This window comes from Spermophilus citellus (genome assembly GCF_964194105.1).
Source record: "Spermophilus citellus genome assembly, chromosome: 16".
NCBI lineage: Eukaryota > Metazoa > Chordata > Mammalia > Rodentia > Sciuridae > Spermophilus > Spermophilus citellus.
The window spans coordinates 40,121,542-40,265,720 of record NC_138196.1 but is presented as its reverse complement, the minus strand read 5'-3'; the positions used below and the strand labels follow the sequence as shown (position 1 = coordinate 40,265,720).

Below are 144,179 nucleotides of genomic sequence, written 5' to 3'. Positions count from 1 at the left end.
TAAATCAAAGGCATTTCTGTATATCAGCAACAAAACTTCTGAAACGGAAATGAGGAAAAACACTCCATTCACGATATCCTCAAAAAAAATAAAATACTTGGGAATTAACCTAACAAAAGAGGTGAAAGATTTATATAATGAAAACTACAGAACCCTAAAGAGAGAAGTTGATGAAGATCTTAGAAGATGGAAAAACATACCCTGTTCATGGATAGGCAGAACTAACATCATCAAAATGGCGATATTACCAAAAGTTCTCTATAGGTTTAATGCAATGCCAATCAAAATCCCAACGGCATATCTTGTAGAAATTGACAAAGCAATCATGAAATTCATATGGAAAAATAAAAGACCCAGAATAGCAAAAGCAATTCTAAACAGGAAGTGTGAATCAGGCGGTATAGCGATACCAGATTTCAAACTATATTACAAAGCAATAGTGACAAAAACAGCATGGTACTGGTACCAAAACAGGCGGGTGGACCAATGGTTTAGAATAGAGGACACAGAGACTGATCCACAAAGTTACAACTATCTTATATTTGATAAAGGGGCTAAAAGCATGCAATGAGGGAAGGATAGCATCTTCAACAAACGGTGTTGGGAAAACTGGAAATCCATATGCAACAAAATGAAACTGAACCCCTTTCTCTCGCCATGCACAAAAGTTAACTCAAAATGGATCAAGGAACTTGATATCAAACCAGAGACTCTGCGTCTGATAGAAGAAAAAGTTGGATCCGATCTACAGATTGTGGGGTCGGGCTCCAAATTCCTTAATAGGACACCCATAGAACAAGAGTTAACAACAAGAATCAACAAATGGGACTTAATTAAACTTAAAAGTTTTTTCTCAGCAAGAGAAACAATAAGAGAGGTAAACAGGGAGCCTACATCCTGGGAACAAATCTTTACTCCACACACTTCAGATAGAGCCCTAATATCCATAGTATACAAAGAACTCAAAAAATTAGACAATAAGATAACAAATAACCCAATCAACAAATGGGCCAAGGACCTGAACAGACACTTCTCAGAGGAGGATATACAATCAATCAACAAGTACATGAAAAAATGCTCACCATCTCTAGCAGTCAGAGAAATGCAAATCAAAACCACCCTAAGATACCATCTCACTCCAGTAAGATTGGCAGCTACTATGAAGTCAAACAACAACAAGTGCTGGAGAGGTTGTGGAGAAAAGGGTACACTTGTACATTGCTGGTGGGACTGCAAATTGGTGTGGCCAATTTGGAAAGCAGTTTGGAGATTCCTGTGAAAGATGGGAATGGAACCACCATTTGACCCTGCTATTGCCCTTCTTGGACTATTCCCTGAAGACCTTAAAAGAGCATGCTACAGGGATACTGCCACATCGATGTTCATAGCAGCACAATTCACAATTGCTAGACTGTGGAACCAACCCAGATGCCCCTCAGTAGATGAATGGATAAAAAAAATGTGGCATCTATACACAATGGAGTACTATGCAGCAATAAAAAATGACAAAATCATAGAATTTGCAGGGAAATGGATGGCACTAGAGCAGATTATGCTTAGTGAAGCTAGCCAATCCCTAAAAAACAAATACCAAATGTCTTCTTTGATATAATGAGAGCAACTATGAACAGAGCAGGGAGGAAGAGCAGGAAGAAAAGATTAACATTAAACAGAGACATGAGATGGGAGGGAAAGGGTGAGAAAAGGGAAATTGCATGGAAATGAAGGGAGACCCTCATTGCTATACAAAATTACATACAAGAGGTTGTTTTGGGAATGGGAAAATAAACAAGGAGAGAAATGAATTACAGTAGATGGGGTAGAGAGAGAAGTTGGGAGGGGAGGGGAGGGGGGATAGTAGGGGATAGGAAAGGTAGCAGAATACAACAATTACTAATAGGGCATTATGTAAAATTGTGGATGTGTAACCGATGTGACTCTGCAATCTGCATTTGGGGTAAAATTGGGGGTTCATAACCCACTTCAGTCTAATGTATGAAGTATGATATGTCAAGAGCTTTGTAATGTTGTGAACAACCAATAAAAAAAATAAAAATAAAAATAAATAAAACCAAAAAAAAAAAAAAAAAAAACATCGATGTAGCAGTGTCCCTGTAGCATGCTCTTATTAGGTCTTTAGGGAATAAACCGAGAAGGGGAATAGCTGGGTCAAATGGTGGTTCCATTCCCAGCTTTCCAAGAAATCTCCATACTGCTTTCCAAATTGGCTGCACCAATTTGCAGTCCCACCAACAATGAACAAGTGTACCCTTTTCCCCGCATCCTCTCCAGCACTTGTTGTTGTTTTACTTCAGAATGGCTGCCAATCTTACTGGAGTGAGATGGTATCTTAGGGTGGTTTTGATTTGCATTTCTCTGACTGCTAGCGATGGTGAGCATTTTTTCATGTACTTGTTGATTGATTGTATATCCTCCTCTGAGAAGTGTCTGTTCAGGTCCTTGGCCCATTTGTTGATTGGGTTATTTGTTATCTTATTGTTTAATTTTTTGAGTTCTTTGTATACTCTGGATATTAGGGCTCTATCTGAAGTGTGTGGAGTAAAGATTTGTTCCCAGGATGTAGGCTCCCTGTTTATCTCTCTTATTGTCTCTTTTGCTGAGAAAAAAATTTTTAGTTTGAGTAAGTCCCATTTGCTGATTCTAGTTGTTAACTCTTGCGCTATGGGTGTCCTATTGAGGAATTTGGAGCCCGACCCCACAGTATGTAGATCATAGCCAACTTTTTCTTCTATCAGACGCCGTGTCTCTGATTTAATATCAAGCTCCTTGATCCATTTTGAGTTAACTTTTGTGCATGGCGAGAGAAAGGGATTCAGTTTCATTTTGATGCAAATGGATTTCCAGTTTTCCCAGCACCATTTGTTGAAGATGCTATCCTTCCTCCATTGCATGCTTTTAGCCCCTTTATCAAATATAAGATAGTTGTAGTTTTGTGGATTGGTTACTGTGTCCTCTATTCTGTACCATTGGTCCACCCGCCTGTTTTGGTACCAGTACCCAGATACCCTTCAATAGATGAATGGATAAAAAAATATGGCATTTATACACCATGGAGTATTACGCAGCACTAAAAAAATGACAAAATCATGAAATTTGCAGGGAAATGGATGGTACTAGAGCAGATTATGCTAAGTGAAGCTAGCCAATACCTAAAAAACAAATGCCAAATGTCTTCTTTGATATAATGAGAGCAACTAAGAACAGAGCAGGGAGGAAGAGCAGGAAGAAAAGATTAACATTAAACAGAGACATGAGGTGGGAGGGAAAGGGAGAGAAAAGGGAAATTGCATGGAAATGGAGGGAGACCCTCATTGTTATACAAAATTACATATAAGAGGTTGTGAGGGAAATGGGAAAATAAACAAGGAGAGAAATGAATTACAGTAGATGGGGTAGAGAGAGAAGATGGGAGGGGAGGGGAGGGAGGATAGTAGAGAATAGGAAAGGTAGCAGAATACAACAGTTACTAATATGGCATTATGTAAACATGTGGATGTGTAACCGATGTGATTCTGCAATCTGTATTTGGGGTAAAAATGGGAGTTCATAACCCACTTCAATCTAATGTATGAAATATGATATGTCAAGAGCTTTGTAATGTTTTGAACAACCAATAAAAAAAAGAAAAAAAAAGAAATTAGGGATAGAAGGAACTTACCCCAATCTTATACAGGTTGTGACAAATCCAAAGACAACAGCATACTGAATGGAGAAGAACTAAAAGTATTTCTCTAAAATCAATAACAAGCAGGGCATGGTGGTGCATGCCTGTAATCCCAGCAGCCTGGGAGGCTGATACAAGAGGATCATGAGTTCAAAGCCTCAGCAATAGTGAGGTACTAAACAAATCAGTGAGACTCTATCTCTAAATAAAATACAAAGTTTGGCTGTAGATGTGGCTCAGTTGTTGAATGGCCCTGAGTTCAAATCCTAGTACCCCCATACACACCAAAAAAAAAAAAAATCAAGAAAAAGACAAGGATGTCCAATTTAATCACTTCTATTCAATATACTTCTTGAAGTATTAACTGGAGAAATCAGGCAAGAAGAGAAATTAAAGGCATACAAATAGGAAAAGAAGAACTTAAACTATCTTTGTTTTCTGATGACATGATCCTATAACTAGAAGACCCAAAAAATTCCACCAGAAGATTTCTAGAGCTGATAAATGAATTCAGCATAATAGATCAATACCCACAAATCAATAGCTTTCCTATATTCCCACAATGAGTCTGCTGAGGAGGAAATCAGGAAAACTATCTCATTCACACAAACCTTAAAAATTATTTGGGAATTAATCAAACCAAGGAGATAAAAGATCACTACAATGAAAATTATAGAACACTGAAAAAACATTGAAGAAGACCTTAGAATTTGAAAGGGCCTCCCATGTTCATGGATAGGCAGAAATAATATTGTCAAAATGACCATGCTAACAAAAACAATATACAGAATCAATACATTACCCACACCAGTAACATTCTCCACAGATATAGAAAATATAATCCTTAAATTCATTTGGAAGAATAGGAGACCCAGAATAGCAAAAGCAAAACTGAGCAAGAGAGAAGGGATGCAGGAGGCATCAAAATATCTGACCTGGGACTGGGGCTGTGGCTCAGTGGTAGAGCACTTGCCTCGCATGTGCAGGACCCTGGGTTTGATCCTCAGCACCACATAAAAATAAATAAGTAAAATAAAGGTATTGTATTCAACTACAACTAAAAAATAAATACTTTTCAAAAATACATCTGACCTGAAATTGTACTACAGAGATACAATTACAAAAACAGCATGATATTGTCATCAAAATGATATGAAAACCAATGAAATAGAATAGAATACACAGAGACAAATCCATATACTTAACAGTCATAAGATACTTGACAAAAGTGCCAAAAATATTTACTGGGTAAAAGACGGTCTTTTTACCAAATGGTGCTAGAAAAATTGGAATAGTTATATGTATACGAAACAAGATTCCTATCTTTTACCTTGTACCAAAATCATATCAAAATGGATCGAAGACTTGGAATTAGACCAGAAACTGCTAGAAGAAAACATAGGGTCAACACTCCACTATATTGGCTCTGGCACTGACTTCCTTAACAAGACACCTAGTTCAAGAAATAAAACTAGGAATTAGTAAGTTGGATGCCATCCAATTAAAAATCTTATGCACAGCAAAGAAAACAATTAAAAGGATGAAGAGAGAACCTACTGAATGGTAGAAAACCTTTGCCAGCTGCTTCTCCAACAGGGGATTAACATCCAGAACATACAAAGAACTAGAAAAACTTAACTCCAAAAATCCCAAATAACCCAATCAATAAATGGACAAAATAACTAAACATTTCTCAAAAAGAGAAACACAAATGGCCCAAACATGTGACAAAACACAAATATATGACAAAAATGTTCGATATTTTTAGTAATCAAAACTACACCAAGATTTTATCTTACTCCGTGGCAATCATCAAGAACACAAACAGTAATAAAGTGGGGGAAAGTACACTTATACATTGCTGTTGAGACTGAAGCCTAGTACATCCACAATGGAAAGCAGTATGAGAATCCTCAAAAAAACTAGGAATGGAACCACCATATGACCCTTGGTATTTTTCCAAAATATCTACAATCAGCATTTTAGAGAGATACAGCCTCCTTGATGTTTATAGCAGCACAATTAACAATAACCAAATTATGGAATCAACTCAGATGTCCATCAACAGATGAATGGATTAAGAAATTGTGGTAAGTATACACAATGAAGTTTTAATCAATCATAAATAAGAATGAAAGTATGGGGCTGGGGATGTGGCTCAAGCGGTAGCACGCTTCCTGGCGTGGGTGGGGCGCTGGGTTCGCTCCTCAGCACCATATACAAATAAAGATGTTGTGTCCACCGAAAACTAAAAAATAAATATTAAAAAATTCTCTCTCTCTCTCTCTCTCAAAAAAAAAAGAATGAAAGTATGACATTTTCTGGTAAATGGATGGAAATGGAGAGCATCATGCTAAGTGAAATAAGCCAGTCTCAGAAAATCAAGGGTTGAACTTTTCTCTCAAATGCAATACTTAGAACAAAATAAAGGAGACAAGGAAGGGAGGATCAGATATCATTACTATGTAGGGAATCTCAGTAGAGCAGAAGAATGAGATTGAGAGGGAGAGAGGAAGGATGGGAATTTTTAAAAATCATGTTGTGTGTATATATAAATATATCACAAGGAATTTCACCTTTGTGTATAAGTAGAAAGAACTAATAAACAATAAATAAATAGATGAGCAAAAAAATAGAAAGAAAAGCTGCAGACAAATATCTTATAAACAGAAGCAAAAATTCTTAACAAAATACTAGTATGTTAAATCCATTAATGTATAAAAATAATTATACAACCACATGAATAAATGAGATTTATTCCATGTATGAAACATTGCTTTATCATTGAAAAATCAATTAATGTACTAATTGCATCAGTAGGCTAAAAAAGAAAAATTTTCTGGTCAGATTAATAGATGCCTAAAAAGCATATGATAAAATGTAACACTTATCAATGATAAAAAAAACTCTCAGAAAACTAAGAATATATGGAACCTCATCAATTTTCCAAAAAAAGAGCCTACAGGTAACATCATACTTAATAGTGAGATGCTAAAAGCTTTTCCACTAAAATCAAGAAGAAAGCAATGAGATTCATTCTTGCCTGTTCAACATCACCCTGGGAGTTATAGCTAATGCTATAAGACAAAAAAAAAAAAAGAAAAGAAAAAAAGGAAATAAAAGGCATACAGATTTGATACAGATTTGAAAGTGAAGAATAAAATTATCTTTGTTCTGTTCTATAGATTATCTATAATGGAACTTAAAAAAACAACTTAAAAAATAAGCTTGTGTAACTAATAAATGATCATAGCAAGGTTGCTAAATACAAAGCTAATGCACAAAAGTCAATCACTTTCCTATATACCAGCAATGGTCAAGTAAATTTTGAAATATAAATCCCTAACTTTTGTTAACACCAAAAATAAAATTAGTAATAAATCTAATAAAATATGTATCAAACCTATGTGAGGAATATGACAAAGCTCTAATGAAAGAAATCAAAGAAAATCTAAACAATTGGAAGAGACATTTCATATACAAGAATAGGAAAATTCAATATTATCAAGGTATCAGTTCTTCCCAAAGTAAACTGTATATTTGATGCAATATAAATAAAAATGCTAGCAAGTTATTTTGTAGCTATCAACACACTGATTCTTTTTTTATTGGTTCTTTTTATTTTTACATGACAATAGAATCCATTTTGACATAATTATAAAAGCGTAGAATATTTCTTGTTCTAATTCCGTCCCCAGTATCTTTCCTTCCCTTCCCTCCCCTCACCACCTGCTCCTTTCCTTCTATTGTTCTATCATTTACCCATAGTTTTTTTTTAATTAATTTCTTGTGGATGTACACAATGATGAGATTCACTATAGTATATTCATAAATGTAGAAGATCAGATTCATTCCACTGTCTTTCTCTTTCCCATTTCCCTTCCCTTCCCTTTGTTCCCCTTTGCCTACTCCTCTGAATTTCTCTTCCCCCTCTTCCACATATTGGGGGTTAGCTTCAATACATCAGAGGAAAAATTTGACTTTTGTTTTTTGGGATTGGCTACACACAGATTCCTAATATGTATTCTCTTTTTTTAAATATGTTTTTAGTTGTTGATGCACCATTAATTAATTAATTTATATGCCACGCTGATAATCGAACCCAGGGCCTCACCTAAAATTCATATTGCTAAGTGAGAAAAACCAATATGAAAAGGCTGCATTCTATATGACTCCAACTATATGACATTCCAAAAGAGGCCAACTATGGAAACAGTAAAAATATCAGTGGTTAAAAATGTTTTGGGAAAGGGAGGGATAAATAATGGAGAACAGGGATTTCCAGGGCAGTGAAATTATTTTGTGTGGTTCTGTGCTGGTGTTTTTATTAGATTATTCAAAACTCATAGAATGTATAAAATCAAGAGTGAACCTTAATGTAAACAATGGACCATTATTAACAATAATTTGAGAATATTGGTTCATTAAGTGCAATGAATGGATTGCATTATTGAAAGACGTTAAAAATAGAGAAATGGAGTGGGGTGAGAGAGTATAAGGGAATTTTATGTTAAACTGGAAAGATAAAAATAATACCCAACTATATATTATCTATGAGAGATTTAACTTAAAAATACAGAAAAGTAGAAAGTGAAAGGTTGAAAAGATACAAAACATATGCCATGCCAACAAATGTGGATATAGGAGACAAAGTGGATTTCAAGACAAGAAATATCATCAGAGACAGCGAATGGTTATTTCTGAGTGACAGCACAGTCGATTCATCAAAAAGATATAACAACCCTAAAGTATGTGCTCCTAATGACAGACCTTCCAAATACATGAAATAAAATGGACAGAACTAAAGGGAGAAATAATGGATCCATAAAATGGTGACTTTTAATACTTCTGTCTCAGCAAATTGACAGAACATCTAGACAAAACTCAATAAGAATTCAGATGACTGAAACAACTCGGTTTTACTGATATTTACAGAATACCCCTACAAATGCAGAAGACAGATTCTTTCCAAGTACAGAAAAGAGGAAATAATAAAGAACAGAAATCAGTAAAATAAAAAAAAAAACAAACACTGTAAAAAGGGAAACCTGAGAAACTGTGAGTCCAGAGAAGCCCAAGGAGACATGAAAACTAAATGTAATGTGAAATCCTGGATGGGATCCTGAAATAGAAAACAGGCATCAGGAAAAAACAAAGCAGATCTGAATGAAATGTGGATGTTAGTTGACAATAATAAGGTACAGATATTGGTTCATTCATTATGACAAATATTCCATAGGAATGTTGGGTCGTTAACCATAAGGGAAACTGCATGCAAAGTATATGGGTAGTCTCTGTTTTATCTTTGTAACTTTTATATAACCTTACAAATATCCTTTCTAATTTATTTTATGAAGCCAGGAAAAGCCTCATCTCCAAAACTGAAAAAAATATTAAGGAGAAAAGAATATTACAGGCTGTTATAAGTTGGGTCTGAAAGGTACCCCCACAGGGCCATGTGTTGAAGACTGGTCCCCAGACCACAGTGTTATTGGAAATTGATGAAAATTTTATAAGGTGGGACCTACTGGGAGGTCTTAGGTCATTAGGGACATGTCTTTGAAGGGAATTATGGGACTCCAACCTCTTTCTCTCTCTCATTTCTGGATGTGACAAAAACCACTTTGCTCTACTAAGTGTTCCCCACAACTATGTGCTGCCTCATCACAGGCCCAAGAGCAATGGACCAACCAACCAGGCACTGAAATCTCTGAAAGCATGAGCCCAAAGAAACCTCTTCTCTTCAGAAGCTGATTATCTATTATAGTAACAGAAAGCTGAGTAACACACAGACCAGTGCATTCATTGCATGTGTATGTATGCATGCATGAGTATGTTGTGAAGGAAAATGGAAAATGAAAAAAAACGTTTATTCCAGAAATTAGTTCAACAACTGAAAAAATCAATCCTTTTAATTCACCAGATTAACAGAATAAAGGAGAAAAATCAGATGATTATCTCAATAGACTCAGAAAAAGCATTTGATAACATCTAACATTCATTCTTAATAAACACCAGCAGCAAACTAAAAAGAGAAGGAATTTTCTCATTCTGATAAAAGCCATCTATGAAAAAGTCATAGCTAATACAGAATGTTTATCCTAATGTTTGGAATAAATACAGTTGAATTTTAAAACCCATGAGCTATCTATAATTTGTAAAAGTATTTGTGTATCTCAAATAGAGTTTGAATTTAATTTAATACGTTGGGTATTTAATAGGAGTAAAATAGCTACTAGGTATCGGATTTTTTTAAAGGTAAAAAGTAGTCCACTTGTCAAGGAATTTTTAAATAAATAAAAAAGGAAGGTAGATTTGGGGCTGGGGCCGTAGCTCAGTGGTAGAGTGCCTGCCTTGCATGTGTGAGGCCCTGGGTTTGATCCTCAGCACCACATAAAAATAAATAAATAAAGATATTGTGTCCATCTACAACTAAAAAAAAAATTTAAAAAAAAAGAAAGGCAGATTCTTGTTAAAAGAAAGAAACCTGCAATTAAATATATACTACAGGGCCAAGTGAGGCAGGAAGGAGATGATAAATAGCTCCAGCTTTCAGAATCCACACTGGGCTAAGGCATAGACTGGAATATTAGGGAGTTTTGATTTTATTCTATAGACTATGGGGCTTTCTCATCTCCTGTTTTAAGGTATTCAAGCAGAAGAATGGTTGAATAGAAAGATTCTGCAATCAGCATCATCAATATCACATTTTGAAAATAAGTCAGTGTAGTCAGAGCTCTCATTTTATTACAATGCAACTAATGATCAGAGAAGCTGATTGATTTCCTCAAAGTTATCAGACAAATCAATAGGAATGGAGCATGAGAAGTTAATGAAAAGATGTTAACAATACAGATTTTCTTCAACTGTAGCATTTCTACTTTCCCAGCTATGGATTAGGTATTTTGAAGAGCAGGGAAAAGGAACAGGAGTCATTTTTGTTTTCGACAGCTCAATAAGGTCAGAAATATCTAACAATGATGTCACAGATGATGGTAACTAGGGAAGTAGAGAAAGACTGGAAGAAGGGTAGGGAACAGTTAAAATAGACTGCAAGGAACAGATGGTCTCCTCTACAGCACTCCCACCTTCCTTTTTCTCTTCCCTACACTCGCCCATCCAACCATGCACACACACATACACCCTTCAGGAGCTCCCTGCTGCCTGTCAGTACTGACAATCCACTGATAGAGAAGTCTGACTTATTGCCATTTTTTTTTTTTTTTTGGTTAATTAGAAAGCCATCCATGGGCATGAGTATAAGCAGATGCAGAAATTAATAATGATCTGAGTAAAAACAGATGAGGTGCTGATAGCAAGCTGGTGATAATGAGCAGTGATAGAGGGAGGGGCCTGCAAACCTCTCAGTAGACAGGCTGCAGAATCATGGCACTCATCCTAGAAAGTGAATCCTATGGCCAGCAGGAGAGCAAAGTCAGATCGATCGGCAAAACAAAGTGCCTGATTCTTAGCAGGCACTCAATTTCATGAATGATGGTCATTACTTCTTTCATGCATCTTAGAAAAGATACATGGGGTCAGTCTACACAGAAGGTCATAATCTTAGTCCTGGAGGAACATAACCAAAGGGTTTGTTTTAGTCAGTAGTTTTTGTTGTTGTTGTTGTTGTTGCTGCTGCTGCTGCTGTGTCCAAAAGACCTGACAAGAACAATTTTAAGGAGGAAAAGTTTATATGGGGTTTCAGAGGTCTCAATCCATAGCTGGTCAACTCCACTGCTCTAGGCCCAAGGAGAGGCAGGACATCAGGGTGGAAGAGTGCGGTGGAACAAAGCAGCTCTGGGCTTGGCACCAGGAAGCAGAGAGAGACAACATTCCATTTACTAGAGACAATATATACATACTCAAAGGCAAGGCCCCAAGGACCCACCTCCTCTAGCTACACCCTATTTGCCTAAATCACCCAGTTAATCCCTACCAAACAGGGGATTAGTGCACTGATTATGTTAAGGTTCTCATAACCCGATCATTTCACCTCTAAACTTCATTGCGTTGTCTCACACAGGAGCCTTTGGGGAACATCTCCTATCTAACCCATAACAAGGTCTTATAAAGTAATGAATTGACCCAATTTGCCTTGGACTATACCAATTAGCAATGAAAGTCGCAGGTCCCGGGAAATCCTCAATCCCAGTGAAACCAGCCCAGCTGGCCATCCATGACAAGAATAGGAAGTCAAGATACTACAACAGGCCTCACTGCAACAAGGAGAGCTCCAGGGCCTCACAACTTGTCCATCTTCATCAGTCAGGGAAAAGAAAGACTCCCCTTCCTTCCTCCTGGGTCAGCTGTGAGTGGTAAGTGATGGGGATTTTTCCTTCAGGTGGTTCAGCAGTTCTCAGATCGTGGTGGGTTGGGTTTTTGTTTGTTGTTGTTGTTTTCTTTCTCTCACCCTCTTCCCTTGGATCTTCTGATTTCTTTGTTTGAAAAAAGGATATAGATTACCTAGTGGAACATGAGGAAGTAAGGTTTTCTTCTTGGCCGTGGTTTCCAAAAACTGAGACCCTGGCAGAAAAAGAAAGCAAGGCCCCAATGTGCTGCCTGCAGGTAAGTTTAAGGGAGACAACAAGGCAGAGAGAAAAAGACTGCAGGTTCTCTAGACCAGCAAGAGCAGAGACAGCCTACCACAGACTTCCTTGCCCCAACCTGGCACATAAGTAGAGCCACTAGCTAAAAAGACTATGGTGGGCTGGGGATGTGGCTCAAGTGGTAGCGCGCTCGCCTGGCATGCGTGCGGCCCGGGTTCGATCCTCAGCACCACATACCAACAAAGATGTTGTGTCCGCCGAGAACTAAAAAAAAAAAAAAAAATATTAAAAAAAATAAGTTGATTAAAAAAAAAAAAAAAGACTATGGTAACTGGGTCAGACAATCTTCATGTACAGATGACCAAGACCTGACAAGAAGATGGAGACCCCAGAGAATACCAACATAGACAAAAAAACACTGAAGACCATGGGCCTGCTCTACCCGTCTTGTGTACTGCCAATATAAGTCCCTGGAACTAGGTATAGCTCCAAGGGCAATAGCAATCCCAAGAGCAATTAATTAAAATTAAGCTTCTGCTTCCTGTCCCACTAGATGCCTGACATAGTTGTTAAGTTATAGAAAAAGAGTTGCATTTTTTTTGCATATCTGAGTCTATATGCTGAGATTCATTCATTACGTAGAATCTCACAGTAGAAAGAACACAGGATTTAGAATCTGAAACCTGGCTTTGAATTTTTTTTTTTTTATTATTATTGGGAAATCCTTCCTCACATCTTGCAGGGCTTCTCTGTTTCATTTTTCATTTCACCCTCCACAAAGGGGAAGGACAGCTGGTATCATGTCTCATGAACTCCCACAGCTGTTGATCTTCCCTGGACCCTCTGAAGAGCAAACAATGCTGCTCTTTAAAAACTACCCATTGCATCCCAGCTTGCATTTGTCCACTGTACTCAAAGCTGACAAGTTAAATGAGTGCTGGCATCCCTGATCTAAAACTTGACCAAGAGCCCCTTTCACACCAAGAAAGCCCTTTTTTTATTCAAGCCACAATATGCAGAGCCAACCTCCATGTGTGAACTGCCTTCTGTGCCCTTCAACTGGTAAACATCTTTGAGCTCTCCAGCCTCCCAGTGCTATCCCGCTGCTTAGCTCCACCTGATAACCAAATGAAGGGATCACTTTTATCCAGTTCTTCCCACTGGCAAGTGTGTATACCCATCTATATATATATTTTGGGGGGTATATATTTTTCCTGGTGGCCACGTTCTGAGCTCCTTTCCTCCTCCACACCCTTCTGCCATGGTGCTATGCCTTACCTCAGACCCAGGACAATGAAGTCTGCCAGCTAAGGGCTGAGACTTCTGAAACTGTGAGCCCCAAATAAAGTTTTCCTTCTTTACATCGTTTTTGTCAGATCTTTTGGTCATAGTGGTGAAAAAGCTGACTAAAACACTTAGACAGTGATATTTTTTTAGGACTCTTTCCTTTCAAACAGTGCCAATGACTACCCCAAGGTGCTTTGGGCTGGTAGGCTCTTGAATAGCGCCAGGGGTGACTGCTGAAGGATGAAGAAAACAGCTGACGAGTACTGAGTTCTTATCCACAGCTGTGATTGACAACATCAGCTGCATATGATAATAACTGGGGTGAGCTTCCTGTGGCTGCAGTAACAAAGTAACACAAAGTGTGTAGCTAAAAACAACAGAAATTTATTCTTTAATGGTCTGGGGGCTAGAAGTCCAAAATCAAGGTGGTTTTCCAGAGGACTGTGAGGGAGGATCTGTCCATGCCTCTCTCTTAGCTTCTGGCGGTTGCTGGTAACCCTTGGCATTCCTTGGGTTGTAGATACATCACTCCAATTTCTGCTTCCTTTGTTGCCTGGCACTCTTCCTATATCTTTCACATTGTTTTGTCTCTCTGCAAGTCTATCTTTGTTACTCTTCTCCTCTTCTAATAGGAGCAACAGTTGCATTGGCTTAAGGGCCCACTACATCCTTAACTAGCTATGCCCCACAATGAATCTATTTCCAAATAAGATGACATTCTGAGGTTTCAGGAAGGACATGAGTTTTAAGAAGTGACATAATTCAACCCAATAAGTCCCCTAAGGAGGGTTTTAGAGTTCACATGCTAGATCAAATGTAACAATCTCATTTCTGGGGAACAGGATCCATGTGTCAGTAGTCTTTAAAGACCTCCAGATAATTCCAATGTGCAACCAAGTTTGAAAACCACTGTTCCAAGTGCCTTACATATATTGTCCCCTTTTTACTTCATAAGAAAATGATAAGATACTTCAGGGGCTGGGGATGTGGCTCAAGTGGTAGCATGCTCGCCTGGCATGCTTGCGGCCCGGGTTCGATCTTCAGCACCACATACCAACAAAGATGTTGTGTCCGCTGAGAACTAAAAAATAAATATTAAAAATTCTCTCTCTCTCTCTCTCTCTCTCTCTCTCTCTCTCTCTCTCTCTCTCCTCTCTCACTCTCTCTTTAAAAAAAAAAAAAGATACTTCAGCATCCTCACTTCAAAGATAAGATCTCTGACACCTGGACCAGTTAAAATAACTTGGTTGAGTTTACACAGGCAGTAAGTGTTTGGGATGGGATTTGAACTGAGGCATTCAGCTCCACAGCATAAGCTTATAAGCCATTCAATTTCATAGCTAAGTTTTACATAGCAGCTAAGCTCTGATAGGAGGCACTCCTGGCCCCGAAGCAACTGGAGGTTAAACTGGCCTGGGTGGGGTTTTCTTTGGGAACAACCTCCATTCTGCCTTCCATCATAGCCCCACTCTTTCCTCTCCGTTTCCAACCCAGCTCTGCCATCTGGCACCTCTCCGGGAGTGGGAAGACAAAAGTTTTTCTGAATCGCCACTTCCAGCCCTCTAAGCAACTGCAGCTTTTAATAGTAACTACTGTGCTCAAACAAAAAAGATTATCTTGTTTCCATAAAGGGAAAAGTAACTCAAATCCAAGGATACCGCCATAGCTCTGACCAATGCATATAGATGCTCCAGTGAGGGAATAGGACCATCTAAAAGACCTCCCAGCAGGCAGGTTGGCTGTCATGTGTTGGGGTGCCTCTGTGGCCAGTTAGCAGTGCCACACCATGGCCAGGTCCCAGGCCAGGCCTGCATCCAGCCTGCAGACCTTGCTGCTTTTTAACGGGTCAGGTAGCTCAAACTTTCTGTTTTCAGAAGCCAGAGCGGCACCACCTAGAGGATGTCATCAAAAAGCAACTTTATTTTTATCTCCCTCTGTTTCTTTAGAATATATTCACAGAAACTAAATCACTCATACATTGTTGATGGAAATGGGAAATGCTACAGCTACTCTGGGAAAAAATTGGCAGCTCTTTAAAAAACAAAATATGCAACCACCATACCACCTAACAATTATATTCTGGGCATTCATCCCAGAGAAATAGAAATAGACTTACACAAAAACATAAACACAAACATTTATAGCTGCTTTGTTCTGAATATCCAAAAACTGGAAACAGCACAGATTTCCTTAAATCGATGATTGGTTAAACTGTGGTACATCCACACCATAGAACACTACTCTGCAACTAAAAGGAAGAAACAACTGACACATGGAACTTTTAGATGGATCTTCAGAATTAAACTGGGTGAAAAAAAAAAAAAAAAAGAAAGCCAGCCACAAAAGCTTGGATGTCATATTATTCCATTCATATATGTTTTTTGTGGGGGTTGTGGGAGTCAAATCCAGTGTCTTGTGCAAGCTAAACAAGTGCTCTGCCACTGAGGTATAGCCCCTATCTTTATATGAAATTCTTGCACAATTATAGAAAAGGCAATCAGATTAGTAGTTTCCCAAGGCTATGGAGGGGGCTACAAAGAGAGAGGGGCAAAAGAAAGTGTTTTAGCCAGATTTTCATCTCTGTGACCTGACAAGAACAATTTAGAGGAGGAAAGTTTATTTGGGGGGCTTACACTTCCAGAGGTCTCAGTTAATAGATGACTAATTCCATTATTCTGGGTCCCATGTGAGGCAGAACATCATGGTAGAAGAGTGTGGAGATGGAAATCAGTGCAGAACATAGCAACAAGGAAGCAAAGAGAATTCTGCTCACCAGGGACAAAATATAAACACACACACACCCCCACCCCAGTGACTCACCTCCTCCAACCACTCCCAACCTGTCACTGCTCTGTTAATCCATATCAGTGGATTAATGCAGTGATTGGGTTAAAGCTGCCATAACTCAAATCTTTTCACCTCTAAATCTCCTTACATTGTCTTACACATGAGCTTTTGGGAGGCATCTCATATTGTGATATTGTACCACCATTTCTCAAAATGCTATCCTTGGAGTTGGAGAACTGGGTAAAAGTACATAGAATAGGCTCTCTGGTTTATGATTTCTTAGAACTACATAGGAAACTGCAGTTATTTCAAAATAAAATACTGAACTTTTTTTAAGTTCCAGAAATGTATTCAGTGGGGGAAAAATTCATTCCATGAAGAAATTTTCCTTTTATCCCTAGGTGATAACCCTGGAACGACCCAAGATTTTCCTGCTTATTTTTAGTCCTAAAGTTATCACATCAGGAAACAGGCTCCATTTACTAATTAGAATGTCTACCTCATGTCATAATCAAATCTATCCAAAACTAATTCAGAGTCGAATATTCTCTTTTCTCGGGTAGGGCCAGTTGAAGACACTGCCTGCTACGCTGGATAAGGTGCTGTTATCTCCCTTCTCTCACATCCTCCTTGCAAATGGAAGGGAGGAAGTGAGAAGAGGATTCCAAAAAGTCATCACATGTGGGTCTTAAGATCCTCTTTGCTCTCACTGGATCTTTGGATATCTCCCTGCTGGGCCTTTACACAACTCTCAGGACAGGAGAGTTAGTTCATTTCTCTGGCTGACACTCTTTCAGCAAACCCTGGACTGCTATGGGACATTCCATGTGGCTCTTACCTTGGGTCATGGCAGATGCTGGGTGTGCAGCCCTCTGCCAATCAGAAACAAGCCTCCTGGCTTGACCACCAAAGCAACGAGCCCAGTTTTTACTCTCCAAAGCAGTGAGCCCATTTCTCACTCTCCAGTTGTGCTGGGGGGCGGGTGGTCACACACAAGTCATCACAACCCTCACTACAAGGGACTTCCTATAATATTTTTCCTGTAATTCTGAAGGAGACCCTTTCACAGGCTTAGAGTGAGGGGTGGACACCTCTGGTGGGGACTCAGCACAGTTTTCCCTGAAGAAAATCTCTTTACAAAATGCTATCTTCATACTTTCTATCTTCTGTCCTTTTTATGGGCTTCAGGGAAAAAAAAAATATCCAATTTTTGGTCACTTTAGTCAAAGTGACTTCAGTCACTTTGAAAGTCTTCATTGCGGGAAGGGCAGGAAATGGAAACCTTGATCAAAGGGTACTGAATTACAGATAACTAGTAGTAAGAAGTTCTGATGTGCTACTGCACAGCAGGATGACTGTAAATAATACACGGTACATTTCAAAAACACTAGAATAAAGGATTGAATGTTTTCATCATAAATAATGACAAATGTTGGAGGCAATAGATAAATTCACCCTGATTTGAACATTATACAATGTGTACATGTCTTTAAACATCACATATACTTCATAAATATGTATGATTTTTATGTATCAGTTAAAAATAAATCTATAAAAGAGTATACTACATTGTGGTGTCTTGATCCAAATATCCAAGATAACATTCTGTCACCAAAACTATGCTGGAAGTTTGAAGGGAAGGGAAGTAGACAGAAGTAGTTTGAAGAGAAGAAAATCATTAATGATCTGAAGAAGAAATTAATAGGTGTGGCCTAAGATTGATAAATCAAGAAATAGCATTAGATATACATAAATGCTAAAACAAAGCAAAACCAAGAAAAACTGCAGAACTGAAAAATTATCTCTAAGGTACAACTTGAAGTGGAAGGAAGGGAATCAATGTTTTTCATCATAAGCCTTTTTGTTATATGACTATGTGTGTGTGTGTGTGTGTGTGTGTGTGTGCGCGCGCGCGCACACACGCGTGCATGCACGTTGGATTTTAAGGTAAATTATTTACTTTTAAAATTGGAGGAAAAAACACAGGGTGATAAAATGAGAATCTGATATAAACTATAATGTGATGCCTGTCAAAAATCTGCAATTTTATTAATTCTACCAGTCTTGTGTCTCATAATTTTTGAGTCATTGGATTGTTCCCCTTCCCTCTCCCAGTCTCCCATGAGAAGATATTTGAGAAATGGACCAACATCTCATAAATCTTCACTTTCTTTTCTTATTTCCACTCTGATACATAGGTACTAGCTTCTTGTGACTACTCTAATAAATTACCATAAACTGGATCACTTAAGAGAAACACATTTCCCTCATAGTTCTAGAGCCAGAAGTTGACAGGTCACTGGGGTGTGCCTTTGGGCTTTATATTTGGTCCCTAGTTAGCAGAGTCCCTCCCCGCCTTCCTTGTTACCATGTTCTGAGCTGCTTTCCTCTTCCACACCCTTCTGCCATGATGCTCTGCCTTACCTTGGGCCCAGAGTAATGAGTTGGCTGTTTATGGAATGAGACCTCTGAAACCGTGAGCCCCAAATAAATTTCCTCTCCTCTGTGTTGTTCTTACCAGGTCCTTTGGTCACAGCCATGAACAAGTTGACTAAAACAGGAGGTCACCTTCTAGTCGACTACGATATCCCTACATCACTTCATGCCTGGGTCACTGTCTCCAGGGCTCCAATTTATTCTGTGCACAGTGATTGGAAGAATTCCATGTCAACATCATTTTCATCACATCCCTCCACTTTCCAAAACTGGATCAGGTCCCTCTTGCCATTGAATCCGAGCCAGCTTTACCCTTAAAGGGGCTGAGAGACTTTCTACTCTTTCGACCCATAAGGAACCTGAGACTTAACAGACAAGAATGCTTACCCAAGATCACACAGCTCATTAGTAACAGTCTGAGAGCTCTCTTGATTCCTAAGCCAAAGATGTTCTCACAACACCATGCCCGTCCCTCAGACTGGTCTCCTTCTCTCTCATCAGTGCCTTTTCTTTAGCAGTAAGCCTCAGCTCTGATCAGCCAATCTTTGTGTTTCCATTTCTTTTTATCTATATAGGAAGATAATTTTGACTTAAAATCTGATTCCAAAATCATCTCTCTTAAAGAAAGTATTTTCTGGATAAATGACTGCAACTGTAATCATTTCTTTATTCCATGTTCCCTCAAAACTCTTATATTCTGCTGGGGCTACATTAATCTCACTTTTGTGACCTTTTAAATATTTAGAATTTTGTGATCTGTCTATAAATTTAATATTGGATCTTCTTTCTCCATCTTTCTCTCCCCTCCCTAACACACAAACACAGACACACACACACACACACACATACATACACACATAGTGCTGCTGATGCTTCTTAAATGCTGTTGATTAAGAGATCACATGCTATCAAGTACAGTCAGATGTATCTGGGCAGAGAACATGGGACACAATCTCACATGTTACCAACATAATGAAGGCAAAGTTGTGTTGAAAATCATTCATGTGTTTTCTTTCTGGATTTCAAATATGTTGCCATCACCCTAGATTGCTGAAGGCATCCAGAAGTATCTATCTGCCAGGAAAAATCAGCCTTTGCAAAATAAATACAAAATAAATGGCAAGATTGATTTCCCATTTATCACATTCTGAAACTGGATTAAACAAAAAAATAATTAGATTTGAAGTGAAACTATTATTATGCCTCCCTCGCCACCTCCCCCACCTTTTAGATCATCAAGGATAGATGACCCCATATACAAAAATCCTTCAATCACTTAGATTATATGTCCATGTTAGTCTGCTTTCTGCAACAATATACCCGAGATAAACAACTCACAAAGAAGAAAAGTCTATTTTGGCTCATGGTTTCAGAGGCTTCAGGCCATTGTCAGTTGGCCCTGTTGCCTTTTGGTCCTGTAGCAAGGTAGAACATTATGGCAGGAGTGCATAGTGGGGGAGGTTGCTTACCTTCTGGCAGGGGGGAAGCAAAGAGAGAAAGGAAGGAGCAAGGGTCCCAAAACCTCCTTTGAGGACATGCCCCCACTGACCTAACTTCCTCCCACACAGTTCCACCTTTTAAAGGTTCTACACCTCCTGACAGCATCACAGGCTGGGACCAAGCCCTCAACACATGACTCTTAGGGAATATTTAACATCCAAGCTATAACATGCCTCTTTATTGAGTCAGGAAAGCCAGAACGCTTGCCACTCCTGTGGAACACAGAGATTATGATACAAGGGAGTAAAAGGAAGTCTCAACCCTTTTCCAGACCGGAGGATGGTGGAAGAGTTGCAGAAAGAAGAGAGACTCATGGAAGCATGTCCTCACTTCTTCTAATTTTGGCAATGTCTAAGTGAAACTAATGGAGCACAGGGAGGCACAGCTTCTGCTCCTTGCATAGACTTCTAGAAAAGGAACACTCTGGCTGTCTTACACCAACCTAGAGCCAGGCCAATCAACTTGACAAGGTAGGAAGGAAGGATGGAGGGATAAAATCTGAGGTTTCGTTTTTCTAAGCTATCTTCTGACTACATGGTAATGCTAGTGAGAACCAGGGAGTGTCCAATGATCAGCCAAGAAAGATGCCCTGACTGGACTCAAGTGACACCAGTCACTCTCTTGAGTCAAGAATCTCTACAAAGAGACATCAACCGAGGTCACATTTCCTATACCAAGAACCCTGGATCCTACTAACTCCATGAGGTCAATAAGCCACAACCCACTACTCCCCCTGTATCCAATGTCTCCATACACCAGATGTCACTTGAGGAAGAGACACAGTAGGAGAGGGGAGGCAATTTGAAATTCAAAGCTTTTTTTAAAAAAATTTCCTTAGAAAGAAGAAAGATTCCTTGAAGGCTCTGTTTAAAGGATTAAATCAGACATTCACTCACCAAATTAGATATTTAGTTTTTTCTTTCCACTGGGGGTAGGGTAGAGTGCAGGAAATCATGAATTAAACTAAAACAGTTATAAACAAAATATAGAAATTGCATTTTCTCTTTTGTGCCCAAGCTGCAGTGGGAGTGAAATTTTTCAAAGCCATTCCACCAGCATGCCCTTTTCTTGTGAGGCAAACAGCTCTGAATTAATTTCAGAATTTGCAAAATTCTCAGATAACAGTGCAGACAGAAATTCTTTCGCTGAACTAGAGAAGTGTGTTACCTAGCATTATGTTATTGATTTATTATACCAGCTGTATGTAAATTAAATTTTAAAACTCAAATTGATTTCATTTCCAGTCACTAAATATCCAGGTGGCTTACTGCATTAATTAGAATTGACATGGGGGTTAATAATTTCACCCTCTGACTTCCACCTCTTCAAAATCTGATGCCTTGATAGCACTGTAAGGTGGGGGTGGGGGAGCACAAGAGTGGAGCAGGAAGTGGGAACTGATGAATCACCCAGGAGATGAATTTTTCACAACATCCTCCCCTCATGCCTGAGCAGGGTATGTTATCATGTTGGCAGCCAGTAGCAGGTGCACTGGAGTGATAGAGCTGGGCATGGTGGAAATCAATGAAGCTCCATCATATGCACAGGGGGCTTCTCTCACCTCAGCCCCCCATGATCTCGCAACACAGAATTTTATCCTGAAAGGAGCCAGAAACTGCCCATCCCCCAGAAGACCAGACAGAACAAAGGCAAAGGCCATCCCAGAATGGGATTAGTTGCTTTGCAGGGAGTTGGGCAGGAGAGAAAAGAGGGATTGCCATCAATTATTGGAGCCCCCACTGACTTCAGATGCTTGATAGACAGATGGATCACTGAATTATTAAATTCCTAGGAAAAGCAAATTTCATCAGAAAGTGCCTGGCATGCGAGGATCTGGCTATCAGCTGTTACCCAAATGCTTTTCTAAATAGAACATATGGGGTTAACTGCATGATTTGTTTCAGCTCCTCTGAGGGTGCAGGCAGAGCTGTGTTTAACAAGGGTTTTGAAGGTGAGGTTACTTGGAAACCCTTTGTGAAAATTAGGTGAGAAACATCTTCCTTCCTCAGCTGCCTGATGCTGTCAAATCTACTCCAAGTATTCTTTTGGGGAGTAAGTGCCAAATATTTGACTAAGGTTCTATTTTGAGATGATAAGTACTTTGCAGATACCTTCTTGGATCTGAAAGTAAATGCCACTGCTTGTGGGGACAGCAGCACAGCAGCTCCATGAGAAGGCATGCTTACTTCACAGTCACTTAGGCCAAGTTCAAAACAATCACTATTAACAGTCCCACAAACAACCCAGAATAGATAGGTTTTCCCCTTGTAACAATGCTGAAAATAATGCCCAGAATCCCAGATACATATCCAGGGTCCATCGTATTGACCAGACACCAGCGACAAGGAAGGAATTTCAACTGAGCACGAAAACACCTGTGTTAGGATCAGCCCAGCCTCTTTCTAGCTACATTACCTTGGATAGGTCTTTTCTCTGAGTCTTTAAAATAAGAATCATGTTAATACCCAATAGTCCTCCTACAATTAAATCAGCCAGAACTACAGGAGGTCCAGAGTTCAAAGTTTGAAGGGACTTCTTCCTAGCCTTCCGAATCTATAGCTCTGGTTTTCTCTTCCTGGGCACCCTCAGGCAAGTGTCTCCCCACAGGGGGACTATAGATAATATTATGTGCTGTACATCTTCAAAACCTAAAGGAAAGGACACTGCACATCTTCACCATGGAGAAGTGAGGTGACTGAGGAGAGAAACATTACAGAGTTTACATTAAACCTGACATGGTACCCATTATTATGTACAATTTATATGTTTTTATTTATCATTTTTAAATTAAATTTAAAAAATCCATTCACAGCAAGAGGAAAGATCAGTCATAAAGTTCTAAAGTCAGACAAGCCTGGACAAATCTTCTCAACTTTGAGTAAGTTATTGCCCTTTTCTTATTCAGAAAAAAAAATTTCACAATGGTAGCTTCATAAGGCTGACCAGTAATACATATGTGAAATGTCAGTTTACTACCTAAAATGAAAAACTCAACGTAGGTAATTATTGTTGTTGCTTTAAATTAATAAAACAGATTATGGTGAGAATAGTGAACTGGCACCATAAACAGTACTTAGTAGGTCCTCAACAATGACAATGTTTCTTTTATTAGCACTGAATCTACAAGGAATACAGATCCTTAAAGAGATATTAAAAGTGTGATAAGGACAAGCATAAGTCTTATAAAGAGCTATGGGGCACAAAAGAAGGGGCAGGTTTTTTCTGAGAGCAATTGGGAGGTTTCAGAAAGGAGGTGACATTGGGTTGAGGAGGAGTGTGAGCAGGATCAGAGAGAGTGAGGCCATTCTGACAGACAGACTTCTAGCAGAGGACAGGAGTCTAAGCTGGATGCAGCATTCACGGGGTGTCAAAAAAAAAAAAAAACCACTGATATGGTAAAAACCCACAGCATGAGTGGAAAATGTGAGGAAGGATCATTATCAGAAGAAAATATTAAAAATCAAAAAGATTGATATTAATATGATAGTGGGATTTCTATGCCAGACAAAGAATACAGGCTTCACATTTGACCCAGTGTGCCTCAGAATGAAGCCTGTGGATTTTCTACATCAGAATAACCCAGAGAGCTTGGTAGAGCAGTAGGTGGTCTCCACACCACACTTACTGGGGTCTCACTTCTGGAGGGGACGCCCAGGGATCTATTTATTTCATGAGCTCCCCTAGTTATTCCCATGTACAGTGGAAGTTGACGTTTTCAGTGAGAACCAATTTAGAAATAGGTCTGAGAGCTGTGTGGAAGATGCCTCAAAGCGGACAGGGCCTAGAGACAGGAAGGTAATCAGGGCAAAGCAGACAAGTGCTGAACTATAGCAGAGGGACTAGGGCCAAAAGGCAGGCCAAATTATGAGGTCTTAGAATTAGAACGAGGTGGTGGGCTAAGAACATCATAGTCAGGTCAGAATGAAAGGGATATGTGATTAGAAAAGAATTCTGGAAAGTTTTAGTTCTTTCTAGAGAAACCAAGTGAATAAATATGTAATCAGACATTAAATAGGGACAAGGAAACTGTAGACAGATTTGCAAGGGCAATTTTTAAATGGTGTAAGATTTCTTGGGAAATTATATGCAGACAGGTGACAGATATTATCTTTTTTGAGAGGTGGAAGCTGCCAATGGCTATAAGTGACAAAGTTCCACTTCCTCTATTTGGCTTCCGGAGAATTCATTAGAAATCCCACCAGCAGGCCCATCAGCCAAACAACAGAGAAAAAAACAATGTGTCCTTCACCTTCTGATCTAAGACAAATGTGAGAGAAGAACTTGGCCCTAGGCAGAATAGGCTACTTTACCCAATAATATAATGAGGCCCCAGGAACTGCCAGGCATTTCTTTTCTTTTTTGGTCAGGATTGAACCCGGTGTGTGTGTGTGGGGGGGGGGGGGGCTTAACCACTGAGCCATATCCCCAGCCCTGTTTATATTTTATTTAGAGGCAGGGTATTGCTAAGTTGCTTACAGCCTTGCTAAATTGCTAAGGCTGGCTTTGAACTCACAATCCTCCTGTCTCAGTCTTCTAAGCCTCTAGGATTTCAGGTGTGTGCCACCACACCTGGCCCTGCCAGGCATTTCTATAGGAAAAATAACCAAGGGCAATAAAGATACTTTTCAGAAGGCAAGGCAGACTAAAGCTAAAGCTAGAAGAGGCCAGGGCAATCGGACAAAGCAGCTATTTTCTATTCCTTCTTCCATTCTTCTTGAGGTCTCCTTACCACTTTTTCCAGCCACCCAGCTATGTGCCTGTTATTGCATTAGAATATGAATGAGAAGCCCTTTGGGAGAATTTTATGCTGTCATGGCAACAGTCACCATAGCAACTGCTAATTAATTGGATACTGATGAAGTGGAGGAAGAAAAAAAGCCAACCAGAAGGGCTACAACTCCAGAGGAAGTCATGGTGTGTAGTGATTATATGAATTTCATTCAGCAAAGGCATGCAGCAGATCATAAATGCAAATATCTCCCCCTGAGCCACCACCTACTCAGGCCACTTTCAGATCAGACAAATGTGAATGAGTGATCCAACCTTGTCCATTCAAAAACACACATATGTCTGCCTCAACATAGGCAGATTCTCCAAGAGTTAAAAACTCATTCTAATATGGGAGAAGTTGGCTGATTCTACTAAAGGTGGCCATGATCAGCAGTCTAAGCCCATAAAATTGCTGCCTTTGTGCCCCCCCCTTAGAGCAAATGTTACCAACAAAAGAAGAAAAGTAACATGTGGGCCTGCTGAGCTGTTCGAATATGAAGTGTCTTCAGATGTAGGCAGGGGAAGTTTGGTTTGTCACCACCAACTTGAGATGACATGGTGGCTCCTACACAAACAGATGGCTCACAGTTCAAAAAGAACACCAGTCTGGAGGTGGGAGAAGAAGATCCAAATAGGAAAGGTCCTGAAAGAAGCCATCGCAAGTCAGCCTTCTGTTAAGAAAGCCAAGTGGAGAAGAGAGGAATGAGAAGTACTGAGATATTTTTCTTTAATATTGTCCTCCCACCTTTGAAACCAAGAAAAAAAAACCTGAATAGACCATCTAGCTCCACTTGCTTTTATCATCATTATAGAGGTCACCTCACTTAAGGAATTATCTTCATAAGCTTTGCTATGGGTAATACCCCTGATGTACGGTCACTGCAGTAACAACTGTTTAAGCTGTTTTGGGGGAACTTGGAGACTGCTTTTTTTCTATCTCAAACCGGTTGAAACCACTGACCCTTTACTTGGACCTGTTTAGGTGTCAGACAGGTGAACTTTCCATATTAGAGTCAAAAACCTTTCCTCCACTTCATGACAACACTGCCATTTTCTGATTATGTGTCCCAAGAAGAGCCATGAACTTTGACTATACATTCACAGCTCATGGTTTCTTCATTTCCCCCAGCTTCCTATCACCTTTCCCCACTCCTCAAACCACGCTGTTTCTTTATTCCAACAAATACCACTTAATACTATCTTTGGGGAGGCAGTTTTGAGATTTGAGACTTCAGTCCCCTCATGATTGGCTCCTAATGAATAAACTCTTTTTCTTTTGTAGAACTCCTTGTTTCAGTGATTGGCATAGTGTTCAGCAGGCAAAACGGACCTCACTTGGGAACACCTTTCACCAAATCTCCAATTCCTCTTCAATTCTCCAGATGATATTCAGACCCAGGGACTGAGAATTTGATTTCTTGAATGTTTTCTTGAAATTTCTATTTCACTTGCTGGTCGAAGTTAAAGCAAAGAAAGTAGTTAAAAAATGTTTGGCATATTTAAGAAGCCCTCCCACAATACCTTCCTTTCTGGCTGTAACCAAGTAACCTGGGTAAAAAGTATCCGTCCCAAGGTAACAACTTTCATACTTTTAGGAAGAATGTCTGTTTTCTCAGTGGTAATAAAAATCTGTTGAGCTTTCTATGGCATCTTCCTCAAAAATATTATTTTACACATTTTGAAAATAAAATAATTCAAAGTGTTTGGATATGGAATCTAAAAGAAACCCCTGAAAGCTGCAAAATTCGGCTACTAACTGGTACAGGTGAACAATGGAGCATGTCATTTTTTTTCTTTGTAATCTGAAAAAATCCATTTCCTTATCATAATCATGTAATCATGTATCATATCATATTATAATCAAAAATCTCTACCTATGATAGTTTTATTAGATTATCCAAAAACACCTTGTCTCATAGAATTACTGGGCTGGGTGCCACCCAAACATTTACCTACCTTCAAAAATTCTACAGCTTGAGACCAAACTACCTAATTAACAATTTTGTATTTATAAAGATGTTTTGAAGAAGGGGGGAATAGGAGGAGGAGGAAGAGGAGGAGGAGGAGGAGGAAAGGAGGAGGAAGAGGAGAAAAAGACAAAGACAGCTAATCTGAGAAATTCTGAGTCACTGCAGATCTTTCAAATTCCCCTTCTAAGAAATTCCCCTTTTGAGTTCTCAGCAGCTCATCGTGATATCCCCCAAAGCTAGTATTTTCAATGTGAGCCTAGAACAAAGCACATATCTGTTCATCCAAAGGAGGAGAAGCACTTTGTCATTTACTCAGTCCGTCATTCCAAAAGTAGTCAATTTCCTTTTTTTTTTTTTATTCAGATAGCCAATTATTATTTTTTACTGAAAGAACCAAAAGGAGAGTGGAGGAAAGGGAAAAGAAGAAAAAAATGTTTCAATCAATGGTCTATTTCCATTAATAATCCATGCCTTCTAGTCCAATCTCCCTGCCTTTTCTGACAAATACCCAAAGCACCTACATGAAGTAACGCAATAAAGCAGATTACTATGTAATAATGTGCATAATATACATCATTTGTTGCTTGAGTGATTGACTGAAAAGGTCAATTCAGTCTGTGATAAAGGAAATCATAAATGTCCCCTTGACCTCTGAAATATTTAAAATTACTGTGAAGATTACCTCATTCTTGTTTGAGAAATCATTAAGGGTTCACCATACAATTTGCAGAGTGTCAGGTTTTCTAAGTGGTAATAATAAAGCTTCCAGTCAATTCAGGAAGGGGATTGAACTGGAATGTAAGTGAACATGGCTGCAGACATCCCTGCTCCATCAGCTTGTGGACCCCTAAATATTCAGAACTGAACAGCCATATATTCCAGATTCTCAGAGCAGAAGATTTCATTTCCCTTTAAACCAAAGCCATTTTGAGAAGATGTGCTCACAAGAGGCCATCCTACAAGTCCTGTCCTTTTATTAATACCACTGTGAATCACTCAAGCTGAACCACATTTGCATGTCAGAAAGCGGCAAAGTGGCCCTATTAATTTATAATGATGAATAGTCTGGCTTAAGTGTTCACACCAGTTATTGCATCCTCGGGTCAGTAAATTTATAACAGGTCAAGGGAAAACTGATTTCTTTCACTTCCTCCCAGTCAAGTGCACATATCCACAAGATATCAAGAATTGAAAAATTAAAATGTAGGCTGATGGGCTTGGTGTCATTTATTTCATTTTTCATTTTAGGACTATTTTAAAATACATTGCAGTGCATGGTCAAAAAAAAATCAAGGTTCTATTCCACATAAAATGTATTCCACTGAAGTCCATGTACATATTCAACATTTTTTTAGTGCTTACCCTGAATAAGTCAGAAGGCCCAGTTTCAAATCCTGGATCCAGAACACCCTCTACTCATTGGGTTAAGACACTTAACCTAATTAATCCTCAATTTCTGTACCTTTAAAGTGGGTACAATACTTAAATGACTTAAGTGGTGTATGTATGGACACCGTCCCAAAGCAAATGAGATTGTAGATACACTGTAAATATGTGTGCATACATATATGTCTAGACACACAATATGGGTGTGTACATATATTTATAAACATACACACATCAGCATACATACACACATGTGAAAGTGCACTCAGTAAATGTTTACGCTAGGCACTGCAGTAGGTCAGACAGATGAAGCACAATGTCTGCCTTCTAAAAGCTCAAGGTGTTTGTTTTCTTGCTTACTGTGCTATAAACTGAACACTAGTAACCTGTTCTTAGAAGTCACACTGACTTCCTCTTGCACCAAGTACCAGCATGATTATGGAATAACTTCAGAGAATTCTGGTGAACAAGGACTCTTTCAAGTTCAAGTTCAGCCTCTTTTTACTCCTGACATTCTTCATTCCACATGATACAGCATTAGATTATGTATTGTATATTAGATTATGTATTTTCCCTACAGCTTTTCAAGAGCTTTATCCACGTGCAAAAAATATGTCCTCCTCTGAATCTCCTGCTTCCTCGTTCTATCATCTTTGACCATTTTTTGCACTTTCATCACAGAACACCTGGTTGCTGCCCTAACTCAACTATGAGCTTCAGTCCTTTGCTTTTCTCTCTCTCCTATCTTGCTCCCATCATTATCCTGCCAGCCTCCATGTCTCAAAGAATGACCTTGCTGAGAGTCTAACTGCAAAGTTCCTCAACCTCTTGATCTCAGAGACAGTTGCCCACTCTCACCCATTCTTACATAGCATGGGCCCTTAACATGGGCCCCATCATCATGTGAAATCAAAAGTCCATTTCTGTGCAAAGTCATTCTTTGTAGCCAACTCATTCCCTTAGGACCAGTCTATCATCTTGGTATTATAGCCCATAAACCCTCAGTTTCTCAGCTGTGCTTTTTTGCTCTAGTCCATCTTCTCTTATCACAACCGATCCTCTCTTATCCAATCCACCTTCTATAAAACACCTCTTCCCTTTGCCAAAGGGTTCAACTTACTTGGACTTTTCCCTATCCTTCTATGGCATCATCACAGCAAATGCTCAACCTTGGACCCATACAATTGGCCACCTCTGGTTAGCTCTGCACATGCATGTTGAGTCATCCTGCAGGAAAGCTTGCAGGAGATAAGTCGATACCTCTGTAAGAATCTCCCACAGCAACTGAATCATGAAGGACACTTAATCATCTTACCTCACCTGATTACCTCTCTCCCTTTCTCTCCTAATGGCTATTCCAAAACTTCCTCACTTTTCCAGTCCCCAACCTACACCTGCTTGTCCATCTCACTCTGTAAATTAACTAGCATCTCACTTCACTGAGAAAATAGATGCTATCCACAGAAAACTCCTCCAACCTACTTTTGCCCCCATATAACTAATGTTCATCTACATTAATTCTTATTTCTTCCTAAATTATAGGGTTCTCCCATGGATCCACTCAAATGTTATAGGATTTTTATCTTAAAATCAAATCTCTTCTCATCTGGGAACTTATCCCATAAGTTAATTCAAGTCTCTTCTATATTTCTAACCTCTATCTCTTGATTAGAGAGGGCTAATCTACTCAAAGCCCTCCTACAACCTGAATTTTCCTTTTTAAACCCCATTTCTCCAAACCGTAACAACCAAGCTTCTCAAAAGAACAGTCCATGCTTTCCATTTTTATTTTCTTTGTCCCTAGTTACTCTCATTCAACACCTTACAATTTCCATTTCTGTTTCCTTTGTCCCTAGTTACTCTCATTCAACACATTACAATTTCCTCTGGGTGTGTACGTCTACCTAAGATTGACATTTCTGGGCTAGAATACAGCATTTTCAACATTAGAAGATAATGCAAACAGTTTTTCAAAGTGGTTTCCAAATTACCAATTTATACTCCATACCAATTTATACAGTATATGAGGATGCTAACCTCTCTACATCCTTAACCAGTTCTTGGAAATTTGTGTTTATCTCATTCTAGCCAATCTGGTGTAGTATGCTAATATTACATTGTGGTTTTAATTGGCACTTCCCAATGATTAATTAAATTGAGCAAGTTTATCTTCAAATTAGATCAAATTAGATCTGAAATTCATCTAGAACTGATTTGTGAAATGTAAGGTGGAATGTTCAACTTTCAGTCTCTCTCACCTATTATAGTACCTGGAATTCAGCTAAACCTTAATCAACATTGTCAGAATTAATTAATAAGAGAACACTGTGGAATATAACAAGGAAAAAGCAAAATTTGAGTCAGGGCTGGGTCGCATCCCAAATCTTTCCTGAGTATAGCATATATTATTGATTTCCTTATCTGCTACACAGCCAACTATTAATAGTTATTTATCTTTATAACTTAATAATAATATCCTTACTCTTCAACCAGAAGCCAAAACTTCAGAATTTGTGTTGGACCATTATGATGAAAGGAGTGACAACCTGAGGCCACCTTGTATTCTGACATATATTTCTGGGGACTAAACTGCTTCCCAAAATATAAGAGCCTCTTCAACCACAAAAACAGACTAAATGAAAAGTAGAATGCTACTTTGAACCTTTTTTAAATAAGTCACTTTTAACCAAACAAAGATGATTAAGTGCTATAAGTAGAAAGCTATCTTCCTAGAGGTCCTTCTAAAGAAATGTCAGAAAAAAACATATGATTATCTTCCAAACTAGAAAAGAAATTCCACTCACTTTGGATTTTCGCCTGCTTTTACATTACAAACTACATTCTACTCCCTTTATGACCAATGTGCTTCCATAGATCATTTCTCTCTGGGATTTTGTGGGTTAGTCAGCTTTTTGTCACTGTGACAAATACCTGAAAAAAACAACTTAGAGGAGGAAAGGTTTATTTTGGCTCACAATTTCAGAGTCGTCAGTTCACAGTTGACTGGCTCTGTTGCTCTGGGCCCGAGGTGAGGCAGAACATCATTGTAGAAGCAAATGGTATATGAGAGCGGCTCACCAGATAGCAGCTGGAAAACAGACAGACAGACAGAAAGAAGATGCCAGGGATAAGATATGGACCCCGAGGGCATGAACCCAGGAACCTCCTTTCTCCACCCATGCCACACCTGACTGCAGTTTCCATCACCTCCCCGTAGTCCATTCAAAGTATTAATCCATCAAATAGTGAAGTTTAAGAGCCCTGACTATCCAATCTTTCCCTAAAAGTCTCACCTCTGGAAATTGCTACATTGGGGACACATGAGCTTCTGGGGGACATTCCAGATCCAAACCATAGAATACTTAAAGATATTGAAATACAATATAAAAAGTGACAAGATAAGAAAAGGGGTATGATAATATCTTAGTCTTGATCCAAAAGATCAAGATCTTAATAGGCCACATTTGGGCCTAATAAGAAAAGCTGAATGTGTAGACCAATGACAGAAAGTTATTTTTTCCAATGCAAGAGAGTGTTTCTGGGAAAGCAATGAGTTCCTGGTCTGAGACAGTGGCCTGAGAAGTAGAAGAAAGGATAATGCTGACTGAAGAGTTCAAGGAGAGTCTGAATTTAACACTGATTCCGTGTACAACATAAAGGACACAGAAAGAAATAGCACTGCAAATCCCCTGGCTTATGGCTGTGGAGAGGTAACCTACGCCTGAGTGAGAGTGATAGAGGAGACAAACAGCTCTGCTGTCCTCATGGTCTCTCTGAGCTGACAGAACTCTGATGCACTGAGTGGACTGTTAGGCAGATACACATGGAACCAAATCAAAGTAGTCAACCAAGACACTGAGAGATTTGAGAACCAAGTGAACAAACACCCAGCTCAGAGCCTTCCTATGCCCTAAAGAGAGTAAAGAATACAAGTATTACATGGTATTAGTTGGTATGCTACTGGGATACCTAAGTGCCTGACGAGGTGACAGAGGGACTTAGATGGCACAAGAAAACTGACTCAGATAGCCTGACACATATTTCTTGAGCCCTTGTTGCAGGCATATTTGACAAACGGCTAAAGCACGGTGATTCATCAAATTGCGTCACACTTTTCAACCATCAGAAGATCTGGATTCAAGTTGGAACTCTGTCCCCTATTAAGTAGTGAGAACTTGGTCAAGTTGTTTATTCCTTTAAGCCTCATTTCTCTTCTGTAAAAATAAACATCTGGACTATGCCCCAGCTCCCTCTGGCTCTGAAATTCCATGGTGCATTCTCTTAGAGGACACTTACTTCCAATGGAGCTCAAGTTAATCAACTTATACCATCCATCATTTCCCTGTCCGAGGTTTTATTCCCCTAATCAAATTCAGATAAATTTTCAGCCCCTCTCTGTCTCTTACTTGCAATCCATTAAAACCTATATGGATTTGTTTTGTATTTCATTTAATGTCATTATTCATTCTAACTATCACTGCCTAACCATTTCCCTGCCTGCAGCATAATCAGCTATTAAAGAACAACAGTGGTATGTTTTTCAAATTTGCATCCCCCTTTTCCAAGGCGAATTGATTCTAAACTGATTAAAATATCTCAGAATCTCAAATGCAACAGACTATCAAGACTCCCTCATGACTCTGCCATGCCAAAAGAGTTGCCAGCTCTTTCTAACTGCCAAGGAAGACAAATAATCCTGACTGTGTTTCGGGAAAGAGAAGTAAATGCCCAATGCTTAGCATGACTGTGATACCCTCATCTGTTGTCCTGATGTCTCAGATTTCCCCAGGAGGACAGAATATAATCCTGAACCAGACTTTTCAGTTAGGAGATAGAAATCACCTCACCACTTCCCCTTGCTTCATATGAGCCCATTCTCTCAAAAACGATGTTTTTTCTTTCTTCCAAAACCCTACTAAAATTTCCAACCTCAGCAAGACTTAGAAAGGATCTCTTTCACTGTTGACTCAGATTCTACCTCTTAAGCTCCTAGCCTAGAATTCCTGCTTTGAGCCGTACATCACGACTTTTGCTCTAACCTTTCAGATGTCTCCTACCAGCACCACTACCTTAAGATCTAGTTATGAGATAATACAAACCCACCATGGTCAACGTCCCCACCCGGCATGCCTTCTGACCCCAATATCCATTTCACTTACATCTAGTCCCAAATCCTGGACACCTCCCATAAGTACCAAAAATATCAATCAAGAACTGATTATTGTGTTTTGATCTCTTGGATTTTCTCAGAACCAGGACTATCCACAGAGTCTAACACCATCATAGGACCAGATAGAGAAGGTTCTTTGTAGATATCCCAGGCACCCAGATCCCACTGACTTCAGTGACTACCTGGCACAGCCAGAAGTTTAGAGCATCACAGCCATGTGGGGTTATGGGTGCCCATTTTCTGTTTTCATTCAGAATGTGTATTTTTCTTATCTTTTCCTGTTAACTCATAAGACTTTTAAATTTAAAACCATGTGAAGTCCTTTTTGTCTGTGTTAGTCAGCTTTCTTTCACTATAATAAATATCTGACATAATCGACTTATAAAGAGAAACCGTTTAGTTGGGCTAATAGTTTCAGAGGTGCCAGTTCATAATTGGTTGGTTCCATTGCATTCAATTCCTGTGGGAAGGCAGGACATCATGATACAAGCACAGAGCAGAGCAAAACCTCCACCTTATGTCCAAGGAACAAAGAGAGAGAAAGAAGAGACTGGGGTCCCAGTATCCCCTTTAAGAGCATGCCCCCAATGACCTAGAGGCCTCCCACTAGGCTTTACTTCTTAAAGACCTCATAATCTCCCAAGAACACGATGCTAAGAACCCCATCTTTACCACATGGTCCTTTGAGGGACACTTAAGCTCCAAACTATAGCACTACTCCCAAAGGAATTAAGTCCTCATCATGTTTTGTCAAACATTGTTACTATACCAACTATGATAATGCAAAATCAGACAAAGATTACCAGATTATAGTGAGTTTAATAGGTATTAGGAACCTGAATGTCAACTCCCAAGCAAGATCACATTTATTCTCTACAGGGTGAAGGATTCTGTTTCCCCTGTCCAGCCTCTTCTGCTGAGCCTCAGGAATAGGACCTCCCTTGCCTGACAGAATGGATCTCCTGCTGCAAGTGCAGTCAGGCTGGATGACAAGAGAATTTACAGGATATTGAATTTAACTACATGTCAACAGTGGTCAGGGAGGCAGGTCCCCCACATCTAATTAAAATTTCTTTTTCCTGGCCTAATATAAAATTAATTGGAATGCTTCTGTGCTAAAAGAACAGAATACAGAAACAAAGATTTTAGATCCCCCTACCAGTTTTATCTCCAAACAATGAGACTTTGTCATTAGGCTTGTAAATATTCCTCATTTTAAGAATGATAAGACTCAAACTATAAATCTGGTAGATTTCCTAATATCTCAGTCACAGAAATCAAAACTGAATTGTCAGGCCAGGGTTGTAGCTCAGTGATAAAGTGCTCGCCTAGCATGCATGAGGCACTAGGTTGCATCCTCAGCATCACATAAAAATAAAATAAAGATATTGTGTCCACCTAAAACTAAAAACTGAATGGTCTCTTCTTTGTATCAAAAAATTCCTATTCCAAAAACAAGTAGCTAATGAAAACTGCCTAGGGAACTTTGCGCTATTCAAGAGATTGTGGGACCCCAGGAAGCTCACAGTCCATGCGGACCCAGAAGAACCTAATACACTCAAACAAGGCCACATGCTCTGTGCTCTGTACCCTGTGAATAGCACCAAGTGCTCCAGGAGCTTGAATCAAAGTAGTCCTGGTCTTGAGGGCATTGATAAGATTCCTCAAGGAAGCAACAGAGAAGAGACATCCAAGCAGACCAAACAGCATGAGCAGAAGGCAGGCAGGGCAATGCGCATTCGGGGATAGTGAGTAAATCCAATCCAATTTGGATGGAGGAAATAAATTTGACCACACATCTTTACTCTTCATGGTCACTCATTGTGCAAATGGTGCTGCATAACAATTGCAGTTCAGATGGAAAGACATTTACTTAATGGCAAAAGTGGTGGTAGTAGAAGCAGTAGGAGAACCAAACATTGTCATTCCATGTGTAGCACTTACTGACAGTGGAAGGTTCTTTTCTGGTACCCTGAACTACTGGACACCAAAACCATGAAAAAAGCAAGAGCCCAAGCAGAAGACTTCTTGCCAAAGAGTGTCTGCAGCATAGCCTATCATTCGAGATTGCTTCTCAATGGTTTTGAAGCAAAACACAGGGTTTTGTAAATTGCCATCACAGCCAAGCAAATTGATCATCTGGAATTTGTAGCTGGCTTGATAGACTGTATCTAGGGAAGGGGTGGGGGGCCGGGTAGAATGTTTGGCTCAGCTGCCTATAATTTTAAACGCTTAATGGGATGGTAATTTGCTGTTCAGTATGTTCATTTTGAAAAGCTTCCCTCATTCAGAAGGGGAAAATGAATAAAACCAATCCTTTCTGCTCCAGATCTGTGTGGAAACATCAATATCACTCCACCAAGGAAACAGGTAGCTATGGAGAAATGGAGGAACGAGTGCCCCACAGAAAAACGTGCATGTTGTGTGATTGGTTATTTAATTCACTGTGAGAAGCTTCCTATGACAAGAGAGAAAATTACAGTTACACACTATCCATCCCAGTTCATAACAGTTCCCCAGGACATTTCATGGAGCTGCACACTGAAGAAGAGACACAAGTGTGTGTGAGAGTGTGTGTTTGGTTTCCACATCCATGTATCAAGTCATTGGGACTGGCATTTCCTGACAAAGCTTATATGAAATGTAATCTAAAATATTTCCATTCAGATTAAATGAAAATCGTTTCTAATGACATTAGTTTAATTCTTCCTTAATGTATCTCAAGCCTTCACACATATTCATCTTTTCCCTCCTCTCTCTTTTGCATCTGAAATTAATTCCAAAGAAATCAAGTTGGCTTTTATACGCATCTGTTAAGTACCTTGAGGTAGATCATATTTCTACATATTTACTAGTTTAAAGATGCCAAAACATTAGTTCTTTTGTAAGAGCTGGAGGCAATGCATGCTATTAGTCCATATGAAGAAGAAAGGAAAATGACAAAACTGAAGAAATTATGCTCAGTAAGAGACTAAGCCTTTTTTAAATAAGAAAATCCTCAACTCATCAACATTTACAGAGCCCCCATTAGGTATGGAGAAGAATAAATACTATTATTATTTTAAAATAAAAACAGTCCCTGACATTCATTCATATTTTCATTATTTGATTAGTTATTTATCCCTAGCTAGTGTCAGGTCCTGCTATTAGCTAAAAACTGCAAGATAAATAAGATGCAGTGCCACTCTCCAGGAACACACAGTCCAGGGACTTCACCTCCAGAAAAAGGGTGAATCATTATGTGCTTACCGCTGTCCAAAGACATAGAGAAGGGGATGAAGAGGTGGGACTTTGGAATGCATTGTTCTTTAAAAAGCCTAATAAAAAGAATGTTAACATTTACTAAATCTGGATAGAAGGTTATGTGGGAATTGCTACATTATTTCCTTCTTTTTTGCCCGTATATCAGAAACAGCACATAGTTAAACATTATTTTGAAAACTGGATGATGATGTTGATGATGTTGGTGATGATGAAAACGTGGCATGAGTCATGTTCAAAGTACACAGATTGTTGTGAGAATTCATAGAAGGGACATGTAATCCAGGCTGAGGGGAATCATCTCCTCGCTTCCTCGAGGAATCCTGGAGCTGAAGTGCTCTCTCGCTTGTCAGAGCTGGAGTCTTTGCTTTAGAAAAAGAAAGAAAAAAAAAATTCAACGGAGCAGGTTGCCGAGGCAGGCAGCCCAGGCAGATAAGCAGTTCATTCCTGCTGCTGTAACAAAAATATCTTTAATCTGGGTAATTTATAAATAACAGAAATTTGTTTTCTCACATTTGGGGAGGCTGAAAGTTCAAGATAAACACACCAGCAATATTAGTGTCTGGTGAGAACTGTTTCTCATGAACGGCACTTTCTGTGGGTCCTTACATGTGGAAGGGTAAAAGATGACTACTTTGTCCTCACTTAGGGAAAGGGCAAAAAATTGGACAAATTGTTTTCCTTAGACTCTTTTATAGGGGTATTAGTCCCAACTATGAGGACAGAGCTCACCTGATCTAATCACTTCCTCAAAGCCATACCTCTTAATACCATCATGGTGGGGACAGGGAATAAGATCCAACACACAAATTCGGGGGCAATATAAACATTCAGGCCAGTCCACCCCAAGCAGATAATCCCAGTTTTGCTATCCAGAGGCCCAGGTGAGCCTCCACGAGCATCAGTTTGCCTCTTACTCTCTCCAGTGAGCTTCCACTCTGACTCTCCATATCAGTCAAGTTCCTGATTTCTTACTGGTTTCTAATTCCCCGAGAGAAGTCACAATCTTTCTAAACCCAAACCACTTACCTTGACCCCAATTTACAGTCTCACACCTGGCCTTCCAGTACCTACAGTCTTCCTTCATCTAAGTGTTCCTCTTCCTTACTTCCCCGAGTCAGGAACGCTCACTCAGCAACTAGCGCATCACAGATGTACTTTTTTTGTTGTTCTGATTAGTTCTACATGACAGTAGAATGCATTTTGACACATCATACATAAATGGAGTATAACTTCTCATTCTTCTGGTTGTACATGATATAGAATCACACTGGTCATGTCACCATATATGTACATAGGGTAATAATGTCCAATTCATTCCATTATCCTTCCTACCCCCTTTATCTCCCTTCCCATCTGCCTAATACAAAGTACCTCTATTTTTCCCTAGCCACGCCCCTTGTTGTGAATTAGCATCCATAAATCAGAGAAAACATTTGGCCTTTGGTTCTTTGGGATTGGCTTATTTTGCTTAGCATGATATTCTCCAGCTCCATCCATTTAGCTGCAAATGCCATCATTTCATTCTTCTTTAAGGCTGAGTAATATTCCATTGTGTATATATACCACATTTTCTTTATTCATTCAGCTGTTGAAGGGCAATCTAGGTTGGTTCCATAATTTGGCTATTGTGAATTGAGCTGCTATAAACATTGATGTGGCTATGTCACTGTAGTGTGTGATTTTAAGTCCTTTGGGTATAAACCATGGAGTGGGATAGCTAGGTCTAATGGTGGTTCCATTTCAAGTTTTCTAAGGAATCCCCATACTGCTTTCCAGAATGGTTGCAGCAATTTACAGTTCCACCAGCAGTGTAAGGGTGTACCTTTTTCCCCACATCCTCACCAACATTTATTATTGCTTGTTTCTTGATAACAGATGAACCTTTATACCAGAAAACCCAGAGTTTTCACCTTCAGCCATCAGACATTCAGTTCTAACTCCAACCAGAGCTGGTTCCTACTTACTACAATCTCTGGACATTTCATCTCAAACTATTGATACATCCAGTAAGCCTGCTCTCAGCCTAAGCCTCATTTCCTTCCTCTCCGTTCAGCCCCTCTCTGGTCAGGTTCTAAGAGGGCCTGGTAGCTGAGTCATGAAAGAATGCCAAGACTGTCCATCAATGGCTAACCACTTACTAAAATGCCACGGAGAACAACCACACCACACGGGGGTGTTTTTTCAATTTTCCGTTCTGGAGACCACTTGCAAATTAACCACAGCCTTTTCTGTGAATAGTAGGGGCTTGACCTTAATCCAAAAAAGTGCAGAAGGACTAAATAGAAACTCACCAAGTTGCAACAAAGTTTCTGTCCAGCCTCACAGCTGCCACGTAGGAGGAAAGCCACTAACACTTGGTCAGAATGTAAGCCCTAAACCAATGGTTGTTTCAGGGCTCGTGACAGGCCTTGACCCAACAGTAACTAGGGCAAAGGGCATCTCAGGCAATACAGGCAGAGTGGTACAAGAGGTAGAAATTACTCAGGCTGAGGAGAGAGCTCAACTGCAGGTAAACTGAGGACAGAAACCCGGCTTTCAAAGGCTGCTCCTTGAGGACAGAACACGTATGGAGAATATGAAAGCTACAAAAGTCATATAAGGACCTGAATAGAAAAAAGGAATGGGGGGCTGGGGTTGTGGCTCAGTGGTAGAGAGCTTGCCTAGCATGTATGAGGCACAGGGTTCCATCCTCAGCAACACACGAAAATAAATACAACTAAAAAAAATTTTTTTAAATATTTTTTTAAAAAGAAAGTAGGAATAAACCATACTTCTATACAGAAACTTAATTATTGATTGCACGTTCTGAATAATAAAATGAGTCAGTTTATTTTTTAATCATTTTGTTCTTGGTTGATTGTGTTTAAGATAATCAGAACCTTCTGAACCAGAACTTAACTTGAACATCAAATGTTCTCAGAAACTAGGCACTATTCCACTAAGTTCAAGCTGCAGATAAAGAGAAAAAAATAAAGAATATGCTAACAAAGTATTGGATTAAAGGGTTTTTCTTCATTAGACAATTGGAAAACCTATTGCAATTTTTAAAAATCCAGAAATCATAAAGCTAAAAATAAAAATAAACTAGAAAAGATTTTTATCAGTTCTGACTACTGTGTGAAGAACTCACTCAAATTAATTTGTAAAAATACCCCAAGTAGACTTATGAGACAAATAACAGAAGCAGAAGAAATGTAATCAGTAAAATATATGGAAAGTGATTACATTTGTTAATTTTAAAATGAAAAGACAACTACACTATAAAAAAATCACTTTATATTCAATATAATAAATACTCAATCTGGCAATTATCTGACAGATAATTTTTTTTAAATTTATAGCAATGAACTCTTTTAGGAAATAATACAGCAATATAAGACTTAAAGACACTCAACTTCTTGACTCATTCTCTAGAAATTCTGAAGGAAGACATTCAAAAGAGGAAAAAACTATAAAAAAGATTTTCTTGCAGTTTTCTGCAACAAGTATTGTAAGTATTTAACAATAAAGGATGGTTTACTTAACCGTGGTATATCCGCTCTGAAATAATACCACAGCAGTAAAATAGCACTCATGAAGAAAAACAATGTAACATGTGTATCATATAATTTCAAGTGAAAAAAATACTGCATAAAATTCTATTCATACACTGATTATAATTACACTAAAATATGTTGGCAGGTGGGTGAAAACTTAAAAACTAAAACCTAAAAACTAAAAAACCATTGTGCTTGAGCAGTGGACTTGTAAGATTTTTATCTGAATTGTTTTCTTCTGTAATATTCTCAGAGTATTGGAGTCATGGATATAAAGGGAGTTGGAGGAGTCTGCCATCGAAGCAGGAGTGGGAACAGCCACAGATCCATTCCCAGCACAAGTGTCCAACAGTAAGCGCCTACACAAAGAAGCAGAAGGCAGGCAAAATTTTGGTGCCCCCAGGGACACTGTCCTTGGTTTCCACATGGCAAAGATTTTCCCATTCCCTTCAGACATCCCATTCATGGTTAAGGAAGAAAGAGCAGCTACCAGACAGGGTGACGACAGATGTCCAGGCACTGAGCCATCCTGTAGCTATTATTTTTCATTCACATGGGCATGTGCCGGATCTAACAGATGAAAACCAGACCTACCCTCTTTCCCGGGTGTTGTTTTTTCCCCCTACTGCTGTTGCTGTAACAGCTAAGTGCCAATTATCTCCCAAGCGTGAAAGCAAATATTGTGATAGCCCAACAAGCTCTCCCAGTGTTAGAGAGAGAACACTGGCCACTGGCAGCGATTGTCTGGCCTGGCCTGGTGTGTCCTTATTATTCGTAACAGCTCTCATTAGAGGAGTCTAGGGTGGAGAGCTCAGTCCTAATACGTCTTCAATTGGCATTTTTAATGTTCTCATTTATCTTTTGGCATTCTGTCTTTTCTACTCCTAAATCCAGAGGTAAGTTAAAGGCTCTATTAAACAATCTATGGGTTATATCAAGACTCTTTGAATTTTTGAAGGCCTGACATATTGTCCTGTGGATGTATTACTGAGGGTTTTTCAGAGAGAACAAATAAGAGAGAGAGAGAGAGAGAAAGAGTTTGTGTGTGTGTGTGTGTGTGTGTGTGTGTGTGAGAGAGAGAGAGAGAGAGAGAGATAGGTAATTTTAAGTAAATCACTCACATAATTGTGGAGGTTGGCAAATCTAAAATCTATAGGGTAGACCAGCAGCCAGGAGACCCAGGGCAGAATTAATATTGCAGCTGGAGTCTGAAGATAGTCTGGAGGCAGAATTCCCTATTCCTCAAGGGATCTTGGCCTGTGCTTTCTTGAAGTCTTTAATTGATTGGGTGTGGCTCCCTCACATTAGGAAGAATAATCCACTTTACTAAAAATCAACTAATTTAAGTGTTAATCTCATTGAAAAAAAAATCTTCACAAAAACATCAAGACTAATGTTTGAACAAATATCTGAGTCACCACTAGTCAGCAGCAAGAATTAGATCAATGAGTTGATACTAAAAAACATGCACATTTTGTCATCTGATGGAGTTGTTAAAAAATTGAAACAGCTCACTGTTATGGGTTGACTATGCGGTGTCTCCCAAAAGCTCATGTGTGAGACAACACGAGGATGTTCAGAGGTGAAATGGTTCAGTTATAAGAGTTACAACCTAATCAGTGGGTCAATCCACTGATAGATTAACTATGTGATAACTGTAGGTAGGCAGGGTGTGACTAGAGGAAGTAGGTCACTGGGGGCATGCCTTTGGCATCTGCATTTTGTCCCTGCTGAGCAGATCTCTCAGTTTCTTGATTTCCATGTCATAATATGACATTCCTCTATCATACCATTCTGCCATCATGTTCTGCTTCACTCCAAGCCCAGGGTTATGGAGTCAACTGACCATGTACTGAACCTCTGAAACCACAAGCCAAACTAAATTTTTCCTCCTGTATGCTGTTCTTGCAAGGTTTGTTTGATCACAGTGATGAAAAACTGACTAAAACACTTACTTTTGAGGTAATGTGCTCCTTGTCCAAAGAATGTTCAAATTAATGCTGGATGATCACCTTTTAGGGATGTTGCTGAGAAGATAACCACTGCACAGGAATTTGAACCACAGGATCTCCAGTGACCCCAAAATTCTAATTCTGATTCTAATATCTTATTAGTGCATGATTCATACAGATAATTCATGCAAACTACTTTTAATGCCAATAAATTTAAGATTTTTTAAAATTAATTTCTTCTACCTTATATATATGGGTAAAGAAATTCAGATGTGAAACTGAAATTGATTTGAATCCATAATCCAGGTTTCCTAGTCAACTACAGTATGGAAAGAGATACTAACAGATGTTTCAGAAAAAAATCTCTGGCCATATGTTGTGTTAGTCATGTTTCCATTGTTGTAACAAATACTTAAGACAAATCAAACTAAGAAGAAGGGTTTATTTTGGCTCACAGTTTCAGAAATATCAGCCCATGGTAGGTTGGCCCCTATGCCATTGGGCCTGTGGTGGCATAGTACATTAGGGAAGGAGTATAGAGGAGCTGTTCATTTCATGGTACCCAGGAAGTAAAGAGACAGGAAGGCACTGGGGTACCAATATCCCCTGCATGACATACCCCCAGTGACTTAACTTACTTCCATGAGCCCCCACCTCTTACAAGTTCAACCACCTCCCTACAGCACCACAGGCTGGGGACCAAGACTTCAACCCATGGCACTTTGGAGGACATTCCACTGTCACTTTGGGGGACTATTACAAGCTTGCCTCTACCTTGCTCATTAATCCAGGGAGAAGCTCTTACATGAGTAAAGCCTACCATGGACTATAAGAAATATAAAGAGTTCACTGTAGAAGGGGGTGAAGTTACATTGAATTATCACCAACTAACTGATCAATTCCCCTTTTCTCAGAATGGAGTCATGCCCAACCTGAGAGCACCATAATGGGCTTAGGGGTAGGGAGACTTGAAGAGGTAGAACCCAGATCACCAGAGGAGAAACTATAGCAGAACCTAGAAATAACTCCCCAGCCATTTATAATATACTTTGAATATATCTAGTAAGAAAATCCAAAATCCAAAATATTCTCACCCTGAAAACATTATGAGTAGCATCAACATGATACCTCAAGTGGAAATTCCACACCTGCCTTTTTGACAGGTCTTGGTCAAAATGCAGGTGCACTAATAATAATGTCTAAAATGATTTCCATGCTATATGGATAAGGTATATATGAAGCATAAATAAATTTTATTTAGACTTAGGTCCCATCTCCAAGATATTATGTATGTGTAAATATTTCAAATGCCGGTGGGGGGGGGTGGAGGTCAGAAAGACTTCTGATCCCAAGCATTTTGGATAAGGGATATTGTTTTAATTGTTGCTGTGACCAAAAGACCTGACAAGAACAATTTTAGAGAGCAGAAGTTTATCCTGGGGCTCATGGTTTCAGAAGTCTTAGTCCATAGACTGGGGACTCCATTCCTCAGAGGCTGAGGTGTGGCAGGACATTGCAGAAGAGGGATGTGGTACAGGAAATTAACTCAGGACATGGCACCAAGAACAAAGTAACAGTCCCCTCATCATGCACAAAATACAAACTCCAAAGGCATGCCCCCAATGACCCATCTCCTCCAGTCATACATTGCCTCCCTACAGTTACCTCTCGGCTAATCTCTATCAGGAGATTAATGTACTGATTAGGTTAAGGCTTTTGCAACCTAATGATTTCACCTCTAAACAATCTTGCATTGCTTCACACATGAGCTTTTGGGGTTCACCTCATATCTAAACCATAACAGATACTCAATCTGTATATTGCCTTCACCTAAAGTATCCTTATAGAGGTCTCTTGACCTCTTGGGAAAGAAAACATCTGCAAGACAAATCTTTCTCTTGCTAATAGTGGAGACCTTTCAGTAAGAAACTTCAATGGGTAATCATACAGTCTCTCTCTTTATTCTGACAGGGGGAGGGAGAAGGAAAGGAAAGAGGCAGTAAAGGGAGGTAAGAACCCATATTCCCAGTTATTTATCATTATCTCTGTGTACCCATACAGCAACAACCTGGTAGTCAAGGGACGTTTGGAACATGGGCATTCCACTTTCCCATAAAGATCACCAGGGACCTGCATCAAGTCTCACCCTGTGAACATCTCAGTCCCCTCCATAGGGAAAATGAAAGTGAAAACCCTTCTTACTATTAAAATGCACAAATACCATTATACCTCCACAGCCCCACTGACTTTTTTTCATACTCTCTGACAGAGTCACCTCAAAAATCACCCCATGGCATGCACTGGCACCTAAGTGGAGTTAGCAAAGGCATTTCTTAAATAATGCATTTATTCGCTGCTTTTTTGATTTTTGGAAAGGAATTTTTTCTCTTTGTGTTTCATGGTGTCTTTAGCCCATTGAAAGCCTCTCTGACACATTTCCTTTTGTAGTTTTTAAAAAGAAGTAATTATATAATGGCTGACTTCTTTTGGTTACGTGGGAAATCAACATCTCAGTGGCTTTTTCAGACTTGCTTAATAAGAAAGCCATTAGAAAGGCAGAAGAGAACCCTATCATTATTTTCTGGTTTCCTCCTTAATTATAGACAATCACTCTGAAGGAAGGGGGACAGCTTCTGTGACAAAAGTTGTCTCGTATTTAACAGAACAATTTAGAACCAGATTGAACAGATCAACGTTATGTCAACTTGCAGATGCTCAACAAAAACTGCTTAAGGGTGCTTGGATGGAATGAGAAGCACATTCAGCTTTATTTTTTTTTCCCCTTCTTTCCCTTCACTCAGAAAATAGGGGTTGGTTTTTTTTTTTTTTTTTCTTGCTTTGTATTGATGCTTTTCTCAGAAAGATGCAGGTAGGTCTGTCTCAAAGATTTGTATTAAAGCATGATACATCCCAAAATTTGTACTTTTTTGAGTACATAAATATTACCACCATCAGTAAAGCCACCAAGATTTTTTCCACTTCCATATGACCCCCCTTCAGCTACAATTCTATCTCCAGAACGCTAATTCCAAAGTTCTCTTATGCTGACCTTGTGACCAAACTAGTTTATAGCCCTCAAGCCAGAGAAACAAGATGCTACTGCTAAGAACACAGAAACTGTCACTCAACATGGACGCAGTCATGTTACATGTCCAAGTCCAGAAGGAAACAACCTCTGCCCAGGAAAATCACGGAATGGCAAAGACAAACAAAACGCAAGATGCCCTGCTGTTTTCTATTCAAGGTGTTCATTTGTCTGGCTTCTCACAACGCACAAAGCTGAGGGGAAACTGGCAATAGGCCTCAGAGGAGACCATCCCACCAACACTCTATGAAAGGCAAGCTTGTTTTTTATTACACAAAATTGCCCAAATATCACCTTACAGGCTTTAAGATGTAGTACAGAGGGTACAAAAATAGGATCAAAAGACCACAAACACGTCCCTGTCATCACCTTTATACTTAAGTCCCCTTGTTGCATTACCTGTAAAACAAGAAAGGCAAATAGCTTCTTAACCTAACTCACTGGACTGTTTGAGAAATGAATAAAATAATGTTGTAAAAAGCACCTTGGGAAATTACAAAGCATACAACAAATTCTCTTCAGTTTTCCACACAATTAACCCAAATAGTACATATTTACCTTGCTGTCTGTTTTACATGCATTGCTGGGCTAGACTCTGTGTTAGAAGTCTCAAGAAGGTGAAGTGATATGTCCATGTGATACATCAGATAAATAGTAGATGAGATGTTATCAAAAAAAGTCTCAATGGCGTCAAGAACCTCCTCTTAAATAGCAATAAACACCTATTGCTTCTCCAAAAGTGCAAGGGGGTTAAACATACATACACCAGTGAGGGGGTCTAGGGGCACTTCTGAAGCCACCAATCTTACCTTATATGTCCCTCCCCAATGTCTCAATGTCATACAAATAGGAATATCTAATATATGGGATGGGTATTCATTTTATCTTGGTAAATAATCCCTTATGTAAATCATTCACGAATGTTTTTCAAATATTTTTAAATTTTAATTTAAAATTAAAACTGTAGAGAAGGCTATACAGTGGAGTAACTGGGGAGACTCTACAAATCTCCAACCTTCTCCACCCTCTCCCATTCCAAACTACCACTCTGTACCACTAGGGTTGCCACAGTCCATGTGTTGGTAATATTCTGAAGGCTTTTTTTTTTAAACACAAATATGATCATTCTATACATACTATATTGAAACTTATTCCCTAATATATGTTAGCTTTCTATGTCAATACATATAAGTACCCCATTTATGTCCCTTAATGAATGGGCATTGCCTCTGGATGAATATCTAAGCTACTTCATAGTGTCTGTGTGTTTGCTTTTGTTATTATTAGAAAGCATCAAGGAACAGCCTGTACACATAACTTTGCAAATTTATGCACATTTAACTACAAACTAAATTCATAAAAGTAGAAATGGTGAGTCAAAAATTGAGCATTTTAAATCTTTGTAGATACTGCTAAATTTATCTTACACACTTGTACCAATTTGTTCTCCCAGGAACAACAGTGTAGAAAGGTATCTCTTTGTACATATCTTAGCCAACCAAAGGATTTATCAGACTTAAAACTTTGCCAATCCAATGGAGATAAATGCTAATTTGCCCATTTATTCTTTATTTATTTCATTACCAGTGAGTGTGAGGTTTTTTGCACTTCTTTATAGAACAGACACATTCTTTTTATGTAGCCTCCCTCTTCATGTCTCATGCCCATTTTTCTCTGAATTTTTAGTATTTTTCTATTCTGTTTTTAGGAGCTCTGTGGGTTAAGATGAAAAATGAATCCTTTTGTTAAAAGTGTTGCCATAATTTTTTTTCCTGGCTGTCTTTTGACTTTCCTTATGGCATTTTTTCCAAGTAGAATTTTCTTTATTTTTATATAGTCAAATCTGTTTATCCTCTTCTTTATGGTTCAAATTCTTATATTGGGCTTTAAAAAGCCATACCCATTCCATAATCATTTTATAAATTCATAAAAGTTTTATTCCAGTGTATTTATAGATCTATATCATTTCATTTAAACATTTGGTCCTTCTGGAATTTATTTTGGTGTAAGAAAAGAAGTAGGAATCAAGCTTTACCAGTTGGAGCAATTAGTCTTAGCAGAAAATCATGTTAAGTTCAAGTATTAAAAAATGCAATGTTGCACACAGATCACATATTGAAAGTATCAGGCAATGCAACATGCAACGTACTGACATTTCCTGGTCTACCTCAATCTTGACCCGCTCCTTATTTTGCCTACATGATGATCTTTTTTTTTTTCTTCCCTTTTCCTCCCTCCCTTTCCCCCCTCTTTTTCCCCCGCCCTCTCTGCTAAGCCTTTCTCCCCTTTACCTTTCCCCTACTAAGTGAGACTTGTAAGCCTCTAACTTTAACCATTTAATGAGCCAGCTACTTCTTTTGTTGATTCCCTGTGCATACAAATAAACCCCTTTCTCTTGTTAATCTATCTTTTGTCGCTCTAATTCACAAGCCTTAAGCACTGAACAGAAGAGGGTGGAGGAAAATTTTTTCCTTCCTCACAGCTACTTCTTCTACAAGATGATCTTGCCGTGTAGTGTAAGCAGCTTGCTGATTCAGGCCTCCGTTCACCTACTGGCACTGGGACCTAGAACAGCACTGACACCAGTCATCTGGGTGGCTCTTTTATTATTTTCCTAATTCAGGGATTCTCAACCTTTTCTGGACTATAAATCTCTTTGGTAGAATAATGTTTTCAAAATACATAGGATTGCAAAAGAAGCAAATATATTGGAGTTCTATCCACAGACCTCTTGATTTATGGATTTCAGATTACGTGGGAGTTCCTTCCTGACTGGGATGTTCCAAATACATGAATATCTAGCGGAAACACAAAATTCATGGACATAATATCTCCCTGCTGTTGCCAGCTAGTCTCTCTGAATCTTACGCTTCTCTCTGCCTCAATGCCACCTTCTTCTGTCATTGACTCACACTTTCTGGGTTTATAGTTTCCTACTTGAAGCTAGATGAACCTTTGATAAGATCCTAAGAGGTGGGCTAGCTCAAGGAAAGTGAGCTTACATAAAGTCGTACCACCTACCATTGCTCTCTTTTGTTTCCATCCTTGATCTCACTCTCTACCTCCCCTGTGTCAATGCCAACAACACTTGCCCTACTGCTCCCTTCAAGGTGTCTGATGATGTACCCAGTCACCAGTTTACAATCACATAGCACAATCTTGTTACAAGATGCAAAAAGAACATAGTTGTATATTCCTGTGAGTGTGGGTCTGTCATGAATTTGATCCTTCTGTTTGTCCCTAAGTGTACTTTCCCGTGTCATTATAATGGAAATCCTTCTGCCTCAAGAAATAAATGGAGGTCAGAAGGTCATCTATAATGAATGAATAGCTGAAAATATTTTGAGGGCAGAAGGAAAATTATAACAGTAGATTTGTGTGATGAGAGAAATGAATGAGGTATGAATTGAGTTGGACCTCATGTAAAGGTAAATATCTCACCTAGCAGACACTAGGAAGCCTAACTGATTTCATTTGGTTTGCTTGATATGTAATAATACTGTACATGCAAACAATACTGTTTGCCTTTGCCCAATGCTAACTCCTGCATCTGGATCCCTGAGGTCAGAGCCATGATACATCTCTATACCAAAAGTTCTGTAGCCCATGTAGGGGAACACCTGTGACTTCAAAAGAAAATCCATAAACAAACTTTTGGTTTCCTAGTGACTAAAGAATACATATAATCCAAAAATATTGTCTCCTCTTCCTCCCTCCTTCCTTTTAAGTGCTAAGTAGTAAAAGTTTCACAGAGTTGTAAAGGTATAATTATCACCACCAACAATAGATTTTTTCACTGACCCTGGATCAACATCATAAAATTTCAAGTTCTGAACCTATGAAAATTTATTGTAGACCTCTCTCTGTCTGATGTAAGATTACTCAGTCCTGTATGTTCAATACGAGGCCAAGAAGAGAACACAGAGGCCATCTCATCTAACCCCCGCTACAGATGAGGAAATAACAAGTAGCAGAAAAGTCAGGTGGAGTATCCAAGGTCACAGTGAGTCAGCGAAGAGCTGAGACAGGTCTCATAACTTTGCGATATCTCTAATGACCCCATGAGACCTACCGGAAACAAATTTAGAGAGCTGTATTATCTGCTATACAAAATCCTGCTAGACTGGCCATCTTCCTTTGGCTTCTCATATCTTCCATATAGCTTTCCTCACTCTGCTCTGTGCCCCAGGATGTTGGTTTATGTGGACTGCCCCCAATTGACTTCTTGCCCTCTGGTGTCCAGTTGGGCTTAGTCTAAGGGGAGTCCCAGTAAGAGGATGGAAGACAGAAGATAGAGAGGCCAGGTGCTTCTTTCCTCCCATATCAGTGTCATCCCAAGATCTCAGCTCCACACAGCTCTTTCCCTTTCCCTCATTTTACTCCTCCAGGCCAAAGGTGTATACCTAGTTTTCAAAGACTGTCATAAAAAGTGCCCTGCTTAAAATAACAGATATTTGTCTCATAGTTCTAAAGACAAGAAGATTAGAGCCATAATCTTTCTGAAAGGCCTAAAGGATGGTCCCTCCTTGCTCTTTCCTAGCTTCTGGTGGTTGCTGATCATTCTTAGCATTCCTTGGCTTGAGAAGCATCACTGCACTCTCTCCCTGGTCCTCACATGGTGTTTCCCCTGTATCTCCATCTGTGTCTCTTCTCCTCTTCTTATAAGGATGCCTCCATATTGAATGAGGACCCATCCTAACTCAATCCCATCTGTAAAGATCCTCAAAGAAGATGGCATTCACAGGAAATGGAGACGACAGCTCCAACATATCTTTTGAGGGACACAATTCAATCCATAAGAGAGTAGTAAAAGCTCTCTACTACGACTGGCCCCAGGGTGTGGCATTAACCCCTAAAGGTTTGAATATATTCTACGTATGTACTTACAAGTAGTTTCTTGACTAAGTTCTCTTTGATTTCCACTTAGAATACAGAAAGCCACAAGACAATGTTCATTTTACCCTAATAATGAGAAAAAAAATCTGTACAGTCATAACTTTTCTTGAGCCCATCAGAGATCTGAGAGCACAAGGCAACACGTGAAGTAAACACCAGGAGAGACGGAACACACAGACCCCTTCCTCTTGCGAAGATCACAGAATTAATAGGCAGCTGCCATAAAAAAGTGGGTTAAAAGAAAAAAGCTAATATATTAACAAATTCTTAATGGCTAATGGGACATAATAGAGAATTCCTGGACCCCAGTACACAAGCATGATCTGTACCCACTCACCAGTTCTTTTTTATGAACCCTTAATAAGGACTGTTGAGAAAGACTATGGGCAGGACAGGAAACTCTAGGGAGTCCCCTTTGATGGTCGTGATGTCTGATTGTGAACATCTGCTGCTGCGGTGGCACTAGCACAAGGTCCTGCCTACTCACCAGACTCTTCTTCCCTGTCAAGCAAAAGTCCAAAGCTGCTGGGAGAAAGGTAGGAAAACTTCCCATTTTCAGATCCCTGGCAAAGATTTCTGCTGTTCCAGAGGAGAGTAAGCTCACCTGCTACTGGATAAGAAAGCCTCTGGGAAGATGAGAAACTTGGACCCAAGATTTTGCACTAATACAAATCAATAATATCCTGTTATCGCTGAAGGCAGAACAGAAAAATCTGACCAGACAAGAGCCCCCACAGATGCAAGTCAGAGTTTAGCCAAAATGAGAGCCAAGCTCATTGGAATGTGTGAGAAAAATATAGAAAAAATGCTACCCACTGAGGCCAGAGGAAACAGGGCCCATCTAAGACTAAAGATGGGCCAGGAGAACAAAGATCCTCACCTACTAACACCATAAGCCTTGTTCCAAACAACAAGCAAGAGCAGACTCTATCTGAGGGGTCAGGAAAGGAGGATGAACAGAATTTCATCTATGAGAGAAAGGTACAGCAGCTGCTAAAAGCTAATGATGAGGCATAAATATTTGAGTCAACCCTCAGCATCCTAGACCTCATATCAAGTGCAAGGTAGCAACAGTTTGCCACTGAAGGAGTTTGAAGTCCATGGTTTACAAAAGGTGCCTACAGTGACAACAAAACATAAGCTCAGCATATAGACTGACAAGGATAACTACAAGCCCACATGCTTGAAAATAAGAAGAGCCACGTCCATTTCAGGGCTATTTACCTCAGATTCCACTATTCTTCATAGATAATGTCTAGATGGCAATGGTAAATAAGGAGACAGACAATGAGAAAATAAATTGCTACCAAGTGATACAGTAATCAGTAGAATACACCCAGAGATGATCTGGGTTTTAGCACTACAAATTGAGTACCACTTATCCAAAATGTTTAAGGCCAGATTTTGGAGATTTTCAGATTTTAAAATATTTGCATAATTTTATTGGTTGAGTATCCCTAAATAACTAGGAATAATATATTAAATAATCTAGTAAAATAAGTGGATGACATGGATGAAGAGAGAGAAATTGCTATAAATTTCTCATTAGAGATCATACAACACAGAAGAGAATGACATTTATAAAGTGCTGGGGGGAAAAAGATCACTTAAATCTCTACAGCCAGTAAAAATATATTTTATAAATAAAGGCAAAGTTAAAAGAAATTTTTCAAAAGAAGGAAGATGATAATAGATGAAAATTTGAATTCACACAAATTTGTGAAAATGAAGAGCAATGAAATCAGTAAAATCAGAATCTGTATAAAGTAGTTTTCTTATTTTCAGTATTTTTAAGTGCAAATTGTCTAATGCAAAATAATAACAATATATTGTTAAGTTTATATCCTATAGAGTCAAATATATGACAAAAATAACAAAAATAGAAAGATAAAAGTACAGTATTGTATAGTTCTTATACCATTCAGGAAGTGGTATGGTATGATAAGATGTATTTTTTATATACAAGTAACAATAAGTGTTGGCGAGAATGTGAGAAAAAAGGCACAATCATATATTGCTGGTGGGACTGAAAAATTAGTACAACAACTCTGGAAAGCAGTATGGAGATTCCTCAGAACACTTGGAATGGAATCATCATTTGATCCAGTTACCTCACTCCTTGACATACACCCAAAGGACTTAAAATCAGCATACTATAGTGACTGCCATATCGACATTTATAGCAGCTCAATTCACAACAGCTAAGCTATGGAACCAACCTAGGTGCTCTTCAACAGATGAGTGGATAAAGAAAATGTGGTATATATATATTCAATGGAACATTATTCAGCCATAAAGAAGAATGAAATTATGGCATTTTCCAGTAAATGGATGGAAATGGAGACTATCATGCTAAGTAAAATAAGCCAATCCTAAAAAACCAAATGTTCTCTCTGATATATGAATGCTAACACAGAAAAGGCAAAAATAAGAAAGATAAACAAATGATAAATAGAAAACAAGTAGCAAAAATGTAGATTTAATTCAACCACGTTAATTATTACATTAAAAACAATGGGGTCTATTACCCTTAAAAGGTGGATGCTGTCAAATTAGAAAAATAGCAAGACTTAATTCTATGAAATCCACATATATAAAGACTAAGATCCATTAAAAGTAAAAGAATAAAAAGATATTTCAAAATAACCACTAATCAAAAGAAAACTGAATCAGAAAAGGTAGATTTCAAAATAAGGACCATTACAAGATATGAAGAACAATGTTACATGTGAAAAAATAAAGGATATTAAAAGATATGAAAAATGATTTCACATAATGGTATTATAATCCATCAAGAAGACTTAACAATGCTAAACATATATGCACCTAACACAAGTTTCAAAATTCATGAGGCAAAATCAACAATATAACATTGACATTGGAGAATTCAACATTCACCTATTGATAAAACAAGTACACAGGAATTTAGTATGGATATAGAAAATCTAAATAATATTATACACCACTTGATCAATTGGCATTGAAAACTCCACCCTGCAACAGAATACACATCCATTTCAAGTATACATTAAATATTCTTCAAGAAACCATGTTCTCAGCCATATCTATATCTATAGACAGAAAAATAGATATACATATCTGTATATCACACTTTAAAATAACAAAGTAATGCAAGGGTTGTCTTGTAACCACAATGAAATTAAACTAGAAATCAATAATAGAAAGATAGCTGGGAAATTTCCCAATATTTGAAAATTAAACACACTTTTAAATAAGAAAATCACATGGGTAATTAGGAAATATTATTGGATAAAAATGAAAACACTATATATGAAAATTAGTGGGATGTAAGTCAAGCAGTGATGAAAGGAACTTACGGCATTGAATGCTTATATTAAAAGAGTTACCACCAGTTACCTGTCTACCCTAAGGATCTAGAGAAAAATTAAATTACCCAAAGCAAGCAGAAGGAAGAAAATAATAAAGGCAACAGCAGACATCAATAGAAGAGACAAAACCAAACTGTCTCTCTGGACTCCTAAAAAATAACAGAGAATGGCAGAAAGATAATAAGTGTTTAGTTACTAAGTTATTGTCACTAAATAATAGCTATAGTTGTACAGCCACCGTTTGTATGGCTCCAGTCAATTTACAAAGCCTTTCCATATAAATTTGACTATTTGTTCATATTGATCTTATTAGACAAAATAATAGAGCAATGTTTATTATTATTTACAGGTGAGATATTCATATTAAATGACTGCCAAACTCTGAGCCAAGAGAAAACTTCAAAATTCCTGTTTCCAAATTCTTTTAATCTTTCCATTATCCTTTCTTGATTCTTTACACTGGAAACTATGGGAATTTTGTAGAGGACTTTGAAGCATCTTATTCATGCATTCTGAGTGAGTAAAAGAGTGAAAGTAAATCAGAAGCAGAATCCAAAATGTTTAGCCAAGGCTGAGTTATCTAAATATAATAGTTCGAGAAATGTTTTTCTCACCAGTGTTTACATATTTCAAAGAGAATAACCTAGATTCTTCAGGAACATTCCAAAAATATTATCATTGGTTGAAGTTGGCTGTTTATAATCATTTTCACATAACTGAAAGATCTTTTCAATAGAGAGCTGGACTTTCCCCCTTTGGAACTCATAAATCTCAAGTTATCTGTCTAAGAAATATCATAGTTGGAAAGCAATTTGGATGAACTCTCTGTTTCATTTGGATGAATGGTTACCCAACGTCCCCTTTGACATAACCAGGCCTCCAAACTTATTTCAGAGCTGTGTACTTTCAGAAAAAAAGTCAGAAGGAGACTAATCTCTGCTATGTTATGTTCCATACCAATCAACCTCCCTATGTCTTTTGCCTGTAATGATAGTTAAGGAGCGGTTAGTGAACATAATCATTCAAAATTACTTAATCCGGAAAATCACAGGGCATCATAATCAGGATGTTTTTTGCAGTAGAAGAAAGTAACAGGTAAATCATTTCTGCTAATAGCCACTTGACTCTGCAGAAATCCTAGCTATGTTGATCCAAAATCGTTCAGCCATGATTGATGAGAAATGGACAAATTTATTAGCAGTTCATCCTTCCTCTCCCATCCCCTGCACACTCTTTCTGGCACCCTCTTCTGGTCTAGAATCATCCAACATCCCCAGACACCACCTGGTTTGGGTCTGTCTTCCCTGACTTCCCTCCCAGCTCCAGACTGAGTTCCCTTCTTGGCCTCCTTCCTCCTCTGCCTCACTGAATCTCTGAAAACTTCATTCACATTTACTCCAAATATACTGGGAGAGGTAGCATTTTAGAAGAAGAACCCCAGAAAATTCATTGATAAATTGAGAAGTTTAAGGTTGGGGCCAGTAGGACAGTTCAATCCTAAAGTTTAATTCACAATGATCTAATTTGACCACAATTCCTAGCCGAAATCTAGATCCTTTCCCATAAAGAACATTTCTATTATTTCACATTGGCTACCTGGGGATGCTCAATCTCTTACACCTGCATGGGTCACTGCTGCATCTCAAGAGCATGGTCCATATGTTCTTTATATTCCTCACACCTAACAGAATTCCTAACCCATAGTAAGGGACCAGTAATTCCTTGTTGAGTGGATGAAAGAAATAATAAACAAAAGAACATGAGATTGAGTGGCTTTGTCCCTAGTTCCAGTTCAATCAATTCAGTTACTTTATCTCTCTGGCCACTGTCCTAAGGAAGCAATGACATTAGCCATAACAAAAACACACATTACCATGTCTCCTTCATTAAAAAATACAAAAAACCAAAAAAAAAAAAAAAACAGTCTGAATAAACAGAACAGGAACTCTGATAAAAAGGAAACCTCATTCCAATGAGGGAAACAGCCCAACTCTTATCTAGTTACTTAGGGATGCGGAACATTGAGACCTTAGAAAAAGGCACTCTTAAACTTCTGGGTCCACTAAATCCTCAATGTCATGTCCTGTTTTTACTATTTTGTCTCAGCTTTGGAGCATTTCAAACTCAGTACTGTACAACACACACGAATGGCTCTATGAATCCAGGGTACAAAGAAATTATCTCTGTCATTTTTCCCATTTTATTTCCTGCTATCATCTCAACTTCCAGAGAGATCCCCAGAAATCTGCAGAGGTATTCAGTTGAGTACTAATCAGTGTATATACAAACTACTCAAGATAAGGAAAAGTCCACTGGAAAGGTTGAGAGGAAGCTGCTCTCACAGAGCCAAGAATAGCATCTGTTCCCACCAGCCAGACTGGAGAAAGGCACACTCCCTTTGTAATGAGTACTCAAGAAGGTCCTGCCCCAGTAAAGGGAAGCAATTAGCCCTAGACTGAGGACCGCTCAGACTCACCTAGCAAATGAAAAAGACAAGATCAGAAAGGATCAAACTACTTCTGCGCGATTTAACCACCTCCCAGAACAAAGCTCAAGGAGACTTAGAGGAGTACAAAAATATCCACTGCTGCTTTGCTTTGTATATTGGTTTTGAAAGTCTGGCTCTCGTCTCTCTTGTCTTTGTAAATAATTTCATCTTGTTGCTTGGCGAGAGACCATGAGGATCTTTATTTTTTGAGAAGTAACAGTTGTACCCGGGAATATGTGAGAATTGATTGTTCTGGGTTAATTTTGCAGAAGATTCCTTTCAATGTTGATTTAGGTCTTTTTCTACTTCTACACTTTTAAATGTTAGCTCTGCTCCCTTGTTTCGTTTTTCTTCTTCTGGGACTTGGATAACACACACACGCCATTCTTCTTTGCTTGCCTTCCATTTATACTTTCTGGGTCTTTTGCTTTTTTGTTTGCTCATTTTTATTCCCTGGTTGTCTTCCTGCCCCTTATTAAACTTCCATTTGGTCCATTCTCCCTTGTGCCTCTTGCAATTTGTTCTTCTTTACTGAGGTGATTTAGTCTTTTCCTTCTCCTTCTTTCCTAAGTTTAAGGAACTTTTTATCTTTTCTCCCCCCCCCCTTTTTTTTTGTACATTTCTGCTGGGTTTTTCCTTTTTTTCAGATTTATATCCTCAAATGCTTATTTTTCTTTGGTATATTTAATTCTTTGGGGAGTCTAACCCTACAATTTTAATACGCTTCACGGTTATTTTTTCAGGAAAGGAATTTTCCTCAGTTGATTTATGTGCAAATTCATTTCCTGATATCCTGAAATATTTCTCTGTAAACTTTACTTTTGTCCATTTTAACAATATTGCAGTATTTTAGAAGATTTCTCGTTTAATTCCTTTTGTTGTCTAGAAAAGCTCGGGTGCTTCAGCGGAAGTTGTGAGGCTTCCCGTTCTTTGGTCTCTTTTATCTTATAGGACCCTAAAGCTCCTCTTTCATCTTTTCCTCTCCACGACACAGTTTCTAGACAGTAATTCTTCCTTCCCTTTTGCCTTTTCTCTCCAAGATTCCTCCCTCAGAAGACCTTCCTTTTAAATCAGGTTTTTTCTTTTAGATACTTTTTTTTAACTATACCTGGCCCTTTAAGCCCTAAATACTTTTGTTTTAGTTGGCTTTTTCATCATTGGACCAAAATAACTGATAAAAACAATTTAGAGAAGGAAAAGTTTGTTTTGGCTCATGGCTTCAGAGGTTCAGTCCATAGCCAGCTGACCCCATAGCTCTGGGACCAAGGTGACAGCAGAACACGATGGTGGAAGGACATGGAGGAGGAAAGCAGCCCAGGACGTGGCAGTCAGGAAGCAGAGAGAGAACTCTGCCCACCAAGGACAAAAATATAAACCCTAACACACACTCGGTGGTGACCTACTTCCTCCAGCCACACCCTACCTGCCTGCCAGTTAATCCACATCCGTGGATTGATCCACTGATTAGGTTCCTCCTCTCGCAGCCTAATCATTTCCTTCTGGACCTTCTTGAATGTCTCATGCATGAGTTTGGGGGGCACACCTCATGTCTAAACCACAACAAGTGTGAATCCCTCCCTGCTGTCATGCTCTTAGTATTTTCAGATTTTCCATGGATTTCACCTCTGGTGACCACCCCAGCTCACCCTCAGGCCCTCTCACTAGTGTCCCTCCCTCATCCTCCCCGTCATTGTTCTCAGTCTGCATTTGCTTACACAAAGCCCATAGTGTGAGAAAGGAGCATGGTTGATTTTTCTCTTATCGGTGCTGGTTGATTTTTCTCTTTTCACTCACAGCTTTTTTACAGTTTTAGTCTTCTCTAACTTTAATGTTGAGAGGTGATTGTCATAGAATTTTTCCCCGTTATTTCATATTATTTAGACAGGACACTTGAGGAGATTGTTCAGTATAGTGCTGCTATTCATCTACAGCACCCACGTCCCCATTTACAAATGTTTTATTAAAGTACAATATACATATGAAAAATGCACATATCCTAAGTGCTATGGTTTTAATAAGTGTCCCCAAGTTTCATGTGTTAAAGGATTGGTCCCTAGGTGGCACTGTTGGGAGGTGATGGAACCCTAAGAGAGGTGAGGCCTTATGGGATGTTGAGTGTGTGCCCTCAAAGGGGTTGTGGAATGCCGGTTCTTTACTCTTTCTCTCTTTGCTCCCTGGCCATATGTGAGCAATTTTGCAAGCAATTTTGTGAGGAATTTTGCTCTGCCACATCTTCCCACCATGATGTACTGCTTCACCACAGGTCTAAAGTACTTGGTTATGAACTAGAACCTCCCAAACTGTGAGACAAAATAAACCTTTCTCTAAGATAATAAGTGATCATCTCAGGCATCTTGTTATAGTGACAGAAAGTACCACTCAATGAATTTTCACAAACTGCACATATCTCTGTCTAGCCCAAGACCAAGGAGACGAATTTGCCAGGACCATAGAACCCCCTTGTGTCTTGTTCCAAACAGTATATCCCTGTTAAGAATCACCACAGCACAGGTTAATCTTGCCCATTTTTGTATATCACAGAGATAAAATTATGTGGAATGTACTCATATGTCTGGTCTCTTTCATCATGTTTATGAGGTTCATTCATGCTATATAGCTTGCTTATTCTTACAGCTAAATTCCATTTGTGAGTGTACCACAAATAATTTACCCATTATGTGGTATTTGAAGTCATTTCAAGTTTTCAGCAAAACTGGACATGCTGTTATGAGCATTCTTGAATATGTCCTTTGATGAATATATGTAAACATTTCTATCGGAGATATTCCTAGGAGTAGAATTGTTTGTTCATAGACTAGCAGGATATAAAAATTTCTGGTACTGCACATCCTTGTTGAAATATGGTATTGTCTGTCTTTTTTATTTGATCTGTTCTGGTGACATATGGTAATATCTCATAGTAGTAAAGCATCTATTTATCTTTCATTACCCATTTGGTTCTCATCTTTTAAGTCTCTTTTGGCCATTTTTCTTTTGCAACCACTTAATTTTAGAGCAAAAAGACTTTTTTTTTCCCTGATGACTGATGACTTCATCATGTTCACAAGGCAAATTAGTCATAGAGCTAAACTCAGCCCTAGAGCAACAGCACTAGATTCTTGAGACTTTTGCTCCCAACAGGAAAAAAATAATAATAATTTGGGGTCAATCCTGTCAGTTTGTGATAATCACATCAGGTTTTTAAGCTTGGTAATGACATAGTCATTGGTGATTAAGGAGGCAAATCTAAAGATGGTGAGATGAATAGATTATAGAAACATGAGCCTATAGGTAGGTAAATCAGTTAGAATACAAATAACACAAAGTGGTTCAAATAAAGAGAGCAGCATTAAGGATGAAAAATAAGGGATAGATCTAAAAGATCTTGGAAAGAAAAAATTTGACAAGAATGACAGCTTTTTCTAATTATTTTTATGGTTTTTGTTTGTGCAATACAATTTATACATAATAGTAACATAGTCACTGTGACATGTTTGTACATGCATATAAGATAATTTCATGAATCTTGTTCCCCAGTACTTTCCCTCTCCTTCCCCTACTCACTCCCCCAACCCCTTTCACCACTTCACTGGTCTTCCTTCCATATGTTTTTAAATTCAATTGTTATAATTATACATAAAATGGAACTCATTTTGGTATATTTGTACATGGACATAGTATAATTTAGCCAGTTTTGTTCATTATTTCCTCCCTTACTGCCCACCTTTTCTATGCCCTTTATTTCCTCTCTTTGTCTCCCTTCTATTTTGTGAGATCTTTTTCCATTCCTTTTTTATCTCAAGCTTCTGAATAAGAGAGAAAACATTTGACCCCTGACTTCTGAGACCTGGCTTATTTCACTTAGCATGATGTTCTCCAGTTTCATTCATATATTAGAAAATGACATAATTTCATTCTTCTTTATGAATAAGTAAAACTCTCTTGTGTATATAAGCCTCATTTTCTTTTACATTTGTCTGTTGATGAACACCTAGGCTGATTTTAACTCTTTTGAATAAACACCAAGGAGTTGAGTAGGTGGGTCATATGCTGGTTCCATTCCTAGTTTTCTAAGGACTCTCCATACTGATTTCCATGGAGGTTGTACTAATTTGCAGTGCCACCAGCACGGATCAGACTTCCTTAATAAGACTTCTAACTCAAAAAAAAAAATCAAGAATCAATAAGTAGGATGGCATTAAATTAACAAGCATCTGTTCACAAAGGAAACAATTAAGACTGTGAAGAGAGAGACTACAGAATGTGAGAAAATCTTTGCCAGCTACTTTTATGACAGGAAATTAATAACCAGAAAATATAATGCAGTCAAAAAAACTCAACACACACACACACACACACACACACACACACACAATCCGATAATCAATAAATGGGCAAATGAACTAAAGAAACATTTCTAAAAAGAAGAAATAAAACAGCTGGGTATGATGGTGCACACCTATAATTCCAGCTTCTCAGGGGGCTGAGTCACGAGGACCATGTGTTCAAAATCAACTGGGCAATTTAGCAAGATCCTATCTCAAAAATAAACAAATTGATAGGATGAGGATGTAGCTCAGTGGTAGAGTACTGTTGGGTTCAATTAGAAAGAAAGGAAGGGACGGAGGGAGGGAGGGAAGAAAAAAGGGAAGAGGAGGAGGAAGAGTAGAAAAGAAGAAATATAAATGGCAAAAAAATATGAAAAATGTTCAACATTCTTAGCAATCAGGAAAATACAAATCAAAACTACGCTGAGATTTCATTTCACTACAGTTAGAATGACAATCATCAAGAAATACAAATAACAATAAATTCTGTTGAGGATATGGGGAAAAAAGCATACTTGCTAATCATTTCCTAAGCCCAAGAGAAGAGAAAAATAATGATAACACAGATGGAATTAGGTAACCAAAAGAATGAGCAATTTTGGAAGAGAAGAATATGAGTCTGATATAAAATACAATGATTTTAACATATAGTAGGATATCCAGGAAAAAGTATCTGACAAACAACTGAAAAACAGGAATTTTAGTTCAAGGAAAAGATCTGTGAATCATTTATTTAAAAGGACATAGAAATGAAGATAACAGAGAAAGAAGAACATAGAACCAAGGAAAGAAATGATCACTCCTACATAATGGGTAGCAGGGAGAAGAAAAGAATTCAAGGAAGAAGTCAGAGGAGAGGAAACCAGATACGTAGCAGGAGAACTAGAGAGCGATTAGAACAGTATTATGATACATGTCTCAAAGAAATAAGCTTAAAGCAGGAAATGATCAACATAAAAACCTCAGAGAAGCAAAACAGTGTGTGAGCTGGCGGGAGGAGAAAAGCTTTGTGGATATAGCAAATATGTTGTCATCAACGACAATGGAGAGAATAGTTTCAGTGGAATGGTAGAGATTAAAGTCATGTTATAAGACATTCAGAAATGAGTTGACTATCAGACAACACAGCTAGGAACATTACTAGAACATTCCATCATGACTTCAGTTGTGAAAAACAGAAAAGAATTAGGTCACAAATAAGAGAAAAGAGAGAGTCACGTAAAATTTTTCAAAATGGAGGAGATCTGGGCTTACTTTAGGCAGACAGAAAGATGCCTAAAGAAGGGGATTCATTGATCATATTGGAAAATAAAAGGATAATTGTAAACCTGAAGATCAATAAAAGAAGAAGTGCCTGACATATGGAAACTAGTAAGGAATGAAGACTCTTGTTTGGGGGAGGGATAGATTTCCTGAAAACCTTCCTTCTAGAGTCTAAAAATGCTGGAGGAAATACCATAGCCAGACTTTAAGGGTATAAGTGAATTTGCAACCAAATAAAATTCTCAGATTCCAGAAACAAAAAGAAGTTGAAAACTAGAGAGATAAGCCTTTCAGTTGATGTCATCCAGCAAGGGATGGCATTGTTGTTATGGGTACCCTGTGGATTTCAATTTTTTTTTTTTTTTTTTTTGGTCTATGAGAAAATTAGAATTCAAACCTCAGCTTAAAGCTAAGAGCCTTTAAAATCCACCCTCATAAATGAGTGGATTAGGGAGAAAATAAACCAACCAGCAGCCCAGGGAAACCTCAAGAGCAAAAAAAAAAAAAAAAAGAAAAAAAAGAAAAATTCTGCCTAAGGCCTAATCTTGGGTGGAAAAAAAATAATGTCCTGTAGAAATGTATATACCTGAATCTGGGCCACACACAGATTTTTTTTTTAATTGAGTTTATACTAGCCACATGATATGTCAACTAGTTCTATATCCAATAAATTGACATAAAAATTTGTCCCAGGTTGTTAACATGTTGGAATGCCCATGTAAAACAACTCTTGACAGGTTGTACTCCTAATCCAGGCCACACAGGAATCCCACAGATAAAGTGCCAGTGAAGAAGAGCTCAGAATTCAATAACTAAAACCATAACATTTTATAGTGTAAATACACCAGGAATCTATCCATCATGGGCACAATGAGCTGCAGAAGAAGATCTTGGGTAGGTTTAAATAATTATAAATATTCTGAATGAAACCCTATAATAATTGTCTAAAATGGGTAAGGACACTGAAAACATATGGAGGGGGGACGAATTTAAGAGCAGTACATGTAAACTAAGAAGGAGGACACATTGAAAATAAGTAAGCAAAATTTCTAAGAATAAAAAAAATGTATGTAGTCATGGAAATTATAAAATTCTGCAAGAGTATTCAATGGCAAAGTCAACTTGGGAAAAGAGAGAACTGGTATACACAAAAGTAGAACTGAAGAAACTGCTCAGCATGAATCTCAAAAAGACAAAAAGAGACAACACTGTTAGGCAGAAGAGACAGATGATGAAACTGAAAGGACTAACATACGCCTGAAAGGAGTTCTAGAGGGAGATTTAACCAAAGGAAAGACTGGTCTTTTGCTTTTATTTTTGAGGACCCAAATGAATCTAGAAAGCTTGAGTTTTAAGTCATTCAGTTTGTCCCAACTGGTACACTAGCTCTTCTCTTTGACTATTTCAATTTACATTCTGCTCTCTCTTCCCTGAAGTTCTTTGGTAATTATAATCTATATCTCACAATGTACCTCCTGATAGCACTTTCTTGCCTACAGCAAAAACAGTATCCTACATGGGAGTATATCTAAACTATAAAATTCGAAAAGAATAAGTCACATTTTAAAACTCTCTCGTATTTCCTACGTTGCCTATATTATTTAATCTCAATCAGAATTTAAAGAAGAAGGAATAGAATGAAAGGTAAACATGGGTATCTAAAGCTTTTAGCCTGTGTTTTATTTTAATAAAAGCACATTAATTTATCTTTTTGATAGATAAAACATATGCAACTAAAGCACACACACATTTCAACCAAGCCTGAGTTCAGCTTAAACTTTATCTTTAGCTAAAAATCCCTTTAAGTATTTATTCTTTCAGTATGCAGCCAGCAAGTTTGCATGCTGAGCATATTTTGTAAATCAAACTATAAATAACCATAATAAATGTCATATGTAAATTGATCTATTTTCAAGGTTTCTGAGTACAACAGAGGATCTGAATAATTTTTTGAATGGCTGACAAATATGTTTTTGCTTTTGCATTTGGTTATCTCCCAAACAATTGGGAATTTTTTCCTAACACTTTTTCTACAATTCTCTGTAAAATTAAAAATGGACATGAGAAAATCCAATTCTCAAAAGGTAATTAATGAAGAAGGGCAATAGCAATGAAAATTAATAGGTTGAGCTGGATATGTGATCCCTACATTCACAGGATTTTATTTCAGTGACACAATAAAGCATGCACCTTGGTAACATAAAAGAATTACCAGTAGAAATTATAGATAGGCTCACAATTCATAATGGCACATCATTGTAGTCTATTTCAGCATGAAATTCATTGTTAGGATACAAGTTGAGGGTATTCCAAGCAATAATCTACACTTTCTTCATTACCTCTAAAAATGACTTAATGAAAGCAAGTCAAGTCTTAAAAAAGGTTTTGGCACCATTAAAATAATTAGGGTCCTTCAAACGACTGTTAAACTCCCCATGTCGTGTAAAGATTAACTGCTGAATGGAGATAATATACCGGCCATGAAAGAAAATGGACAGAAGAAATTAATAGATCAGACGTCCAAGTCAGCAAACTCAGAGAAATGTCCTCTCAGCCTCTGTCTTCCCCCAACACAACTGCACAGATCCACACATGCACACACACACACTGCAAATCATGGAAGAGAGCTTCAAAATCCAAGGGCAGAAATGACAAAATAGCAGATGACTTGACTGATGAGGACTTCATTTTAGGTAGTTTGTGCCTAAAAAGTAAAGATACAAGCATAAAGTCATGAAGTCAAGTCCTCAATGTCCTTTGCTAATCTTAGTAGTTAATTATCTTTAGTTAGAGGCATCTATTTGGGGCAGTAGACTACTGAAGTTGAGTAATAGTTGTCTTAATCAAAAGCTTATATAAAACTATAAGTCTATACATGACACTGCCCTAATATGAAGTCAACTATGCCAAGACCCTCGGCAATCAATGCACTCAGTTCATGAGGGAGTCCAAGCTCACTCGTAGGGGATGAGGTAAACTCGCAAATCAAGAAGTCCGTGGGAAATCAATTTCTACCTGGATTCTACCTAACTCCTGAATAACAGCCAAGAGCTCCCTCACCAACCTTTCCTTGAGGACCTCAGGACTTAATTCCATCAAAGTTCAGTCTTCTCCATCTGCTCGTAAATAAATAAATAAACAAACCTGGGAATTAGAAAGAACCAAAAGTTACTGATCTAACCCTTTTTTGAGTCTCAAAGAGGGGGGCCTGCATTTCGTGGGTAAGGCCAGAACCACCAGCACCTGGAATTCAGGGTCATATCAACAAAGAAGAGTCCTTTCTATGTACCACACTCCTGACCCCTGTGGCCCTGAACAGTCTCAGGACACAGATGATGTACCAACTTGTTGGGAGTGACAACTGACTTATGGTTTTTGAAACTGTCCTGTAACAGAGGCCATGCCCCTTGGGAATACTCTTAGTGTAAGAGTGCCAACTCAGATGACCCAGTTGCATGGCGACACCCTGTTCAAAAGGAGGTTCTGTGCTAGCCACAGAGCCATTCAATTCTTGACCTAGACCTCAGACGCCAACGACCAGAGACACAGGATTCTGAACTTAGCAAGATAACTACAATGTTTCACCAGTGCTGTAACCTTCAAGTCTGCCCACTTAATAGAAACTTGGACAATGGGCTTCCTGGGTGCCGCAGGAAGCTGTTAGCAATGCAACAGTAAAACAGCTACAAGAATGTTTCTAGCCCTGTAACCTTCTAGTGCACAAAGAACAATGTCTGTATAGTCTTTAATTTCCTGATTATAAGACACTATATAATAAACTAGCTGGGCCAGCTCTGTGTCACTATTTCTCCATTACAGTGCAGTAGTCCACCTGATCCCAGCTTTTTCTCTGTATGTGTGTGTGTGTCTTTCTTAATCCCCTATCACCCCTCACTGGTTTCTAGGGTTTGGCCATTTGACCAGTACTATTCATATATACTATGTTTAATATGTTCTCTTCCAATTCTCCTCCAAAGTTAACCACTATACCCAAGCTCAGTGCAAAACCAGGGAAAGTCATGTCCCTAAAGTCTACCTTTCCATTCCAGGTCTAAGTTTTTCTTCAGAACCACTTAATTCAATGATTTCCAGCATTCTCACCAATATTTTCCTCCAGTTGACAATCCCCTTTTAAAAAGCAAACATAATTTATGATGACCCTTTTGAGCTGCCTATGTTTAAAACCTTCTGCCCCCTTTCTGAACCCCATTGTTTCCAAGAATTACACCATCCAATATGGTTACCTTGGCTATGTATATTAAAATGCTATGGGCTGGGGCTGTGGCTCAAGCGGTAGCGCGCTCGCCTGGCCCGGGTTCGATCCTCAGCACCACATACCAACAAAGATGCTGTGTCCGCCGAGAACTGAAAAATAAATATTAAAAATTCTTTCTCTCTCCCCTCTCTCACTCTCTCTTTAAAAAAAAATGCTACACAAATTTAAATGTTAAATAATTAAAATTAAATAAAATTTAAAGTTCATTACATCAATCACACTAGCCACATGTGGGTTGTGGTTACAATATTGGACAGCACAGATATGGGACACTTTCATCATCACAGGAAGGTCTATGAACAGTGCTGCTCTAGAAGTTGCAAACTTCTTCCCAACTAGACTGATTTTCATTATCTCAGTACAACTCTGCAATCTCTTATTGATTATTGGGTCCAATCAAAACAAAATTTCACTAAATCTGCACTTTATTTATAGTGAAGGAGTTCACACCCTAGTTCCAACATTCTTTGAACTTTTTATTTTGAGAAAAATTTAGAATCAGATGCAAATAAAGGAAATGATACAGAGGAATACCTTGTTTTCTTCACCCAGATTCCCCCAGTGGGTAAATTTTATAAATATCACAACTGGGAAAACTGACATAAAATCCATTGATTATTCAGATTTCTCTAATTTTACATGCACTCATTTGTGTTCATGTCTGTGAATTTAATTCCATGTAATTTTATTACACTTGTTGATTGATAAACCACCATCACAGTCAAGCTTCAGAGCAGCTCCATGACAAGAATCTCTCCTGGTATTATTTTTTAGTCACAACACTCCATCTCTCTCCTTTCCCTAAACCCTGGTAACTATCAATCTGTTTTCCATCATATATATATATATATATATATATATATATATATATATATATATATATATACAAAATCTCATATATATGATTATAAGAAAGGAGATTTATGAGGTTGGCTTACTCAGCACTGGATAGTCCACAATGGCCATCTGCAGACTGGAGAGCTAGAGGAACCAGTAGCTGCACGGTCCAAGAAGCTGAAGCCCCAGTATAAGAGAGAGCAATGCTGCAGCCTCAGTCCAAAACCAAACACCTGGACACTCTCTGGAGAGTCACTGGGTAGAATCTGCTTTGAAAGAATGAAGGAGTTGGAATCTGATGTGCTCAGGTGATCACAGTAGCAATCAAGAACTCATTCAAGAAGAATGGAGCTTGCATCTGCTGCTACTTCCTTGTTTTTACAATTTTGGTTCCATCCAAACCCCCCAACCTATTGGATAGTGCTGCCCACACCTAGGGTGGGTCTCCACTTCAGTTCTGCTATCCCACATATCAATAATTTCTAGAAACACCCTCATCAACAAATTAAGAAGCCTGTTAATCTTAGGCATCTCTTAATTCAATCAAGTTGACAATTTGGATTAACCATTACAGAGTATTTGGCTTGTTTCCAGTTTTTAGTTATTATAAATAAAGCTACTATTAGCTTTTTTTTTTTTTTTTGACCGGGGATTGAACTTAGGGGGACTGGACCACTGAAGCACATCTCCAGCCCTGTTTTGTATTTTTTAAATTTAGAGACAGAGTCTCACTGAGTTAGCTGAGGCTAGCTTTGAACTTGCAACCCTCCTGTCTCAGCCTCCCCAGTGGCTGGGATTATAGGCGTGAGCCACCATACCCAGCTATTAGCTTTTGTATACAGATCTGTGTGTAAACATAGTTTTAATTTTTCTGTCAGGTGACTAAAAGTGTAATTGCTAGATCATATAGTAAATGTATGTTTTGTTTTGTAAGAAACTGCCTTACACTTTTTCAGAGTGGCTATCTAGTTTACATCCCTCCCTGCAATGTATGAGTGATCCCAGTTTCTTGGCATCTTAATCAGCTTTTGATGTTGTCACTACTTATTTTGCCATTCCAACAGGTGAGCAGTAATACCTTTTGCAGTATTATTTGCATGTTCTAATGCCTTATCATCCTGGTCTTCTTTTCCTGTGGTTATTTGCCACCTGTGTAGTCTCTTTAGTGAAATGTCTGTTTACATCTTTTGCCCACTTTCTAATTGGACATGTGTTTTTGTACTGCTGACTTTTAAGAGTTTTTTTTTTTTTTTTTTTTTTTTTTGGTATCCTAAATACTAGTACTTTGTGAGATGTGATTTGCAAATATTTTCTCCTAGGCAATAGCTTGTGTTTTCATCCTTTTCACAAGATCTTTCATAGTTTTCAATTCTTATGAGGTCCAGTTTATCGATTTTTCCTTTTATGGTTATGGTTTGGGCCCAAAGTTATGAGACCCTAACTTACTCCTAGATCCCCAAAATTTTCTCCTAAAAGTTTATAGTTTTACATTTTACATTTAAGTCTATGATCTATTTGAATTAATGATTGTATAAAGTGAGCAAAGGTTTAGGTCAAGTTCATTTTGTTGTCTACAGTTGTTCGATTGTTTCTCAACTCTGTTACACTTCTGCTATACCTTTTGCATGTCTTATGTCTCTTCTGCATTGTTTTCATAATGCCTCCTGCATTTGAGGGCAGGAAAGTTGCTGGATTTATACTTCTTTTACCCTTCTCTACACATTCTATGTGGCCTCTAACATATAATATAAGATCAGTAACATTTTTTATATTTATTTTTTAGTTTTAGGTGGACACAATATCTTTATTTAATTTTTATGTGGTGCTGAAGATCGAACCCAGTACCTCATACATCCTAGGTGAGCACTCTCCCACTGAGCCACAACCCCAGCCCAAGATCAGTAACACTGAATGAAACATATATACAGAAAGAAAAAGAAAGAAAGCAGAGCCAGGTACAGTGGCACACACCTATAATCCTAGCAGCTCAGGAGCCTGAGTCAGAGGGATCACGAGTTCAAAGCCAGCCAACTTAGTGAGGCACTAAGCAACTTAGCAAGGCCCTCAAAATAAAATAAAATAAAGTGGGTGGGGATGTGCCCCAGTAGTTAAGTGCCCCTTGGTTCAATCCCTGGAACTTAAGGAAAAAAAAAAAGAAGAAGAAGAAGAGGGGAAACTCCAATAGAGTTTCAATAGAGGACATCTTTACTGCTGATAACTGAAATATTGTCTGTAGTAAAGTCTATTTGGAGTCTGCACAGCTGAGAGGCTATTTTGCAGTTACTGTAGATATTCATGAATTCCAACTATCACATGCATGCAATGATCCAGCGTAATAGCACAATGCTATTTGGAAATACAATACTGGCACTTTAGTAATATGTTTTTGAGGTGTCCACCAGGAGAGAGAAGAGCAATATGGAATTGTCTGTCACATTATGCACACATGAATTCATTAATATTGCTGTGGGGTTTTCATCTGAGTAGTAAACTTTCTCGGTTTCCAAGAAGGTTAAGGAAGGTCAAATCTTTGTCATTTTATATTAAAAGATAACTGTTGGTTTCTATACTGGTATCTCATATACATGGTAATCTCTTTTGGTTTTGGGTGGTTGTTTTTTTTGTTTGTTTGTTTGTTTTTGGTAGTACTGGGGATGAAAGCCAGTGGTGCTGAGCTGTATCTCCAGTTTTTTGAGGTATTTTGTTTGTTTGTTTTGTTTTGTTAATTGGAGAAAGGGTCTCATCAAGTTGCTAAGTTGCTGAGGCTGGCCTTGAACTTGCACTTCTCCTGCCTAAGACTCCCAAATTGTTGAGATTACAGGCATGTGCCACCATGCTCTGCTAATGGTGATCTCTTACAACAAAAGGAAAGTTTCAAAATAAATTGATCATTAGGGGCAAGTAACATTTAAGAACTCCTTAAGGTCCATATTTCACTATTGTGGGAAATGATAAGCTTACAGAGATGAAAAATGACTAGCTCCTGACCTTGAGGATTTTGTAATAGCAAATAACTATAATCAATTCCAAAATAAAGGTTTTCATAAAGCTCCACTGGTGCCTGGAGGAAGAAACAATTTGGTCAGAAGAGGTCAGGAAACACTTTACTGAAAATTTGAGATTCGGATTAATTTTGAAAGGTTTAATACCATGATAGAAGTTAAGAAAAGGGCCATCTTGGAAAAAAATTTAAATTCCTCACTCAATAAGGAGTTTGAAATCAGAAATTATCTTCCACATGAATATCTGTCAGCTTACTTATCTGTAAAGCAGGGTTGACAACATTGTCTCCCTGCACACAGAGATAGTAAAAAGGTCTCATTTTATTTCTTAATGAAATGAGACTCTTTGCCGTCCAGTGCCACCCATGCCCCCACAATCCCTGAATAGCACCCACTCTAGGAGGCTACATTCACAGCAGGGTCTAAGAACACAGATCTCTACTAGACAACCAGCTGCTCCTCCTCCAACCACCACCATGGCATAGGAAAATATCCATCAACCAACAGCTGGAGTCCCTGAAACATGCCAGTTAGGACATGTTTGAAGAAATGAGCCCATTTGACAGCCAGACTACAACATATATGTCCCCCAAACAGAAATATGTGTGAGTACTTGGGATGTGTGATTCCAAGAAAAGAGTACAAATGACAGCACCAGCAAAGCAGGCAAGAAGGAAGAGCTTCCGTAAACAAATGTCAAGTGGCCTCCACCAGGAATGATTGACTTCTCAGTCCCCAACAGCTGTCTGACAAGCCAAGATAAGGAATCAAGCTAAGTGTCCATTAGTGAATGAATGGAAAAAGGAAATGTTGTATATATACACAATGAAAAACTATACCGTCTTTAAAAAAGAGAAATTCTGTCATTTGTGAAAAAAAATGAATGAATCTGGAGTACATTGTGTTAAGTGGAATAAGCCAGGTATGAAAAACTAAAATACCACATGATCTTATTTAGATATGGAATCTAAAACAGTTCAACTCAAAAAGCAGAGAGTAGAATGGTGATTACCAGGAGGTAGAGGGAGGAAGGACTGGGGAATGTTAGGCAACGAACACAAAATTTCCACTAGTTAGAAGGAAAAAGTTTATAACATGGTGGCTATAATCAATAACAACATACTGTATTCTTGAAAACTAATAAGAAAGTAGATCTTGCTACAAAAAAAAATGGTTGTGTGTGATACTTATATGGATCACATATTTATCGATAAGGTAAGCAGCTTAATTTAGTCATTCTACAATATATACATTAGAACAATGGAAAGCAATATGTTTTAGAACTGTGAGTTGAAGGAGAAACAATTATCTATCAGTTTCCAAAGTTTGTTAAGCAAAGTTCATCCCGTCAGTCTTAATGTTCCCAGTGCTGCCAGGTTGCCCACATGTGAATCCCAGAGGGTTTCCTCAGCACCCATGATGCAATACCAATAGAGAACCCACCAGGGTGGGACGCTGGAGGTAGAACTAAAGAGAATTCTGTAGCAATCAGGTCAAGTCCTCTACAGAACTGATTGTCCACAGTGCCTTGCCATATTACTGAATATTTATTAAAAACAAAAGAAGCTGGGTGCGGTGACTGACACCTGTAATACCAGCAACTTGGGAGGTGGAGGCAGAAGGATCACAAGTTAAAAACTTACCTCCACAACCTAGCAAGGCCCTAAGGAACTCAACAAGACCCTGTCTCTAAATAAAACATGAAAAGAGCTGGAGATGTGACTCAATGGTAAAGCACCTGTGGGTTCGATTCCCAGTACCAAAACAAACAAAAGAACTACTCTTTTTCCTCATGATCTGTCTACAATTCTTTTACAAAGTTGGAGAGAAAAGCAAAAACACATTCTATTTATAAAGTTTTGGTCAGGTTGGAAGTCAAATACAGATGCCCCCACTAGCACAAGGAAAGAGGCTAAGAGGCACAATGAATACACTGTGTCTAATAAAAGTATTAAATAAATGAATAAATAGCATTACTGTAGGAAAGTCTGGAGGTGCTATGATTTAGATATTAGGTGTCCCCCAAAAGTTCATGTGTGAGACAATACAGGGAAGTTTAGAGGTAAAATTATTGGGTAATGAGAACTTTAACCTAATCATTGGATTAATCCCTCATAGAGATTGACTGGGTGGTAACTGAAGGCAGGTAGGGTGTGGCTGGAGGAGGTGGGTCCCTGTGGTTTGCCTTTGGATACATATTCTGTCCTGGTTGAGCAGAGCTCTCTCTCTCTCTCTCTCTCTCTCTCTCTCTCTCTCTCTCTCTCTCTCTCTCTCTCTCCTTCCTGGTGCTATGTTCCCAGCTGCTTTTCTCTGCCACACATTTTCACCTTAATGTTCTGCTTCACCTTGTGTCCCAAGGAATGGGGCTGTCTATGGAGTGAGACCTCTGAAACCACAAGCCAAATAAACTTTTCCTCCTCTGTTCTTATTGGCTCTTTTTTGGTCACAACAGTGAAAAAACTCACTAAAACAGGAGGAGACCCACACATGCACCCTGTCAATCTAACCACTGTGTGGAATCAATACAGTGTTCAGTCTACACTATGGCTTACATTTGGGAAGTTCCCCCCAAAGACCCATGTGTCTACAGTTTGATGTCATTGAGACATCAAACTGAGACCTAGTGAAAATATTTAAGAGATGGAGCCGAATGAGAGGATTTCAGTCATTGGGGGCTTGACATTGAAGGCAATAATGAGACTCTGCCTCTTCTTCTCTTCTTCCTCTCTTCCTTCCCCAGCACCCCCTCCCCCACCCCTGCACTTCTTCTCTTTATCTCTATTTGCTCCCTAGCCACCCTGAGATGAAGGGGTTTCCTCCACCACATGTTCCCACCATGATATAAGGCCTTATCACAGGTCCAAGCAACTGGGCCAGTAAATCATAGACTGAAATCTCCAAAGATATGAACCAAAATAAACCTTTCCTCTTCTTAGATTGAGTAAATCAACTGTGTTGTTGTTAGAGTAACAGATAGCCGACTAATACATTTTCTGTCTTCTGACTGAACACCAAGTTGAAAGAAAGAGCAGTTGTTTTGACTGGAAAATTTGTTCTCATACATTCAAAAAATATTCAGGAACTTTGGCAACCTGAGATTATCAGATCACAGAATTCAAAGTCTTTTGCTATTATCATTAGAATTTGCAACAAAGATATTTAACTCTCGATGTAGAGCATATAATAAATTGCAAGAATAAGCCAGGAGCTGTGAATGAGGCTTAGGGCCTTTTTATACCTTAAATAAATGAGTGACAGTTAAGTATTTCCCCTCAGAGCAAAATACACTTTTAAACACATTATTAAAATGCATAATACAAAATTAATGTGTGAAAATAAATAGTTTTTGTGCAAGGAAAAAATTTTCACAATATTTCTATAAGACTATTTTCTTTTAAGTATTTTTTTAAATAATTACTCATTAAACTTTTATAGAAAAAACATAGTAAGTAGATTTGTAGATTTTATGGGGATCTAGCTCTGTTTCATATTAGGGAATTGTCTTAGACAACATTTCATAAAGTGAATTGCCTATTATTTAAGGGAACTCTGTGAGGAGACAGTTTCATAGAAAGATATGCTGAAGCAACTATGGGTTAAACAAGGTAAAACAGTCCTGTTTTGTAGGAATGTCAGCTCACTCAGTGTTATGGCTTGGCTCTTTTATGTCCTCCAGAAAGCTCTTGTGTTAGGCAATGCAGGAATGTTCAGAGGTGATATGATTACATTATGAGAACTGTAACTTCATCTGTAGATTAACCCACTGGATGAATTAATAATTTGAATGGACTAACTGGGTAGTAACTATAGGCAGATGGGCATAGCTGGAGGAAGTAGGTCACTGGGGGCATACCCTTGGGGACTCTATCTTGTTCATGGCTCCTCTGTAACTCTTTCTCAAGCTGCTTTCCCCATCAGCCCCTCTACCAAGCCTCACCTTGGGACTGTAGCAATGAAGTTGGTCAACCATGATCTGAAACCTCTGAAACTATGAGCCCAATAAAGTTTTTTTCTTCTAAGTAAAGTGTTCTTGTCTTTGGTCACAATGACACAATAACATTGAGATTATCAAAAGGGTCTGAGAACACCCTTTTCCCCCGAACTTACTTGATTATTAGCCCTGTTCCAAGGATTCTTAACAAAACATAAATGTATTAATTGCCAATGTGAGAACTTGATCAAAAGCCATAATATTCCAAGTGTCTTTGGGGTCCTAGAGTTCCAATGCTGGGTCTCATGCTACCCAAGGAAGGAAGGGAGAAGATGGAAGTGGAGAGTCCATTAGTCAACAGGGCTGTCTGGGTCTTTCCTTGTTGCTGCAGCCACAGTAATCTTACATCTCTAGATTTTATCTCATCCCAGGTAAAATTTCAGTTATCTAAAACTTGAATTGTTGCTTCCAGGTGTTTTTTTTTTTCATCAAAATATTGCAAACAGCTTATCTATAGTCAGCTCATCCACTGAGACATAAGTTTAAGGCAGCATCACTATTAATTCAGTTATGAAAACAGGCTCACCCCTAATATTGGCAGAATTTCAGCCAGCAATACAAATGGAGGCCTACATATATCATACACAATAAAATTAAAAAAAAAAAACAACTTCTATCTTGACAAATATACCTGAATTCAGAATCCCAGAAATCCAAAACTTGAAAGTGACCCATTTCCCCTACTCTATCCCACTCCTAGTTTCTCCCCATACCACAAGCAGTCCAGCATACACATGTCTAGAAAATTCCATCCAAGGTCCTTGAAATGGTCAGCACTTTATCCAACTCTTGGCCCAGGTTTCAACACACAATCTGCATTATCCACATTAGGGAGAAAAGTTTCAGGAAAGAGTTTCACAAAATTTAGAAGCTGACTCGCAACCCTGAGGGCAGGAAATTCTTAAGTGTTATGTACTCAGAATATGTTCTGTAAGTAAAAAATATGGGTTCTAGGTAGTTATACTCTTTTTACCCCAGGACTTTTCACTCCTTGGGGAGTGAAACATTAAAGGAAAGGACCCTAGTGGGGCCCTTAAAGCATGGAACCAAGGGCAAGAGTCCCTTTTGCGGGAGTGCAGGAAGTAATAATAACACAATTTCTGCAAGCAGAAAAAGAAAGATGGAATTGGCTTATTGGACCATCTTGGAAGACCTAATCATGATAATGTTATTAAAAGCTATGGAACAATTCTTGGTATAATTGAGCTTCCTTTTTCCTAATAAGGCAACCCAAATTGTTTATATTTAACTTGACAAGAAGTCTTATAAGAAAAGAAAATTCTAATTTCAGTTGATAGATTTTTTTTAATTCAGGAGAAAACTGCTAGAAACTGGGTTTATATTAATAAATAGATATGTTCATATTAAACAACTTTATGGAAGATAATGAATCATGAAGACAAGTTTCAAGCAAACATTCATTTGTTCATTCAACAAATATTATTAACATCTTTATTTGGGGTACTAGGGACATAGCAGCAAACAATTCAAAGTTCTTAAATGCTTAAGTTACCTTGTATTTTTTAGGGTCAGTGTACAACTCAACACACTATATTTTTTTAGGGTCAGAGCACTATATTTTTTAGGATTGAGTAGTGATAAATTCCCTGACAAAATATACATAGGGGTGGAAGTAGTGAGCAATAATCCCTTCAAGACTGAGATACATGAGCAGAGATGTAAGTGAAGGAAATTGAGTATAGCTGTAGGGAAAGAGCATTCCACACAAAAGTAATAGTGAGGACAAAGGCCTAAAGGTGGGAATAAGCTCAGTGTAATCAAAGAATAAATAGAAGGAAAGTATAGCTAGATCTAAGTAAGGAGGAAAGTAGTTAAAAATAGGATTGAGAGAAGGTAAGTATTGGCCAGATTGTGCAATGTACGATGTGGGTCTAGAGTGCAGGACAGAGGTCTGGATTCTGGATTAATATTGAAGAATAATTAGTAGTAAGTGACCATCAAAGCCCCAAGAAAAACAATTCACCCAAGGAACTTAAATACATTGAAACTAGTTAAAACTGGGAGAGATGCCCTAGAAAGTATTGATAGTGAACACAGGGAAAGGAAAGGAATCAGCAATGAAGCCTGGAAAAGCTGCTAGTGCACAGATGTGGTGTGACCATTCCCCAAGGGTTCACGGTAATTGAAGCTTTGGTCCACAGTGTGGTACTACAGGAAGGTTGTGCGACCCTTTGACCTATAGGGGGTGCTTAGGCCATTGGTGGTGTGTCCTCAGGAGGAAACAGGGAATGCTGGATGTACCTTTCTGCTCCTGGTTAGAAATGTGATCACTCTCCTACCCATGCTCCCACCACAGCTGTACCTCACCAGAGGAGTCACCCTCACTCAATGGAGCTACCCAATCTTGAACTCTGAACCTCCAAAACAGCCAGCTAAATAACCCTCTTTTTCTTTATAAGTAGCCCATGTTACCTATTTCATTATAATGATGAGAAGCTAACACATAATTGATCATTTCCAGAGAAATGGAGTGGGCCAAGGTTAAATACTAAAGAGAAGTCAGGTCAAATTAAAATTAACATAAGCCTACCGGTTTTGACAAGCAGCGAGTCACTGGTGGCCATTGGCAAAGCAATTCCTATGCAGTAATGAAGCAGAAGTCAAACTTCATTGACTTGAAGAATGTGTGAGAAATGAATAAGGAGATCCTAGCAAATTCGGATTTCCTAATCAAGGATCTCAGCTGTGAGAGAAATAGAAAAGATAGGGAAGCAATTTCAGGCTGACTCAGGGAAGCATTTTTATTTGGATAGAAAAATCGAAGTATGTTTATTGGTTAAGAAAAAGAGATAAGAAAACAAAGAGGTTTAAGAAACATATCCAAAAAAAAAATGTTGTTGGAGCAGGCTTCTCTGAGTCCAACACTTCCTTCCTGTGAGCAGACCTCTCTCAACCCCTTTAATTACTCCATCTTACATGGAGGATGAATGACTTATTAGAAAGTTTCAGGGCGGAAACAGCTACCTTGATTCAGCTCTGTCCTTCATCTTTATGAGACTGAGCCTACCAACAGAAGGCAGGGTTTATCCTCTGCCACTCCACACTGTCATTTTTTCTTGGGAAAGCTCTCATCCAGCACTTCCCAAGACCTCCCAGTTTGGGTATCTCAGATATCAGGCCCATTTGATCCGAACACCAAGCCATATCCTCCAATCAGATCTGTCCTCAGTAACACTGTGGCTTCTGTCTTTACTCTTTGATTTACTTTTTGCAAATTATTCAGCATCCAGGTGGAAAAGACAGAGAGCTATTTAGCGAGGTGTCCTTGAGGACCTCAACATGAGTGATAATTCTGTAGTCAAGATATGAAAGGAAGAGGAGAAAATTTTACTCGAGAATAAGTGAAGAGGAAAAGTTATTTTTCATCTTCTCAAATCAAAAAGTAGGAGAGAAAGATGGGAGTGGGAAATGGATGTTGAAACTGTTCACAACTGATATCTTCTACTTTCTCTGTGCAATTGGAAGCAAAGTTATTCGTGGCAGTGAAAAAGTTGAAGACTTAAAGCTTTGAGGAGATTGAAATAGTCCTTGAGAAGATGAAGCACGCCAAGGCAAGCATATAAAGTGGGGTTTATTTAAGAGGGGTAACATAGACTTCTCCCGGGAGGAAGAAGGGGCCATAGGTGGTATCCTGGTATCCCAAGAAGTGGGGGTATTCTGCCCTTTTTGTAGATCTCAGGCCTCCTTTGTTCTCCCTCTCTCTTTCCCTTATCTCTGTCCTTCCTGTGTAAATGACTAGGCCCAGGAGATGCTCAGTGGGATGGTCAAAAAGATGAGAAGCAGATGAGCTGGAGGGGCCAAGTTGGAGTGATCTGGGAAGGAAGAGGGCTAAATTAGCAACTCCCTGTAGGGAGGGACAATTCCTGGGACAGGTTACCTTAGCAACAGGTTGGAGCAGGGGCAGGTTATCCTGATAAGGGTGGAGGAAGGGCTCTGAAGGCATTAGCATTTTAATCCCTCTCCAACTTTCTGGACTCACTCAAATTGGCCTCCTTGATCCGACCTGACTCAATTTACCTGTCAATACTGACTGCCTATCTAATTCTGACTTCATTAGTTCCAAAACAAACCAAAGGGGGATCAAATGGCTATATTATCAGCTTTTAATTATGGTTACATCTAACACTCATGATTCTTCCCGGGGTACAATTCTGAGAGAAGAGCAAGGGCTTGGGACCCTAGACTTACATCGCAGCTCTGCCAATAACTAAGACACTATGTGAACAGCTAAAGAAGATGATGGTGGCATGTAAGCAGCTGCTAACATGGCTCTCAATGGTCCCCTCCTCCTGGTGTTCATTCCCTGCTGAAATTCCCTCCTCTGTGGGCTGTATCTAATGACTCACTTGTAATAAATGAGATATAGCAAGAATAATGAGATATCACTTGCAAAATTAGGTTATAGAAAACTGTGGATTCCGTCTTGTTTCACTCTCCTGCCCCATGTTTGCTCTGGTGAGGCAACGTGAAGAGGCACACATGGTAGGGAACCCAGGGTGACCTCCAGCTAACTATAGCCAGGAGCTGAACTTCTCAATCCAACAACCTTCCAGGAACTGATCCATCCAATAACCACAAGAGTGAGCCTGACAAATGGTCCCATCCCATTGAGCTTTCAGGTAAGAATGCAGCCTTGGTCAACATTATGAAGGCAGCCCTGTGAGAGATCCTGCTATAAACTGAATGTGTGTGTCTACTCCCACCTCCCCACCAAATTAGGTTGAAACCTAATCCTCAATAAGAAGGCACTTAAGGTGTGGGGCCTCTGGGAGGACCCCACCCTTATGAACGGGACTAGTGTCCTTATAAGAGACCCCAGAGAGCTGACTTCATCCGGCATCCTTGAGAGGGCACAGTGAGAAAACAGCCATCACTCTCCATATAAAGGAAGCCCTCACCAGACGCCAAATCTTCCAGCACCTTGATTTTGGATTGCCCAGCCTCCAGAACTGTAACAAATAAATGTCATTGTTTATAAGCGACCAGTCTGTGATATTTTGGTTATTAGCCACATGGACTAAGACATTTTCCAAAGCAGAAGACCCATGTGTGAATTTCTGACCCACAGAAACTGTGAGAAAATAAACTTGTATTGTTTTCAGCCACTAGGTTTTGGTGTGATTTGTAATGCAGTAATATATGGTGTAAGCCAGGTGTGGTGGCACACACCTGTAATCCCAAGAACTCTGGAGGCTGAGGCAGGAGGATCATGAATTCAAAGCCAGCCTCAGGGGCTGGGGTTGTAGCTCAGTGACAGAGTGCTCGCCTCGCATGCATGAGGCACTGGGTTTGATCCTCAGCACCACATAAAAATAAAGATATTGTGTCCACCTATAACTAAAAAAAAATATATTTAAAAAAGAAAACAAAGCCAGCCTCAGCAACTTAGTATAGCCCTAAGCAACTTAGCGAGATGCTGTCTCTAAATAAAATGTAAAAAATGGCTAGGGATATGACTCAGCAGTAAAGTGCCCCTGGATTCCCTGGTTTAAACATAAATAAATAAACAAATAAATAAATAAATGGTTTGAAACCTGCTGACAATCTGGTGGGAGATTACTGATCCTTTTCAGACAACCAAGAGATGAGTTCTTTAATATAATGTCATTCTATCTTGTCCCTATCTTGTCCAAAGAAAAGATGAAGGAAGAGGGACAGAGATAATGACAACTAATATTCATCAAGTCCTTACTATCTGCTCGCAATGTAATAGGAACATAATTCAAATGGTCTCATTTATTCTTCTCCACAACCCAGTGAGATAAGAATTTTCATTATCCTTTCATTGAAGAGGATTATTATGAGGATTAAATAATAAAATTCTTATAAAGCACATGGCATAATATCTATCAAGTAACAGGTGCTGAATAAATGTTCCTCAGCATCCTTTCTATCCCCTTATAGAGAAGCAAACACACAACAACAAAAATAAATAAATAAATAAATAAAAGCCTTGCATTGCATACTACATGTGCAGTTATTGCAGCTCTAGAAGAAAGAGCTGAATATATAAATGATGAGTTAAGATTCAAAATTCATCTTGACAGTAAAGAGCACTGAGCCAAAACTATGAAGAAGAAATGAAGTGGAGTTAATGTAAAGATGTACATTTAGGATGAAAAATGAATCCAAGAAGTACAGGAGACACTGGACTAGATAGCAAATTATATAAAATATATCTGGGTTAACCATCACCTTAAGTGATAGGAGCCAAAAGTGATTCATAGATCCTAAAAATTTTTAACTTGTTCTTGGTCTTTATTTATCCAAGCATAGTGTATCAATACTGATCTAGGGATTCAGCACTCTGCACTCGTCAAAGCACAACTGGAAAATCAAAACTCATTGTGAGCTGAAGGAAACTAAAAAACTAAACTTTTCCAGATTTGAGTGACTAGGGTGGTGAGGAATCTGGATTATGCAACCCACTTACTTAAATGAATAGAGACATTCCCAACCAAATACTGACCCAGCCCATCACTCCTGTTCACTCTATCAGTAACTTCCACACTAGCTGAACTCATCGTGTTCCCCTGCAGCCCACCACACACAATGAGGGTTCTGAGGATCAGAGCACTGAGGTCATAGCATTCACTCCCCACCAACTAGTATACAACCTTGAACAACCGCCTTAGCCTCACTGAGCTTCAGCTCCTAGACCTATAAACTGATATGTTAAATAAAGAATCTGTGGAGATTTGGTGTTAAAAACTGAAATTATCTGTGTTCAGAAATGGTCCAGTTTCATAAATTACATTATTGATAGCACTAGTCACCCACTTAGCCCCTTAAGTCCTGACCACCCCACAGCCATGCAATTTCTGTATCACCCAGGTCAGTATTACCCAAGCAGTTTCTATTGAGAAATATGTTTCTATGACTCTCACTTAAGAATAGGTCTTGAAATCAATGAATGGGAGTGTTGCCTACCGCACTCTCCTCTTGGAGATTCTCTTTGCCCCTTAGCATATTAAGGATCTCCAAACGCCCTATGTTATGGTTTGAATGTGAGATGTCCCTGAAAAGCTCATGTATGAGTCAATGCAAGAAAGCTTAGAGGGGAAATGATTGGGTTATGAGAGTCTTAACCTAATCAGTGTGTTAATCCACTGACGGGGACTAATTGGAAGGTAACTGTAAGCCAGTATGGTGCGGCTAGAAGAGATGAATTCCTGGAGGCATACCTTGGGAGTATACATTTTGTCCTTATTGAGTAGCTCGCTCGCTCTGTGTGTGTGTGTGTGTGTGTGTGTGTATGTGTGTGCGCGCTCGCGCTCATCTTCCTCTTCCTCTGCCACATTCTTCTGCCTTGAGGTTCTGCCTCACCTTAAGCCCCAAGGAATGGAGTCTGCTATCTGTGGACTGAGACCTCTGAAAATGTGAGTCCCCAAATAAACTTTTCCTCCTAAAATTGTTCTTGTCAGGTATTTTGATCACAGTAGCAAAAACACTGACTAAAACATCCTACAATCAAGAAATCAGGAAACTTCATTCAGATCAACTTTTTTTTTACACTTACCACAAACCCTTCTACTAAATATCAGTCAACAGTCCCATTTTCTGCAGCAATGATTTGGATCATGGTAATCAGTTACTTTATATCCTATACTGAGCCTTTCTTTATTCTTTGTCAATCACAAAGCATGATCAGCACAGAATAGCAGCCTTCAGGCAGTCATATACTTGGGTTATGCCTATTTGTAAATAAAGTCTTTCAAATGGTCTCAGCACTACCAATGATTCTGAAGAGACAGTGGCTTCTACCCACTTATAATTTCAACCATATATACTCATTACTAGAGTCAGATTTCAGGCTTCAGCACGACCTGACATACAGTTATTCTCAGGTTATAGGTCTCTATCAGCCATTTAAGAAGCAGTACCAAGAGAAGAAATGAGAGAATATTTTTTAAAAAATACCTTCCAAAAGTAACTTACATTTCTAAATTTTAAAGCATTAGCCAAAAGCTTCAATTGTCAACATGTGGAATAATATTTAAAGCCCAAAATAAGAATAATAGATACAACTGAAACAAGGCATGAAAAAAATATTTTAAATCAGCAATTTATATTAGCACTGCTGTTTTCCATTTTAGCATGAAATTAATTGTAAGGGCAAACTCCAGGACATCTTGCAGTTATAATCTATACTGTCTTTGTAGCCTTTAAAATGACTTAATGAAGGCAAAGTTAAGTCTTGAAAGGTTTCATTACCATTAAAGGAGCAGTGCATCCACCAGTCTCTTTCATAATGTTAATGTGATTTCCCTAGCACATAAAATTTAATTACTGGAAGACATAATGTATTACCAGGGGACCAACCTTACACAGAAAATTGATACTACCTCCATGTCTTTACTCCCGCTGCCCAACTCTCTGTCCAAATACTGTTTCTCTCTAAATCCAAGCTCTAGTTCCAACTCCATCTCTTGCATGAAATATTCCTCCATTCTTCAATGATTATTTCATGAGTGAACTCCAGACTCTGCCTAGATGCATAAATTAGACCAATAAGAATAAGGGGGCATAGAAGGCAAGCTTAAATGAAGAAGTGTGTGTTACAGAACTGTGGTGGAAATGTTAGATAGATGGGTAAAGTGGATGGGAATTAAAGGAGCCCTAAAAGTCAATTAAGAAATTTTTCTTGGTATGTATAATGCAGTAGTTCTTTTTTGTAACTAAATACCATTCTTATTTAGCTATTATCACTCAGATGAAAAGAAATAGGTTCAAGTCCATGCTCTGCCTCTTCCTAAATATTATTACCTACGGCACAGTCATGTAATCTTTCTGAGCCCCAGTGTATTAGGATTATTTGTGATGGCATATTTTGGGGAAAAAAATTAAAATGAATGGCAGTATTTGATAAAATATAGAAGTTTATTTTCCCCTACTTTAAAGTTAGAGGTAGGTAGTATAGAGCTATCATGGACGTACAGCTGAATAGAAGGTCTAAACTCATCACCATGGTCCTACTCAGTATCCACATTCTAGGCAGCAGAATGGAGGAAAAGATAGGTAGAAAGGATAAAAGATGTAGAACAGCTGTCTTGTAGGGAAGTTTGCCACCTACAATTTAAACTCTAAATCCCACTGACCAGACTTAGTGATATGGCCACACTTACTGGCAAAGGAAGGTAGAAAATGTCATGTTTAGGCTCTGCAGTCATATACTCAGCTAAGAGTATCTACTGCTATCAAGAAATGGGGGAAAATATTAGTGAATTAACTGAAATATTATCTATTTCAGTTACACTATAGTTTACACAATAGTTAAAATAGAGATAATATTTACTACATGGATTATGGGGAGCAGGTCAGAACTAAATAAAAACTGAATATAAAATATCCTTGTACAATACTGTAGCAGTGAGAGCCCCAATCCTCTTCTTCCGCAGGCACAAATGTAAATTTATCCACACATCTCTTTAGACGCAGATACAATTCATTATATTTCTGAGTAGCAAAGTGAATACACAGTGCCATAGTTTCTTCCATTTTAGGCTTACAGATATCAGCAACCAAACACAAAGTGCTGCTTACTACACATTTCAACCATGTTAGTCAGATTTTTGTAACTGTGTCCAAAATACCTGGCATAAGCAACTTAACAGAAGAGGCTTTATTTGGGTTCAGGGTTTCAAAGGTTTCAAACCATGGTCAGCTGACACTATTGCTTTGGGTCTGAGATATGGCAAAACTAATTATGGTAGAAGGGCATGGTGGAGAAAAGCTGCTCAGCTCATGGCAGCCAGGAAGCAGACAGAGAGAGGAAGGAAGCAGAACAAGGATAAATCCTTCCAGGGAATGTGCACAGTGACCCACTTCCTCCAACTAGGTGCTACCTCCAAGTAGTCCATTCAGCCACCAGTGGACTAATACACTAATGAAGTCATGATCCAATTACTTTCCAAAACCCTGCCTCTGGACTCATGAGACTTTGGGGTGCAGTGTAGATCCGAACCATAATATCAACCTTATATAACTGTTTGCATTGTATATTGCAAAGGTGTCCACTAAAACAATAAGAAACTGTCAATGAGGTCCTGAGCTTATCCTTTCTTCCTGAATGTGAGTACCACTAGATAGATGACCTTGCACTAAAAGATGACCATGTACATAGTTAAGAATAAGTACTTGAAGAAATTAATAATGAGTTATCAAATATATAACAAAGAAATAGAATATTCAATATTTAAAAGAGAGAAGGAGGGTAACAGGTTGCACCCTCATATGAACACACTGGAGCTTTATATGACAAGATCATGGATGAGATGTTTGGAGAAAACTCTTCCACTACAATGCATAGTTAAAAGTTAGATATATTAAAAAATAAAACTATTTTAGATACACAAATGAGCTAGCCAAGAAGTAATGATGTTATCTGAAGGATAGAAAAGATAAATAGTGCTCAAGCTGGAGGCTGCTTTGGAATCCAAGAAGATAAAGTCTGTGGGCTTAACTGGGTAGGCTTAAACTGACACTATTCACTTTTTAAAGTAGGAAGTCATGAGAGAAAGTAATATTTTCTAATTAGATGACCTAGGAGAAAAAAACAACAGAGAGAGACTCAGTACCATACATTGTTATATTAGCTCTAGGTGAGGAAGGAAGGAAGGAAGGAAGGAAGGGAGGGAGGGAGGGAGGGAAGGAAGGAAGGAAGGAAGGAAGGAAGGAAGGAAGGAAGGAAGGAAGGAAAGAAGGAAGGAAGGAAGGAGGGAAGGAAAGAAAAGAAGGAAGGAAGGAAGGAGGGAAGGAAGGGAGGAAGGGAGGGAGGGAGGAGGGAAGGAAGGGAGGAAGGGAGGAAGGAAAGAAGGAAGGAAGGAAGGAAGGAAGGGAGGGAGGGAGGGAGGGAAAGGGAAGGAAAGGGAAGGGAAGGGAAGGGAAGGGAAGGGAAGGGAAGGGAAGGGAAGGGAAGGGAAGGGAAGGGAAGGGAAGGGAGCAGATGAGAAGTGATTTCTAACCAAAAAAATCTACACTTAAGGCATTCAGAATCAGAATTCAAGCCTATTGTATAACCCAAAACTATGGAATTTAAAGTAGTCTCAGGTAGGTAAATGTTTCCAGGTTCCTAAAAAAAAATGCACCTCTTACCTGAAGGAATGACTTTTTAAATAATGCCTTAAATAAGTCATACAGATAAAGCTCACAACCAAAAGTCACTTATACAACAGGAAAGAAAACACCAGTTGGGTATGGTATGTCCAAAACCCCAGCAACTCAAGAGGATGAGGCAGTAGGATTGCAAGTTTGAGGCCAGCCTGGGCAACTTAGCAAGACCCTGTCTCAAAGTAAAATAAAAAGGGCTGGGATTGTAGTTCAGTGGTAGAGCACCCATGGGTTCAATCTCTAGTATCACAAAAACAAACAAAAAACACCAGGAATAAGAACAGGTAGAAACAATAAACCACAGAATCAAAATAGCAAAGATAGCAGATGTTGGAACTATCAAACATAAACTATAAAATAAGAATGGTCAACTTAAAAAAGGAGAGAAAGAGAGAAACTGAAAGAACTGATAGAGAATCAGGGGCTACTGCTGTTGGCCAAGCTGATTTACTAAGGAAACAAATAGAACTTCTGATAATGAAAATAAAATAAGTGAAATTAGAAGTTTAATGAAAGAGTAAACAACAGATTAGACCCAGTTGAAGAGAAAAATTAATGAACTAGAAAACAAATATCTCAGTGTTTCCCTTTAAAGTCAACCCTGAGAGATAAGGATTTGGGCACACGTAGTTAATTTGGGGAGGTGAAAGAAACACTGGTAAAGAAGTGAGTGAATGAGCCAGCACAGGGGGTGTATTCCTGTAATTGCAACAGCTCAGGAGGCTGAGGCAGGAGGATCTTGAGTTCAAAGCCAGCCTCAGCAAAAGCTAGATGCTAAGCAACTCAGTGAGACCTTGTCTCTAAATAAAATACAAAATAGGGCTGCAGATATGGCTGAGTAGTCGAGTGTCCCTGAGTTCAATCCCTGGTACCAAAAAAAAAAAAAAAAGTGAATCATACAAGAAAGGCAAAGCAACGAAGCAGCAAAGTAAGTGTATGATATTATCAAGCCCGTGGCCCTTGCAGGGAAGTGGAGTTAAATCCATTGCAGGCTCTTTGGAAGCCAATGTAGAACACATACCTCAAAGTTAGCCCACCAGAAAGCAAAGGATCTGGGGTGTTCACTCATTGGTTGAAGGATGTTTCCATGAAGATATCAATCACTGCATACTTCTGACCTGCCATAGGCATGACAAAGAGGTCTCTGAAAGCCAGAACAAAGAAATTCAGATGTTGGCAGTTAAAAGCTAGGCAGACACGCACTAAAGTGGTAAGTGTAGAGTATTAGCATATTCTGCTATAGTTGTTTTGAAGAAATTCCACGGACTGCAGCATACAGAAGCAAAGTTGGGAAATGTAAAAGAAAGATTTAGAATCATAGAAAAGAGGGACAATATACATATTGTATAATCTTGCAATTCTATCCCAAGGTATATTGCCTAGAGAAACTCTAGCACGTGTACACTAGGAAATGTGCATAAGACTATATACAACTGCATAGGTCACAACAGCAAGAAAATGAAAAAAAAAAAGATATCCATCAAGAATACATAGGTAAATAAATTGGGGTATATTTACATGATGTAACTCCACAAAGCAATAAAAATGAAGAATTGTTTATATACATTAATATGAATAAATCTCTCAAACATATTATTGAACAAAAAAAGTCATAGGAGAATATATACCATATGATTCCACTTATATAAAGCTCAAAAACAAGCAAAACCAATAATATACTACTTGGAAACTAACAATAATGGCCAATTATTATGTAGTGCTTACACCGTGACAGAAACTAGTTTAAATATTGTACATATATTAACCTATTTAATTTTTTATAGCCACTCTATGAAGTAGGTATTCTCATTATTCCCAATTTACAGATGAGGGAACTAAAGCACAGAGAGGTTAGGTGATTTTCCCACAGTTATACAGTTAATATGACATGTGTCATACTAGAAAGAAAACAACAGAAATATTGCAACTAAAATCAGGTTAGTGGTTATCTTCACAAAGAAGGATATGATTAGAGGCACTTCAAGGACCCTGGAAATATTCTCTTTTCTTACATGTATGATAGATTCATATATGTTCATTTTGTTACGATTTTTTAAGTTAAACATATATTATGTGCTCTTTTTATTTATGGTACATTTTATAATTTAAATTATTAAGAAAGAAACACAGTAGCCTAAGCAAAGATTGAGAAGGAAAGATGAGCTCTTCTTAATAAAAAAAGATTATTAGAAAGACAAAAGTTTAATTAGAAAATAAAAAAGTAAAACAAGAAGAAAATCATGACATAAAGACTTTTATAGAAATATTGTTATATACATTAAAGAAAACCCCCATTTTGACTATCCAGTTCAACCTAGTGTAAAAGGCTTAGAATTATAAAAGGACCAGCAATAGAAACCTATAATTAAATGATAAAGAGACACAGAGCACAGGCACTCAACCAAGAAGCAGAAAGAGATTCACAGAAATGTTTGCTGGTGCTTAGATAATGCATTTGAAGTGCTGATCACAGACAGACTGGAGTTACACAGACATGACCCGGAATTGAGTATCTTTAATTTGCTGGTCGTGAGACCTTAGAACTAAGTTGCTTGATCTATGAGCCTTTATTTCCTCCCATGTAAAATAAGGATCGGTAGTATGTTATAAGTTATTTTGTTTTTTGGTATTGGGGATTGAACCCAGAGGTGTTTTACCACTGAGCAACATCCCCAGGTCCTTTTTTTTTTTTCCATTATTTATTTGAGCAGTTAGATGTTCTCCATGGTTTCTGACACCATGGAGAAAATCTAACTTACTTATACTGTTTTTTCTTATATAAACCTACCTATGATAAATTTATAAATTAGACCCAGTAAAGAAATTAGCAATGATAACTAATAATAAAATAGAACATTTATAAAATATACTATATGGGGTGAAAATGGGAGTTCAAAACACAATTTGAGTCAAATGTATGAAAGATGATATATCATGAGCTATGTAATGCTTTAAATAATCAATTAAAAAAATTTAAAATAAATAAATAAATAAATAAAATAAAATATACTATAATAAAATTGCAAGCATTGCTACTTTAATAGTTTTGGAGGTCACTAAGTTGCTGAGGCTAGTCTCAAACTTGCCGTCCTCCTAACTCAACCTCCCAAGTCACAGGTCGTACAAACAAGCACCACCATGCCCAGCTTTGCAAGGTTAAAGGAGATAATACACATAAGTAGAAGAGTAGCTACAGCTTATAGTAAATCAACAAAAACTGGTATTGTTATTTGCAGTGAACCCATTGACCTCCTTTATTTGCCTTTCTCTATTTGTGGGTACCCTCTCTTGTTTAGAAGAAGTGAACTTCCCCTCCTCTTGATAGGAGCCTATAACTCAATCCAGAATAATAAGATTTATCCCCAAGACTTTGGATGGAGTTATGGGAAAAGAGAAACCATCTTTTTTCTAAGCTCACTAACTCCAGAGATGTGAGCTAGAGCTTAGGCAATGGCTATATTTGGAATCATAAAGGTAAAGTCGGCCTGAAAATAAAATTAACTCAGGAGAATAGAGAGGGAAGGCAAGAGAGAGAGAGAGAGAGAGAGAGAGAGAGAGAGAGAGAGAGAGAGGGAGGGAGGATAGGGAGGGGAAGACCCTGAGTCCTAAAGACAACATCGAAGCCCCTGAACTCAGCCACATCTAAATAGATCCACACTTTTAACTTCTCTGTTAAGTAAACTCATAATTAATTTGAATTATGCTTCTGTCACTTAAAGTCCAAAAATCCTGACTAATAAATGAATTAATACATAAAGAGCAGTTAAAGCAATATAAACCAGCTATTATTATGGTATTGATATATCTTTCTTTTTTCCTACACTGTTAGCATGTGTTTTTATTACTTATTTTTCCATTATTTTTCTGTTTTTAGCCATTTATAGTAGCCCCTCTTATTATGGAGGTAGGTTTCAAAATACCCTCAGTGGTTGTCTGACACCATGGAGAACATCTAACTTACTTATACTGTTTTTTCTTATATAAACCTACCTATGATAAATTTATAAATTAGCCCCAGTAAAGAAATTAGCAATAATAACTAATAATAAAATAGGACAATTATAAAAATATACTACAATAAAAATGCAAGCATTATTACTTTAATAGTTTGGGAGGTCATTATTAGGTAAAATAAGGATTACTTGACCCACAAATGCTGTGATGCCATGACAGTCAGTCATTCTGATAACCAAAATGGCTGTTAAGTGTCTAAAGGTAGGTAGTATACATGTCATGGATACAGTGGACAAAAGTATGACTCAGGTTCCATGTGGGAGGGAGCGAGATGGTACAAGATTTCATCATGTGCTCAGAATGGCACATAATATAAAACTTATGAATTGTTTATTTCTGGAATTTTCCATTTATTATTTCCAGATTACAGGTTACCACAGGTAACTAAAACAAGCAGAAAGCAAAACTATGGATAAAGGTGACTACTATATATTATTTCTCTCAAAGATGTTTTAATCATTGCATAAATTTTTATCTATTTATGCTTAATTTTCTTGTGTGTGTGTTCTCTCTGAAGCTTTTGCCAATATACTTGTTCAAGATGTCCATGATAAAATTTAGTACTTTACCTGAGGGTGACAAGCCCCAAACTTACAGCTTGACTGATTGTAGAATTAACCAACTAAGTCTCTCTCAAATTCCTTACCCTCAAAAATTAGGTGAGTTAATGACAGTTTGTTGTTTTATGCTGCTACATTTGGGGGTAGTATGTTATGTTGCAATAGATAATAGATATAATCTGTTCTTACAATTTTTGCTTCTAACCAATGGATATGTTCATTTTTAAATTGAAAACTTGCTTTAGAAAAAGACTTTTTCCTTTTCATTTATTTCACTATGGTATTGTGGTTTTTGCCATCTATTATTTCCTTCAGAAATATTATTCAAAAAAATTGGATATCTAAGACATGTCATCCAACTATTAGCATATAATTTTTAATCTTATATTCTCTGAAGCTATGCTTTGGAACCATTTTTCAAATTTGTCATTTACTACATGAATTCCCTCTTCATGGCTTCAATTTTTTATTTGCTGCCTCCAATCTGGTATCTTTTAGCTGTTATATTTAGCTTTATTGAATCTTTTCTTAGGTTTTTCACATATTTTTCCAGAATAGACTACTCTTGTTTCTCAGAGAAAATGTCCCCTTATTTATTTTTTAACAATTGGAGTAGATATTTTCTAAAATTGTCCTCTGATTCATATAGGAAATCTATTTCAGATGCAGGCAATCTCCCTGAATCATCAGGACATAATAGCATAATGGTTAAGTATACAGATCAGGAATCATTCTGTCGAGGTTCAAATCCCGATCTTGTCACTATGAGCTCTGTACCTTGGGTAAGATCCTTAAACTTTCTGTGCATCAGCTTCTTGCCTCAAAACTGGGACAAGAGTAGTGTCTTTCGTTGTCACTAAGTTGCAATATGTGGAGTGGATAGAACTACTTCAGTGCATAGTGTGTTCTCAAACATATGATTATCAGAATAATGGCAAGCTTAACTTGTACTGCAGAGTGTTAGCATGCCACCCTGCCCACTTCCCTCTAGATTTTTCTGTTAACTCGTCTTCTTACAGTCCTGACATAGAAGGAAAGTCAAGGGCAGAGAGTTACCCTGCCTGGGCTCATACCCAAACTGGTACGAGACCTTTTCCTAACACTGCTGAAAAGTCAAGATTGCTTCACTTCCTGATTAAGATTAAGGTTTAAAATTTACACATAATTTTAAACATTTTTAAACCAGCAAATTTTTGTTTTGTTTTGCTTATTTTTAACATTTTGTTGGTACATTAAAATTGTACATAATAATACATTCATTATTACATAGTTGGACATGCACACAATGTAACTATATAATTTGGTCAGTTTCATTCACTAGTACCTCCTATTTGGACATCAGATAAATATAAACACCGTTACTTACAATTTTCCCAGATAACAGATAACAATAAGGACGGGGCCAGTGGGCTGGGGAGGTAGCTCAGTGGTAGAGTACTTGCCTCCATGTACAAGGCCCCAAGTTCAATCCCCAGAAACATACATACATACATACATACATAAATAAATAAAGTTATAAGGCCCTACATAAGGTCATCCCTGGGATGAGATAGAAGAAAGTTGGAATAAAGTTGAGCATATTTTGCATAGGAGAGGAATGTGTAATTGTGGCCAAGACAGGTAAATTCCATTATCAGACTCAATTCTTCATCCCTCCCTGTTTTCCTTGTATGCACACTCTCTACTTTGAAGTGCTATAAAGGTGATGAATGTTTCTCCATCCCTTGATGTGGGGCCATGTTGTTTGCTTGGACCACTGGGACATTAAGAGGTAGTGGCATGCAGGGGCTTATACTTTGTGCAGTGGTGACTCTGCCTCTGCTGTGAGAAGAAGATGCCTGGGCTAGTCTGCTTTCCCAGGTGGAGGATGAGAGAAATCTGAGAGACAGCTGTCCCAGATGCCTAACCCTAAAGCAGAGTGAGAAACAGACCAGCCCATATGTGCAGAATCCCAGGTCACTTGCAGGCATATGAGGGCTAATAAATAATTGATCTAAGCCACTCTGTTGTCGGGTGGTTATTATGCAGCAATTGCAGATCAATGTTCCTGGTAAAAGAAAGCATTGTTGCAAAAGCTTTCATGATGTTATATAAACTACATTGTGTCCGCCAAATGTCATGTTGAAGTCTTAGGCCCCAAAATTCATTGTTGAAGCTCTAACCCCTGAAAAAGATTCTCTGCCTGACCAAAATGTAGACAGCCTTCTGAATCCTCTCCTAGGCACTCTGTGACTTCCTTATAGAACCTGGTTTTAGCCAAGAGCCCTTCCGCTAAGTCAGCTTAGCAAGATAGATAACTGATCACTCTGTATTTGTCTGTCAGGTTTGCACCACTATAACAAAATACCCCGGAGGAAAGGTTTGTTTTGATTTTTGACTTTTTGGTTTCAGGTTTCAGGGGCTTCAATTCATGGTCACTTGGTCCCATTGTTTTTGGATCTGTGGCAAACTGGAAGCAAAAAGAGAGATGGGGGGACCATTATTCTTTCAAAGGGATGCCCCCATCTGAGCAGAAGACTTCCAACTAGGCCCCACCTCCCAAAGGTTCCACAACTTTCCAATAGTGCCACAGGCTAGGGACCAATGCTTCAACACATGGGCCTTTGGGGGACCCTTATGCAAACCTGAGCAATAGCTAATCAGGTTTCTCACCCTTTACCAATCTCCAGGTGATGTCTGATCACTCTTGCTATCTTCAGCAAGAACCCTTTTAGGGTGGTTGGCTTCCCCTTACTCTTATGTTTCCTCTTCATAATTTTCCACTCACTGATCCCTACCCTGCTTCTTGTTTATAAATTCCCCTTTGCCCATGCTGTCTCTAGAGCTGAGCCAAAACTCTGTTTTCCACTGCAAAATCCCATTGCAGCAGTTCTTATATCCAGCTCTGTGGTCCTGAATAAAGTCTGCCTGATCATGCTTTAACAAACATCATTGAATAGTTTTTCTTTTAATACCCCAAAATGACCATATTTGGAGACAGGGCCTAAAGGAGATAATTAAGGTTAAATGAGGTTGGTCACCAGGGTGAGGCCCTAATCTGATAAGATTTGTGTCCTTATTAGTAGAGGCAGAGATTTTTCTCTCAATAAGAGTGCATACATGAAAGAACCACAGGAGGACATAGCAAGAAAGCTGGTATCTGTGAACCCAGAAGACAGTCCTCACCAGAAACCAAGGCCAGCACTTTGAACTTCCAGACCCCAGATGATGAAAAAATATATGCCCATTGTTTATATCAGATTATCTGTGGTATTTTGAAATTGCAGCTGGAGCAAAGCTGGAGTTGAAAACAATAGGGGGTCCTGTGGTTTCTGCCAGTCCTGTGCAACTCAGGTCATGCTGGGGGACTCTGGGTGAAAATTGGGAGAATGGCCTGTTAAAGGAGATAAGAATGTCTTCTTCCAGCAATTGGTGGAAAGGGAAAGTCAGTTTACTGATTATCCCAAGGGAAGCTTTCTATGTGCAAATGTGGAGACAGAACCTCTTTGTCAGCAAGTTTAGATGGGGGTCCAAAATTGAGGTTGAACTCTTTGTCTGCATTACTTTAAGTCTATTACACATTGGGGTCCCTAAGTGAATTAAAGTTCAGCCACTTTAGGTAATTGCAGTGCTGTTTTGCTTTCGTCAGAAAGGTCAAGAAGAAGGCAAGGAGAGCTGCCATATCCCTGCTCTCATCTTCTTTTATATAAAACCATCCTTCTTCTCTTCGGTCTCATTTGTTTGATAAACAGCTACATTAAATTTAGTCTTGAGTCACTCTAGTCACAGCTTCTTTTCTGAAAAAGATCCTCTGGGAGTTTTTGCTCATTAAGAGAGTAGCCAACAGGACAGAAGGGGGTGAGCTCTTCCACTGGGAAGGGTTACATCAACCCAGAGACAAGACCAGGGATCCTAACAGCACCATTCATTGCATGTATATCATGGGTCAGCCACTGTGCTAAGCCTTGACCACACACCAGTCTCTCTTGTCTTAGTAAAAGTCCTCTCCTTCCCTGATGCCCTCATCCTCCCTTCCTGTCCTTGGGGGCAGAATATATCACTACTGTTTTTAGATAGGTGATTCTCAGCTATGAATAAGGAATAGGTTTGGAGGGAAGGTTGAGAAATACACAGCATGCTTTGTCCCTTCCTGACCTAACTGTGTCATACGAATGTTAACAGCAGCTTGGGATGGGGGAAATGGGAAAATGGAATGTAAAACAATAGGGAGTAGTAGTATTTTGTTGGAATGCTGGTGGAAGTATAGATATGAATGAAAATTTAGGCCTAATATAGGGTTTCTCACAAAGTATATATCCCATAGACATATCAAATAAATGCTTGTTACACATATGCATGAAAAAATGTTTGCAATTTTTAATATTTTTTAATTTAAAATTTTTTATAAAATATAAGATGAAACTATAGTGAGAAACCATCTCAACCCAGTTAGGATGGCTATTATCAAAATAACAACAACAACAACAAATACTAGCAACTTCATAGAGAAAAAGGAACCCTTGTACACTGTTGGTGAGAATAAAAATTACTCCATCCATATGGAAAATAGTATGGAGGTTCCTCAAAAACCTAAATATAGAACTACTATATGATCCAGCTAATCCACTCCTGGGTCTACATCTGAAGGAAGTGAAGTCAGTTTACAAAAGAAATACCTGCACATCCATGTTTATTGTGGCACTATTCATAATAGCTAAAATCTGCAATTAGCCTATTTGCCCATCAACAGATGAGTGGATAAGAAAATATGGTATATATACACAATGGAGTATCATTCAGCAACAAAGAAGAATGGAAATCCTGTCACTTGCAGCAAAATGGTCGGAACTGAAGCACATCATGTTGAGTAAAATAAGAGACACAGGAAAAAAAATCCCATGTTTTCTCTCATATGTGGAAACCAAAAAAATTTAAAATCCACCTGAAAATAGAAGAGAGATTATTAGGGATTGGGGAGACAAGGTTAGAAAAAGGATGTATAGACATGATCAATGCATAATATATGTATGGAATATCACAGTGAATTCCATTTATTTATACAACTAATATGCATTCATAATAATAATAATAAAGAGAAACCATAAAAAATTTCCAGCATAAGGTGATATTCCTCCTAGTTGCTACAGAGTCAGTGCCAGAAACTTCCAAAATGTCAGTACTTTCACCTAGAGGTATTTTTATTGAAGGAATTTTAAAATATTTTTATCTAATTAAGCTCATTTCAATTATATATTCCTACTATTGAATTTGAATTTATTAGTTGAAATTTGTGAAAGTTTGTGTTTGGTTTTAAGAGCATCTCTTGGTTAATGAGGTTGAATTTGGCCATTTGTTTCCTCCCTGCAGAGATCCCACAGAATAATTCAAAGATCCTGAATAGAACAATGACAGAGGTGATCAGCTATTTCACTGACGGTCAACAAAACTTGATCCAATGGGAAAGCCTTGAGGTGGTGGCTGCCATTTGCATAATAAACCTTTCACGAGCTGAGGTCCTGCATCAGCTAACAAATGTCCAAAGGCACTCTGGGCAGACAGACCTCTATTTAACTCATAAACAAAGCCACAGGCAAAACTGCTAAGCCCAAATTCCCTATTCATAGAAAATTGTTTACTTGAGGTGAGTAACCCCTTCCAGGGAGCCCAGAGGGTGTATTACTGCTAGCAGTGAATAAGAATGGTCAATGGTCAGCAATCAAAAGTGAGGGGCCCCAACTGAGGTCTTGTTCAAATGCAGAAACTACACCCCAGGTTAACCCTTTAGAGACCACCAACAAGGCTTATATCAAATGTAAAAGACCAGGAGGCTCGCCTCCTTTGTCCCCTTCCTTGTCCTGGAAGAAGAAAATAAAAGGTGGGAAAACAGAAGGTGGGAGTGAACTGGGATGGGAGTCATAGGAAAACTAGGGTAAAGGACACAACCATTAGATCTTGATACTTTTTCAATGCTTATTTTACATATATTCTGACCAATGATTTTGGTGCTGTTGTTTATACCTGTTTTTTTAAAGGTGGGGAGAGATACTGGGGATTGAACTCAGGGGGCACTTGACCACGAGCAATATCCCTAGCCCTATTTTGTATTTTATTTACAGACAGGGTCTCACTCAGTTGCTTAGTGCCTCACCATTGCTGAGGCTGGCTTTGAACTCGTGATCCTCCTGTCTCAGCCTCCCAAGATGCTGGGATTACAGGTGTGCACCACCAGGCTGGCTTTAATGCTTATTTTACATAGATTTTGCTCCACGTTCTACCCAGAACCATATCAACCCCTAAACCAGCACACCAAAATAGGTTTTTCTGCTATCAGGCCCCCTCCCACACGGCAGGAATTCTATCTCTTTTTTTTTCCAATTTTTGTAAATATTTTATTTTTTTCTTGCTTTAAAAAGTGAACACAAAATAATAATTGAAAAGGCTTTGTTCTCTTTTTCAGCCTCTTAGAAAAGTATAAAAAAACATTCTTAATACAAAAACCAGTCAAGATTTAGTTTCAGTGTGGTCTTCAATTGTAAAATTAAAATAACTTCTAGTGTTCATAAGATTTGATTTTATTATACCCTTTTCAATGGACATCTGTCATAAAATGTTCTATAGCGTACCACTCAATGCCATGTAGTACCATAAAGCAAAAAAGAAGAAAAAAATCCAGACAGAATAAAAGATGGCTACTTGGTGATTTTTTCCTGTAATTCAGATTTCTGAACATATCTATTTTTTTTACAATTTTTTTATTGGTTGTTCACAACATTACAAAGCTCTTGACATATCATATTTCATACATTAGAATCAAGTGGGAAGGATAGCATCTTCAACAACTGGTGCTGGGAAAACTGGAAATCCATATGCAACAAAATGAAACTGAATCCCTTTCTCTCGCCATGCACAAAAGTTAACTCAAAGTGGATCAAGGAGCTAGATATCAAATCAGAGACTCTGCGTCTGATAGAAGAAAAAGTTGGCTCTGATCTACATATTGTGGGGTTGGGCTCCAAATTCCTTAATAGGACACCCATAGCACAAGAGTTAATAACAAGAATCAACAAATGGGACTTTCTTAAACTGAAAAGTTTTTTCTCAGCAAGAGAAACAATAAGAGAGGTAAATAGGGAGCCTACATCATGGGAACAAATTTTTACTCCTCACACTTCAGATAGAGCCCTAATATCCAGAGTATATAAAGAACTCAAAAAATTAGACAATAAGATAACAAATAACCCAATCAACAAATGGGCCAAGGACCTGAACAGACACTTCTCAGAGGAGGACATACTATCAATCAACAAGTACATGAAAAAATGCTCACCATCTCTAGCAGTCAGAGAAATGCAAATCAAAACCACCCTAAGATACCATCTCACCCCAGTAAGATTGGCAGCCATTCTGAAGTCAAACAACAACAAGTGCTGGCGAGGATGTGGGGAAAAGGGTACTCTTGTACATTGCTGGTGGGACTGCAAACTGGTGTGGCCAATTTGGAAAGCAGTATGGAGATTCCTGGGAAAGCTGGGAATGGAACCACCATTGACCCAGCTATTGCCCTTCTCGGACTATTCCCTGAAGACCTTAAAAGAGCGTACTACAGGGATACTGCCACATCGATGTTCATAGCAGCACAATTCACAATTGCTATACTGTGGAACCAACCCAGATGCCCTTCAATAGATGAATGGATAAAAAAATGTGGCATTTATACACCATGGAGTATTACGCAGCACTAAAAAATGACAAAAATCATGGAATTTGCAGGGAAATGGATGGCATTAGAGCAGATTATGCTTAGTGAAGCTAGCCAATCCCTAAAAAACAAATACCAAATGTCTTCTTTGATATAATGAGAGCAACTAAGAACAGAGCAGGGAGGAAGAGCAGGAAGAAAAGATTAACATTAAACAGAGACATCAGGTGGGAGGGAAAGGGAGAAAAAAGGGAAATTGCATGGAAATGGAGGGAGACCCTCATTGTTATACAAAATTACATATAAGAGGTTGTGAGGGGAATGGGATAATAAACAAGGAGGGAAATGAATTATAGTAGATGGGGTAGAGAGAGAAGATGGGAGGGAAGGGGAGGGGGGATAGTAGAGGATAGGAAAGGTAGCAGAATACAACAGTCGCTAATATGGCAGTATGTAAAAATGTGGATGTGTAATCGATGTGATTCTGCAATCTGTATTTGGGGTAAAAATAGGAATTCTATCTCTTCTTGCTTAAATAAAGCCTGCTCAGCTGACCCTTCCCTTTCGTTGTTGTCTGTGGATTTTCTTCTTCAAATTTTCGAGACAAGAACCCTGAATGAAATGGGGAAGTGAAGAACCTAGTTTCATCTCAAAATTCTAGTTTCAGCAGCATTCACATTCCACTTGGAAAAGAGCCCTGGATGACCATGTCTCATTGAAGTATCCTTTGTAATAATTTTTCTAAAAGAAGGAAGAAAAAAAATTGCATTTGAAAAATATGTCTCACAAAATAGTTGTAAGAAAATGTTCAAAAGAAGGATGAGTCTAATCTATGTGTAGTGATATGGAAATATCTCCAAAATATACAATTAAACAAATTAAAAAAAAAAACAGTCAAGATGCAATAGGGTAAATATTGATCCCTTGAGTGTTTTTGCAAAGGATAAACATTTGCAATGATGAACTATTTTAATACTGATGTGATCTTTACTTCGATATTTCCTGTTGTTCTGTGACCTTTTTACCATTTGGACAGCAGTCAGAATCTTCTACTGCCTCAGAGAAGTACTATACAGAGAACAGAGATGTCAATTCCTGACTTTGCAGTTTTTAAATAGACTTTTGATACTCCTGGCACAATAGCTTTGCAGGGTTCAAAAGTTAACACTTCTAAGTTATATGAAGCCAGCTTTTGAGATGCGTATCATTTATGCCACAAGCTAAAGTTCTGAAATATTCTGGTTCTGGAATTCACTGTGATATTCCATACAAGCTCAGTCAGACCTAGTTTTGCTCACTGTCGGGTTAAAGGAGGATTCCACAGGCTAGGAGAGGAAAAGGAGTGGCATGTTGTGAGATCCTTAAGAAATGGAGATGTGATGGACACCTGAGCAGATTGGGAGTCACAGGACAGAATCAAAGACCTGAGCCTCACCTCAGGAGCACCCAAGGAGCACAGGCTTCATCCACCTCACATCTTGGCTATCCATCACACTCTGGCCCCCAAGTCCCCAAAGCTTAGCTACAACTCCTGGGAAAGCGCAGGGGTAAACCCTGAAATTTCTATGCTTCAGGTCATACCTCTCAGTGGCAGTTTAAAGATAGAATGAATTTTTGTGTTATACAAAAAATATTAATTATATTTCCTGCCACCTGAATATATGGCCTAAATTTTGCCATTGCTATGCTCACGCTCATCTATATCAAATACATATATCACAAATTTCGGAAATGCTCCTAGAGAATGGAACTGGAAAAGAGAGGATAGAGGCTTGTATTCTTCATTTTTCTCTCTATATGGTATTTTGACCTTGTGCAATAACATAAGTACCCCTTTACTTGGTGAAGAGATTCCAGGAAGGCGGGGGATCCATTCCTGGAAATTAAGAGTACTGACTACATCAGAGACACAAGGTTGTCGTAGCTTCACCAAGAAAATGTGTGTACACTTGCAATAACAGCTCTGTTCTCTTCACATCCCCTGAAGTTGAAACAGATCTCTCTAACCAGTTTCTTCAGACCTCCACTTATTCAATTGCTGACCAATCAGTGCCAGGTTGCAATCATTTTTATGCTACTGTTCATAATATCAAAGGACATCTACAAATCCCTGCCTGCTTACTGAACTTTACCCTCTGCTTCTTCAACAATGTCCTTGAATAAACTCCAGACACCTTGAAACTTGCACTTGAGCACCACCATGATGTTCTTACTTGGCCTTAGTGTTCTAACATCATTACTCACATACCTTTGACAACTCTCATGAGTCAGGGTGATTCACCAGAACACAAAATAATAGGCAGAATGAGAGTCACAGTAGAATAACAGCATGCATCACCAAATACAGTTGATTAGGAATACAATGATAAATTGTATACTAGAAAATAATTGCAGTGAAAATAATTGCAGCGTGGTGTATTTAATGAAGGAGCAAACCACGCTATGTGTATTTATGAATGTGTCAAAATGAACTCACTGTTATATATAACTATAAGGCACTAATAAAAAACATTTTAAAAATATATAAAAATCATTGTACCATAGAGAAGATAAAATTTGAAGATTTACTTCTCCTTGACTGAGAATACTATGAAACAGTAAAGCTCTATACTAGGTTTGGGTTCAAATCTGCAAGAGCCACCCATTGTTTCAAACAGCTCAACAGAGGAAAAAACGAGACTAAAAGTGTTGCTTTTTAACTAACATGAGAGCATACACAGTATATATAGTGGAAAGTCAACACAAAGCTGGTGGATTCATTTATAAGAGTGGTGGGTTAATTAACATAAGTCTGGGAAGCTCACATATAGCTTAAGTCAGCAAACTCAATTCTCCATGCAAACAATTCATGGTTTAAATGGTTTAAAGGACAACTGTTTTCCACAACAGACACACTTCAATATTCTCAGTTATCATAAGTTTTCAAGTTAAAATATTACTTTCCCGAGAAGTAAAATTAAAACTGTAGAGATTTAAAAATACAATGTCACAGAAAGCTTTCTGCTGCTTCTTATATATCAAAAAGCATAAAGAAAAATATCTGCAATCATAGTGACAAGAAATAGAACATACATAGTTTTAAATTTAAATAGGACCTTTGCCCCACTAGCCTATCCTCTAAGGGAGCTCCTGGCTCTGTAATTAAGTTGTTCCACCATCCCCTGTTCACCTCTCTGAGACATGCAGTAGAGGAATCTGCATTTAAATTTTCAAAGGAAGTATGGCAATATGTAAATCAGTGGAAGTGTAACTGATGTGACTCTGCAATCTGTATACGGGGTAAAAATGGGAGTTCATAACCCACTTGAATCAAAGTGTGAAATATGATATATCAAGAACTATGTAATGTTTTGAACAACCAACAATAAAAAAAAATAAAATAAATAAATAAATAAAATAAAATCAACACCCATAAAAAAAAATTTCAAAGGACTTATTCAGCAAAATATACCTTATCAAGACATTTCACCAATTAAACTTGGGAGGGGCTGGGGATGCGGCTCAGGAGGTAGTACGCTCCTCTGAGCTGCTAAACCAAAGGATGGAGACAGGTGTTTCAGGGGAGGCCAAGGGGTGAGGTTCCCCCACCTGTTACTCCCACGCACTCCAACCTCCCCAACCCCAGCTGCCATGCACTCAGAAGCGTAATCTCACAAGCCTTTGCCATCTGCTCCACAGACCACCTGCCCTGATCCATGGAACAGCCAGTTTAAACTAATGGGATAGTATATGCAAATGGTCAGCTGGCTGTGGGTGTCTTTAAAAACCGTTGGAATGTGGTCCTGAGAATCTGTCACTCAGGGAAATTAAGCACCCACTCCAATTTATGCTTCCTCTTCCAGGTATGATGTTATAAGTGGGAAATGAATGCTCTGCCAAAGCTCTACTACCAGCTTCCTTATGTGTAGTGGGGTCAAGTGTCCAGTTATCCACAAGTGTGAAACACAAACTGGCAGATGCCACTTTGGGCTGAGCTCATCACAAAGCTAGTTCATCTTCCTCATTCTCTCCTTCTATTCTCAGCCTGCTCTCCTCCTGAGGTCCTGCACCCCATCTACCACTCATCAGAGCAAGTGCGCGCGCGCGCACACACACACACACACACACAAATGGTGTTTTCCTGCTGAGGTTTTGGGCATCTATTGGTCTGAACTACCTTGATTAAGAAACATTGAACTTGCCAAGTGAAAAGAGATTGAATCCATTAGAAACAGCTACCTTTGTCAGCAGATTATCCAGAAGATCATTTTACTTCAGATTTTCTCCAACTTGTTTGTCCTCCATATCCTTCTTTCCAAATAAGGTAACCTTTACAGGTTATTAGGACAGGGATATGTCTCTGAAGACTCAGCTCATTTTTATCATGATAGAATGAAAAGGAGATCTGATCTTAAATTGTGACTTCTGCAGTGGATCCATAGTACAAAATGGTGACTATTATTAATAGAGGTGTATCATGTATTTAAAAATTGCTGAGAATAAATTTTAATATTCCCACTATACAAACAAAAGTATATGAGATAATACGTATGTTAATTAGGTCAATAGTTATGTATTTGAAATTGTCATGTTGTACACCAGAAAAATGTATAATTTTATATCAACTAAAAATAAAATTGCTTTTTAATTTAATTAAGAGTCTATATAACAGAAATAAATTATGACTTGTGGCAGTGAAATGGGAATACACCATATTTATACGAACTACTGACCATGGCTCCCTGATGAAATGGTGCCCTGCAGACTTGCTGTGGGCTCCTGTAGCTCTTGAGAGGATGGTGGGTTTGACAGCTATATCTGATCCAGAGCACTCAGTGCTAAATATAACCCATCCCCCAGATTCTTTGGCTGGGGAGCAGCTGCCTGAGCCATGCAGCAGAATGTAAATCTTTACCTAGAGGTACCTTAAAGGAGATATTTGCTGGTTCACATCCCAGAGACAATTGAGTAGATCTAGCCCTGAGCTGGCTCTTAAAATGACCCTGGCATTGAGAAAAGAAAAGTGTGGTCTTCCATCTCTGAGTCTAGAAGACTATCGACTGTGCTTTAGGTGAACCAGAGATAGCAGCACAGTTCAGCTGGGGACAGGATTGGTCTTTCCCACCTACATTAGATGTTTGCTGCTCTTTCAATTAGCTGTTTTAAACTATGACAATGTAAACTCTTTTCATGTAGATGCTATGGTTTGGATCTGAAATGTCTTTCAAGGCTCCATATGTTAAAAGCTTGATCCTCAGCTTGGCACAATTGGGAGATGATGGAAATTTTAAGAGATGTGACCCAGCAGGAAGTTTTTAGGACATCAATGGCATGCTCTTGAAGGAGATCGCAGGACCCCAGTCTCTTCCTCTCTCTTGTTTTTGCTTACCACTGTGAGGTGAACAGTATTGCTCCTCTGTATGTTCCCCATAATTACCATCCAGCATCCCCATCAGAGGCCCCAAAGCAGTGGATCTACCTGAGGTATTTGTTACAGTGACAGAAAGCTGACTCATATAATAGGTCAAATAAAGAATTGCAGATGGTTTGGATCCTCATATTTTCTTGTTCCTGTAGGCACTCTAGTTTCTGACGATTTCCAAGAATAAAGCCTCTGGGGACTCAGGTCACACCACTCAGAATATTCCCTTGCAACACCTGGAAGACAGACTTTATAAAGCCATCTTACCCAGGGACAACCGAATAGGAAAAGGAGACCTTCCAACTGGAGTCTCTACCCATCTTCAATTCCAAACAACATGCGACAGTAATTGGTGCCCTCCAAGTTAAGATGAGAACAACTATTTCCCTCAGAGTGCTTGTTCCAAAGTCAGATACTAAGTTTCCTCCAGAATCAATATCATATCCACTAATTAATGCCACTGTAAAGGAAGTGAACAAACTCATTTATGAGGTTCATTTTCCTAAAATGTGCTAGATTGCTGAGCAGGCTAAGACAGAAAGCAATCATTAGACCAAGAGTGAATTCACTCAGTGGCTTCTTTTTTTTTTTCCTAGCTTCAAGTCACAGAAATTCAGTTCTCAAGTACTACAATCTGCAATTCTAGTGCTAGATTTGAATCAGCTATGAGGTCTGCATGAGCCTTTTATTCATTTGTGGATTTCTGGGAAGTTGCAAGAGGAAACAGTGAGAATCACTTGGTTGACCATCATCCCTCCACATCCTCTTCCTTCTGCAAATGCAGAGAAGCCACACTCCCGGCCACAAACACACCCTTCCAGCCAACAGGGTGTTCCACCATCTGCATCTTACACACTTGTCCACATAAGAAGCTCCTTCTGAGAGAACTATAAAACACAGGGCTAAGGAAAATAGTGAGCTACTAAATGTTAAAGGAATTTTCACAGCTCAACTTGACATACGTCATTCTCTCTCCTTTTACAGATCTTCTTCCTTTTTATTCATACACATTCCTTCTGAACATTAAGTCACTCAACCAGAGAGGCTGATGTTCTGTCTTGCCTTCCCTTCACCCCTATACTTAAGAAAAGGAGTGGGATCCTGGGTTTCTGCAGCACACCTGCATCCCCTACAGGGACTTGAGCTGAGTCTTCAAAGACATGTCCCTGTCCTAATCACTGGAACTTGTGAAGGTTACCTTATTTGAAAAAAATAATTAACACAAATAACTAAATTAAAAATGTTCAGATGAGGAGATTATCCTGGATTATCCAGGCAGGCCCTAAATCCAAAGACAATGGTCCTTAGAAGAGAAAGGGAGGCTCTTTCTACAGCCTGAGTCTTCTCTCTACTGAACAAGATACCATAGTGTTATCCAGATATCTCACACACACACACACACACACACACACACACACACACACACACACACAGTTGGTCACTCTAAGAGCTTTGATTTTTGAGGTCCAAATTAGGTCAAGAAAGCACTGCTTTGAAGCCCTTCTACCTTAAACTGTCAAAGACAAAAGAATAATGAGTTTTGTCAGTGTTGAAACTCAGAATGTTATAATTTACAGAGAGGTAAAATGTATATGTTAAACTCAATATAATAAATATTATAATAAATATAATAAATATTTGGGTACATTCAGTAATAGAATCACCATAGCATGTTTTTTATCCTCTAATATGGCACTTTCTAAAGTGCCATATATCATTTTCTATATCATTTTCTTGGGGCTGCCAGAATAAATTACCACAAACTTGGTGGCTTGAAACAAGAGAACTTTATTCTCTTGCAGTTCTGGGGACCAGATGTCTGAACTTTTTCACATAAGCTTCTTTGTGCCAGTCTTGAATATCCTCAGTTCCTGTAGTTATTACCTTCTTCTCCTTCTTCTTCTTTTTGTACTGGATACTGAGCCTGGGGCCATGAATATACTGAGATACACGCCCAGCCCAGCCTTTCTCTTCTAAGGACCCTTGTCTTTGGATTTAGGGCCTGCCTGAATAATCCAGGATAATCTCATCTGAAAATCTTTAATTTAGTTATATGTATTAATTATTCTTTCCAAATAAGGTAACCTTTACAGGTTCCAGTGATTAGGACAGGAACATGTCTCTGAAGACTCAGCTCAAGTCCCTGTAGGGGATACAAGTCTTCTGCAGAAACCCAGGATCCCACCCCTTTTCTCAAGTATAGGGGTGAAAGGAAGGCAAGACAGAGCAGAAAGAATTCCCAGGCTTCCTAGTCACAGCTGGGCTTATGGTTCCTGTGACTTCAGCTCAGCCCTTCCTGGGAGGCAGAGCCCAACAGGCAAGAGTCTGCAGGATACAGACTGCAGGGACCAAATGCCCAAGCACATCCCAAGCCATTTTCTGCTATTTGTGGTGGTCTCAGCCAAGGTAGATACCTGCAGAGCTAGTGAAGAGGCTGATAGTCACTCTGCTTTGGCAGCTGCATCAACACAGGTCTTCTGCCAACTCACTGTCACATGGGAGACTGTGCCTCCTGGGTTTAGGGTAGAGTCTAGGCTTTATCCCTTTTATTGTATTGTGTCTTGGAATCCCCTCTCTCTCCTTCCCAGCTTCCATGAGCTGAGCAAATTTCTGCCACCCTGTCCTTCCCCCATGATGTTTCTTCCTTGGAGCCAGCTAGCTGACTAGGAACTAAGTCCTCTAAAACCTGAGCCCAAATGAAATTTTCCTCCATTAAGTTGTTCTTGTCAGATATTTTTGTCACAGCAACAAAAAACTGGCTAATACAACGTGATTCTTTTAAAAGTGCTCACAGGAATTCTACAGCAGTTCCATTCAATTGTAACACCTTTGAGGGTGAACCCGAGTGATTCATCTCAGCATCTCTAAACATTCAGAGTAATGACAACAGCTCAAACTTTGGGGTCAACTAGGATGATATCCCAACTCTTCCTATCACAAGTTGTCTGACCTCGGAAAGCTTTTGTTACTTAACCTCTCTAAGCTGACTGGATTGATGAGATGATTATTGAGAATTATTATTCTCAATAAGCATGAAGAATAATTATTATTATTAATGCAGGGAAGGCATTTAACTCAATGCCTGGCAAAATCAATCATAGTTAAATAAATGGTTGGGAGTTCATAAAGGATGATTTTTTACCCTTTTCCTGCTTGCATTACTGCCTTTTCCAGGAAACTCTTCCAAGAAATGATAAGCATGATATTTATGGCTGCTAATTCAAAAATTTCCTTCACCTGCCTTCTGATTCCCAGTAAAGCTATTCCAAATTCTAGTGCTCCACATAAGCAGAGTCCCCTATGGCAGGGATTCATGGTAGCCAGTAGCACAAATTTGATGTCACTGATTACTTTGTCCCTTCTGTTTATGTCATTTATGTCCATGTCTTATTTCCATCTCTGGTCACATAAGGAGAAAGAATTACAGTTTATCCTAGAGTCTATTGAAAATGTAGAAATCATACTAGGAAATTTTGAAGTGAAATTTCAGTTTTCTGAAGAAATAACACCTACATCATGGACTATTGAAGGATCACTCTATGCCACTATTAAAAAAAAGAAGAAGAAGAGCATTGAGGGTGTGACTTAGTATGAGAGCTCATGCTTAGCATGAACAGTGGTAGAGTGCATCCACAACAGGGGTTCACTCTCTAGCACCAAAAAAATTAAAAAGTAAAAGGAAGAAGAATCTACACCCAAACTGGAACACATAGGAACACATATGTATTCATATTATTAAGAATGAAAAACATACATATAGAAAAAAAATCCTGAATTTTCTATCAAGAAATAAAATCAAGTCAATGAATAAGAAAAGTAGTAAATGAATCAGAGGATTAAAAAATACAATTTAAAAAATAATCAGAACAGCATAGGAAAAAGAGAAAAGTCAGATCATAAAGTTAAAAACAAAGATGCTTAAATCAGTAATTAATAGTTTAACCAAGGAAATAAAATAACTAATACCTTTACAAATCTCTAAAATTATGGATGTGTTAAAGTGTCTGTTTCATCACAATACATGCAGCCAAATAATTCAAACCAGAAAGAATCTGCTTTGCCACTCAGATGATACGGCAGAGCTAGTCCTGTGTTAGCTGCCAGTTCGCTAACCTTAGCCAAGCTAATCCTAGGGACAAAACACCACCACCACCATATTTCATTGTTATTTGCTTGCAGACTTCAAGTACCCAGAGAACCAAACCCCCTGAATCTCAGAACTGGCTGTATCAGTTCATTTGCTGCTCCCTTGCTCCCCATCTTGGTCAGTAACTCAAGTGCCACACGGGCTACCATTCAGGGTAAATACAACTGATGATCATGGTTCATGCGGGTGTTGTCACTGCACCCGCTGACAGTCACGTTTGAATGAGTCAAATTTTGATTGCAACGATTGCAGGGTCTGATTTCTGCTTTAAAAGGCCTAAAGTTGGTGGTTATGATAAAAGTCAACATGCTGCAGATGGCAAAAATGAGGTGTCACCTTCTGACTCATTTAACATTTTTATTAGCGACCTAGGAGAGTGTAAATGGCATGTTAATATTATCTGCAAATGACACCTTATGGGACAATGAGCACAGAAGAAGGTAATACAGACAGTCCCAGGGGCTTGAACAAAGGAAGAGAACCGAATGTCAACCGGGTAAAAGAGATGAGCTAATAGGCTTAGGAGGGATGAGACAAGCCACAGATAATGGATGGGCTGGCTGCCTGGCGCAAATGGTGGCGACTCTTAGAGTGAGTCACAGCTCGTCACACTTCTAGCAATCAAAGTGGAAGCCGTCACTGTCAAGCCATGTGGTGGGCATAAGGCTCAAACCACTGTCAGGGCAGTGTATGTGTGTGCTCTCGTGGTAAAAATGACCAGAAAGATGAGCCTCAGGGAGTGGGCATGAAAACAGAAAATTCTCGGGAATTAGGAACAGAAGAGGACAAAATCCTCTGCAAAGGTCAAGGGTGTAGGGCACACGAGCTCCCTCCGCTTGCTCTGTTGTTTAGCCATGCTTACTCTCTTCTCAGCCACAAGGTGAACAGAACCTCAAACTCTCTCAAGTTGTTAGGAGCAGAACATCACATCGGGCCCCCGGACACTAACTCAATGTACTGCTATAGCCCAGAGTCTCCTCTACCTGGCTTCTGATTTCTCAGTTATAATCTGTAAAATTGAAGGAAATCCTTCCTGATGCAGGGAAACTCCTCTTTGCCCTTACTAATCAGTGACTACAAGACATAGAACTCTCTGGTCCAGAGGTCATCAGGAAAAATGCCAAAAACTGTTTCAAAAACAGAGCAATGGGATGAGGAGGAAGTGGAGGACTTGGCAGGAGCCAGAGGCAAAGGAGCTCCACTTTAATCTGTTTCACTGGAAGATTCCGCAGAAGATTTCATTTATAATTCACTGTTAACAGTTTTTGAAATTGTTGTCATTGGTTTCTTGCCTTTATTCTTCCTTCTTTGTAGCAATTCCAGCCTTAAGCAATTAACTGTGCATTAACACCTTCACAGATAATAAAAGGATGGAAATTGAAAAGGAGTGGGGGTAAAATTCTATGAGCCCCAACTTCACCTGAGACAGAAAGAAGGGTTCATTGTTTGGACAATGCCTTATCATTTGAAATAAAAATCCTCTAGTTCCAACTACAGAATCTTCCTTGGAATCAAAGTAAAAGGCAGTTTTCCCTAGATTTTTTATTTTACCTTTTTTCCTTGCTTGTTTCTTAGATTGTTGTGTTGTTATAGGACCCTTGACACTCAGAATCTGGGGCTATTATCTTAATGCTAATTCATTCCTTTATTGTTCATAGAAAGGAATAAGAATGGGCTGATTTCTGTTTCATTAAGACTTTGTTCAGTCATTTTCTGTTGGAAACTTGGAGTGTCCTGATTCCTGTGGGCAAGGGAAAGGGCTGGAGGGTAAAAGGAAGCAGGTGTCTGAGTCACCCAGGGAAGTGGCTACCTCTGGGAAGATACCCTGGCCCACAGAATCTTAGTCATGGTCACTCTGCAAACAAGATAGCAGCAGCAATAACCCTCCAAGAGGAAACAAGAATTGAGCAGGCAGGCAAAAACTCTGGCTTTAAATGATAAAAAGGCCCAGAAGCCTTCTGTCAGCCCTCAGGTTAGCATAGCCTATGTCAGGAGTGCTTTGATAGAGACCCATTCATGAAAATCATGATTGAAGAAAAGTCAGGTTTCTCCAAAGGAAAAACCAGCCTTCTTCTGGTAGTACATAAAAGGTTAATATGAATACTTCACACAAAAATAAATGAGTCAGACTGAACATGCAGAGTCCAAAACAGATTTCAGGACCTGGAGATACAGACTTGTAAATTCAATTTGGAAGCCCTGCTCTGTGAGACACTGAGTCTTCTTGACACAGCCATGATGGTTTCTGTTTTTTAAGCCAAACCCTGACTCATTCGGATGCTGAAAAGCCATCTCAAATGTAATATGCCCAAGATTAAAATCATGTTCACTCCCAAACCTTCCCATCCCAACAAATGGCAACTGAGTCATTCCAGTTCTCAGATAAAAAAAAAAAATCATGGCATTGCTCTTGACATAGGTTTCCTCTACATCCAGCTCAAAAGCATATCCTGCTGGCTGATCTTCCAAATACATATCCACCCTGGACACTTTTATGACATCACTACCCACCCTGATCTAGTGGCCCCTTAGGTCTCCTTTCTTTCATACTTGTCCCAACAGACCCTATTCCCTCCACAACATCCCCAATGATAATTTAAAGACTTCAGTAAGATCTTGATGCTTCTCAATTCAGGGAATCTCTGTGAAGAGCCTAGGCAATTGGCCCCTAGATGTCACTTGCATCTCATCTCCCCCTAATTTCACCTTCCCCTTGCCCATGCCTCCTTATTGTTCCTAGACCACAAAGGCTTGCCTCTACCCATAATGCTTCCCCACCCACTCAGCCCCTCTTCATGTCTGCTTTTGTGGCAGCTTACAAGAGATTCGCCTTTAACACCTTGCCTAAAATGGCACCACCATCCACGCTCCTACCTCCCTCCTGATCTCACTTTCTCTGAGGTAGTCTACCACTAGTCTATTTATTAGCTGCCCGCCCCCCCCCACCCCCACACACATACCACCAACTGCAGAATATGAACTCATCAGGGCAGGTACTTTGTTTCTCAACTTTATCCCCCAAACCCAGAGCAGTAATTGAGGCATCACAGAAACTCATCAAATCCTTGTTGAATGAATAACACACCTCATCTCTTTGTTTATAGTTTCCTTTCTATTTCCTTTGAGTCCTCTTTAAAAAAAAAAAAAAAAAAAAAAAACAGAAAAGTTCTTTTGAAAAATGTCTACCTTACCCAGCTGGTCTAAAGGAGCGGGTGATCTGTGGACACCAGGTTTGAGAGCAAGGAAGTGACACCCTGTTGCCCATGGGTGGTAATAGCAGGGACTGTGTCTGAGTGAGGTCCCAGAAGAAGTGAATGGCACTGGGGACAGGACCAGAGAGGAAATCACAGGAGGAGAAGACTCAAGTCAGCTCAAAGCACTAATCTATCCTCCCAGTTTTTATCCTCCTAAGACCTAGAAAGAGTGATTTGCCTGAGGTCAGAGAAATTGTAATTGACAGAGCTAGAAATACAAATTAAATCTCCTCACTGGGTCCTGGTAATATTTTCCTCCAAACTGAATTTGTGAGGGGACAAATAATTTAGTGTTAAACATTTTTTAAACTTATTTATGGGCGTTAATCAATGAATCCATTTCAACCCAAACCCTTTTATGTTCCACATATTTTTCAGAGACTTGCATGAAGACAGAAAAGGCATGCTTGTCTAATTTGCATGTAACGTGAATCTAAAGGGAAATGGCTGATGTGATGAATGACAGAATCATGATCAAAAAGAAGTTGATGGGCTAGAGCAATGAGCCAAGATTGACAAGATAAAATTTAGCAGGAATCCAAATTATAACTAGGATAACATAGGAAGGAAATATGATGTAGCAGAAATGCTTATGAAAACCATGCAGTGCTTCAGGCCAGAGTGGCAATTCAACCAGAGGAATGAAAAGGTATATGCAAGCCTGACCCTCTAGTCCTAGAAATTCTGACTCAGTAGGCCCAGACAACTCTGTGTTTTATTAAATGTCACAAAGTGACTCAGAAGTACACCCAAATTTGAGGAAAACTAGGTTACAGCAACATTAGTGTCAGTCATAATATAACATGGCACTCAGAAACATCAATGGGATTTTGGTTTGTATTAATAGAAATACAGACTCTAGAATAAAAGTGATTACATATTCTAATGTATATCAATTAAACTATGTACTTGTCAGTCATTTATAAAGTATTCATGAAGTCAGGCACTGGTTTACCACAATTAAAAGACAGACTTAACCCTACCCTCAAAGAGCTTACAATCTTTTGAGAGAAGGCCATGCCTAGATAATTGGCATCCCAGGCTCTATTGGGCTGCAAGTGAACTGAAGACCATTTTCAATACTACTTCAAATCCTGATGTTTCTCATCTTCATATGTTTGTCTCTCAAGAAATCCAGCCTGTTCCTAGGGTTCCTCTATCCAGATAGCCCAAGAATCTCTGAGAAGGAAAGGAATTCCCACCACAACCAGTCTCTTCTTAGTATTGGGCTGTGAAACAGAAAGCACTCCCTCATTGTGTGGGGGGTCCTGCACAGCAAGGCTGCCTCTATTGCTGTTAGCACTCTTGTAATTGACATCATATAACCAGAATCACCAACCCCTACTGTGTACCTCTACCAACCCCAGCATGGCTAAGTCAGGACAGGTTCCCTACCCAGTATCATCTACACGTCCAACTCTGCATTTGATGCTAAGGATCACTTGAGCTCTTCTCTTCTTGTTCTTACAATGAATTCCCTCAAGGACCCCGTTCTCCTTTTCTAAGCCATCTTGGTCTGGTCTATTAGACATGTTTTTCTATGCCTGGTCACAAGCTTTAAAGGATCATGAATAAGCTGAACTCTATTCAAAAAACATTGGTCAAATAACACGATAGAAAGAATTAGGTTAAGCCTGTCCCTTATGAATCTGTGATTCTCTGAGTGGCACAAGAATACAGCATTTGATCCTTGAATAAAGGTGTGTATCTGCTTCAACTGACTAAAGGGCCTGGAGTAGGGGACTGCAAATACTCATTTAGAAGGTACAGTTAGGCCTAAGGTAACCTAAGAACATCTAGTTTGGGATTTGATATACCATGAGGAGCTCATGGAGATTTCTACAGAGTGAAAACCTCCTGAGGGATGTTCTATGGTCCTCTGGCTCATCAAATGATACAGGGGAGACATTAGAAAGCAGACAAACTGTCAGGGTACAATCAGCATGACCCAGGTATCACACAGGGGGCTTCTGACCTAGAAGAGGAATAATAAAAAAAATGAGGGAGAGGGAGATGAAAGAGACATTACAGAAACAGAATTCAGAGGACTCAGCAATTAAGAAGATGGGGAAGGAAGCCAGGCAGAGGTAGGTGTCTGACAGGACTCGCTACTTTATGTCTAGGTCTGTGAAAGCAACACTGTGTTGTCATCAGAGATTTCAAAAATGAAAAGGATCATTGAGTTGGGGGAAGAGAAGGGGGAGGATCTGAGATAGGTAAATAAAGAGTTTTTTACTTCATCTTGGACATTTTGAGATTGGGGTCCTGGTGGGCATCCATCTAGAAATGTCTGTACAACAGTGAGGAAGGTGGTGATGATCTCCATTGTGGAAGACTGAAGTTGGGGGAGGAAAACACTAAATTAAATAAGCAAGTGATGATTTGTGACCCTGGAGAGACCACTTCAGTAGGGATACAGAGACAGAGGAGTAGTTAAGGAGTTAGCCCATAGAAGAAAGTGGAAAAGATAAGAGAGATTAACTACAATACAACTCTTTGTCTGATTATAAAAATTCCTATCAATTTATTGTAAAAAAATTGTTAAGAAAACTTATACTTCTCATACTTGCCACACTCAACAAACTTAATGAACACCTTGGGAGAGTTCCCTTCAGACATTCTTCTATGTATACATTAAGGAGATTTGTGTTTTGGATTGTGGGTATATTCCTCATTGTTTCATATAACATGTCTGGAAAATTTGTGTAACTAGTTTTCAAATTCTGTTTTAATTTTTTGAGTAATAGTCCAATTTTTACGTAAACCAAGATTTATGTCAATAGTTAAGACAGGCAGGGTCATTTCAAACCTCTCACTGTTATTTAAAAAAAAAAGATTCATCTTTCTTTCCTGATATTGGAAAGATAAAGACCAGAAGTTTGCTCCTGGCCATGACAGGTGGAAGGATGAGGTGGTTGTTTATTTTTAAATGTAGGAGAAGCTTTAATGTGTTTGAAGAGAAACTGAGGAAAAGTTGAGAAAGAATGAGTTGAAAACAGCTCAGGTCTCTGGAGATGCCAAGAGTTTATGGCTCTTGAGCCTCTCCCAAGCCACAACCAACCCCAGGAAGACAGCCACAGAGTCATCTGATTACCTAAAATGCAAAGAAGCCAGCATGGCCCTTGCTCTGTCCTGGCCTTTGGGGGACTTGATTTCCTGTTCAGGAAACAAGGTGTCACCATGGGAGCTGTCCACACAGAGCTGTCTTTAGGGCTAATGAGATCACAACTTCTGAGCTCCTCAGAGAAAGAGCCTACCTGGATTCAGAACAGAATATTCTCTCATTATTTTGGTAGGAGTGAAATAATTAAGAACCTTGCTGCTTCCTGTCACCCTGGAGGATGACCAATCCTAGCTCCAGGGTCCAAGGCTGTTTTCTTCTCTCTTGGTTTCCATCCTTCCCAGGAGCCTGTGTGTATATTCTTTCTTCCCCTTTTGGCCTTCTTTTGGTCCCCTCCAGATCCATTTCCTAGCTAAATCTAGTTTGGGATTTGATACACCATGAAGAGCTCATGGAGATTTCTACAGGAAATCAAAACTGACATCAAGATCTCCAAATGCCAAGGCCTGGGGCTCCGTTCCCATGCACCTGAACTATTCTCACTGTTCAGATTTGTTGTGCAGATTCCTCCAGAGAGCTGCCTGGGGTGTTTTTATTTGTTTAGGCAACATCCTAACTTCCACCAAAAACTCTTTTGGTATCTTTGTTCTGGTAAACAGCCAAGTAGTACAATACTAGAAGAAATAAAAAAGCCATACAAGCATCCAAGGGCTAAACATCCCTTTGCATTTTGTCATGCCAGGGACTCAGTGAAGCGGCATTTATTAAGCCACGTGCATTGGTGCTGCTGCCAGTTTCCCTGAGACAATGCTTAGGAAAAAATGAATGGGAAGAAAGGATGGAGCTATTCTGTGGCCAGGAGTACCCTCTAGTGTTCAGTCAGAGATCCCTCCATTACCTCACAAGCCAAATAACAACAAGATGAAGATATTTATTACTACACCGCCGATTGTTCATCTTAGTCTCTAATGTTTTATTGCATTTCCATTACAGATCTAGGCCACACACGGAAAGGTGGGTGTTCTTTTGACAATTTGTTCAGAGTGAATAAAAGATTTTTTTTTCATTTATCCACCAACCAATAGCAGTAGTTTCCATGCTTAATAGGAAGCAGAGTTATTTTACATCTATTATGCTAGTCCCAATGCTACCATAGTTGTAGAAAAACGGACAAACTCATGCTTTGCTGGCATCATTGTATTTCAGGGAGCCACACGACAAGATGTTTAAGTATCACAAAATACTTTTGACCCCAATTCCAGGAAATAAGTAAGAGAATGTTTTTAGTTGTATCATCAAAAATGTACTACAGCTTCATTTGCAATAGCTTTTTACTATTTTTTATATTACCCACTGTTATAGTTTAGATATAAGGTGTTCCCCCAAAAGCTCACTTGTGAAACAATGCAAGAATGTTCAGAGGCAAAATGATTAGGTGGTGAAAGGTGGAACCTAACCAATGACTCAACCCAATGATATGGATTAACTGGGTGGTAGTTGTAGGCAAGTGGGGTGTGGCTGGAGGAGGTAGGTCACTGGGGGCATGCCTTTGGGTTTATATTTTGTCCCTACTGAGCACAGCTATCTCTGCTTCCTGATTGCCATGTCCCTGAGCTGCTTTCTTCTGCCATACGATTCTGCCATGATGTTTTGCTTCACCGTGGCCCAGGGCAATGGAGTCAGCTATCCATGGACCGAAATTTCTGAAACTGTGAGCCTAATGTACTTTTCTTCCTCTATCGTTCTTGTCAGACCTTTTGGTCACAACAATGAAAAAGCTGACTAAAACACTCACCCACTTAAAACAATAATTTTTAAAGCTTGTATGTGTGGTTTGATATGAAGTGAGAAGAGCAGATTACAAATTGCATGTACAATATAATCACAAATTTCAAGATATGCATATTGTAAGGATACATACAAACACCAGGTTAGAAGGCAAAATAGAGAAAACACTTGTTAAAGTAGGGGACGATTAATAGTTTTTGTACTTTTTTTTTTTTTTTGGTTGTAGGCGAAATAATATCTTTATTGTATTTATTTCTTTTTATGTGGTGCTGAGGATCAAACCCAGTGCCTCATGCATGCGAGGCAAGTGCCTACCACTGAGCTACAACCTCAGCCTATTTCTGTACTTTTATTGTTGTTGTTTTGCTTTGTTTTTAAACTGATTATGACTGCTTGTAAGCATATATCAAACTGGGAATCAAGTTTTCAGGTCTAAAAATCTTTGTGCAGTCAGGGATAAGCCACGGAGTAACTCTCAGCTTGTGACTTGAGGCCGCATGATCATTTCAAGGCTTTCATTACCAAGGCCAAGAATTCTCTCAATTGGAAACAAGGTACAATAAATACACAATATAAAAAGAATTGCTAGAAACATCACAGCCTGCCATGTTATTATAAATTACATGAATGTTAGATTAGTTACGTGAACATCAAAATGAGTGTAATGGTGATACAAATAGGAAAAAGGTATCTTACGAAAAATACCAGAATAAAAAACTCTATATTCATATCTCCTAACAATTTAACCATATAGAGCTGAAGTAAATTTAAAGTCCTTCATATTGATGAAACTGTTAATGTTTGTTCTTATTTTTCTGTAAAGTTCCTGTGGATCCAAATTTTGTATGATAACTAAACTTGGAGGTTAAGAAAGCTGGAAGTCACCAGTGCTGAAGGTTTGGTTTAAGCCACTGGACTAGTCATAGGACAGATTTGAAATCATGTCATGTGCATACTCATATAATCTAAAATCAATGAGACAACTATCCAATATCGCCCACTACATGATATAAGGATAGAGATCCAGCCCAGAGAATGTTCAGAAACAGCCAAACCATTCAAAGGCAGAACAAAGAAATATGTTTATGTCCTTGCAGTGAGCCAGACTATGGTTGGGGACAAATATATAAATCTTGAAAAATAATACTAATGTTCTCATAAAAACCAGGTTTCCTGGTTAACATTTGTATGCAAATCAATTTAACAGTTGAAAGATAAGGACAAATGGAGAATATTTACAACATAAATGAAAAACCTTCATAATAATAAACATACCACAAAAGAAATAAAGCCCTGGGGAAATAGGAGTAGTTCAGCATAAGAAAATGCATTCCACTTGACAGGGGAAAAAAAAACACAAAACCTATGGCCATGGCGGATGCAAGTAACACACAAAGTGGGTTGAGTTTCTGAACTAGGGGTTCCCTTTAAGTTCATGGTATAAAATCTGACATGGGTTATACTTAGGAGAAAATAAAGCTTTGTTTTCTTTTACTGGAATACATTTCACTATTGAATTTTAGAACCAGTGTTCAAATTTCTAAGGTGACCCTCATGTCTTCCAGTTCTGCTTCCTCTCCTGGTCCTCCTTCCTGTAGAAGAAAAGATTTACTGACAGGGCTGTTTCTGGGCACACTCAGGTCTTATGCAAGAACCTGGATCTTTTTGAAATTGATTTTATTGCCCTTAAATTATCCCACTGAAAGCTCACTGGTGTCACAAGATTTAATAACAAGAATCAACAAATGGGACTTACTTAAACTAAAAAGTTTTTTCTCAGCAAGAGAAACAATAAGAGAGGTAAATAGGGAGCCTACACCCTGGGAACAAATTTTTACTCCCCACACTTCAGATAGAGCCCTAATATCCAGAGAATACAAACAACTCAAAAAATTAGACAATAAGATAACAAATAACCCAATCAACAAATGGGCCAAGGACCTGAACAGACACTTCTCAGAGGAGGATATACACTCAATCAACAAGTACATGAAAAAATGCTCACCATCTCTAGCAGTCAGAGAAATGCAAATCAAAACCACCCTAAGATACCATCTCACTCCAGTAAGATTGGCAGCCACTATGAAGTCAAACAACAACAAGTACTGGCGAGGATGTGGAGAAAAGGGTACACTTGTACATTGCTGGTGGGACTGCAAATTGGTGCGGCCAATTTGGAAAGCAGTTTGGAGATTCCTGGGAAAGCTGGGAATGGAACCACCATTTGACCCTGCTATTGCCCTTCTTGGACTATTCCCTGAAGACCTTAAAAGAGCATGCTACAGGGATACTGCCACATCGATGTTCATAGTAGCACAATTCACAATAGCTAGACTGTGGAACCAACCCAGATGCCCTTCAATAGATGAATGGATAAAAAAAATGTGGCACCTATACACAATGGACTACTATGCAGCAATAAAAAATGACAAAATCATAGAATTTGCAGGGAAATGGATGGCACTGGGGCAGATTATGCTTAGTGAAGCTAGCCAATCCCTAAAAAACAAAAACCAAATGTCTTCTTTGATATAATGAGAGCAACTATGAACAGAGCAGGGAGGAAGAGCAGGAAGAAAAGATTAACATTAAACAGAGACATGAGATGGGAGGGAAAGGGAGGGAAAAGGGAAATTGCATGGAAATGAAGGGAGACCCTCATTGCTATACAAAATTACATATAAGAGGTTGTGAGGGGAATGAGAAAATAAACAAGGAGAGAAATGAATTACAGTAGATGGGGTAGAGAGAGAAGATGGGAGGGGAGGGGAGGGGGGATAGTAGGGGATAGGAAAGGTAGCAGAATACAACAATTACTAATAGGGCATTAAGTAAAATTGTGGATGTGTAACCGACGTGATTCTGCAATCTGCATTTGTGGTAAAATTGGGGGTTCATAACCCACTTCAATCTAATGTATGAAATATGATATGTCAAGAGCTTTGTAATGTTGTGAACAACCAATAAAAAAAAATTTAAAAAAAAAAAAAAGCTCACTGGTGTCTTAATGCTGGGAAGTGGAAAGCAATTGCAGTGATCCTCCAGCCCCTCTTTTTTATAGAAAGAAAGAGGGGGAAAAAAGCAAGATAGCAAGCAGAAATAAATTGGACTAAATTAATAAATTTTAGAAAACCAAAATGGAGCAATTAGATTTTATATGAGACAATGGGTAAGGAAAGGGTAAGAAGCAGAACTGTGAGGTAGCGGTCTTGCCTAGTATGCGCAAGGCCCTGAGTTCAATCTCTAAACCCACCACAAAAAAGAAAAAAAATAGGAAGAGAAGAAACAGTTGTAGAATGATTTGCATATTCACCTGGCAGCCCACCCACCTTTGGCAATGACATTGTGGTAACAAAAAAACACATTCCAAAGAAGAAATTGTAATATAAGTTTGGGCTCTGCACAAACTAATTAGCTTTCTATTACAGGGTGATGGTTCAGAGAGGAGTTGGGGGAATTTTTGTTTTGAGGGATGACTGAAAATGAAGAATCTGATTTGTATACTAAAGGGATGGGTTGGCCTTCTGGAGCTCTAGATCTATTGCTTCACCCACTGATCAATCAGAGAATAAATCATGTAGTTACACCTTCTCTGTGCTTCACATGGCAACATCACAGAGAAGAAAGACTGAGAAAAGGCTGAGCATGGTGGCACATGCCTGTAATCCCAGCAGCTCAGGAGGCTAAGATAGAAAACTCACAAATCTCAGCAAAAGCAAGGCATTAAGCAACTCTGTCTCTAAATAAAATACAAAATAGGGTTGGGGATGTGGCTCAATGGTAAAATGCCCCTGAGTTCAATCCCCAGTATCAAAAAAATAAAGACTAAGATGGCAAAAGATGATTCTCCCAAGGTCCTAAATATATTAGCCTGGGTTAGAAGCAATCTACACAGTCTGCTGTTAAGTTGTACTCTATTTGTTAAGAGTTAGTTTGGAGTGATCAACAAACAAAGTTTAAAAAAGGTCCAAAAAATTAATAGCAACTTCTATAAACCCAGGTGAGTTACCAAGTTCCATACATTGCACCCCAGTGATAGAAATCCAGGCTCCTTCCACCTTATTTCTTCACCAAGTGGATTCCTGACCTCATGGTCCAAGATGGCAGCATCTGCCTTTCAGGCAGCAAGATGAAGAAAGGTTCTCAAAATCTGCTACCCAATAATTCCACCTAATTTCTTGGACTGGAATTCAGTGACAAGGCCATACCCAGCTATGAAGGCAGATATTAAATGCAGTGTTTATTATAGGTGTTCATGTGCTAAGCCAAAAGTGGGAGTCCTACTGCCATAGCAGAAGAGGAGAACAAATAATGGGAGAAAATTAACAATCAGTGTCTTCTTCCTCCTGACAAGGATGGAGCCAAGAAGAGAGAACATGGAATAAATAAATGTAGAGCAGCATAGTTATTGACTCTGGAAACATCAGTGCCAGTGGGATATTAGAACAGTCCATCTAATGAATATTTTCATTTTAATGATGAAAGTAGAACTGACCTTTGAGACGGAATGGGTATCCTAGCCACCACAGCACAGAGAAGGGTAGGGAAAGAGTAAGCCACCAGAGGACAGCAAAAGATGCTGGGACCTGAAAAGACAGGTCTTAGGCTTCCAGGAAATGGATCACAGCAAAGAAGGGATGGAAGCATTTGCCAAAAGCAAACATCATTTACATGTCTGCTCCACCATAAAACCTTTCTGAGTATCTTGGGTTGTGACACCCAGTCAATTTTAAGCTCCACCCCAGGCATTCTCAGCAGCTGTCCCCAGAGGCCTCTAATGCCAGGCTTCATCTTTGAAGCAAACCAACAAAAGATGTATGTCTGAAAACCAAATAGCAAATCCAGCTTGACTCTTCCGTGAAAGAATACTCCTGTCAGCTCCAACAACTTATAGCACCCACACAGCTCTTCTTGTTTCTACTATTAACTGTATCATATGAACAATCTCATACATTTTCATGATTTTAACTAATCTACAAGATGAGCTAGAGGTTTAAGAAAACTTTGGAGGTGAAGGGATAATTCAGGAGTCCTATGCCTTCCCTCTCCTTGGACCTTAAATGGCAAGGCCTTTGAACAATGCTTCACGAGCAGCTCACATGCTCGCACTGTAGGGCCTGCTCTTCCTCAGCTTATGCTGGACCACATGAATTCTTGCTGAAAGAAGTCACAAGATACTTAAATAAAATGGTCCTACAAAAGTTGTTAGAGACTCCAATGCCTTTTACAGGTGAGCATAGCCATGGAAGAAATGGAGGACTGAGGGCTGGAGGTGTTAGCTCAGTGGTAGAGTTTACACAGGTCCTGGGTTTAATCCTAGCAACATACACACACACAAAAAAAATAAATAAATAAATACAGTGCAAATAAGAAATGGAGGACTGGCTTTCTGTGACTGAAAGGACTCCAATCTTTGCCCTCTTTTCCTGACAAGGTCTGTTTTCCTATCATAGGGCCACAGTCACAGCCAATCACCATCTCAGAGCTCCCCATATGGTTTCCTCTCACCCCTTCTCTGGGTCTGCAACTGGTGCTGAGCAACCCAAGAGCCACCTATGTTCCAGAGGCAGCTCTAATCTCCCACAGTACACCACCAACCATTGCTCAGAGACTCCCACTCCCACCTGGTTCCTCCTTGCCACTGCCATGACCACCATGCCACCCCATGCCTGCCACCCTATCCCTTCCATTACTGCCCCCAGACTTTTTTCTTACCCTGTCCAAATGGGGGTTTTCCCTCACCAAGAAGTGAACACAACCTTTAGTATTTCCTCTGCCATGAGCAGAGGGGAGACATCACCTTGTAATAATGTATTCTTGAAGCAAGAACCAGAATATCCAGCAGCCATTTGGCTAATTTGCCCCTGAGTTGAAGGTCCTGGGGGCTTTAGCCTTTTCCTGCCTCCATCATCTTGGGACCACAGAGGGATCTCTGGCTAACCCTCAACCAGATGGCCCTCACTGTGAGAGCCAAGACCATGCTAGTAACTACAGTGACCTGGATTCACCACTTCCAGCCCCCCTCCTCCACTACTCCTGGAGCCTCATCCTTATATACACTTTAGCTAGTGCCAAAACACCTGTGACCCAAACTTCCAGGGAGAGGAAGAATCCGATATACCAGACGCTTCCCAGGAAAGGGGGTGGAATATGCAAATAAATCTAGAGCATTCTGGCCTGACTGCTCCCTCCTCTTGCCACAGCCTACTGCCTAGGATCAGCAGCTACACCCCAAATCTCGGATCTTTGTGGAACATTGGGCTTACAGATTCACAGACTCTTATTTACACCTGAATTGAATAGCACAAATATGTAATGCACACAACACAAAAATAAGTGGTGGTATGTTACCTTCTAAAAGCCTACCATCAAATTAGAGAGTAAAGACAATGGCACACACAAAACAGTGAAGAAATAAATAGCATAATGGTATACAAGAGTGTGGAATTAAGAGGCACAGGCTGTCCATTAGGGTTTCTTTAGCAAGTGGTAGAGCCCCTGAAAAACTATTAAAAACGCAGATTCCACAGCCTTGCTTCCATTTATTTTTATATAGTAGGCGTGAGGTAGGATTGTGACCTTTTTAGGAAAAACTTCAGGTGGTTCTGATGCTAGGCAGCCAAAGGTTTAGTGCAAAGACAGCTCAATATATATCATGGGTTTCTTAAGGTTTTCACTGCAACAAACAAATAACAACTAAAACTATTTAAAATTGTTTTCTATTTTAGCCAGTTTCATTACCATACCAGGTATTATTCTTAAACTAAATGTTTTGAGTTACCCAAATTATTTTTTTTATAATTGAAAAACATCTGAAAAAAGAAATAACGAACTAATTCAGGGAGACATATGAACTTTGCAGTTGACAGAAGAGATGATTAGAAGGTATTTTTGTTTCTTGCCATCTTAATCAATCTGGCTTACCCTGCAGAGCCAGAAACACTTATTCCCAGGTTAAACCTGCTGTCTATCCCTAAACCTTGGCAAAGCCTGATGACCCCTCACCCATCCTATCTGCTAGGAAAGAGCTGGGAACTCTTTAAAGATGGAAGAGATTCACATTTTACTAACCTCTTCATTCTATGGGGAATAAACCCAGAGATCCACCAACACAGAGGTAATGCGACCTGTCCTGGAAGCCAGGAAGAGCCCTCGCGCCCCCTGCAGCCAAACCTCAGTCACATCTAAAGGTCTAACAAAGCCATTTGCCTGAGCACACAGAAGAGCTTCTTGGCAGCCCAGTGATGGCTGGGGTAGAACTGGGCAGTCAAGTGCAGGCAGGGGCAGCACTGGAAGCGGAGCTGGCCTCTGGGTTCCAGTGCCAAAGGCGTGGGCAGGCCAGGAGGGAGGAGGCTCTTTCCGGCTGACTCACTCCCCCCACCCTGCAGCTGTTCTCCCTCTCCATTCTGCCCTTCTCCACTCCCACCATTTTCCTGGTTTGGGTTCAAACCTTAGCAACTGGCTCCAACAGATAACAACACCTGCCCACTCAGTAAAGTGGCGCACAGTCAAGGGACCGGCACCCATTCTACTATTTTGATTCAGCACCTTTCCTTGAAGCCAGGATGTTTTAGAGATAGAAGGAGGACACAGCTCAGTGAACAGGCTCCTGGCAACAGGGCCACCTCATAAACCCGCATTTGCATTCGCTTCCTCGGGCCCCACCCCCGGCCCCAATCAGTGGAGCACACAGAAACAGGTGGCAAGCATCGATGCTGGCAGACGCACCCGGCGCTCACAGCAGAGGCAACAGCGTTTTCCTTGCAGGTTTCTTGGCACCTTCTGGCCCTTCCGGAGCCAGCACCTCACAGGAGCTGGCTTCCTGGTGCTCCATCCGGCCCTTCTGCATAACCATCCCAGGATCTGTCATCTGTCCTGCAAAGGACTAGGGCCTGCTTTGTCCGAGTCTCAGAAGCCTCCACCTATCCTCACCTCATTGCTGCTCCAGCCCAGACACGGAGCCATAAAGCCAAGGCAGAGGCCCTTTGAGGGAAAACTGTCATCATCAAGTGATGGCAAAGGAGGATTCCTGGCTCCTCTGAGAAACAGGTCTCCATAACTAAGCACTCACTCGTCCCACCCTGAACAGGCCTTAGACTAATTAAATCTAATGGGATGCTCCTTTTCAAAGGTGGTGGAAAGTCCAGTGTCTGTCATATTCTGTGTGTGTGTGTGGGCAGGGGGTGGGGGTGTTTTCCTTTCCCATAAACACAAGAACCATGGGCTTTTGTGATTCAATTTTTTTTTTTTTTTTTTTTTTTTTTTTTACCAAAACAGGCGGGTGGACCAATGGTACAGAATAGAGGACACAGAGACTAATCCACAAAGCTACAACTATCTTATATTTGATAAAGGAGCTAAAATCATGCAATGGAGGAAGGATAGCATCTTCAACAAATGGTGTTGGGAAAACTGGAAATCCATATGCAACAAAATGAAACTGAATCCCTTTCTCTCGCCATGCACAAAAGTTAACTCAAAGTGGATCAAGGAGCTTGATATCAAACCAGAGACTCTCCATCTGATAGAAGAAAAAGTTGGCTCCGATCTACATATTGTGGGGTCGGGCTCCAAATTCCTTAATAGGACACCCATAGCACAAGAGTAAATAACAAGAATCAACAAATGGGACTTAATTAAACTAAAAAGTTTTTTCTCAGCAAGAGAAACAATAAGAGAGGTAAATAGGGAGCCTACATCCTGGGAACAAATTTTTACTCCTCACACCTCAGATAGAGCCCTAATATCCAGAGTATACAAAGAACTCAAAAAATTAGACAATGAGAAAACAAATAACCCAATCAACAAATGAGCCAAGGACCTGAACAGACACTTCACAGAGGAAGACATACAATCAATCAACAAGTACATGAAAAAATGCTCACCATCTCTAGCAGTCAGGGAAATGCAAATCAAAACCACCCTAAGATACCATCTCACCCCAGTAAGATTGGCAGCCACTATGAAGTCAAACAACAACAAGTGCTGGCGAGGATGCGGGGAAAAGGGTACTCTTGTACATTGCTGGTGGGACTGCAAACTGGTGCGGCCAATTTGGAAAGCAGTTTGGAGATTCCTGGGAAAGATGGGAATGGAACCACCATTTGACCCTGCTACTGCCCTTCTCGGACTAGTCCCTGAAGACCTTAAAAGAGCGTACTACAGGGATACTGCCACATCGATGTTCATAGCAGCACAATTCACAATTGCTAGACTGTGGAACCAACCCAGATGCCCTTCAATAGATGAATGGATAAAAAAAAATGTGGCATTTATACACCATGGAGTATTACGCCGCACTAAAAAATGACAAAAATCATGGAATTTGCAGGGAAATGGATGGCACTAGAGCAGATTATGCTTAGTGAAGCTAGCCAATCCCTAAAAAACAAATACCAAATGTCTTCTTTGATATAATGAGAACAACTAAGAACAGAGCAGGGAGGAAGAGCAGGAAGAAAAGATTAACATTAAACAGAGACATGAGGTGGGAGGGAAAAGGAGAGAAAAGGCAAATTGCATGGAAATGGAGGGAGACCCTCATTGTTATACAAAATTACATATAAGAGGTTGTGAGGGGAATGGGAAAATAAACAAGGAGAGAAATGAATTACAGTAGATGGGGTAGAGAGAGAAGATGGGAGGGGAGGGGAGGGAGGATAGTAGAGAATAGGAAAGGTAGCAGAATACAACAGTTACTAATAGGGCATTATGTAAAAATGTGGATGTGTAACCCATGTGATTCTGCAATCTGTATTTGGGGTAAAAATGGGAGTTCATAACCCACTTGAATCTAATGTATGAAATATGATACGTCAAGAGCTTTGTAATGTTTTGAACAACCAATAAAAAAAGAAAAAAAATAAAGGTCCATCAACAACTAATAAAAATATTTTTTAAAAAATGGTGGGAGACCTGTTCAAGATCCCAAGATGAAGTTCACTGCCTTGCTCCTACTTTAGGGCATGTGCTACAGTTTTTCTAAGGCAAGCAGTCGAGTTCCCCTCATACCAAGTTCAGCCATGAGGCAGAGCCCCTTAATAACCAGTATTCATCCCAGCAGATATTGACTTTGCATGTCTTCTCATCTCTGAGATGCTGGATTCAGGTGAGCTCAGCTCTCCACTATTTATAAAACTCACAGTCCTCCTGGCTAGTTCTAGGGAACCAAGCCACTACTTCCTTAACCCTGTCAGCCCTCAGCCTAAATAGCACCTCCTAGCACTCTGTGGCTCACAAGCCTATTGTGTTTTTTTCACAGCTCAGATGTAAATTCTATGAGAACAGGATCCTTACCAATCCTATTTGCTGGTACATACCTAATGCCTAGAAAAGCGCTGGGCATAAGCTGGTGACAAGGACCTATTAAATGAGTGACTTAACATGCTAAGTCCCTCTCTTTTCTTTCTCTCTTTTCTTTTACTATCACATGATCTTTAGCAATAAACCTCGCCCTGGCTGCATCCAGATCATCACAAACAGTCTGCCTCAGTGATGGGAAATAGGAGTGTCCGTGATTCTTTGAAGCTGAGTCTATTGCAATGCAAAAGAACACGCAAAGTAATTTTTCAATCATGTATTACACACACACACATACACACAAATCTCTAATATCTGATATGCTTTTGTTTTTGTTATGTAGTACTGGGGTTTGAACCCAGAGGCACTCTCTTACTGAGCTATATCTCCAGTCCTCTATTTTTAAAGTTTGAAACAGAGTCTTGTTAAGTGTCCAGTCTGGCCTTGTCTTGACATCTGCCTGCCTCAGCCTCCCTTGATTACTCAAGGTTGTTTTGAGTGTATAGTCGACTAATGATTGAACTGGACCATATCACAAAGTTGATCTGAATCCAATTATTTTCAAACTGAAGATTCAGATTTGGATTAAGATTCCTTTAACTTCTGTTTGCTCTCCAACAAGCAAATAAGCAATGAAAAGAATAGAATAAAAAGAAAGATGTGGATAAGTAGATGACTCCCTTTTGCCTTCCTGATTACTTACAGAGAAGTCCCCCAGAATTCAGTCATTTCACTAGGTAATGTAGAGTAAAAATCCACCAAAACAGAAAGCTCAGGATCCCAGTTCATGGACCTTTGTAGGAATTACCTATGGGGACCATAATAAATACCTCCTTTATTTAGGGAAACTCCTCTTGCACAGAGTACATACTTCTGCACCAATGGGCCACTAGATCTGATCACAGATCACCATAAGGATTTTGGTAGAGAATACCTTAATATCACCAAATACAAGATATTTTACTATTTGAGTTTCTTCTATGGTTTAAGTGAGAGTAATGTGCTGAGGAAGAAAGGAGGAGAATGCTTTCAAACATATGAACAGGCTTTTTAAAAGACGAGAATGGTAGAAATTGAATGTGTAGAGGGGAGGAACCCACAAAAGCAAGTGTGTCTCCAAAGGAAGCTGAAGACTTGGGTTTGCACATAGAGACTGGAGCCATCTGGTGGAAAATATTGAAAGCAGCCAAGAATAATGAGAAACGGTGAAAATCTGCCAGTGTTATCAAATCCCAGAAGTGGTGACTGGAAGATACTCTTTATTTTTTATGTATGATGAAATTCGACAACACCCAACAAGTTTAAATGAATTTTCTAAGCCAAAGAGTGGGATGATGTCCTTATTAAGTTAATTATCCTCAGATATGCTATAAATCCAATATGAACCAGACAGTGGAGTACTGATTTTGAAGAGCCTCAATAATAAGATTTATTCTCCACTCTAAAACTTGTATCTTCTGCCTCTCCTTAAACCCTGGAATCTACAAAGGGTCTATCATGATCTCTTAGTCAGTCTGATCCTTTACCCTGTCGATGTCCAAGAGACTCCTGAGTTTCCTGCTATTTCCACAACCCCATTCCCAGGCTGAAGGCCTCCTGATGGGGAGGGAAGGACAGGCAGTCACACCCCTCCTCAAATGAAGTGTGCATTATCAACACCATTTCCTTATTACTGGTAGCAACAGGATTTTAAATAAACTTCTTTCAAAGATTAGATTAGCCTATCCTGCCTCAATCGCATAAGAATCATCAACATTTACCTTGTTCTGATTTAATTTAGAAAGATATCTTTGGGCCTGAAACTAGCAGAAAGGTTTCACTGAAGAATGCTTTTGTACACATATGAGCCCTACGTTTGTTATCAGTACAAACAGAACACACAGATTATTATGCAGAAAGAAGTAAGCATCATTACTTATTTCACTACAGTTATTCCCTTCAAGGCTCAACTTCAAGGATACAAAGGACCAAAAGAAAAAAGAGACAAAGAAATGAAAATATGCAAGATTCCCATCTACAACTCATGAAATCTACTTAGCCTATTCTAAGTAGAAGACAAACTTGCTCAAAAATATTATGCAGCTCACACTATTGTTAGAAAGGCTAGAAAGTCAGTCACTGTAGCTGCATGTGCAGAACACTACCTAACTACATTGTGGGGCTTGTGGTAAATTCCCTTTTCCCACACTGCTCAGTTCCTATACTCCTTGAGACTGAACACTGAAAAGTTTTCTCAAAAGAACCAGACCTCTGTCACCAAGCTTGTCAGAAAATCAACTTCACCATGGATTAGAATCAACTACACATTCACCAAAAGCCATGACTGGATTATACTTCCCAGCCTCCTTTATAATTGGGTGAAATGTGCATCTGAGTTCCAGCCCAAAGAAGGTAGGTAGAAAAGAAGTGCCACTTCTGGGAAGAGCCCATGAAAGTCTCCTATGAGTGGTCCTTTCTTGGATTTCATTGTCTAAATGAAGAGGACTCTGAGGACCTACAGGAGAGCAGAACCCAGGATATTAAAAACAAAACAAAAGTATCCTAAGCCCTTGAATGACCACATGGAAGGCTGCTCTACCATGAATTCTCACTTCAGATTCTGATATGAGTGATGAGTAGATATACGCTGTGATCCAAGGTTCAGTATGTGAGACGGATCTACTACAACTACTGCCACTCATCCAAAGGATGTCACTCATATTGCTCACTTACCAATCAAATCTTACATGGACCCGTCTGATTGGACCACTCTCAGTCATGTGCTGCACCCTAATTGCAAGGGAGCTAGCTGAAGGATGCATGGTTTCTGACATCATTTTTGTGAAATCAGGGCTCTGAATCTAGATGTTTATCAAGATACAGAAACAATATTTAGAGCAGCAAATATTTCTTTCTGTAGGGATCATGCGTGAATTCACCCAAAGTAGCCAATAAACATACAAAAGGATTGCCAATTTCACTAGATATCATGGAAATGCAAAATTATATCCTCCAAAAGGTCATTTTATAACAAATTGCAAATATTTGAGACTTATAAATTTGGCAATGATATTTCTATATCATTGGGCTTTGTCATATCATTTTGGTCAAAGGATAGATTACTGCAACCATTTTGGAAAATAAAATTGGAAACTACATAATAAAGTTGAAGATGGACATTGAAACCCAGCTCAGCAAAATATGACACAGTTAAATGCCTAGAAATGACCCATACTGCTTTCACTCATCTCATTGATCAGAACCAGTCTTATGGCCCTGCCTTACTTCAAGGTCACAAGGAAGATTAATCCTCAGGATATCACTTGTACTAGAAATCCCTATTATACTTCTTCAAAGAACTTCAACGTTGAAGCCTTTCTCACATGAAAGCTTCACTATAAGATTCTCATAATGCAGGGAGAATTGTTGTCATTAAAGAATTACAGGAACTTTTCATTAAGACAAAATCTGTAGTTGATGAAAAGGAAATTTTTGTAGAGTTAAATTCAGAAAGGCTAAAAAAAAAAAAAAAAAAAAAAAAAAAAAAAAACTTCAATGATAAGGTCAGGATGATTCATCTTTCCTGACTTACAGATTCAGATGTTCCATGATGACATCTTACCATCTGCTGTATCTGAGAGACCCAATATCTAATGTAAAATCACCCCCATGCAAGAACTCTTGGTCAACAGTAATGGCATCTTGTTTGTTTACTTTTTCCATCCCAGAAAGACATCTTGATATCTACAAGTTGAAAAGCAGTCAACAGGCAAATGGTAATCAGGCCCATTGTGGACATAGATATAATCATCCTGATAGTCTAAACACAGCACTGTTGAATCCACACAATCTCCTGGACAATTCAAGCAATCAAACAAACAAACAAAAATATCCACTGCCTTCCACTTCTATTACCATGCAAACTAAGGTGATCTCACACAAGCACCTAGCTTAAGGCCTGGCACATAGACAGGTGTCATTGTTTCTTAAAGGAATGTTCAATTAATCCATCAATAAGGACAATCCATATGCATACCATTGCTATCTGGTCTGCAAACTAAATTCCAGGAGAAACATGCAGCCAGTAAGTCACTACCAGAGCTAGATGGTTGTGTATATACAAGGAATTTTTGTCCAAATGCCAAAGGGAGGTGGAGGAGGAAGATGGGAAGTGTCCCAGCTGGCATAGTGCTGTATCTCCTACTGCCAAAGGAAGCACAGAGGCGGAAACAGATCTTTGAGCCAACTCGGTGAATTCAGAGGCTGGGAGATTTCGTTCTGTCTCTCCTCATAAATAACTGAGGCATAGCATTTGTTTTCTCTGCATTCCTGTTTTATCATCTTTAACAAGCAGGACAGAGGAGACTGAAGTTCTGATCAGCTCCTCAGGCATGCAAAAAGAAAGAGATGATTTTGCTGAAATTACTAGGATTCCACCAATTTTCTTGCTTGATTTGGAAATTGAGGTACAGACTCATACAGAAGCAAGCTCACAAACTTTCCCATGTAAAGAAAAAATTTTAAAAATAAATGTGTGTGTGTGTGTGTGTGAGAGAGAGAGAGAGAGAGAGAGAGAGAGAGAGAGAGAGAGAGAGAGAAAACTTATCTTGATCTTTGGAGGAAGCAAGCTTTGAAAAAAATTTTTTTTCAAAAGACTAGAAAGATCACAGCACAACAGACTCTCTGCCTATTGACTAGCAAATGCTCTAGGAGGATGCACCCTAGAAAATAGATGCTGGTGCGATCAAACAGTAAAAAAGGATCATAAATGGAGTGAGTTTAACTCAGGGGGCACCTGCACAAAGTTCCTTTTCAGATACCTTCTTAATTTTCCCTCTCTTAATCTAGCTTGCTAGTTTTGGGTTCCCCTTCCTCTGCCTAATAGATTTTATACCTATTAAGAGTTTTCCTCACTCAAAGGAAAATCAGCTAAAAGCAATTCACTGTTATTATAGTTACTGCCTATTGTTTATTGTGTGCCAAACACCAAGTTAGGGCTCAGCAGACATCATTTCTTTGTTTACTCTCCTTGTTATATGAGAAACATTATTGTTGCCTTTTGAACAGTGAACTAAGTCTGGGAGAGATTAAATAAAGTATGATATCCAAGAAAGCACAAAACTAGGTAAATATGTACAAATGTTATGTGCCACTTAAAAATTTGAACTACATGAATAAGAAGGAAATTTAAAAAACAAACAAGCAAAAAAAAAAAAAAAAAAAAAAAAACCTAGGTTTACATTTTCTTTCCTTTTCAATGAGTTAGGGAATTATTATTCTTCCCAAGCGTTGCAGTCTTGGCTGGGCACAAGATCACGAGCCACTCACAGCTTTGTAGATTCAAACAGCAATTCTTTATTCCCGAACTCACACCGGCCTCTACACACACGTTCTGGGGAAATCCACGTTCTGCCGCACAATTCACGTCCCAAATACTTTCTCAATTCCACGAGAACTCAATGGGAACTCAGGCAGCAGGATACGCCCTATTCCCAACAGCGATAACCTTAAACCTGGAACTGCCTTAAACCTAGATTGTCTTAAACTGGGAACGCCCTAAACCCAAATTGTCTTAAACCTGCAGGATACACCCTAAACCTGGATCCACCCTCGTCCTTGAGCAGGGTCACCTTTCTCAAACACACATGCAATGTCACAGCGAAATTCCAAGGCAAGTCCATTTAACATGGGGTACACTGGCAAGGAAATTTCGATGAGTCATTCCTATTTGGCAATGGCCCTCAGCACCCAAGCATGATTGTATTTCAAAAGGCCACCATCCCATGTTAGAGATTTTGTTTCCTAAAATGAGTCTGTGTCTTTTAGTGACATTCATTAAAACATTTACAGATAGAATAATGATGCTTGAATTTTTCCCCTAAATAATCTTGAGGATAGTAATAGATGAAGTAATGATGGCTAAAGTACATAACTCATTAAAATTGGGGGGATATGCAATAGTTCCCCCTCCTCATGGTTTTGTTTTACCATAGTTTCAGTGGTCAACTATGGTCTAAAAATATTAAATGGAAATTTCCAGAAAATAAACAAGTCATAAATTTTGAATAAATTTTATTTTTTACAGTTCTTTTACTTTGTTGTTCTATTTTTATTTTATTATTAGTTTTGTTGCTCTTCCATTGTGCCCAATTTATAAAAATGTATAACAGGTAGGGGTATACAGAGAAAAACATAGTATATATAGTATCAGTATACTAATATCTGTGGTTTCCGGCATCCATTCTGTCTTAGAACATATCCCTCATGAATGAGAGGTGATTTCTATATTATTCTATTTTTAAATTTTTCCAAAATAAATGTTTTTTTTTTTTTAAAGGCAAGAAAGAAACTCAACTGACACAAAGGATTCAAAAGCAGAGTAAGCTTCCTAAAGAAAACAATGTTTCACTGAAAGGAAAAGGAATCCTATCCACTGTGGTATCCTTGTGTTACACTGCTAAGAACCATGGTCCCCTTTGAACATCCCTTTTCCTATTGATGGGCCCATCACTACCACAAATTCTAATTTATTGAAATGCAAAGTTTTAAAGCCAACCCAATTGTATCAACTCTTCTCTGCCAAGAGAAATCTCAGGTCCACCCTTTTGATCTGGTTAATCTCAGAAAGAACACTGACATATGGAAAATGTCCCCTGAGATTGGATGTGCAGTCTATACACAAAGGGCAATAAAAATTTTGCTATATGGAGAAGATATTGTTCTTTAGCTTTAGCTAAAGTTTACACCTGACTTCTAGATTCCAGAACTGAGCTGAGGACCTCAGTCTAGAACTTCTCTTAGAGAGCCACACAATTAAGTCAGTTCCTCTCCAATGCTGGGGACCCACAGCCCCAGGTGGCAAGTTTGGTATCCTGCCTCCAGGATTGCATGTTTTGGTCTATTCCTTAGAAGCAGTACTAATGCAATTTTCTATCAGAGTGTCCTATCCTCTCCAGCCTATGCTTGAACATGTGACCAAAGTTAAGGCCATTGACTCGATGTCTCCTAGGATTATTAATCTTAAAGTGGAGGGGCTTAAGGACAGAATTAGCTATTGGCACTTATACATTCTAGGTCTAGGAGCTGTTCTTTAAATTTTTGAGTCTCCCCTTTGGTTTTATTAGCTACTCTAGTATTAGTTTGCTTAGATAGCAATAACAAAATTTCACTGACAAGTAGTTTAAATAACATAAACTTATTTTCTCACAAATCTGGAGACTGGAAGTCCAAGATCTAGGTGCCAGCAGGGTTGATTTCTCTGAGGTCTTTATCCTTGGCTTCCAGATGGCTGCCTTCCCACTGTGTCCTTGTATGGCAGTTTCTGCACAAGTGTTGAACCCCTAGTCTTTTTTCCACTTCTTATAGGATGCCAGCCCTAAAAGATTACCAGTCCTTTAAAGCACTTATAGACACGAGTCCTATTGAATTAGCACCCCACCTGTATTTGATCTTAAGTGCCACGTTAAAGGAACTGTTTCAAGGAGATGTGGTGTTGCACACCTGTAGTCCCAGCTACTTGGGAGGCTAAGGCAAAGGGATCACTTTGGCCCAGAAAGTTGAGGCTAACCTGTGCAACATGGCAAGGACGCATCTCAGCCAGGGGGAAAGGTGATGAGGGTTTGCTACCTCCAAATATAGTCACATTAGGTTAGGGCTTCAACATATGAATTTGGAAAGAACATAAGTGAGTCCATAACATTTAGGTTTAAAAAAATCATTGTTAGTCTCAGATATACCTCAATGGCTGAGCACTTTCCCAGCATGCTGAAGGCCCTGGTTCAATCCTCAGCAACACCCACACATCACTGTCTTCCATAAAGGCCACAGCATGCCTTTTCTCACCTTGTTAGCTTCTACTTCCACTTTAAGACTCAGCTCCTGGAACACCTCCTTTGGAGATCATGTGACTCCCTGTCCAGAACACTCAGAAGAAGGGTAGAGAGTATAGCACTAAGTCTGAGCAACACAGGCATGTAGGGCCTGCCAAGGTTTGCAAGTGGAAGGGGAATACTGGAACAGCCCATCCTTGCTCCTGGACACACATGCACACAGAGCAGCAACTGGTTACCATGACAAGCTCCCAAATCACCCATACCCCAGATCCTCTCCATTTATTCTTCTGAGGATTTGTTCTGCGATTCCCTTTTGTGGGATGAAGGGCTATATTTGATCAGGAGGCAGCATTCCCTTCCTCTTCAGTCTCTTGTCTACCTAAATAGCTGTGCTAGAGCCCTTCTGTGGCAAGCATTGTGGTTTTTTTCACTAACTGACCCTTCCAACCTTCTCCCTTACTACTTGTACTACATAGACTGAAAAAGCTAAATATTTCCTGTCTCAGTTCCTCTGCAACCAGGAGAAGTCATGTAACAAAGTTACATCCACCAAAATGTAAACAGAAACATTCAGAACTCTAGGAAAGTTTTTTGTGTGTCTGTTTTGTTTTGTTTATGATAAAGAAGGCTTACGCCAACAAATTGCTTGTTACCAACTCTGTATCTTCACCACCCCTGATAAAGTCTCTTGGCATCTTAAGGGAGAAGCTAAGAACTACATTTCCCAAAACCCCACTCTCATATGACGTGTGTGTGTGTGTGTGTGTGTGTGTGTGTGTGTTTCAATTTATTCTTTTTAGATAGATATACATGACAGTAGAGTGTATTTTCACATATTATACACGCATGGAGTATAACTTATTCTAGTTAGGATCCCATTCTTGTATTCATATGTGAACACAGAAAAGTTGTGTCCAACTCATTCTACTATCTTTCCTATTTCCATCGCTCCTCCCTTCCCTTCATTTCCCCTTTGTCTAATACACACAACAAGGAGGGGAGAGGGAAGAACAGAAGTCCCGTATGACTTTGAGTTTGAGTTTGCCTTGAGAGATGCTCACCTAAGACTTAGTGGGTAGAGAAATAAGAAGCCAGCATTCCTTAGAGTTAGTACCAGGCAAATTTATGGGCAAACACAGGTTTTGGCAGATCTAAAGCCATTGCAAACAACTCACCTTGCTGTTTCAGGTAGAGTGACTTGGTAGATTTGAGTTTTGAAGAAGCTTATAAGCAACCATGTACTTTGGTGTTACATGCTGCAGTCAGCAGCACAGGTGCCTCATCTTTCCTCCCTTAGCCCTTCCAATGGTTATGTAAACATCTAATTCTGTGCATTAAAATACTTCTTTCTTGAGGAATGGATAATAACTTTTGTTTTTATAACCAAACATGAATGATCTTTAAACACAGATTTGATGCCTGGAGCTACCACAGCTCTCTTATGAGCATGAGGAAATGCTCAACAGAATCACAGAGATGCCAACTCAGAGGCTTTACCTCACTGAGCTACTGAACCAATGCTAGAAGTTACTCACTTCCAGACTTGACCTTCCCCAGCAAAATAAAATCCCACTTGTTTAAACCACTCTTCATCAGGTTTGCTCTTATATGTAATCTAATACAATCTTGGTAAATCTTCCAATTTTTCAATAATAAATTAAGATCAGAGAGAAAGAGGGGCAAAGTATAATGAAAACCAATCAATTATTCTGCAATCTTCATCTGTCAGATTAGCACTGTCCATCAAATGAACATGATGGTGACAGAAAAGAATAATTTATGTAAAGATCAAGATGAGGAGAGGCATGATAACTGCTATTCCTTTCCCTACTTATTCTGCTAGAACAGACACCTGTCCATCCAGCTAAAACATGTGTGGAGAGTCCAGGAACACAGGGAGAAGGTGATTCCTCCCTGAACTCTATCAGAGAAAACCAGGAAATAAGGGCATATATTCATGGATAGCATTGTAGAATCATAGACTATTACAGTTGGCCAGAGCTTCAATTTCATCCCTTCATTTCACAAATGGGAAAAATGGGACACAAATGTTCTATTCATCTTACCAAGGTCACTGCTAGGAACACTACTTCCTTCTGTTTGCCTTGTTTGCCTTTGCAATTCACACATGGATGGCTGTATTTTTCTCCCATCATAAAGGTATCAGTCTGAAAATCCGACTTTGCCCAGTTTAAGGGTCAAACAGATGTGGATATTTTACAAAACAGTTAGTGAGCCTGTCCTCAGAATTTGGCCCTGTCACTCTGAGGCTGGGTGAGGGACAACTCAAAGAATAGACCTCCAATTGCGCAGAAATTCTTTTCCTCTGCCACTTTAACCCACTGGCTCTGAAGTAAGCAGGTTCATGTGACTTTTTCTTCCCTAAGCATAAGTTCTTTGAGGCTCACTAACTATTCTTTAAAATATTCACATTTGTTTGACTCTTAAATGGACAAAGTTGGGTCTTCAGACTATACATTTATGATGGGAGAAAAATACAGCCAGCCAGCCCATGAGCCCACTCATCTCTAACTATATTCTCTTTTGAGAGGTTAAGTTTCACCTTTCAGCTAAAGTTGTATGTTCCTTGAGTGACATTCTCCAGAATAAAATGTTTCACAGGAGTCTTTCCCAAAATAAAAGAATTAACAACAAAAAATAAAAGATGCTCAACCCAAAAGGTATCATATATATACTCTTATTTCCTATTATACTAGAATATAAATTTGTATACTTTCAAGACCTACTAGAAAATTGCCACCACATAAGTTTAAAACAAAGTGAGTAAACATCATATTCTGAAGACTAAACTAGCAAACATTAACATAAAATGGATAAAATGGGTGACATTAATTACTTACTAAAAATTCGATTATTATTTTTGCAAATATATTTCTTCCCAGTCCCATGGAAGAACATCACATAAAGATAATTAAGTATTTACCACATTACTAATGATGTGTATTTATCATTGGTTGAGTTGTAGTCTTTGAAACATCGGTAAAACATTAAAAATGTATATGTCTTATTTTCAAGAAATAGAGAGTCTTTCCTGGACTGAGAATTTATCAAATAAGGAAATGACCAGGCTATCATAGTTCAGTGACAGGATCTCTCAAATCATCCAAATCCACACTCTGACTCTGCCGACCAAGTAAACATCTGGTATTAATTTAGTTTCATAAGGGAGACAATATACCACAGGATTCAATTAATAAATGATGTCAGTAAAATAGCAGAACACATATATCTAAAAGTCCCTCTTCTCCACAAAAATAATGAATAAACTGGCAAAATTTGTCAGAATCAGCTTCTTCAGGATGCAGGAATTTTATAGACTTCGGGTAACAAGGGACCACTTAATCAAGAAAAAACAGATGAATCTAAGGAAGAGGGCTTTGTAGCATTTTCCATGTCTGACCTCATACCCCACTCCACAGCTTGTTGCCTTGAAGACAGCCGCCCACATCCCCAGTTCAGGCACCTAGTAGTGGAGGGAGCCAAATGGATACTAACTTTAAGATTGTGGTTGTTTGTTTTGACCCATCTGGTGATTCCCTAAAGGAATGGTTCAAAAGGCTTGCCTTTATTTCGTGCAATCCATAACTCTTCCAGGGCTGAGGCAGCTACCTGAGGAGGAAGGAATGGCATTTAAAGCAGCATCTGTAATCCCAGGGGCTCAGGAAGCTCAGAGAGGAGGATTGTGAGTTCAAAGCCAGCCTCAGTAAAGGTGAGGCCCTAAGCAACTCAGTGAGACCCTGTCTCTAAATAAAATACAAAATAGGGCTGGGGATGTGGCTCAGTGGTCAAATGTCCCTGAGTTCAATCCCCGGTACCCCCCTCACCCCCCAAAAATTAAATATTTAAAGCAAATATACTCGGACAAAGAATAAAAGTTGGATAAATAATTGGTGAATTGAAAATCTTAAGAAGGAAAGATTGGACAATGAAATGTTTTGAAGAATAAGGACTTTGAAAAACTCCCTCATAATCCTAGGATCCTAAAAGGCCTCATATAGCCCAGAGCTGAACAAAATCTAAGAAAAGACTTAAGAAGACTCTAAGCTCTCACTGTTGGCTGACCACTAGGCTCTGGGCAGGAGAAAATGAAAATTAAAACAGTTCTAACCTATCTGACTCAGTGTGGAAGGCACACCCTAAACACAACAGAGTCCATCTTCAAAGACTAGGAAGTTTTTGTTCTAGTTCCAGGACTTCAAAGAAACCTCTGTAGAATCACGAGCTAACCACCAACCTATCAGAACAGATTCACTAGCCTCACATGACAAAGAATAAAGACTTTATAAAATTAGTTCAAAAAGCCACAAGACAAAAACAACTTCAATCATCAGATATGTAACTAGGAGGATTACCATATTATAATATTCAAATTTTCTAGTTTTCCACAAAAAAAAATGCAAGGCATAAAAAGAAATAAGAAAATTTGACTTTTTATAAAAAAGCAGGAAATAAGAAAAATAACAATTGAGAGAGATCAAGATGGCAGAGTAGAAAACAGGATGCAGACCCAGCTTCTCCTCACTTCAGAATCAAACAGTGAGGATAGCAAGGTGGGTGAAAGAGGGAATGCACTGAGGCTTGATATTAGACTGTCAGAGAGTTGAAGAGGCTCAAGAAATTGTGTTTACTGGAACAGAAATCAAAAAAGAATTCATTGAACCTGAATCTGCACCTACAAGGTCAAGACAGACCTGGGGGTAGGGGTGATAAATAGAGAAAGAAAAGGGAAGCAAAACTTGACAAGTTTGCCTTGGAAACAGCAATAGAAGAGAGAGTCAGACCAAATTAAGCTGGGCCAGGAGCTCCAAGGCAAGCTGATGTGTGAGAAGAGCTTCACTTTTCTCAATTTGTTGGTAGAGATCTGTGGTGGGCAGCCATTTTTAAAAGACCACACCTAAGCTTGCTGTTCTGGAAAGGATGATATCCTAACAGCTTCATTCCCCCTACAGATAGCATCAATAATTTTATGGGGAATTCCTTTGAACCTGGTCATCTACATAACTTATATGACAGCATCACTGCAAGCTGAAAGCCGTTCAGCCCCTCCACCACTGGCAATAGGGTTGAAGTGGGCGGAGAGGATCCTACAGACATCTGACACAGTCTGGGTCAACAACGCTATTATCATGCATTGAGAACTACACAGGCACACACACATCAGCTGCAAACCAGCAGTTTAATTTGGCCAAGTAGCAGGGTATCGAATGCTGAAATTCACTGTGGAATTTTTAGAGCCACTTTGGATGTACCAGAGAAGGGCAGGGCAAGGTCTGTACTGATAACCCCAATGGCAAAGTTTCCCGCAGGGCACATAAAGCCACCAACTGAGCCAGGGAGATATCCAGCTGCAGAACCACAACAATCTGGGTCATTCCCTTAGACACTCCAGAGAACTCTGCATTCTCTGGAGCCAGAGGTATGAGGGGTTAATTAGGTCTGCAAGGTTAGGCACAAGAGCCTGAATTCTGGGCAGTTTTTGAAGAAGAATGTTGAGTTACAAAGGTGAAAAACTAAAGGTACAGCTCCAAACCTACTACAGAAACAGCAGGTATGGTCACTACCTCTAAGCCCAGGGGCATTCAGAGGTTGTGCAGCTGAAGCTTGGGCATTTGTTACATCTTCCAGGAAGCGGGGGGGGGGGGATCCAAAGCTAGAAACTTCACTAAGAAATCTCCACCTCAAATATATTGGCCAGGAGTAATTTTAGACTCTAATGTTAGTTTTTTTCATTTTAGTGGTATTATCTTTTGTGTTGACTTGATAGGTTTCCTACCCACTATTTGATATCACATATCTTAATATAATTTTATATATTTTTCAGTGTTATAATGTGTTAATTGAATTTATCTGCTCTTTTTTTCTACTCTCTTTTCTCCTTGCTTTTTATTCTTCTTTCTTCCTCCCCCCAGTTTGTTTCATGCTCAATATAGTTTAATATTCATTTTAATTTTTTTTTTGTATTGCTGTATCCAGTAACTTTCTTTATAATACCTAATTTTTGGCTAGGCAAGGTAGTGCACACCTATAATCCCAGCGGCTTCAGAGGCTGAGGCAGGAAGATTGTGAGTTCAAAGGCAGCCTCAGTAATGGCAAGGTGCTACTGGTGAGACCCTGTCTCTAAATAAAATACAAAATAGGGCTGGGGACATGGCTCAATGGCCAAATGCCCCCAAGTTAAATTCCTTGTACCCCCAAAAAATCAACAAAAAATAATAATAATAATACCTAATTTTTTAGTCTATTATATGGTTTTAGTCTCTTTTTCACTTTTGAACTAGTAAAGTAACGGGAAACTTTTCCATAAGTTTTTATGATTTATTAGTATACGCTTTGTTCTCAAGTGATCACGGTTACTGGTGATTACTATCTCCTCTTAAAGCAGTGCTAGGATAATAGCTCTCAGAACACACTGAATGGGTGTTTTGATGATGAGCTATACTTCCCAGCCCAGGGCTCATAGTAAAGAGAAAGTGGCTCATAAGGCTTTCACATTAGAGTAGAAGAGATGTCCATCATAGCAAATATGCAAATCTAAACAAAGAAACACAGCAAATATGAGAAAACAAGACAATAAGGTGCCTTAACTAAACCCATAGATATCAATTCTAGAGGAAATCATGGACAAAGAATTGAAAAAGTTGATTGTTAACATGATCAATGAATTAAAAGAACATGAAAGGAATTAACTAAGGAAGAAAATTCTGGAAATGAAAGATCATTTCAATAAGAGATGACATTCTGAAAAAGAACCAAACAAATCCTAGAAATAAAAAGCTCAATTAATCAAATAAAAAAAAGTCAGTGGAGAGTCTCACCAATAGGTTAGATCAAGCAGAGGAAAGAGTATCAGGGATTGAAGGCATGGTGGATAAATTAGAATGTTTAAACCCTAATAAAGCAAAAACAATATCCAGCTATAAGCAGAATATACAAGAGCTCTGGGATAACATTAAAAAGCCAAACTTAAGACTTATAGTGGGAGATTGCAAATCACCACTCTCACTATTAGTCATCCAGATAGGAAATCAATAAGGATACAACCAATCTCACACACCAAACTTAAACTATAGATCAAATAGACTGTGTTAGTTAGCTTTCACAGTGCTGTGGTCAGAACACCTGACAAGAACAACTTAGAGCCGACATTTATTTAGGGCCCATGTTTTCGGGAATCTCAATCCATAGAAAGCCTACCATGAGGGAAAGACCCCACAGAAAAAAGCTGCTCAGCTCATGGTGTAGTCAGGAAGCAGAGAGCAAGAGAGAGGGGAAGGAGCAGCAGAGAAGATGTACCCTTTCAGGGCACATCCACAGTGGCCCACCTCTGCCAGTCATTCCCCACCCACCTATAATTACCATACTCAGTCCATTCAAACAGCTCCCATGATTAAGTTAATCATGATCTAATCATTTTGACTCTAATCATTTTGACTCTACATTAACTGGAGCTTTTGGGGACACTTTGTGTCCAAACCATATCATGGACTTACCAGACATCTATGGAATATTTTGTCCAACAGCTAAATGTACTTTATTTTCAGCTACTCATAGAACTTTCTTCAAAATTGTTCACATATTAGGACATAAAGCAAATCTTAGCAAGTAATACCTTGAATCTTTTTGGAGCATATTGGAATTAAATTAGAATTCAACAACATAAAAAACAAATTAGAGAAAATGTGCAAATACTTGAAGATTGAGTCATACATTTTTGAGTGATGAGTGGGTCACTGAAGAAATAAGTGGGAAAATTTAAAAAATTTTAGAATCAAATGAAAATGGAAGCACAACATACCAGAATGTGTGACACACAGCCAAGGCCGTACTAAGAGGGAAGCTTATAGCTATGCATTAAGAAAAAAAATTCTCAAATAAAAGAAAAAAAAACCTAGTGATGCATTTCTTGAAGGCCTGAGAAAAATAAGAAAAAAACCATAATCCCAAAACTAGTAGAAGGGAAAAAGTAATTAAGTTCATATTTTAAAATAATACAAAGAAATAGAAATAGAAACTTTAAAATAATACAAAGATGAATGAAATAAGAAGTTGGCTCTTTGAAAAATAAACACAATTGATTAAACCCTTACTCAAACTAACCAAAAGAAAGAGAGAAAAGGCAAACAATTATAAAATTAAAGATGAAAATGGAGATATTACAACAGATGCAACTGAAATCCAGAGGATCATTAGGGAGTATTTTGAAAACATATATTTGAAAAAAAATATATTTGAAAATCTAGAAGGACAAATTTCTAGATAAACATAACCTACCAAAACTGAACCAAAATAGAAACACAGGAAATATGAGAAAACAAGATAATCAGGTGACTTAACTAAACCCATAGATATCAATCTTGGAGGAAATGCTGGACAAAGAATTGAAAAAATTGATTGTTAAAATGATCAATGAATTAAAAGAATCTATGAGAAATGAACTAAGGAAGAAAGTTCAGGAAATGAAAGGACCTAAAAAAATCTAAACAGATCAATAATAGGCAATAATATTAAAGCAATAATAAAAATCTCTCAACAAAGAAAAGCCTGGGATCAGAGAGTTTCACAGCTGAATTTTAACAGATCTTTAAAGAACTAACTCCCATGCTCCTCAAACTATACCGTGAAAAATAAAAGGAAGAAATAATTCTAAACTAATTCTACAAAGCCAGGATCACCCTGATACCAAAAACCAGATAAGAACACTTCAAGGAAAGAAAACTACAGACCAATATCCTTGATGAATAGAGACGTGAAAATCCTTAATAAAATATTGGCAAATCATATTCAACAACACATTAAAAGGAGCATACAACAAGATGAACTTGGTTGCATTCCAGGGATGCAAGGATGGCTCAATATATGCAAATCAATAAACTTAATATACCACATAAATAGGAACAAGAAGATAAAACACATGATCATCTTAACAGATACAGGAAAAGCTTTTGAAAAAATTCAATACCCCTTCATGATGAGAACTCTGAGGCACAGAAGAAACTTACCTCAACATAACAAAAGCTATATGTGACAAACCCAAAGTCAACATCATTCAGAATGGGGAAAAACTGAAAGAATTTTCTCTAAAATCAAGAACAGGACAAAGAGGCCCACTCTCACCACATGTCTTCAATACATAACTTCAAATTTTAGCCAGAAAAAATTAGGTAAGATGAAGAAATAAAAGGAATATGAATAGGTAAGGAAGAAGTCAAATTATCCCTGTTTGTAAATAATATGATCCTATATTTAGTAGACCCTAAAGGTTCCACCAAAAAACTTCTGGAACTGATAAACAAATCAACAAAGTAGCAGGATACAAAATGAACATAAGAAAATCAATAGTTTTTTTATATATCAATATTGAATCCATTGAGAAAGAAAGAAAGAAAACAATTCCATTCACAGTAGCTTCAAAAAATAAAATACGTAAGAATAAATCTAACCCAGGAGGTGAAAGACTTTTACAGGGGAAATTACAGACTGCTGAAAAAGAGAAACTGAAGAAGACACTGGAAGATAGAAGAACTCCCATACTCATGGATACATAGAATTAATTTTGTTAAAATGACCATAGTACCAAAAGTGATCTACAGATTCAACGCAAGGCCTATCAAAATACCAATGAATCCTGAAATTCATGTGGGATAATAAAAGACACAAAATAAAACAAACCTGAGCAAAGTTTAGATGAAGCAATACTCAATTTCAAATTATACTACAGATCCATACTAACAAAAACAGCATGGTACTGGTATAAAAACAAACATGTAGACCAATGCAATGGAACAGAATCAGTAATCTAATTTTTATATAAAGATGCCAAAAACATACATTGGAGAAAATACAGCCTCTTTAACAAATGGTGCTGGGAAAACTGGCTATCCCTTACATAGAAGATGAAACTAGTTCCCTATCTTTCACTCTGTACAAAAGTCAACTAAAAAATGAACCACAGATTTAGGCACAATACAAGAAACTTTGTAAATGTTAGAAGAAAACATAAGGGAAACACTTCAACATATAGACACAAGAAACAACTTCCTGAATAGGATTTCTTCTGTAGCTCAGGAAGTAATACCAAGAATTTATAAATGGTATGGCATCAAATTAAAAAGTTTCTGCACAGCAAAGAAAACAATTAACAACATAATGAAACAGCTAACAAATGGGAAAAAAAAATATCTTCGCCAGCTACTCTTTTGGCAGGGGATTATATCCAGAATATGTAAAGAACTTAACACCAAAATCAACTGAACACATAACCTGTTCAATAAAGAGGCATATGAGCTGAACAGAGGCTTCTCAAAATAAGAAGTACACATGGCCAATAGATATATAAAAAGTATTCAACATCTTTAGCCATAAGGGAAATACAAATAAAAACTACATTGAAATTCTATCTCATCCCAGTCAGAATAGTAATTATCAAAAAAATAAATAACAATAAATGTTGGGAAAGAGTTTTCCCCAAATGAACTCATTCACTCTTGGTAAGAATGTAAATTAGTACAGCCACTATGGAAATCAGTATGGAGGTTTCTCAAAAATCTAAAAATAAAACAACCATATGATTCGGCTATTTTACTCCTACATATTTATCCAAAAGAATTAAAATCAGCGTAATTCAGAGATAAATTCATACCCGTGTTTATTATAACACAGTTCACAATGGTTGTTAGGGAATCAGCCTAGGTGTCCAGTAACACATGAATGGATTTTTTTAAATATGTTATATATATACACAATGAAGTTTTTATTCAACCATAAAGAAAAATAAAATTATATCCCTTTCAGGAAAATAAATGGAACTGGATAGCATCATGTTAAGTGAAATAAGCAAAATCAAAAGACAAGTACCATGTTTTCTCTCCTATGTGGAGACTAGCAGGGAAAAGGGGATTGGGGAGAAGGATGTCAAGAAAGTGGAAGGGAGACCAAGAGTAGAAGCATAGGATGGAGAGACAGGAAGGGGAGTTATTGGGGAGTGAAATTGGTCAAATTATGTCATATGCATGTATTACCAATGTACCAGAATGAAACTCACCATTTTTATGATTAATATGCACTATAAGCAAAAAAGAAACTGTACCTGAGGAAGCCTAAGCATTGAACTCACATGGACGACTGTGAGTGTATGCCAAGAAGAAAGGGAAACAGTGAACAACAACAACAAAAAAAAAAAAAAAAAAAAATCAAAGAAAGTCACCATGAGA

The 144,179-nt window shown here is 38.8% G+C and overlaps 1 long non-coding RNA gene across 1 annotated transcript; it reads right to left on the bottom strand.

Annotated features, from left to right (window-relative positions):
* Positions 1–31,344: 31,344 nt before the first annotated feature.
* LOC308635240 lies at positions 31,345–122,058 on the bottom strand. Its single transcript, XR_014019169.1, has 3 exons — positions 121,910–122,058; positions 85,957–86,079; positions 31,345–31,455 (listed from the first exon to the last, which is right to left on the bottom strand). It is a non-coding gene; the product is annotated as an uncharacterized lncRNA (long non-coding RNA).
* Between the last annotated feature and the right edge of the window lie 22,121 nt (positions 122,059–144,179).